The sequence below is a fragment of the Myodes glareolus genome, chromosome 13 (genome assembly GCF_982192425.1).
Source record: "Myodes glareolus chromosome 13, mMyoGla1.1, whole genome shotgun sequence".
Classification (NCBI taxonomy): Eukaryota; Metazoa; Chordata; class Mammalia; order Rodentia; family Cricetidae; genus Myodes; species Myodes glareolus.
Window position 1 is genome coordinate 48,437,051 of NC_142038.1, and position 144,179 is coordinate 48,581,229.

The 144,179-nt window shown below is 47.3% G+C and overlaps 1 protein-coding gene and 1 long non-coding RNA gene across 3 annotated transcripts; one reads left to right on the top strand and one right to left on the bottom strand.

Annotated features, from left to right (window-relative positions):
• Window positions 1-16,725: 16,725 nt before the first annotated feature.
• LOC125390624 (uncharacterized) lies at window positions 16,726-104,699 on the bottom strand. The gene is made up of 5 exons (XR_015734710.1): window positions 104,491-104,699; window positions 84,253-84,315; window positions 23,315-23,398; window positions 20,996-21,069; window positions 16,726-18,997 (listed from the first exon to the last, which is right to left on the bottom strand). It is a non-coding gene; the product is annotated as an uncharacterized LOC125390624 (long non-coding RNA).
• A 143-nt stretch (window positions 104,700-104,842) lies between these two features.
• Spry4 (sprouty RTK signaling antagonist 4) lies at window positions 104,843-119,650 on the top strand. Of its 2 annotated transcripts, none has more exons than XM_048419400.3 (2): window positions 104,843-105,020; window positions 115,280-119,650. In XM_048419400.3, the coding sequence occupies exon 2, from the start codon at window positions 115,327-115,329 to the stop codon at window positions 116,227-116,229; it is 903 nt and encodes a 300-aa protein (XP_048275357.1). In that variant the 5' UTR covers window positions 104,843-105,020; window positions 115,280-115,326; the 3' UTR covers window positions 116,230-119,650. The 2 variants fall into 2 exon arrangements, with proteins under 2 accessions (XP_048275357.1, XP_085556065.1); XM_085699939.2 differs by lacking the exon at window positions 104,843-105,020 and adding an exon at window positions 105,551-105,953.
• Window positions 119,651-144,179: the final 24,529 nt, after the last annotated feature.

Consider the following 144,179-nt stretch of genomic DNA (forward strand, 5'->3'; position numbering starts at 1 on the left):
TCAATGATGTGAAATCAAGCATTGGGAAAAGTCACTTGTAGAAACAGATGATACGGCTCACAGGCTGACCCTACTGCTTTCACCTGAGGGTTCTAGGCTACCCCGAGAGTCTTTACACTTCAGTTTCTTGCTCCTTAAGATGAAAAGATGAAACTGGGCAATGGTGAAGCACACCTTAAATCCCAGCACTTGGGAGGAAGAGGTAGGTAGCTCTCCATGAGCTTGAGGTTAGCCTAATATGGGATGAGCATCAGAAGGCCACGAAGAAATACATTCTGTCAGGGCTGGAGTGAGCAGGCTTTGCATCTTCCCTGGAAAGCAAAGATGGAAGGAAAGATGTGTGTAAACTTGAATCTACCAGAGACCAAACTGAACTGCATTTAAATGACATGTTCTTTTTTGTATTTATTTGTTTATTTGGGGGGGAGGGGTGTATGCACAGACCAGAGGACAACTTGCAAAAATTAGTTCTCTCCTTCTACTTTGTCAGACCCTGGGATCGAACTTGGGTCTTCTGACTTGGCGGCAAGCACCTTTACCCACTCAGCCATCTCACTAGCCCTTTGAACTGCACTTAGAACTGCTTCCCTTAGTTCTTGGGGACTCCAGTCCCCACGTCAGAGTCAACAACAGATCACAATCCTAAACTTTACTTGTACATTCAATAACCTCTCTCTAGTTTGCACTCTTTCCTTTTCTCTCTATGTATGGAGGAAGAGGGAGTCTCAGGACTCCTGCAGCTTTTAGCCAGGGAGGAAGATTAAACCATAAGGTCACAAATAGCAGTGATTCGGGGAAGGAAATAGAGTGGGTAGTGAGATAACGAGTGGCTAGAGACATGTGTGTGTTGTGTGTGTATGTGTGTGTTGTGTATGTGTGTCATGTGTGTATGTGTTCCATGTGTATCTATGTGTGTGTATGTTGTATGTGTATGTGTCGTGTGTGTGTCGTGTGTATATGTGTATGTGTCGTGTGTGTATGTGTGTGTTGTGTATGTATGTCTATGTGTGTGTGTATGTTGTGTGTGTATGTTGTGTGTGTGTCGTGTGTATATGTGTATGTGTCGTGTGTGTATGTGTGTGTCGTGTGTGTGTGCGCGTGTTTGTGCGTATTCCTCTCTCTCTCACACACACATACAGGTTCTTTACTCACAGAGGAAAAATTAGACCTAGTGACAAAAAGATGACTAAGAGTCTTCCCATCTATGCAGTCTCTGCTCTTCCCTGAACCCGTGTAGAAGCTGGCAGGATACGGACTCCGCGTAGACTCCCACAGATGCCCCAACGCATTACCAGAAACATATGGGTTTTGCTGGAACCACCGCAGTCTAAAAACAATCACGGTAGCAGTTACGTTTTCACGAACACACTCCATACCAGGCCCAGGGTGGGGGCCTCCTCTGGGCCCCTCTCACCATCTCTGCACCCATGGGGATGAGGATGCTGTTAGCACATCTGCATTTTACTAACAGGGAAACTCAGAGCCCAGAGAGGGCAAGCCCCACTTTGCCTGGCTCATAGCAGGTGGGACAAAGTTATGTGGGTTAAAAACATCTCCCCACCACCACCACATACACAGCTTCCCTGCTGTTCTATGGGGACATAGTGCTTCCCCTCATTTACACTGGGATGCCAAGTCTGCCATCTGCACTGGCCCAAGTACTGCTAAACTCAGCAACTTTTGTTTGACCTGAGACTACTTTTTTTAATGATTTATTTTTACTTTATGTGCATCGGTGTTTCTATAGACAGCTGTGACCTGCCATGTGGATGCTGGGAACTGAACCTGGGTCCTTTGGAAGAACAGACAGTGCTCTTAACCACTGAGCCATCTGTCTAGCACCAACATAAGGCAATTTTTAAACAAGGATTTGTTGCCGACATTTAAAAATTGGAAGAGTTTATAACTGAGAATATGGCCTAATGATAAAGCACTTGTCTAGCTTATACAAGACTCTAAGTTCAATCCTAGCACAAAAAAATAAATAAAACAAGAGAGAAAGAATAACCATGATTTAACATATAAACCTAAACACCTTATTTCTTTTTAAAAAGTATTTAAAAATACTTTTTTAAAAGTATTACAGAAACCAGTGAGAGGGTTTAGTGGATAGGACCCTGGCTGCCGACCAAGCCTGATGACCTCAGTTCAATCCCCAGGACCCACATGGTAGAAAGAGAAAACTGACTCCAGCAAGCTGTCCTCTGCCATGCCCCTGAAATAAATAAACAAAAGTTAAATATCATTAATTACTGGGGCTGAGAATGTAGCTCGGTTGGTAGAGTGTTTGCTTAGCATGCACAAAGCCCTAGGTTCAATTCCAAGCACTACACAAAATTAAGAATGGTGGCACATTCTTCTAATCCTAGTACTCAAGACAGAAGTCCCATTCAGGTCATCCTCAGCTACACAGCTAGTTCAAGGCCAGCATGGGCTATATGAACCATGTCTCACAAAAAGATGGGAGGGGGCACAAGGGTGATTATTACCAGCTGTGATGACCTATGACTATATTCCCTGATATTCAAGGAAGCTAAGGCAGGAAGAACTCATGAGCCCAAGAGTTCAAAGTCGGCTGTGGGAAATTCTTCTGTATATGTGTTGCTTTTATTGGTTAATAAATAAAGAAGCTGCTTTCGGCCAATGGCTTAACAGACTAGAACTAGGTGGAAAAACTAAACTGAATGCTGGGAGAAAGAAGGAGGAGTAAAAGGGAAGCCATATAGCTGTCGCCTGAGACAGACACACCAGAACCTTGCTGGTAAGCCACAGCCACGTGGAGATATACAGAGTAATAGAAATGGATTAACCAAAGATACAAGAGCTAACTATCAATATACTTAAGTGATTGGCCAAGCAGTAACTTAAAAAAATACAGTTTTATGTGATTATTTCAGGGCTGAGCAGCCAGAAACAAATAAGTATTCTTCCCTACTACACACTGGTGTACCAACGAGGTTGACTATATCCACGTAAAACCTAAAAAAAAAAGCTTAAAAAGGAATTCTAGACACAAAGAATAGAGTTAAGCATGGCTTTTTGGTAGCAGCATTTTCTCGAGTGGGCTCTGGTCGACAATTCTTTTAAGAGAAGGTTTATTGACTCAGAGATAGCAGCAAAAACTGTGTGATTCCTTTAAGAAGGCTTCCTGGTTCCCCAGCACAAATGGCTCTGCCTCTTTTGGGAGGTCTGACTATGGAGCATTTAAATGGGGTCTTCAACTTGCTTAATGTCAACATAGACCTGCTGTGTGCCTTAAAATGGAATAATGTACATGGCTCTCAGAGGCAGCGAACATGCCTCCGCCATGTTGGACTAGGCAGAACAACCAGGCAGGGCTGAGTTGGCCCTAGCCACACCTGCTTAGCATTTTTTAAAAAGGCACTTCTGGTCAGAAAATAATTACAGATACACAATAAAGAGATTTAGATAAACAAGACCTCTAAATGGGTCACAATATTAGATAAAATATATAGGCTTGGTAGAGAGAAGAAAAAGAATGTAGACAAATATGCAAAGAAGTCAATCATTTTAAAAAAAACAAAACAAAGTCTTTAAAGAGACAGAGTACAGACAGTCATAGATTAAAAGGAGTAAAGAAAAATAAGCCTCATAAAGATGGCATATACACAGAGAATGTGGATTATGTATATTATTGTGTTTTCTTTCAATTATTTTGACTGTGAAGGAGTTAAGTGCAGAGAGACATTTCATTGTATAGGCTGCTAAGCTAAACCAGCATATATATTTTAACAGTATCTTGGCTACAAAATTTGGGTCTAAGGATTTGCAGTTTTGGAAAAGATATTCTTCTTTTGTTTCCACAGAGGATGAGAACCAGAGGATTGCTTCCAGACTAATGTAGTTTGATGGACCAAGAAGACCACCCCAAAAGGTCACCATGAACACTCCCAAAACATTATTTCACCCAACAAAAAGCAGGAAGCAGTTTGGAGAAAACTATGTTCAAATTCCCAAATATTGTTTATAAATGTCTGTAAATGTTTACATTTAAAGGTGAATATGCTATAGAGATTTCCATTGGTATGGATCTTGGTTTATTGATACAAGTTTTAAGATCATTTTTGTTTTATATATATATATATATATATATATTTCTGCTCTTGATTGAGGTATTATGTTTGTGCAGCTCATTTAAAAATATAATGTATAATTAAAAAATATAGGTTAATAGATAATCATCTATAATAGTCAAGCTTATAATTATGCTAGTTAGGTTTTCTAGATATATAGAAATATATCTCAGTTAGTTAAGTATTCTTCAAATCTTTCAGAGACCTTCAGAATATGGCATCTAAAATGTTTTAAAAACTTAGGAACTTAGGTAATATTATATCCTTCTGGAGTCTTTGATGGAGTTGAAGACTAGATAGTTAGTTATAATTATAGTTTTCCTTAGTTATAAGAAAAGATAAAGTAGATATAAATATTCTAACTATAATTCTTGCTTGATACCTGTCTTGGTATGTGTAATTTTACTATGTTAAAGTTAAAAACCTTCTTTTTTTATTCAGGCAGAAAAGAAGAGGTGATGTGGAAAGTCCTTCTGTATATGTGTTGTTTTTATTGGTTAATTAATAAAGAAACTGCTTTTGCCTGTGATAGGGCAGAATAAAGGTAGGCAGGAGAACTAAACTGAATGCTGGGAGAAAGAAGGAGAAGTCAGGGAGACACCACGGAGCTGCCAGGGAAGAAAGACACAAGCTGCTAGCTAGAACCTTGCTAGTAAGTCACGAGTCTCATGGCAAAACATAAAATAATAGAAATGGGTTAATCTAAGAGTAAGAGTGAGATAGAAATATGCATAAGCTAACAGGCCAGACAGTGTTGTAATTAATATAGCTTCTGTATGAATATTTTGGGTCAAGGCAGCAGGGAACAAACAAACAGCCCCCCCTACCATCTGGACACCATAGAGGGACCTGGTCTAAAATCATACATATATGTGGGAGGAGTGAGAGGAGAGAAAGAGAGATTTGAGAGATGAGTCAACAGATAAACATACCTGCCACCAAGCCTGACCAGTCCAATCCCCAGATCTACATGGTGGAAGGAGAGAGCTGATGACTGAAACTTGTCTTTAATGTGTGCACATGTATGTGATGGGTCCACATGTAATGTGCACACATTGCCTTAGTTGCAGTTCTATTGAAGTGAAGAGACTTCATGACCAAGGCAACTCTTATAAAAGAAACCACTTCATTGGGAGTTTGCTTACACTTTCGGAGGGTTCGTCTTTGGTCATCACAGCAGGAAGCAGACAGGCATGATGGTAGAGCCATAGCTGAGGGCTTTCTATCCTGATTCACAGGTAGCCAGCAGAGAGAAAGCCTGAGCCTGGCATAGGCTTTTGAAATATCAAAGCCCATATCATCCCCAGTGATACACTTCCTCCAAGAAGGTCACACCTCCTATTCCTTCCCAAACAGTTCCACTAACTGTGGAGCAAGCATTCAAACAAATGAGTCTATGGAGGCCATCCTCATTCAAACCACCACACACATACAATGAACAAATAAATGTAACTAAAAAAAAAAAAATCAAAACACATATAGATCCTCTGTGGCCATTGGTTGCATATCATCACAAAGCCACAGTGCTTTGAGTTGAGACTCTGCCTCGGGAACAAGGTAGAAGAGAAGGGCAAACAACCTGAGACTATCTTCTGACCTCCACATGAATGCCATGGCCCTCTTACATCCTTGCACACAGGCATACGTACACATCACACACACATAAAAATAAATACTTTAAAAATGAAGCCTCATCACACTGATTTTACTGCCTGCTAGGGTGTCCGTTCCTGGGACATAACCTCTGAGAGAGCAGGAACTGGGTGGTCAGGGCTAAGCCTATTCCTAGGTCTCGGAAGATGAAAGTTAATCAACTGCACTGGCTTTGACCTTTGCTGAAATAGCTATTTTAACCATTCTCAAGTTCAACCAGTGCCCCTCATACTCCGGTACTCACTCTGTGGGTATGTGCAAGAGCCCTCGGCCAACCTTGGATGACTCCTGGGAGACAGGCAGTTCCAGTGGGGGGAAAAATGTCTCCAGTGAAACTTCTTCTGCCTTGGGAGAAGTATCCTATGCCACTGTTCTTCCATCTTGTGCTGGTATCGACCCTGGGCCCAGCTACCCACTAAAATATACTTGGCCTCACTGCCAAGAGAGGCACAACACACCCTCTATTAAATAGTAACAGAACACTCGCTGGGCACCCCACCCAGTCTGCAGTTCAGGGCCAGCTTCAGAGTCTCGTCAGGGTGGGACAAGAACAATAGACAGGAGGAGGAGATTTGGGGGGCTGAAAAATCCTCTGGATTCTGGATTTGACTGTGGGGTTTGTTTTGTTTCCCCTTCAGTACTAGGGATTGAGCCTGGGGCTTCATGCATGCTAGGTAAGGAGATTTTTCCAATGCCCCAGCCCTTCCTAAGAAACAAGCATCTCTATTAGTATCCAGGATGGAAAAGGCAATTTCATGCGGTGAGGGGGAAAAAAAATGTGACTTTCTAGTCAGAAAATGAACTAGCTGAGGCATTCTAACTTCTGAGAGCCACCACACTATCCTCCATGGACCGTGGCCTCTCATTATCCACAAAGCAGATTGCCCAATACCCTCAGTGGATACCTGAACCTACAGTGAGTTTCAATTCATATACATACGATGGCGTCCCCCACCTTCCCACCTATAATAGTGTTTTGTCTTTAAGCCAGGCAAAGTAACATATAAAGAAGTGCAGCAGAACTATAACAATGCCCTACAATAAAAGTAACTAAAAGCGTAATTTGCTTATTTCTAGAATGATCCATCTGTTACTTGTGAACTGAAGCTCAGAGCATTTTCGTGAAAACAGGAAAAGCCATGGATAGAGGGAACACACTTTGTAACTCGAACCACTGGGCACACCATAATGGTGCTCGTTACACAAAATCTGGTTCTAACTTTAGGCATGAAGGGCTGTGGAACCGTAACGGGAAGTGGGGAGGCCACTCCTACAGAATGAGGAGCAGGAAGGGCGGCCGATCTTCTAAGGAACAGACTTGCCAAGGGACTGCAGACTTCACTGACCAGTTAGCACGCAGATACACGCTGGGGTGTTAAACACACCTAGTAGACGATATCAAGGTTGGTGGGGCAGGGTATACCCAGAGGAGGAACAGATGCTGGACATCTTTTGTTCGTCTATCACACATGGGTCCCAGATTTTCAAAACTCAGATTATTTATATGGTGACGGTCTTCCCCTTGGGTGCAGGAAACAGAAATGTGATTGCCTGACTTCTGTGTCTGCAGCCCAGAACTCAGCATCAGACTCCATCTTCTTTTCTAGATTGATTTATTTTGTTACTTTGTGTATGAGTGTTTTGGTCACATGTATGTCTTGCACCATGTGTATACCTGATGCCTGTGGAAGTGCGAAGAGGATGCTGGATTCCCTAGAACTGTAACTATAGATGGTTATGAGCCACCAGAGGGGTGCTGGGAAATGAACCTGGGTCCTTTTCAAGAGTACATATGCCCATTTCTTCAGCCCCCAAATTCCATCTGTTTCTGTTTTGTTTTAGACATGGTCTCACACTGCAGCTCAGACTGACCACAAATACCCTACATATAGCCTAGGCTGGCCTCAAACTCATGGCAATCCTCCTGCCTCAGTCTCTCAAGGGCTGGGAATATAGTCATGAGCTATCACCTGGTGTCCTAGTTAGGGTTTCTATTGCTGGGATGAAACACCAAGACCAAAAAGCAAGTTGAGGAGGAAAGGGTTTACTCAGTTTATGCTTCCAAATCACAGCTGATCACCAAAGGAAGTCAGGACAGGAACTCAAACAGGACAGGAACCTGGGGGCAGGAGCTGATGCAGAGGTCATGGGGGTGTGCTGCTTCCTGGCTTTGATCTCCATGGCTTACTCAGTTTGCGCTTTTTATACACCCCAGAACCACCAGCCCAGGGATAGCACCATCCTCAATGGGCTGGGCCCTTATTCATCAATCACTAGGTACAAAGATGCCCTATAACTGGATCTCTTAATTGAAGTCCCCTCTTCCCAGATGACTTTAGCTTGTGTCAAGATGATATCAAACTATTCCACATACCTGACTTCCACATTATTTCTGCAGAAGAATCTGTTGGCCAAGTTCATTCTTCCAAGGAATGGGCATACTTACTGACCCCATGCAGCAGACACTCAGGAGACCAGCTTCCTCCAGGATCTCAATTCCTTATACTCTACAACTGGGTCCAAATGTCACCATGTCAGGTAATCCTCGCCTTTCCTTCCTTCCTTCCATATGACAGCATCAGCATCATTGGGCACAGAGGATGCTCAGAGGGCAGGCACGCAGTTTCCTAACTCCTTCTCCTTCACTGACCATCAGCACCCTAAGGCTAGAGCTTTGTCTGTTGTGTGCACCTGGCAACAAAGTGTACAACAAACGCTTAGGACTGAGCAACGCCGGTGAATGAAAAAGGACAGGCTGAAGCCAAGGAGGAAGTCAGCTGACGGCCTCTTATCCCTCGGAGACACATACTCATTAAGAAAGGAGTTTCTGGCGGGGAAAATCTGAGACTAATCTTCACAATTATAAATCCAAGCTTTTAACCAACTTAGAAAAAGAATTCTAACCAATGTATGTGTTCTGGGGACTTATACAAACTTGAACTTTGCCTTCCGGAGAGGCAGTCCTTGGAGGGGACCTTGGGGCTGATCAGGCCTCTGAGGATGGCCCTATGTGGCCCCAGTTAAGTGTCCTCACGGCTATCTTATCTCTCACCTAACTCTAACAGGGAAAGGGGGGGCCTGCACTTCTAAAGCCGCTCCTTAGGGAACAAGCTCACTGCTCACTGTGCCCCAGATGACAGTGCCAAAGCTCTGAGCACAACACCATCTAAACTCAGGGTTTCATCCACTGTGGCTGCAGGAACCTGGATGTGTGGCCTTTGCAGAAGGGAAACTGGGTCCAAACACAGCTACACTGTGAGAGATTTAACACAGCCTGAAGAAAAGACCTACAGGATGAATCGTGGAAAGGGGAGGGGCATTATGGAATAAGAGCCAGAGCCAGAAGGGTAGAAACCAGTCTGCCCTCACCCCTGCAGGTCATTAGTGTGGCTGAGATGGAACACCGCTTTAGCATCCCGCCTGAAGAAGGCATGAGGGGAGAAACACAAGAGACTGGGGTGGGAAGGGAGTCCATTTTGGAGCAAAGCTGCTCTGTGGGGAGCCACCTCACTGTAGGGTGCTGTCACTTTGTTCTAGAAGACTCTTTTCTTAGGCATGTTTTTCGTTTCCCCCCTTTGACAATGAGGTCTGGGTCTTCCCAGCACCTCTCTCTGTCCCTGCTTTCCTGTGGTCCCTCACGGGCCTCCCACACTTTCTGGCTTCCAAGAGCACCCTGAGGGTATCTGCCAGCAGGAAGCCAAAGCGGGAGGAAATCGACACAATCCCTAGATGACATAAGTCCGCTGACGCGCTGCCAACTCAGCCTATTGAACATGCAACTGAAAAGCCAGCATTTCATTCAAAGTAGGTCACCTCCAAGTCTTGTAGATGTCAGCTGGCAGGTCACCACAGACCTAGAATGCGGAGCCAAGTAGTTAGCGGTTTCCCTTGGGGACAAGCTGAGGTCACACAGAAAGAGGAAAACTAAGAGGAGCTTGTAGGAATGGGTAAAATAGAACGGAGTAGGTAGGGGCCACTCATGGGCGAGCTGGGAAGGTGCGCCTGTCGAGGATGTGCAGTCTGTGGGTGCGTGTCCTGCCCCGCTCACGTGACACCTGGCACTCTAATCCCACACACTTACTCCTCTTTGCTGAATAAGGAGCAGAGCCTCCACGGAGGGACGAATGCCCCTTCAGAGAGCAAGCAATCTATTTGGCTGATGTCCTCATTTTGACCAAGCACTGTGTCAATCTCAAAGCTCACATGGGGAAAAAAATGCCTGGAAACTTCACAGGTATGGAAAAAAATGCAGTAACAGTGAGGGAATCTGTTGAGTACATGGCTCTGGGGTCAGCTGCACTTGGGCAGACACAAGGTTCTAGTTCTTATTTATTGTCCCCTTAAGGGACTTTTCTATGCTTGGCACGCTGAACCTCTTTAAGAAAGGTGCTGTCCAGCCTCGGTTTCTTGTGAGGACTGCAGCACAAGAGGCAACTTATGATGGACCCGGCACCAAGTTCGATCTTGGGGCTGTTACAACATTCCAATTCCTACTGCTACTGGGAATACTCATAACCGTGAGGTTCCCTGGGAGCTTGAGAATATACCTGAGTTTAGTTCATAACATGACCCACCCAGGATACCCACGCCTCATGGGCAGACTTTGAAGTCTGACACTTCTGAACGGGTAACTGGCAAGACACACCGTTTTTCATGGTGTTTTACATCCTCTATCATTTTCCCCTCCTGATCAACAACAGAGGAATATGGACCACAGAATATCACTAAATAGGCTGAAACAAGCTGAACACCCACACAAGCTCATCTCAAATTCTGCTTTCTAGAATACTAGTTACAGACTGTACTTAACATTACTAAGTGGTATAGAGTGGGGCAGGGTGAATACATTTGACTCTTGTGGGATCAAAAAAACTACAGCTGACATCACCTTTTCTCAACTTTTAGTATGCACTGATAGTCTTTGAGTCTTGGAGAAGGGGCTGTGGCATGGAACATTCTCTCTGTGTCTTGGCTCGACTTTTGAGGCGCGCCCTGCAGGATGCTTCCATAGCACAAGCTTTGAGAAAAGCTCATCTGTGTTCAAAAGGCCTGCAGGGTCAGTATCGGGCGAGTTGCTGGGTCTGCCCTTGATCCCGTATGTTCAACATCATTAATTTGTTGCCATGCTGATCAGACATGAAAATGATGCTCAGCTGCATGGGGAACCCAAGAGGAGAGGCAGTGCCAAGAGAACTGTGGTCTAACTCCGGGGACAGTCCATGAGAACAAAGCGGGTCCTGTATGTGTGACATTAAGAGCAAAACAAAGCAATCGGGATGGAAGAAAAGAAGGAAAAAGGCAGTACCTGGAAAAAGAATGTTCAGGCCTCTAATCTCAGATATGCAGGAGGTCGAGACAGGAGGAACAAGAGTTCAAGATCTGCCTGGGCTACAAAGTGAATGTTAGGCGAGCCTGGACAACCTAGTGAGACCCTGTCTCAAAATAAAAAGTGCATTTAAAGAATGAACGGCACCACTTAGTGGTAGAGCACTCGTTGAGAAGACGCAAGGTCCTAGGTTCAATTCCCAACATCACAAAAATAGCTGTTAAAAAAAAGACAGAGAAAATAAAAGACAATGCCATGTGTGGCGGTTTGTGCCTGTGGTTCTAGGATTCACTCTCTGAGTCCAGGACAGTCTGAGCTACAAAGTGATAACACCTATCTCAAAAAAGAAAAAGAAAAAGACAAACAAAAACTAAACAATAATAACAGAAGGCTGAAATACAAACAAACCTGGGCACCTCTAATGACCATGAAAAGAGAAGACAAAACTGTCCACTGTCATGGTAGCTGAATGTCTGGATTATGGCTTGTTCAAAGCTGCGACTAGCCCCTTGCCCCCAGTCAGAAAACATACAGTGAATAGCCCTCTAAGGTCCACTTGCTAAAGGTCTGATCCCCAGGGGTAGAACTACTGAAAGATGCAATGAACCTATGGGAAAAGGGATTCTGGGAGCTCCTTAGGAAGAAGGAACGATGGGACCCCCATCTCTTTGTTGTTGTTTGCTTACTTACGAGCTTCTTGGCCATAAGGCAAGCATTTCGACTCACTGCATGCTCCCATCATTACCAGCGAGCACTGTCAACAGAGGTTCAAAACAAACCATTATGCTGAGGCGATGGCTCAGCAGTTTAGATCACTGGCTGTTCTTGCAGAGGAACTGGGTTCAAGTCCAAGCACCCATGTAGCAGCTAACTAACCACCTATAACTCCAGTTCCAAAGGAACCGATGCCCTATCCTGACCTCCACAGTGGGCACAGGCACATGTGTGACAAACATACATGCAGACAAAACATTTCTATACAAAAACTATTTCTTAAAAAAGAAAATGGTACCCTCAACCATGACCTGGAACCTGAGTCAAGCCAAGCATACTGATACCTACCTGTAATTCCAGCAGTTGGGAGGCTGAGACAGGAGGATCATGAATTGGAAGCCACTCTGTGTGTAATGAATTTAAGCTCAGTCTAAGATACAAGTTAGATTCTGGCTCAAAGGGGGTGGTGGATACAAAGAGCCAAAATACATTTTTTTCTTTGTAAGTCCAACATTTCAAGTAATCTGTTATAGTAACAAATTTTGTGTGTTCCTTAAAAATTTTTTTTCTTTAGTGGCCTTGGTGGCTCACACCTGCAATCCCAGCACTTGGATCACAGTTGAAGGCTAGCCTTGGCTACATAGTGAAACCCTGTCTTAAGAGAAAAACAAAGTGGGGAAGAGGAGGGAGCTCAACGGGCAAAGGTGTCTGCTGTCAAACCTGACAGCCTAAGATCAATCCCTAGGACCCACATATGGGAAAGGAGACCCAACTCCCACAGGCTGCTTCTGAACTCTCTGTGCACGCTGTGCCGCGCCCACCCCTACTCCACCCCCATACGCAGAATAAATAAATACACTAGAAAAAAACTAATCTACACCATTAATATTTCAAACTGGTAGTCTGATCAAGCAGACTCAGGTTTCCAAAGATGTGGCACTTTTAAGAAGAGCAAAAAAAAAATCAAGAAGAGATTTGTTACCTTTCCTACTGCAAGACGACTCCTGGGAGGAAACCTCTATCCATGGCCGGGACTGCCAAGCTTAGCGGGACACAGATAACTAAGAAAAACTGTTAAGATGACAAAGGTGCCCCAAACCAGTGGTCCAGTGTTGTGGAATATTCCTTTACACTCTGTGAGGATGTGTCACTGTGATTGGTTTAAGAATAAGCTAAACAGCCAATAGCTGGACAGGAGGTATAGGTGAGACATCTGGACAGACAGAACTCTAAGAAGAAGAGAGGCAGATCACCAGCCAGATAGAGTGAGCAGGATGGGGAATCCAGAGTAAAGGTAACCAAACCACATAAAAGAACACAGATTAAAAAATATATATGGGTTAATTTAAGTTATAAGAACTAGTTGAGAACAAGCCTAAGCTAAGGCCAAGCTTTCATAACTAATAAGAAGTCTCCATGTCATTTTTTGTTAGCTAGCGCCCAAAGAAACATCCATCTACACCAAAGAGATTATAGAAAAGAAATAAACAGATGAGATGTGCAGAAACCTGGGAGAGTCTGGCCTTCTGATGGCACAACACCTTCCCTGGAGAAGATGTAAACCACTCTACCCCCTTCCTAATGTTCCAGTGACAAAACGGTACCATTCCACCAGTGTGCGTTCTGGGAAACCAATGAATTTATTAGGCTTCCTTACAGAGCAAAGAAGTGAGACTATAGGCAGAATCATGGATGGCTTGAAAGCAGCCACACTGGAAGGGCTGCACCCCGCAAAGACAACATCTCCCCAATGGTCATATCTCCTTGTACTCCCCCGCAGTGTAAACAAGCCCCCTCCCTGAGCCCCAAGACCTTGTGCAATGAGGGCAGAACCGTATACAACTGGTTGGGAAGAAGCTGCAAGTGGCTGGATGCTCCAGGGTGGGTCCCATGACCCTCTCAACTCTTCTTCTATGATGTTAGGTCAAGGGTCAACAAGCTCAGCTATAATCTTTGCGTGTGGGCACAGCTGTTCTAGTGAAGACAGTGGTAGTTTGCCTAGAAGGATATTTATATATGCCCTCCACACAGACAAGTGAGGGAACAACACAGCATGCCATGGAGATCCAAGGAGAAGACATTGCTTCTCCAGCTTCATGTGGGCGTGTCCAACCTGCTGGAAGGCATCAACTCAACAAAAGGACACCACACCCTCATTCCTGCCATCAGGAAACATAGGCCACCTAGCAAGGGAAGCGCCTTACATCCCAAAACTAGCTGAGTCTTTTCAAGGAAGTGAAGACGTCTGTCTCAGTCGCTCCTGGGCTGCCACAGAGACTCAAGGTCATTCCGAATTAAAACCTGGTCTCAGGACAAGGAACAGAAGCAGCACTTGCTAGAGAGATAGTCTCCTGGGTGACTCACAGCATGTCAGCCTGGAAGAAGCATTCCTTTGAGATACTCAAGGCTCTGTTAAGGGAGAAAATCAAATATCATGGTCCCTCCGCAGCCAATAAAGCACTTCAACTTCAGAAAGATGCCCTTTGAGGCTCTGTGAGTCTGAATTTCAAGGTCACGGTTGGGAGAGTCTGGTTCTAAAGACTTGCTCATTCTATATCCTTTCCGAGGTTACCAGTGGAGAACAAAGTAGAAGACACCATGTCCAGAATGCATAGAGGGACAAATTAAAACATAGTTATCATTATATTGTAACAGTGGTAACTGACAGAAATCCAGAACCACCTAGGAGGCAGCTTCTGGGAGCTTCTGGGCATGTCTGTGAAGGAATATCTGCCTGTATTAATTGAGAGTGGAAAGAGCCATGGGCAGCAGCACTTCGCAGTCCCAAGTCTCAGACTGAACAAACAAGAAGACACAAGTTCTAACCCCAGCATCCATCTTTGTTTCCTCACTGTGCTGAGCCACCTCATTCTACCACCGCATCTTCTCTGCCATGGTGAATGTATCTCACACTGTGAGCCCACACAACCCCTTCCTGAAGTCGCTTCTGTGGGCAGGTCCTGTCACAGGATCAAGACAAGCCACCAATATAGTGACCATTTCCCCTTTTCTCCAACTTTGTGTGTGTGTGTGTGTATGTACACATACATGTGCACGTGTGCGTATACATACATGTATGTGTGCAATGTGCTGTGGTACCCATGTAGCCAGAGGATAACTTTTCTGGGTTCAGTTCTTCTACCATGTGGGTCCCAGAGATGGAACACAGGCTGTGAGACCTGGCAGCAAGCACCCTTACCCCCCTCAGTCACCTGGGCAGCTCTTCCCTCCCCCAACTCCCCTTTGGCGCTGGTGAACACACACAGGGCCTGTTACCCCAACCCCATGACCATACTCCTTAGTAACAGATATATTTGTCAAGTACTCCAGTGTAGTGCCATATACACTGTAAAGTGCTTTTTAAATCCCTTGTCTTACCCAATCCTCATAATAACCCCGTAGGATAAGTGCTATAATTTCCTTCCCCTACTTTACAGATAAACCGAAGACTCGAGCATAAATGACTCAGGTCTGCACAGTTAGCAAATGGGGCACTAGGTCTCTAAACCAAGTTCAAGTCCTTGACCACTAAGCCCCATGCCTATCTCCCATAGAGGAAATTACTTGTTTCCTTCTGCGTTCACTGCGCAGACAAGGCAGTCTGAAAGCCTTCAGGTTCCCCCCAGGCTCACCACGTTACCGAGGGATACAGTCAGGCTGCTGGCCGGCTGGCTCAGACACAGGTGCACCCGGGGATCAAGCCTCAGGCCTCCATTATGCCGTGTTCATTACACAGGAAGACTCCGAGGTCATGCTTTCAAATCCCAACCCTTTCCTCATTATCTGCCCCCAGCATCAGCGTTCTTCCAAGTCCTGTATTGACTCGCTTCGCTCCTGGCTGCCGGCCCATCTCCATTAGATCCCAGGCATTTGAGTAAAGTACACAGCTATCCAGTTCTGACTGAACGGAATTGACTCGCCATCCCTCCTCTATAATTTTGGGCAGAGTCTGAGAGGATTTAGAAGGTGTCATTGACTTGGAATTACAGTTCATTGTTACAGAATGAATTTCCGGACTCTGCTGAAGAAAGCTGGGCACCCCCCCACACACACACACACACACACACACATACACAAGCAGCTTTGTTCCCATCAAAGTGTCCCTCTAATTGCACCATGCACATTCGCTTAGGACTGTGCCGATTCTCAAGGCAGAGCTGTATCAAAGGAAACTCGGTTTCCCATGGTGCATCGCGTCTGCGCCTTCACGTGGGCATTGATCTCGGCCGTGCATTCTCGCTTCCGCTACTGTTACTATTTACTTCAAACTCTTTGCAGGCCTTTGTCTGATACAGGGCGGCCAAGTCTTGCAGGCTATTTTGCATAGCATCAAGCTAGGCTCTTCACCCTGCTGAGGTGACATAAATGGTCACAGACTGACCGGGTTGATAGCTGACTGACTGTACTTTCCATATTACACATCTGTCACTTGCCCAGAGTGAATTCACGCTTCTAGATATGGGCACTCATTAGAAGGAGGGACTTGGGGGAAAGTCCTAACTAAGCCTGTGGAGATCTTGGAGCAGATGGTGCTGAGTTAAAAACAAAACAAAAACCATAACATTATGGCTTCAGCCTCAGAAGATGTAACAATAAAACCCACTCCCGAGGTCAGCCTAAGCCGCTAATCCCCCCAGCACAGCTGGAAACACAAAAGCTCCTTCCAGCTCAGGCCCCCAACTCACCTGGTGGGACAACAGACAAGACAAAGTCCCCTTCTTCAGCTGCCCTGCTACCTCTTGCCCCATCTCCCAAACCACTTAAGGAGAATATTAGGGGTGTTCAAACTTGCCAGAAAAATTGAAAAAAACTGTACAATTTTCTTACAATGACTATAACAATGAAAAGAAAGACATAAAAAAGAAACACCACAAACTTCACACACTTTGGTGATCCCAGCTAGAAAAAGCAAGGCATTTTCTCCAAGTATAATTTTTTAATAAAACTGTTAAAATTTTTAGTTTTTAAAATTTACATTTATTCTGTGTGTGTGCAGGCAAAGGACAACCTGAAAGGGCTGGTTCTCTCTCTCCACCTTGTGTGTGGGTCTGGGGATCAGACTCAGACTGGGCCATCTCATAGACTCAAAACTTTTTTAACTTCTAGGTGCTAACAGAGTGCTCAAATTGTTATCAGTCTTTCCTGCCCAGCACTCAGGAGGCAGAGGCAGGTGTATCTCTGAGTTCCAGGCCAGCCTGATCGACTAGTAAAAGGCTAGTCAGATGCACAATGAGACTCTGTCTCAAAATAATAAAAATGTATTTTTCACCAGAGCTGACTGTGATTGTGGCCACCTCCAACCCCAGCCCACAGGAAACAGAAGTGATGAGGTGGAGAGTTTGAGGCTGACCTGGGCTACGCAGTAAGACACAAATCCTGGGTGACAGTCTCTCTGACCAAAGCCTTCACCAAAGGCGCCCTGCAGTTGTAGTTTGGCTATCTGGCACTCTCTCCGGATGTCTTCTGCATGGCTGGCTAATTTGACCACCACAGTCTCTAACTGGCCTTCTAGCAGAATCTCCCCAAACCACACAGTAGGAAATAAAGCAATACCGAAAGGTCAGCCCCAGGACATGGCAAAGTTCAGAAGGGAACACGGCCTGGTCCAGATTTCCTCCCCTTCACATTAAAAATGAGGCTGAAGTCATAGTGAGAGATGAGCAAGACACTGGGGTGTCACTGCTTAGCAAGGGGACAGTAATGCACTCTCCATTTTTCTAAAAATCTAGAGGAGGAGCCAGGCAGTGGTGGTGCACGTGTACAGGGGGAGCCAGGTGGTGGTGGTGCACGTGTACAGGGGGAGCCAGGCGGTGGTGGTGCACGTGTACAGGGGAAGCCAGGCGGTGGTGGTGCATGTGTACAGGGGGAGCCAGGCGGTGGTGGTGCATGTGTACAGGGGGATCCAGGAGGTTGTGGTGCACACGTAGAGGGGGAGCCAGGCGGTGGTGGTGCACGCATAGAGGGGAAGATAGGTGGTGGTGGGGGAGTCAGACGGTGGCGGTGCATGCAGTTAACCCCAGCACCCGGAAATCACAGGCAGGTGGATCCTTGTGAGTTAGAGGGGAGCCTCGTCTACAGAGCGAGTTCCGGGACAGCCAGGACTACAAATAAATAAATAAGGAAGGAAGGAAGGAGGGGAGGGAAGAGAGGTTGGCCACAATCATACAACTGGGACCCAGAAACTGAAGATTAAAGGAGCAGAGCTTAAATGTGGGTTGGTGGGACATTAGGCTCCACATTCAATGCTCAGATTCAAAACAAACACACACGGGGCGGGAGGGGGGGGAGGGGATGGGTTACTAGGTAAAGTGAGCGGGACACTCAGGCGCTGGCCAGACAGGGCACCAAGCAAATGTGTGATAGGGAATGCACCCTGTCCTTGGCTGAGATCTCAAGAGAAGTCAGCCTTCTCTTGATGCCGGCATAGCTTCCACTTTTAAATGCAGGCTCGGAAGTTTGAGGGGCAATAATCGGGCCCTACCATGAACAGTGTGAACCCTCAAGTTCAGCCAGTTCTTTAACCTCAGGTTTTCGTTGTTTTTACAAACGACTTTGGGTATCTTATTTAATCTTTTCATGTTTCATGTTTCCCATCTGGAATAAAAAAAGATATTTTGCTTCCAGGACTATTGTAAAGATAAAAAAGGGGGCGGGGAGACGTGCCCCCAGATTCTGGGGTCTGCAGGGTTCCCATTCAAGCAGGAGCCGCCAATCCGGGCCTCAAGCAGCTAAGCAGGAACATGGGATTCTAACACTGGTTCACAGTGGAACTACAGTCAGGCCCCCACCCCATGCCATTTGGCTGGGGTAGACAGAAAGCAGCCAAACACACCAACCAGGGCACTGTAAGAATCTCCTTGTGATGAGAAAGCATGGCATAGTCTTGTGTCATGGTGATCTGAAGGAGACCGGAAGACCTACACACAGGCTGAGGACTGCCCACCCCAGGCTTCGAAGAGAAAACACACCAGCCAGAAGGCCAGAAGGCCACTGTTACAGTGAACAGAGGAACAGTGTGGGGAGAGAGAGAGAGAGAGAGAGAGAGAGAGAGAGAGAGAGAGAATGGTTCAAACCCTATGGACAGAGGCAGAAGCCAGGAAGAAGAGGAAGGGAGTGGGCCGAGATGGTAAGGGAGCTGACCCTTTGGCCAGCAGCAACACACAGGAAGGCCAGCCTGGTACTTTGTCTGGGCAGCACAGCAGAGATGACCCTGTTGATGAAAGCACAGGTGAGCCAACCCTTAGGACAGGAGTGTGGGAGACCTAGCCCCACCCCTCATCTGACACATGGCTGCGGTCCTGGCAAGGTGCAGGGCCTGCTCTCCAGAATGTTGCAGCTGGTGGGGGGCAGGAGAGAGATCCCCCAGTTAACACATGGGGCAGGAGGGCCACCCACCAGCTGCAAGAGCAGACTGTCTACCTCACCAGGACATCACCATGGAGCCAACATGGTTAGCACAGGTCCGAAACTGTGACCATGGAAAAGCTGTCCCCATTTCCATCTGGCCGACCAACCCTACAGCTGAACAAGCCCAGACCCAGGGTGATGATTTGGCCTGCCCCAACATCCACCCCATCTATGATCTGCTGGAGCACATGAAGGAACCTGACCCTCAGACCCGAAGCTGCAGGATCTCCACAGCACAGGATACCAGTGGGATGTCCAGGAAGAATCCTAGTGGGGGCCATTCATCAATTATGTAGTGGAGACCAGGGGCCTCGGACCAGGATCAGATCAATGGCCCTTTGCAATGAACACTTGCAAGTAGAGATGGATGGACCAAGGGGTATACAGTGTGACTTGTTGGGTCACATTGCAGCTTCCATGAAGAGATTTTTAATTCCTTCCTTTTTTTTATTTTTCTCATTTTATTTTCTTCCTTTTTTTTCTCTTGAATTTTGTTTTATTCAAGTGGGGGGAGTTCAGGGGCAGAGGGCAGATTCAAAGGGATTCATTCCCTAATGAATGGGATCAAAATACATGATGTAAAAAAACACCTAGGATAAATAAACTTTATTTTAAAAAAGAATTTAAAAACACACATAAAGCTAGGCGGCGGTGGTACACGCCTTTAATCCCAGCACTCGGGAGGCAGAGGCAGGCTGATCTCTGTGAGTTGAGGCCAGCCTGGTCTACAAGAGTTAGTTCCAGGACAGCCACCAAAGCTACAGAGAAACCTTGTCTCAAACAACAACAACAACAACAACACATAAATGTGTGTGTGTGTGTGTGTGTGTGTGTGTGTGTTGAACAGTGTCTAGCACATGGAAACACTATACGTTTTGGTTTTTTAACTATTACCATCTGTGGTGGCTTGAACAAGAATAGCTCCCACAGGCGCATATATTTCATATATTTGAATGCTTGGTCATTAGTGATTAGCACCCCTTGGGAGGGATTAGGAGGTATGGCCTTACTGAAGAAGTAGGTGTGGCCTTGTTGGAGGAAGTGTGTGAAATTGAGGTTTCAAAAGCCCAAGTCAGGCCCAGGATATCCATCTCTTCCTGTTGCCTGCGGATTGGGCAACTCTCAACTTCTTCAAAACCATGTCTGCTTGCAGGCAACCAAGCTCCCTGCCATGACGACAGACTAAACCTCTGAAACTGTAGGTGAGCATTCCCTTCTAAGAGCTGCCATGATCACAGCGTCTCTTTGCAACAGGACAGACTAAGACATCACTACTACTTTGCAAGTTCTCAACCTTGTGGTCTCAGCCCTTTTGGGGCCCCGATGACCCTTTCACAGGGGTCACATATCAGATATCCTGGATATCAGATATTTACATTATGATTCATAACAGTAGCAAAATTACTGTTATGAAGTAGCAACAAAATGATATTCTGACTGGGTGTCGCCACAACATGAGGAGCTGTATGAAAGGGTCGCAGCATTAGGAAGGTTGAGAACCACTGGGGTAGAACAAAAGATGCTTCTTTTCAGAGGGTTCCACCTAAATACCACACTGAAACTACATCAGCCTGGGCTACAGTCACAGGACAGTGTATCTCAGTCCCCCTAGCTGTGAAGATCAGGTAAGAAATTCGTGTCCAGCTTCCAGCAACCAGACCCACATGAGATGCTAGGTACTCTTCAAGGCATGCCCATGGCCACTCTCCTCCCCTCTCACTCCCTCCCTCCCTCTCTCTGCTTTCCTCCCTCCCCCTCCCTCCTCTCTCACATGCACATGCATGCACACACGGGCACTCACCCTGGAGATTTTCTTCCAGGCAGATAGAGAAGCTCAGGATGCCTTCTTAGTCAGCACTTTTGGTCAGAGACATTCTGGGCACAAAGAAATCGGGAGAAAAGTCTGACTCTGTTTGGAAATTCCCAGTGTTTTGGGCCTTAGGGCTACCGTGATAGTAGCTGGGCTATGGGTTCCTTACGGTTAGCGATGGCTGGGTATTTTCATAGCGAGTCAGGCAACCCAGAGCTGAAGGGTTATCTGAGAGGCCCTGGCTTTCTGAGCGGATGCAGCTGTACAAAGACCAAACTGGTCCCTTGTTCTGTGATTGTTTCTCACCAGTCCATGCAAGCCCCCTATCCTTCCACATACTGCAAAGCATTGCCTCAGGCCCTTCCTCCAGTTCCTACTGAGCTACCACTTATACATCTGCTAGCACTTAACAACAGGAGGCTTAATTAAAAGGAGAAAAAAAAAAGGGAGAGAGAAGGCGGAGGGAGACAGTGACTAGGAAATGGAATTGTATCTCCAATCTGTATTAAACTCTTCCTTTCCGCGTTTGACTCCTTTAATCTACCCTAATTTCTTCCAGCTGCTGGGCTGTCCCTCCCCCGAGAAGCAACAACAACAAAAACAAACAGGAATCACTGTCTTTGGGGCCCTTGGCATTTATACCTCTCAATCATTCGATAATACAGATGTAACTAAACCACTTCTGAGGGTGATGAGGAACCCACAGTCAAAAAGGGAGGTTATGAATCTTCCCAAGCCAGCCAGTCCATGGTGGCGCATGCCTTTAATCTCAACACTTGGGAGGCAGAGGCAGGTGGATCTCGTGTGTTCAATACTATACTATATATATATATATACTATGTACAGAGTTCTAAGTTTCTTTGGTTTCTCAAAAACCAACCAAACAAAAAATCTTGCCCAAGATCACACAGTTTATAGCTGATAAAGCCAGGAGTCAGGAGGAATCCATGCCTCCAAAGCTCATCAGCCACCTTTACCATCTGCCTGAAACTGGACTTTTCTAGTGCGGACCCTGGGCTGGAAGTCATGGGAAGGAAACCTCAGTCTACAGCCTCTGACTTAGTGGACACTGCGTCTTGCTTCCTTGGACTTAAGTCTCTGTGCCCTCCACCTCTAAAATGATATTCGAAGGTAAAAACAAGACCAGAAAGGTGAAAGTGACATTTTTTATGGAAGATGCTACCAAAATCCACAATGGCATAATCAGCCTAAGAATCGCGTTTTTCAAGACGTCTGAAATGCATTTACACAGTAAACTTTCCCGTCAGATGTGTTTTCCTCATTTCCATGGTGCTTTTTAAATTACAGAAGCAAAGCAAGCTCATATCGAACAGACAAGTCCACCACATAAGAATGAAAGCAAAGCTTCCTCCAGCGTGTTCTAATGCCCCAGTCTTTCTGGGTCTTAGGGATTGTTGTTGTTTTTGATTCTCCCCTTCTGAGGACAAGAACTCCACCACTGAGCTACACCCACAGTTCTAGGTTTTCTTAAGAATACATCAATGCTGGACGGTGGTGGCACATGCCTTTAATCCCAGCACTCAAGAGGCAGAGGCAGGCGGATTTCTGTGAGATCGAGGCCAGCCTGGTTCACAGAGCCAGTTCCAGGACAGGTTCCAAAACTACAGAAAAAGCCTGTCTCGGAAGGAAAAAAAAAAGAATATATCAATACAGTGTGTGTGTGTGTGTGTGTGTGTGCTCCCAAGTGTGCACCAGATGTCTGCCCACTTGTAACTGGGCACGCAGAAGCTGAGGCAAGAGACTGGTAGCAGTTCTAGGCCAGCTGGACTTCATAACAAGGATTTCTCAAATACAAAACAAACACTGCACATATCCATATCTATACATTTTTGTTTCTTGAAATCAGAATCTTATTCTGTAGGAATTTTGGGTTGGTTTTGTCATTTTCTAATATTGGGGACAAAATCCACAGCTTCACTCATTCTAGGTTGAACACCCCACAGTCTTGCCATAGTCCATAGTTTTAAAACTTCTCATTTTGGACTGGAGAGATGGTTCATTGGCTAAGAGCACAGGCTGCTCTTGCAGAGGACCCAGGTTCAATTCCTAACACTCAGATGGTAATTCACACTGCCTGTAACTCCAGTTCCAGGGGATCTGACACCCTCACACAGACATACATGCAGGCAAAACACCAATGCACATAAAATAAATCTTTTTTAAAAAACCAGCTCATTTTGCTCAGTGTTACATTTATTTATGTATCTCCACACTGATCTGCGCATAGCCATCTGTCTTCTAAACTAACACAAGCAACTGCATTATATGCATGGATTGAGATCTACTTACCCAGTTTCCTGTCGAAGAACATTTGGCTCATGACTCTTTGATGTTGTAATTCCACGGACTATGTTAAGAATCGCTAAAGGCGGTCTATGAGGAAAAAGAGAAAATATTTGTCACTTGTGTCTCTGGTCAGAGGTTAATTTCCAAAACATGTAAGGAACTTCCATAATGCAATAACAACAACAACAAGAAGAAATAATAGTCCAATATAAAAGCAGACATTTCTCTAATGGAGACACACCAATAGCCAACAGCTATGTGCAAAGATGCTTGAATAGGTGAGTGTGGCGGCCTACACCTTCAACCCTAGCACTTGGGAGGTAAAGGCAAGAGGACCCCAAATTTGAGACCAGTTTGAGCTGCACATAGAGACTCTATGAGGATGAGGAGGGGGAGAGGAAGGAAAAGGGGTAGAAGGAGAAGGAGGAAGAGAGGAGGAGGAAGCAGCAGCAGAAGCCACTGCCTTACCAGAGCCAATCAGCAGAGCTATTATAAAGCAACAGAAAACAGCAAGTAGATGGGAAGCTGCACTGCTGGTGAGAATGATAGTAGGCCATGGAAAACGGCATGGGAATGCTAAGATCTTAAAGCTAGAACTACCCTTTTTTCCAACAACCCCACTGCTTGGGATAAATCTAAAGGCACTGCAAATGGGATCTTGGCCTGGCAAGATGGCTCAAGAGGAAAAGACACCTGCTTTTGCACGAGCCTGCTCTGAGTTTGATCCTTGGAACCCATGTAAATAAAGACGAAAGGAGAGAACCAATTCCACAAATGTGCACTCTGACCTCCATACCTGCACCTTGGCACACACACACACCCCACATCACATACAGATGCATGATAGATAGATAGATAGATAGATAGATAGATAGATAGATAGATAGATAGATAGATAGATGATAGATAATCTCAAAGAGATAGTAACACCACGTCATATTTCCAGCAATATAGAGAACCACACACCTATACCTACAACCCCAGCACTCAGGAAGAAGGTAGAGGCAGGAGGATCAGGAGTTCAAGGCCAGTCTGAGCTACGTGAGACCTATCTAATAAAACCAAAATAAAAGAGATCTGGGGACAACCTAAATATCTATTTAGGAATGAATAGTTTCTTTTGTATATACTATACAGATAAAATATAATTGTATTCAACCTCACACTTTTAATCTCAGCACCTGGGCAGATGGGTGGGTGGGCAGGCAGGCAAGAAAACAGAAAGAATGAAAGTTAGCATAGCAGTGTACACCTGTGATCCCAGCACTAGGGAAAGGGTATCAAGAGGCTTCTCAGTCTGATGCTAGCCTGGGCTACACCATAAGGTCCTGTCTCAAAAATAAGGAAATTGGGGTGGGGGGATCTCTAGCTAACAGTACACATGATGATTACTGTTGAGTCAGTTTGACAGAACTAGAGTCACCTAGGGGACCAGGCTCTGGGCATGCCTGTTGGGGGCTATCGTCACCTCAGTATCTGAGGTGGGACAATCATTTCCTGGCTGGGATCCTGGAGAGTGTGAGAACTGAGCTGAGCAGAAGTACCCATTCCTCGTTCTCGCCTGCCTGACACTGGATGCAATGGGGCTAGGTGTTGCCTGCTTTGAGTGAAGAGAAACCACTTCTCCCTGAAGCTGCTTTTGCCAGGTATTTGTGAGAGCAGCAGGGAAGAGCACTCGCCCTGTAACATGAGGGTCGGGCTGTTTGTTGGAATTTCTGTCCCGCCCAGTACCCCACAGCTGGCAAGCCCCAAAGAAAATCACACAGAGGACTCCATGAGATTACAAACTGATTGGCCCATTAGCTCAGGCTACCTATTAGCTCTTATAACTTATGTTAGCCCATTATTTTTATCTATGTTAGCCACACGGCTCAGTACCTTTCTCAGCGGAGCAGATTACATTTTGCTTCTCGGTGGTCTGGACAGAAATGGGAGGAATCAACTGATGGAGGAGGGTTATCTGTCTATTGTGTTAGTTTCATTGGTCACTAAAGAGACTGCCTTGGCCCCTTGATAGGACAGAAAATTAGGTAGGCGGAGTAAACAGAACAGAATGCTGGGAAGAGGGCAATGAGGCAGAAGCCATGGAACCAGCCACCAGGTCAGACATGCTGAATCTTTCCCGGTAAGCCACACCTCATGGTGTGATACAGATTAATAGAAATGGGTTAATATCAAGATATGAGAGTTAGTCAGTAACTAACTCTCTAGAGATAATGGGCCAGGCAGTGCTTAAATGAATACTATTTGTGTGTTGTTATTTCTGGGACTAAGCTAGCCATGCAGGAGCTGGGCGGGATGAAAAGCAGGCCTGCCCGCAGCCCCTCACTACAGATGGCGCCAATGTGGATAACTGAATCCACAGAAAGCTTGAGAAAGCTTGGGAACGAATAGAGTAAAGCATGTTTTGTTGGTAGCAGCAATTTCTCAGGTCTGCTCTGCTGGCTAGAGGCAAACAAGCGCTCTCATCTAAGAGAGGCTTCCTGACTCAGCTTTAGCTGTAAAACCCTGCAGCTCATTAAGAGGTCCTGCCATGAAACAATTAAACGGTGTTGATCAAAAGCTGAACGCATGCTTTTCGGTTTTCAGCCGTAGCAGGAAAAAAGCTGCGCTGTTTTAAAATGCCGGCTTTCTGGACTGTCCTGCCAGGGCAATCTCTGACTCTTTCAGGCAGGCAGTCCGACTGAGTGTGGTCTGTGAGCAGAATGTTGCAGTTTGCTTGCTGGCAAGGACCATGAAACGCCATAGAGTTGTGGCAGTGAACACAGCTCTGGCTGGTATCTCAGCCGTGAGGCTGGAAAGTTAAGAAATGGGCTGGATCTAGCTGTCAAAGCCACGGCTTTAATCCTCTCCTTAAAGACTCATGTGGTCAGAAAAAGAGAGATATACAGTAAAGAAAGATTCAAAGATGAAGAAAACCTCTAAATGTTTTACAGTGTGTTAAAAATATATGCAGTATAAAAGTTAAAGTTCTTAAAGTAAAAAAAGGAAGAAAGAAAGTAGTTGGGTGTGGTGGTACACACCTTTAATCCCAACACTTGGGAGGCAGAGGTAAATTGACCTCTGTGACTTTAAGGTGTGGTAGAACACGCCTTTAATCCCAAAGCCTGGGAGGCAGAGACAGACAGATCTCTGTGAGTTCAAGGTGTGGTAGCAAACACCTTTAATCCCAGCACTGGGGAGGTAGAGACAGGCAGATCTCTGAGTTCAAGGACAGCCTGGTCTAGAGTTATTCCAGGACAAAGATATACAGAGAACCTGTGTCAAAAAGTAAAAGTAAAAATAAAAGAAATAGAGGTTAAAAATAAAGTTGCATAAAGATGGAAAATACACAGAGAATCTTGATACTGTATGCTATTATGCTCTCTTTGAATTGTTTGAATGCTGAGGAAGGAGCAACAGCTGCTAAAAGATATTTGTTTATAAATGCTGCTGAACTAATCCAAGATAGATATGTTCAAAATACCTTGACTTCTGAATTTGGATCTAAGGACATGATACTTTGGAAAGGAGGTTCTTCTTTTGTTTTCACAGAGGATGAGACCCTGTGGATTGCGTCTATCCCAATATGGTATGATAGACCACGCCCTCCTGAAAGGTTTCTGTGAACACCCTCAAAAAATGTCTTCACTCAACTGCCGACTGAGATGAACCTGGCAGACAGGTTATACCATGAAAAACCTGATTAACTGCGCCCCTATACAGCAGGAAGAAGTTTGGAGAGAAATAACTACGTCCATATTCCCAAATATTGTTTATAAATGTTCTTTTACATTTAAAGGGGGATATGATATAGATATGAATAATTTGCTTTGTTATGGATTTTAAGGTCAATTTTGTTATATGTATATATATTTCTGATCTTGATTGATGTATTGTGATTGTATAGTTCATTTAAAAATGCAATGTATAATTAAAAATATAGGTTGTTAATGGATAATCATCGATAATAGTCAAGCTTGTAGTAATGTTAGTTTGATTTTGTAGATGTGCATAGATATATTTCAGAGAGACATTCTTCATATCTTTCAAAGACTACAGAACATAGCATTTAATGTTTTAATAACTTAGGACAATGAGACATGTCTGCTCCTGGCAGCACCAATCTACTTCAAGAGGAAGATGGGCATCGAAGAGGCTCCTTATGGAGCTGGTTAGCCATTTGGGCAAGAAACTGCTCTTGCCTGGACTGTTGTATAAGCTGGACACAGAGAACCCACAGAGAGAGGACTGCTGAACTTGCCTAAAGGTGAGATGATCTTTCGAGGTTCTTGATTCATGAAAGAGTCTGCGAGACATTCTGCAGGACATAGCAGATAGTGACTGAACTGCCTTTGAAATTTCCTGCTTCATGGAAATGTCTCTGGATATTATGGGCCTGAAGGCCAAAGATGGGTGCCCCAACGATACAGAGGAACTTTGGGTGACTGTCCAGGCAGCGAGATGTCTCTGTCATTTCTAGAGTTTTGGAAGTTGCTTACTTCTTGTTTACTTAGGTAATATTATATCCTTCTGGAGTCTTTGATGGAGCTGAAGAATGGATAGTTATAGTTATAGTTTTCCATTATTATGATAAAGATATAGTTATAAATATTGTGACTGTAATTCTTGCTTGATAACTGTTTTGTTATGTGTAATTTTACTATGTTAAAATGAAAGCGTTTCTTTTTTGTTTAAACAGAAAAAGGGGAAATGATGGAGGAGGGTTATCTGTCTATTGTGTTAGTTTCATTGGTCAATAAAGAGACTGCCTTGGCCCCTTGATAGGACAGAAAATTAGGTAGGCGGAGTAAACAGAACAGAATGCTGGGAAGAGGGCAATGAGGCAGAAGCCATGGAACCAGCCACCAGGTCAGACATGCTGAATCTTTCCCGGTAAGCCACACCTCGTGGTGTGATACAGATTAATAGAAATGGGTTAATATCAAGATATGAGAGTTAGTCAGTAACTAACTCTCTAGAGATAATGGGCCAGGCAGTGCTTAAATGAATACTATTTGTGTGTTGTTATTTCTGGGACTAAGCTAGCCATGCAGGAGCCGGGCGGGACGAAAAGCAGACCTGCCCGTAGCTCCTTTCTACAATCAGCTTCCTCCTTCCCAGAATTCTCCTGTTCTCATTACCTCATTTCTACTTCCTGTCTTGTTTTCCCACCTATACCTCCTGCCTGGCCAATCAGCATTTATTTAAAACGTGATTGTATTCTACAGACATTTCTCCTGCACCATTGCCCCATTAACCCAGAAATGCATCTGAGTTGTAGTCGTCGGTATTATTATTGAAATGGAACATTTGTTCAGCTTCATGAAAGACTCAATTCATATAATGTCATAAAGAATAAAAGATGTTCCCAGGCGATGGTGGCGCATGCCTTTAATCCCAGTACTCAGGAGGCAGAGGCAGGCGGATCTCTGAGTTGGAGACTGGTCTGGTCTACAGAGGATATTCCAGGACAGCTAGAATTGCACAGAGAAACCCTGCCTTGAAAAACAAAAATAGAAAATGTAAAAGAAGACAACAGAGGAGGAAGAGCTAGGACTGTAGCTCAGAACTAAACAGTGCATTTGTCCCTTTGCTGCTGCTAGAAACTGGCTGGCAAAGGCAACTTAAGAAATGGAGGGTTGGGCTGGAGAGATGGCTCAGAAGATGAGAACACTGATCGCTTCCAGAAGACCAGGGTTCAATTCCCAGCACCCACATGGCAGCTTATAACTATATGTAAATACGAGATCTGACACCCTCACACAGACATACATGCAGGCAAAACACCAATGCACATAAAATAAAAATAAATAAATTTTTACAAAAGAAATAGCATTTATTTTGGATCACAGTGCAAGGGTACAGTCTACCGTGTCAGTATGCTATGGAGGCAGGAGCTTGAAACAGCTGGTCCTGATTGGAGGTCAGGAAGCAGAGGGATGCTGGTATGCAGCTTGCCTTCTCCTCTTTATTCAGTTCTGGACCTTCACTTAGGGTGTTTCTTTGAACCTCAATAAACCCAATGTAGAGACTCCCTCCCAGACATGCCCAGGTTGCTTCCACAGTGAATCTAAACTCCATCAAGTTAACAATCAAGATTAAGGATCATAGCTAGCAGGCTCTAGATTTGATTCTCAGCATCCCACAGGGGAGAAAGATCTACAGAGTAGGCATCTCCTGCCTTTGAGGAATGGCTATTTCTAAGCGCACACATTCATAGATGTGTTATCTGTCATGTTTTCATGTTAAGAATTACAGTAAGACAGACAAGACCACCTGAAGGAGACCACCTTACGCTGAAGGAAAGGTCCTGAGAAGAAATACATGTGCCCGGGCTAAGGAGGAATGGGTCACGATGAGAAGAAGCCACAAAGGAAAAGGCAACCTAGGTGCGGGAACAAAATCTCATGAAGTCTTACCTCATGAACACATCCAGGATGCTCCAGGAATTCGGAGAGCTCGATACTAAGAGTAGGGATGGCGAGATGGCTCAGTGGATTAAGTCACTTGCTACCAAGCCTGATGACCTGAGTTCAGTCTTCAGGACTCATATGGGGAGAGACCCAACTTGTGCAAGCTGTCTTCTGACCTCCACAGGCATGCAGTGGCACACGTGTACACACACACACACACGCACACTGAGAGAGACAGACAGAGACACTGAGAGAATCAGAGACAGAGAAAAACAGGGACAGAGAGAAAGAGAGAGACAGAGCGAAAACATCCAACGGTGATGTACCCGAAAGTGATGGAAGAAGGCTGGAATGTGTCTCCTAAACATCCTGCCGTGAAGATGAAGTGCAGAAACAGGCCGCACGCTCTCGACGGAGCCTCTTGGCTGCCCCTGCCTGTTCATTCAGCCCTCTATAAATGGTCACTCGTGTTACCTCTGGGTCTCAGATCCAGAAACACCGCTGTGTGTGTGTGAGCAGTCACAACCTGCGTCCTCGCTTTCTCCCCTTGCAGGTACATAACTCGGAATGGGACGGCTAGAGGACGTAAGAGACGGACACTAAGTCCTTGGAGAAACTGCTTTCCAAAGTGGTTGTAGCAACAGGAGGTGGCAGGGAAGAAGTGAGAGGGGAAAAGGAGAATGTGAGAAAGGGAGACGTCACGATGGAACTCTCTTTTTCTGTTTATGTAAAAACTGGAAAGCAAAAAGGTGGCTGAGTCATTTTATGCTCTTGCCAGGACTGCATCCAGATGAATACCTTCTGCCTCGTCAACACTAGTAACGTCAGTCTCTTTCATTTCTGTGTATTTTTTTTTAGTTTATTTTTATTTTATGTTCATTGGTGTTTTGCCATGGGTATTCAGTCCTCTGGAACTGGATTTATAGACAGTTGTAAGATGTCAGGTGGGTGCTGGGAATTGAAGAACCTGGGTCCTCAGGAAGAGCAATCGATGCTCTTAACCACTGAGCCCTCTCCAGCCCCTGATTTTTATGTATTCTAGTAGGCATGTCTTGGTAGCTCATTATGTTTTAATTGCATTTCACTAATAACTAGCAAGTTAAGCATCGCTCCTGATATAGTCTTTCTTTTTTTTTTTTTCCTTTTTGATTTTTTCGAGACAGGGATTTTTGTAGCTTTGGAGCCTGTCCTGGAACTAGCTCTTGGAGACCGGGCTGGCCTCGAACTCAGAGATTCACTGCCTCTGCCTCCCAAGTGCTAGGATTAAAGGCGTGCACCACCACTACCCGACTTCCTAGTTAGTCTTAAATGAAGTGTCTTGGCAAATCATTTCACCGGGGCTGTGACAAATGTCTGACAGAAGTGACCAAAGAAAGAATAGATACGCTTTGGCTCACAGTCTAAGAGGACGCTGCGTCAGGAGCAGGGAGGGTGGGGCAGTGCAAAAGTGGCCCTAGCTATGGCAGCAGGACGGTGAGCTGTCGGTCACATGACACACAGTGCCAGAAGCAGAAAGAAATGAGTGTGTTCTACTCCCTTCTTTATAGTCCAGGATCAGGTCATAGGATAGTGCCATTCGCATTCAGGGGAGGGTTCCTTCCTCAATTAACCCTCTCTGGAAACAGACACGCCCAGAAGTGTATCTCCTAGGTGCCTGTAAATCCCACTAATAATAAAGATTAATTATCACACACGTAGCACACGAAGCCCGTCTGCACTCTACGCACTACCATACAGTTCGTGAACCGGACAAGGGGCTGGAGATTGAAACACACAAAGACACACAGACAGAGACACGGGTCATCCTTGAAGCCAAAATACCCCAAGAATGCCCCCTTTATTGTGTCCAGGGGCAGCTTATATAGGGATAGCCACGCTCCAGGCAAACACACCAGAAACCACTCCCCTGCCATCAGGAACTCCTGAGGGTCTCGTCCTCAGAGCAGCTGTGAGCACTCAGATCAGGGGAAACAAGTTGTTTGCAAGAAATTCAGGATCTGGGGGTTCACTGCTCCCAACAATCACATGATTTTTAGTTAAGTCTTCTCATTATTTCATTTTTAAGGCATTTTATATATCCTATGCATAAATCTTTCATGAGAATTACGCTTTAAGAATATTTTATCCTAGTCTGTCATTTGTCTTTTCAAGTATCTTCATGTTTTTAAAAGTAAAAAATTAGCCTTTAAGGCCGGGCGGTGGTGGTGCACGCCTTTAATCCCAGTACTCAGGAAGCAGAGGCAGGTGGATCGCCATGAGTTCGAGGCCAGCCTGGTCTACAAAAGCTAGTTCCAGGACAGGCTCTAAAACTACAGTGAAACCTTGTCTCAAAAAACAAAAAACAAAACAAAACAAAAATTCGCCTTTAATCCCAGCACTCAGGAGCCAGAGGCAGGCCAACCTCTGTGAGTTAGAGGCCAACCTGGTCTACACAGTGTTCTAACACAACCAGGGTTACATAAAGAGAATCTGGATTTATTGTTATTATTACTATAATTATTATTAATTTTCATTTTATGTGTGCGGGTGTTTGCCTGCATTTATCTCTGTATACCATATCATGCAGTGTCTGCGGAAGTCAGAAGAGGGCACTGGATCCCCTGGAACTTGAGTTAAAGTGGCCAGCTGTCATACAGGTGCTGAGGATACAACCAGGGTCCTCTGTAAATACAGCCAGCGCTGACTTCAGAGCTCTCTGCTGTGGAATAATCCTTACACAATGCAAATGTGCTGCTCTCATTGTTAATAAAAGCTGACTGGCCAATAGCTGGACAGTTTCCTCTGGAACCTGCATTGGATCCCCTGGAACTGAAGTAACAATTGATTGTGAGCCACCGTGCACACACTGGGAATTGAACCCAGGTCCTCTGCAAGAATAACAAGTGTTCATAACCACTGAGCCATCTCTCCAGTCCTGAGCACCATTATAAATGCCAGGAGTGCCAGGCAGTGGTGGCACACTCTTTTAATCACAGTACTTGAGAGGCTGAGGCAGGCGGATCTCTGTGGGTTCCAGGCCAGCCTGGTCTACAAAGAGAGTTCCAGGACAGTCAAGGTCTCGAAAAACCAAAATAAAAAATAAATGCCAGGAATTTAGCAGTGAGGAGGGAAAGAATTCCAGGTGTGGGGCTTAGTGGCACATACTCTGTTTCAGCCTTGGGAGACAGAGGCTGGAGGATTACCACGTGCTGGATGGAAGGAAGCCCAGGCTACTTAGGGAAATCCTATCTCAAGAAAGTGTTGGTAAGATGGCTCAATAGGCAAAAACACTTACATTGCAAGCCTGGAAACCTGAGTTCAAATCTGTACTACCTATGTAAAAGTTAGACATAGCCGCCTGTGTTTGCAATACCAGCATCTTAGTGGGGCAGAGACAGGTGGATCCTGGGAGCTCCCCGCAGACTAGCCAAAACAGCAAGCTCCGGGTTCAGGAAAAAAACCCAGTCTTCTGCAATAAGGCAGAAAACAGTGGAAGACACTGTCCGCACACGTCACACATACAAGGAAGAGGAAGAGGAGGAGGAAGATCAAGAATTCCAGCTCACCCAGGGCTTACCTTTAACTGAGAAGATAAGCAAGCCAAACACGTGTGTGTGCCCTGGTGATAAGTACAAGGGAAGAAGAAAAAAATGTAGGGAAGAGAATCAGATGGCCTGAGGAAGTGAGCTGTAGGTGGCGGATCCTTCAACAAGACCTATCAGGAAGTGGAAGTGATGCTTGCTGAGATGGGAACAGGGCAGGGTCTAGGCAGAGGGGGAAGAACAAATTCTTTGAGGTCTGACTGTGGGATGTAGCTCCTGGGAGAGCCCATGAGAGCTGAAACAGCACAGTAAACAAATTCCTTAAAGTGGCAGGCAGGCCAGGAGTGCTCTAGGAACTGGGGAGGCAGTAATGCCAGCGGATGGGGCTCCGTGCTAGAGTGCTTGGTGTGATGACGCACAGATCCTGGTTTCCGATGAGTCTGAGCATTAAAAAATAAAACATAGGAAAAAAGGAGAAGGAGGAAGGGAGAACAAGAGAGCAAGGAAAAGAGAGAGGAGAGGAGGCCATGAGGTAGTCCAAGAAGGGCCTTGGCGTTACTGTATAGACCGGCATTGAGTCTGAGTGACTTGTGCAGCCGAGAGAGAGAAGGCCAGCCATCAACCTCAGCGGTCTTCCTGGACTGCTCTCTGTCATGCCCAGATTACAGAGTCCCCCCCCCACAAAAACAACTAGGAGACCGAGTTCTGTACGTAAAATCAAAGAGCCTTCATTCTTACACAAGTTTGCAAACTCGGACTCTCCATGTGTCCAACGTATAGGAGTGATTAGAGAGCCCCAAACTCAGTTGGGGTTGGGCTTTTATAGTAGTAAAGATAGGAGTGAGGGATTTCTAAGGTTCAGGACCCCTGGTTGGCTAACATTTGTCTAGCGGTGTCCTTATGAATAGTGACAGGTGCGTGCTGGCAGGTGATCCTATCTACAATGGTTAGAATGTCAGGAATTTCCTTTGGATGGTCTGTTCCTGGGTGGTGCCATCTTATGGCTTTTCCTGGAACCCGGTGCCGGCTGCTATGGCAGCTGTGCGGCCTGAGCCCCACATGTGGTCAGGCTGCCGTGGGCCTCACACTCTCCACCTTATTTTTTGAAACAAGGTCTCTCATGAACTCTGAAGCTCATGAATATCTGGCCAGCAAGCCCCTAGATCTTCCTGTCTCCCCAGCTCTGGGATGACAGGCATGGCCTGCCAGGCCAGGCTTTTTATGTGGAGGCTGTGGATCTGAACTCAGACCTTTGTGCACTGTACCCACTGAGCCAGCCACCACTACTGAAAGACTGAGCAGTGGGATATAACCTGATGACATTTCAGAAGTTGAAAAGGGCAGAGTCAGCCACAAGCGCAGTTCAAACTGACAGAGATAAGATAGGCAGGAAATGGTGGTGCTTGAGATCAAGATGGCAGGATGGAGGGTAAGGTGTGGAAAGATTCCACACTGATTTGCTGGTGGCATTGAATGTGGAAGGATTGGGAGACAAGGGTCAAGAAAGAATTCAAGATCTGAGCCTTAAGTACCTGGTAAGATAGTTAGATACCTCCTGAGTCTGAAAAAGAAGGAGTCAGACCTTATTAAGTTTAAGATGTTGTGAAGCTGTGAGGATGGTTAGGCACTGTGTGGAGTCATTGAAGTTGGAGATGTGAGGTTAGGGAGGCAGCATTTAAAGATATAAGACGGAGTATTGTCAAGGCAACAAGAGCAAGAAGAGGAGACACTTCAGCACATGGAAGGACAGAAGGAAGACAAAGAGAAGAGCTGAGAAAGCTGCAGGAGAAGGGACAGGAGAGGACAGTGGGGGGGACAGGAGAGGACAGTGAGGAGGGGGGACAGGAGAGGACAGTGAGGAGGGGGGACAGGAGAGGACAGTGAGGGGGGACAGGAGAGGACAGTGAGGAGGGGGGACAGCAGAGGACAGTGGGGGGGCAGGAGAGGACAGTGGGAGGGGAGACAGGAGAGGACAGTGAGGAGGGGGGACAGGAGAGGACAATGGGTGGGCAGGAGAGGACAGTGGGAGGGGCAGGAGAGGACAGTGGAAGGGGCAGGAGAGGACAGTGGGAGGGGCAGGAGAGGACGGGGGGGGCAGGAGAGGACAGTGGGGGGGACAGGAGAGGACAGTGGGAGGGGGGACAGGAGAGGACAGTGAGGAGGGGGGACAGGAGAGGACAGTGTGGGGGCAGGAGAGGACAGTGGGAGGGGCAGGAGAGGACAGTGGGAGGGGCAGGAGAGGACAGTGAGGAGGGGGGACAGGAGAGGGCAGTGGGGGGGCAGGAGAGGACAGTGGGGAAGGGGGACAGGAGAGGACAGTGAGGGGGGACAGGAGAGGACAGTGAGGGGAGACAGGAGAGGACAGTGGGGGGACAGGAGAGGACAGTGAGGGGAGACAGGAGAGGGTGAGCCCTGGGAGCCACGTGAAGAAGTGAATAGTCGATTGTGCCAACTGCTGCTGACAGGTGACACAGACTGAGCCTGAGAAGCGGCTGTAGGCTTTGGCAGGGACAGGCTGAGGCTGGCAAAGCTGGGCTCTTTATTTAGGGAGGTGTGAGGAGGAACTAGGACAGGGGCTTCGTGCCTCTCCCAGGGGCTTTGCCCTTCTGCTTAAGGCTTGCTTCTTCATGTGTGGATTCTTCTGCCTAGAATACAACTTCCATCCCTCTTTACTGATCGCCACACACTGAATCCTAATCTTAGGAAACCTTCCCATTCAGGCCACCTCCTCACACTTCCAGGCGCCTGCTCCCTTTCCGGACTGGAGTAGGCCCGGTGATACTTCCCTTGGGTGTGTATGGTGGTACAGACAGCATCTTTGTCTATCTGTGGACCTTTGCTTAGAGAAACTGTGTCCTTTTAGCTGTGAGTGCATCACCTAGCATGTGCCACAGCCAAGAAGAAAGATGCTGGGAAAGGGAGCGCTCGGGCACTGGTATGAGGGGAACTGAGTTTGAGGGCCAGGGATGAGATCCCAAGGGGAGACAGGAGACACTGAGGAGAAGTCAGTCCTCACTGTGAGGAGGGAGAGGAGGGAAAGAGGGGAAACTGGCTCAGACATACCTGATGACAGGGATGAGGACCAGGCCGCTGTCCAGAAATCCTGCCTGTTTACACTGCTGTTTCCAGCCACGCATGGGTGGATTCTGTGATTAGAGACTGGGACAGCCACGGGGCCAAGGCTGTGGAATGGCAATCGTGTCTGGCTCTCATGCTTGTTTGGGGGAGACAGGCGGATGCCATCCAAAGCTCATTTTAAAAAGTGATAGGGACATAGATAAAATGGTGACCCTCAAAGGAAGACTAGGAAGCCGATTTGTAGTAACCCGTTGTCTGGAGCTAGCTAGTCCCCACCCTAGACTCCCTTATCTCAGGACACTCCCTCCCGCCACTGTTTATTCCTTTCAAAGCATTGATCATCAAAGCTGGCTGTTTGCAAATTTCTTTTCTGCTTATCACCCGCCCTGCCCTCCCTGTAGTCGTTTGAGTCCCCTGAGGACAGGAACTTGGTACTTAAGTCGCGCCCCTCCCAGGCAGAGGGCCCAAATGCTTATCTAGAAAGTGTCCAGATACCTGCAGCTTGGGGGAATACAGTCTGCCACCGTGTTTAAACCCGACAGCGCTGCAAGTTTTCATGTCGGCTTCTGCAATGCTGGGATTCAAACCCAGGGGGCTCCTGTACACTCGGGAAGCACCTGACCACAGCGACAGTCGCAGCCTGGACCGAAGCCTGGAACACAGTGTTTGAACCGGAAGTGTGAGTCAGGGTGTGTGCGGGGGCCACACTCTCTCAAAAGATCTGGGAAACACTCTGTTCCAAGTCTCTCTCTTCTAGTATTTGCTGGAAAATCCTGATCCTTAACCTACTCTGGCTCACAGATCCGACTTCAGCCTCCTTCACAAACTATTCATGCGTGCTCATCTCCTCTTCCTCTGAGGAGCCCTGCCACGTTGGATTGAGGGCCAGCCCACTCTTGTATGACCCTATACCCAATTAAGGGTATATTCCAAGGCACTGAAGCTAAGACTTGATATCCTTCGTCAGAGAGCTGGTTCAGAGGGTGAGCGAACTTGTTGCTCTTCCAGAGGACCCAACCCAAGTTCAGTTCCCAGCATCCACACCAAGCAGTTACCACCTAGAACTCCAGCTCCAGGAGCTACAATGCCTCTACCCTCGACAGGCAGCTGCTCTCACACACACACACACGCACCAGCTCACAAACACACACCCCTACCCATAATTAAAACATTAAAAATCTGCTTTAAAATTTTATATCCCTTGCAGGGGTTACAATTCCACCTATATATAACCATCATCCCTCCAGGGAACTGGCCGTAGCCTATACATGATCTTCTTGGCTCACTTGCTGCACTATACTGGAGTTCACGCGTTTGTGTGTTTTGAAGCAGGTTCTCACTATATAAGCCTTGCTGGCCCGCGACTCAGAGAGTCACCTGTCCCTGCTTCCCCAGTGCCGAGTTGAAAGATGTCTCCCACAGTGAGGGTAAGTGCTAGGGTTGCTTTTAAATTCTCTATTGCACCAGGAAAAACAAAGGGACTTAATCAGTCGGGCCAATTCAGCTGCACGGTTAGCAGGGAGAATTCTTGGACTAGTGATGTGGGACATGGGCAGCAGAACAAGCAGGGCATGGTGGACTTCCTGGGTGGAGGCCCAGGGCTTCCCAACACCAGTGCACGCAAAGCGCTGGCAGAGCCACGACAACACCAATTCCGGTTCTGTGAGTTGAGGCTAGACCTTGGACTCTTCTGCATTTCAGAGCTTTTTTTTATTTTTTAACAATTTATTTCTTTTTATTTCATGTGCCTGCATGGATGTTTGTGTGAGGGTGTCAGATCCCCTGGAACTGGAGTTACAGACAGCTACGAGCTGCCATGTGGATGCTGGGAACTGAACCCGGATCCTCTGGAAGACCACTGAGCCATTCTGCATTTCTAACACGCTCCTGGGGCTTGCAGCTAGTGCTACGTCTGGAACCACCCTTCATCAGGGTAAAAACCAAGTCTTTGTGTCACTGACAGCTGGCTGAGAGGTGGTGGCGTGCACGCCTTTAGTCCCAGCACCTGGGAGGCAGAGGCAGGCCAGTCTCTGTGAGTTCAAGGCCAGCCTGGTCTACAGAGTGACAGCAAGTACTACACGGAAAAACCCTGTCTTGGAAAACCAAACAAAAAAAAAAAAAACAGAACAGCGGAACGACTGGTATTTTCTTCCTTTGAAAAGCCCCTCTGTCAGGTCTGTCTGACCAACACAGGTAACCTAAAAGTTCCTCTCTATTGCCCACCTGTTTGTTTAGGGAGGGGAGTTGCTCCCTCCCTGCATACCAGAGGTCTTAGCTGAGGCCTCAGCTCTGTGGAGTTAAGAAGGGGCAGGCCTGAGGAGGAAGCCGATTAATCCTCTCTCCTCCCTCTCCTGCTGGTCCAAGGGGCTTCCTGAAAGGAAATGCATCTGTCTGCGTGCCTCAGAGGGCAGCAGGGGATAAGGCCCAGCACGTACTGAGGTTGGAGGTAGGGATGCCATTTAGCAACCTTGGCTTTTGGTACTCCTTCTAATTAATCATCTCCAAGTCGTGACCATCCCAGGCACAGCCCCAGACCCTGAGGTCAGCTCTCCATCAAAGGCGACCAAAAGGCTGAGGAAGTAAATGCTTGGCTCCAGCTGCTCTGGAGGCCCATACAAGAAAGTCAGAAGATCCTGTCGCATACCTAAGCACATGGACAGGGTCATCTGAGAGTGACATGGTATTTCTGAAGTGGGTGGCAGGAGGGGTGAACAACCACAGCCCTACATTTCCACACTCTCTGCATGCACAGCCCATGAAAACCTGGACAGAGCCACTTCAGAGACACTGGTTTCTTAAAGAAACAGGAATCTGGGACTGGGGGATATGGTCATTGGTAGGGTGACTGCAAAGCATGCCACTTGAGGCCCTGAGTTCTACCTCCAATGAGACACACACTCACACAATCCCATACGTCTGCATGCTCCAGCTGTTATGTGGCAAGAGGAACAAGCACACTGTCAGTTTTCTACAAAAGGCTGGGATGGCAGCTACAGCTTTGCAGGGAAGTGGGAGGGAAGGCAGCAAGAGAGACAGGGCTGGTCAGAGAGACAAAAAAAAAAAAAAAAAAAAAAAACGGCTGAGGGGAAGAGACACACCTTCTCCACTGAGAACTTTGGGGAAATTTTATCTTCCAGATCTTCCCTGCACACGGGGCTTTCTCTCTTGACCTTGGCGACCAGCCACAAGGAACAGGAATGGGAGGGTGAGCCAAGCTCCAGAAGCTGATGAGGATGAAGTCCAGGGGGCTCCAGCCAAGCTCACCATTGGTCCTGCTGCACCCGTGCCCATGAGGGACCCGAGTGAATGCGGAGCCGAGTGACTGGAAGATGCACAGAGATACAGCTGGAGGAGAGCTGGGAAGAGATACCTAAGATGAGGCAGAGAATTCATGACAGAGCATGGCCCAGATCCTCTGCCCCTGGGGGGGGGGGGGTTGTAGAGAGAAACAGGCTGGACCAACACAGGACATAGCAGATGGCCTTTGAGCTGACCTAATTCTTCTCTACTGAATGAAGAGTTGGGCTAAATGCCCAGGCCCTGAGGTCTGACTCCAGCAGGCTCCAGGAACGGAATAGGAAAACGTCTACGCACAGTCTGTGCATGCCTTAATTCATACAAATACACACGTTTACGTTCAGAGCCTCGGCCTTAGAGGTGGTCTTAGAACCACAGGGCGGCTGAGCACATCTGGAAAACTTACAATAGCTCTGTGCATTTGATCAAGCGGCTGCTTTTTTCTTGTCCATGCTGGCTGGGGACAAAACTCGGGGTCTTGCCCATCGGAGGCAAAGTAGGCAAGTACAAGACTGCTGAGCTGAGGGACACCCAGCTTTGAGAGAATGACTTAACCTCTGAAGATCACATGTTCCCCTGCTGAACTGTGTTGGGGGAACCTAGTGAAGCACCTCCACTCACAGCCTCCTATACATAAACAACCAACAAAACAAACAAAAACCAAGAAAACCCACTTATTAAGTGAGATGTGTTTTAAGTATTTACTTAGAAACATTTCTAACACGCCCCTTCAAACCCAGCACTCGGAAGGCAAATGCAAGCAGATCTCTGGGAGCTCCAGACCAGTGTGGTCTTTATAGCAAGTTCCCGAACAGCCAGGGCTATATAGTGGGACCCTCTCTCAAAATCAAACAAAACCAAGGGCTAACGATGTAACTCTGGGCAGAGTACCTGCCTATCATGAGAAAAGTCCTGCATTTGTCCTGGGTTTATGTACATGCACACAAAGACACAGCTTCAAAACACTATCTGGAGAAAACAGGTAGAAAGCATCGATGGCGGACAAAGTAAAACAGTAACGCCTACCCTCGCCTAGGAGAGAAGTTCTGAGATCTGCTAATGTCTTAAAGCAACTTGTTGTGCCTCCCTCCAATGTACAATTGCATAATGTACCCACCCAAGTCACTAATGTACCAGATATAGATATATATTTAACCATGCATATAAGTCTGCGACACGCACTTCTTGTCCAGCAAGAAGGAACGATCACAAAATCAAGAATCCTTCTCAATCACAATTTATTGGAGCACTCGATTGAAAAGGGGAATGGGGAAAAGGGATGATGAGAGAGAGCAAAAAACCCAAAGGCAGCTGCTTTTCTAGGGTAAGAGGCTCGAATGCTGATTGGTTGATGCCATTCTGCTAGGGCCCAAGGCCACAGGACAGGTCAGGGAACCAAGTCTCTGAAATGCAAAACAAGGCCCCAAGCACACTGGCCTGCGCAGCAGCATCAAAGGATTTGCCTACCTCCAGGCTGTAGGACCGCTGGCACTATCTCGCCAAGGCGACATCCTGGTGGCTCCTTACATAAGTCTACGTTCAAGCCAGACGGTGGTGGCACATACCTTTAATCCCAGCACTCGGGAGGCAGAGGCAGGAGGATCTCTGTGAGTTCAAGGCAGCCTGGTCTTCAGAGTGAGTTCCAGGATGGCCAGGACTGCTACAGAGAGAATGCCTGTGTCGAATGCTCCTTGCAAAAAAAAAAAAAAAAAAAAAAAAGTACGTCACATGCAGATGGACATATTACCCATATTACCAAACAGAAGAGACTATAAGTGCGGGTAAAAGTCAAGTCATGGAAAGTGTCTTGGCCAGGACTGCACGGGGCACAAAGCTTTCTGTGGATTCCCCACACTAAGGTTCCTATGCACCTTGACACCACAGACTGGTGCCTGGCTTCCCAGAATGGCGACCTTCCCACTGCTGCCGGCCACCTCCTTTGTTGGCATCGACTATTAAAACACCTTAGGTTTAAGCTCATGACAAGGTAACCGAGCTCGGGGAGGAGGCCAGGAACCCTGCTCCTCACCTTCCTCTTGGCTTACCTAGCAGTCACCAGGGTCCTGTTCCTGTACATGGCTCAAAGCAATCTCCTCACTCCCTGGGCGGGGCTGCTGCTGGAGAGCTGCCCCTGCTCCTTCAGGCCATGTTACATGGAAATAAAACACCAGCCTGTTCAGGGGCTGCCCAGCACATTATGAGGAGGAAGCTATAAAAGCTGCCAACATGGGTTACTTTAAGCGTTTTCCTCCTCAGACACACAGGGAGTGAGGTGCTGCCTTCTACTCCCCGCCCTCCTACCCCCCAAAAGGCTCTCTGTGTCCTGCCTGTGTTTACTGACATCCCAGACTCTTGGCTGTCCTAACTGCACCAAAGTGATTCGTCCTTCACACTCTTCAAAGTAGTCCGGGGCCCGACTGGCTGCCCGTAGCGTGCTCCCAGACCGTACAGCCCACCGTCTTCTCAAAGTCTGACTGGGGAACCAAATAAAAAGCTTTTCATTGGCACTCAAGTTTATGTGGAGCAGCTCAAAAGCCTTCTTTTCTTGTCTCTGAAGACATTTGTTTTAAGTGCCACGTTCTCTCCATACTTCATGTAGCATGGGAAGCTGGGAGGAGGTCTGGAGGACCCTGTACACTCTGACTGTACAGGGCAGGCAGAGATGCAAGGTGACCCTAAGAGACAAACGATGCTGAGAGCCTTGGCAACAAACTGCACTGCTAAGCTTCCCCCAAGCAGCTGGAGGCCACAGGGCCATACGTTTTGATTAGCTGAAACGCTGGAAGCAAGACCCTTAGCATCCTGGCTTCCGATCGGGATCCACAAGTTCCGGTTGGCGTGTTATCCTTGAAATACAAGATAGGTTGAAAACCTGTTCCTTCATCCATAAACCCAGGGAAAGATCTTGGAGAGGGGTGGCTACTGGAATGAGCGGATGAGATGTTTCCTGTCATGACTGGCACATTGAAACCCCCATTCCAATGGGTAACTCATTACCACTAAGATAAGCCACACACTAGGCCATTCCAGGTTCTGAGAATAAAGCAAAATAGTCTTTCCTTCAGGCCCAAAGACTTCTCAGTGTGAGAGTAAAACAGACATGGATATTTAATACAGCTGAAGTCACTGCGACAAGGATTGTGCACGCGGATGACGGAGATCAACACAGAAGAATGAAAAGCTACTTGGTGGCACACGCCTTTGATCCCAGCACTCAGGAGGCAGAGCGAGGCAGATCTTTGTGAGTTTGAGGCCAGCCTGGTCTACAGAGTGAGTTCCAGGACAGCTAGCTAGAGCTGTCACACAGAGAAACCCTATCTGAAAAAAAAAAAAGAAAGAAAGGAAGGAAGGAAGGAAGGAAGGAAGGAAGGAAGGAAGGAAGGAAGGAAGGAAGGAAGGAAGGAAAAAAAGGAGGCTGGGGTGGTGGCTCAGTGGCTCAGGGGTTAAGAGCACAACGGCTCTACTAGAGGACACGGTTCAATTCCCAGCACCCACACGGCAGCTAACAACTGTCTATGACACCCTCACACAAACTTATATACCAAATAGACAAAACACCAATGCACATAAAATACAGATAGGAAAGAGAAGAGAGAGAAGCAAGCTGGGTAGGGTGGCATGTGGGAGGTAGATGCAGGATGACCAGGAATTCAGAGTCACCCTACTTACATCCTACTCAGGGAGTTCACGGCTAACCTGTGCTACAAAACATAGTCTCAAAAAACAAAATACCCAGAACGACAAATATCATATGTACTCACTCATAAGTGGCTTTTAGATATAAAGCAAAGAAAAACCAGCCTACAATTTATAATCCCAGAGAACCTAGACAATAATGAGGACCCTAAGAGAGACATACATGGATCTAATCTACATGGGAAATAGAGAAAGACAAGATCTCCTGAGTAAATTGGGAGCGTGGGGATCATGAAACAGGGTAGAGGGGAGGGGGAGAAGAAGGGAGGGGAACAGAGAAAAATATATAGCTCAATAAAAACAGTAAAAAAAAATCATGTGCCCAAAATATGATTTAGGGCACATGCCTTCCCTTGTCACTAAGGGAAGGTGACTTGTTATCAGTTTTCTCAAGAAATGCTCAAATATGCTAAGCATGGTGGCTCATAGCTTTGGAAGCAGAAGCAGCCAGATTTCCGTGACATTGAGGTCGCAGTCACAGAGAGTCAGGCAGGGCGGGGTTGCAGAGTGAGACTGTCTCAAAAAACGACAACAAACAAGAAACATTAGAATGTGACTCCAGCAACCTATGGGGAAAGGAATTGCTTGGTTCAGTTTACTGAGGTCAGATTTATATACAATAAAATTCACACTTCTTAGTAAAATGTCCTATGAATTTTAATAAATACTTACTAAACCACAGTGAGGGTGGAGAATATTTCTATAGTATCAAAAACTTCCTTTGGGGTCTGCAAGATAGCTCAGGGGTGAAGATAGTTGTAAAGCATGTACTCACACACACAAACGTATGTACACACATACCTACACACACATAAACAAGTATACACACACACATATATATATACATACATACACATACTTCCACATATACATACATACCCATACACACACACACACACACACACATGCACAGAAAAAAAATAAACACTAAAAATAAAAGCTTAAAAAGATTTTCCGTGACGGCACACTCCTTTAATTCCAGCACAAGGGAGGCAGAGGCAGGAGGATCTCCGTGAGTTCAGAGTCACTCTGGTCTATAAGAGCTAGTTCCAAGACAGGCAGAAATGCTACATAGAGAAACCCTATCTCAAAAAACAAAACTAAACAAATAAAATTTTCCTTCAAGGAGGCAGAAGCAGGAAAAGTCAAGAGATAGGCTACAGATCAAGGCTAGCCTGGGCTATAGAGGAAGATTGCGTCTCAGAGAGATTGTTTCTCCTTTGTGGCTTTTGTCACCAGCCCTTCTCCTGCAACTCCTTGGAAAGTGCTCTGTGTCCTTCCCATTGTTCCCTCTGTGGAATACGGCAACCATTCAGTGTGGAACCTTGGACTAGGACTTCATAGATGTGTCTATTTGTGCACTGACCCAATTCCAGGGCTTTACAAATTTATCTACAGCAGGGCACAGTGGTACAAGCCTGCAAGCCAACACTTAGGAAGCTAGGGCAGAAGGACCTCAAGTTGGAGACCAACCTGACCCAGTAGCGAGTTCCAGGTCAGTCTGAACAACCTACTAAAACTCTGCCCAAACACACAAGTAGTCAGACATGGTGGTCCATGTCTTTAATCCCAGCACTCGGGAGGTGAAGGCAAGTGGATCTCGGAGCTGTCCAGGCCAGCCAAGGCTACACAGTGAGACCTAGCAAAACAGAAAAAAGAAAAGGGCAGGAGAAGACTAGTGAGACAACTCAGTGAGAAAAGCGCTTGCCTTGCACAGTGAAGTACGAGGCCCTGAGTCTGACATACGGGCACGTGGTGAAGATGAGCATGCTGGGGCATGCTTGCAATTCCATTCCTGGGAAGGCAGGGACAGCAAGTTCCCCAGGGCTCACTGGCCAATCAGTCTAGCCTACTTGGTGAGCTCCAGGACAGTGAGAGACCCTGTCTCAAAATAAGATTATGGTAATCCTGAGAAATGGCATCTGAGATTGACTCCTGGCTTACATACACACACACAGACGAATAAACACCACCCTGCAAATAAACAAATAGACTGTAAAAAATAACAAAAACAAAAAACAAAACTGACTTATGAAAAGTTTTCCTGTCGATAGTCATGAGGTATCCTATATGAGTCACTAATTCACATATCATGCCTCAGTTTCCCCTGTAAGCCAGGCCTGTCAATGTGCGGGAGAAAGTCCTCACTAAAAGCGGGGGAGAGGCTGGGAAGATGGCCTGGTCATTAAAAGCACTTGCTGCTCTTCCAGAGGACCCAGGTTCTATTCTCGGCAACCATGTGGCAGCTCATAAGCATCCGTAACCCCAATCCCAGAGGATCTGATGCCTTCTTCCCACCTCCGTAGACATAGGCATACATGCAGGTAAAACACCAATACACAAAATATAAATAATAAAAAGAAAATTTCAGACAGGCTGTCCTGTAACCCTGGCGGACCTCAAACTCACTATGTAACTGAGGATAATGATGGACTCCTGATTCTCCTGCCTGTGGCTCCCAAGTGCTGGGATTATTGGTATGTACCACCACGCCAGGCCCAAGCACCGTCCTGAGGCAATTTCATTTTAATAGGAAGAAACTAAAATTAAAAGATTGATTTATAATTAATATAAATAATCACTTCATAATTAATTTATATTAACACAAACTATGATTAATAAATAAAAATTTAAATACTTCAGATTATAGTGATATTTCATTTGTGTTTTAGTAAATAAAGCTTGCCTGAAGTTCAGAGAGTAAATCAGCCTTACAGATAGCCCTCATGCACAGTCTTAAACTGAGATTTCTCAAGGCAGGATCACCATTCGGATTGAGAAAGAGGTAAGAGTCAGTGGCTGGCTGTTTTGCTTTTCTGACCATCAGGCTGAACCCCAATCTCTGTCTCTGGGTTTTTATTAATCATGCTACATCGTATGTCGCGAGGAGGGAAGTGGCAGAAGATGGGGGAGGGGAATGCTCGGAGGAAGAATGACCTAGCCAAAGGGAACAGGAAGAGCAAAGTCTCTAATACCTAAGGGTACAAGAAGCATGTGAGGGGCAGGCAGCTGCAGGGGTGCCACAAGCCATCAAGGTGAGATGGAGCCATGTCCTATGTCTTAAATTATACACAGAGTAAAAACATGAGTCAGGCATGATGGCACACTGGAACATAGGTGGGGGAGTAGGATCACAGGTTCAAGGCCAGTCTGTTGCTCTGACACACGAGAGAGAGAGAGAGAGAGAGAGAGAGAGAGAGAGAGAGAGAGAGAGAGAGACATATATCTCATGGCATAAGGATGTGGGTAGATTAGATTTTGTTCCCCTGACACATCTCCGCAGCTCACAGCCTGGCACACAGTCAATGAGTACCTTTATCTCTCTCCTTGGAGAGCATGGCAGGTTGTCTCCGTGCAGCGTCCACTCAGGATGCCCCTCAACTCTCCAAACCATGCAGCATTCCCCAAGAGAACCACAGATATCCGAGATATCCATCTAGACTTCAGAACTGAATATCCTCTTCAAGAAGGGAAGATACTGCAGGTGGCCATGATGCACTTTGATCCCAGCACTCGGAAGGCAGAGGCAGGCGGATCTCTGTGAGTTTGAGGCTAGCCTGGTCTACAGAGTGAGTTCTAGGACAACCAAGTCTATACAAAGAAACCCTGTCTCAAAAAACAAAGGAAGGATACTCCCTTCAAGAAGGAAAAGTCCTACCTGAGTTGGGGAGGGGGAGGAAGACAAGGAAAAGAGAAAACTCTCCTTTCCTCTCTTCTCTCACACTGAGTCAGCCATGTTCTCTTTGGAGGACTCACTAAACAGTAGCCAGAGGAGCTGGAGAGATGACTCAGGGGTTAAGACCACTTACTGCCCCTGCAGGGGACTGAGGTTCAATTCCCAGCACCCATGTAGTGACTCACAATCACCAGTAACTTCTGTTCCATAGGCTAAGTCTAGTTCCAGAAGATCTGATGCCTTCTAACCCCTAAGGGCCCATGCATGTATGTAGTACACATACACATAAAGTAAATACATTAAAAACAAAATAAAGCAGCCAGCTCTCTGCACTATCTGAGCTATCTTGGGTTCAGGGGACAGGGGTTCCACTCTGGATAGTCCCCAGCAAAACTGACTGGCTATGGCTTAAGGGCCAACCTCATGCAGCGACCTGGTAACATGGCTCCACCAGGGACAGCGCAGCAGTCATTTGGGTATTCCATAACCCTTCCATACTATTGTCTTTGCTTGTTTATTTGTCTTCTCTATTTGACAGGTGACCTCAAAACCTCTATCCTCCTGCCTCAGTCTCCTGAGAGCTGGGATTACAAGTGTACTCCACCAGGCCTGACTGCTATATCCTACTTTGATGGTTTTCCATAGTTTACCCAACCTGCAGTCCAAAGCCTACACCCTCAACTGAGATGGTACGCTGTCCCCCTCGCCCCTTGGTGCACGGAAGATTTCAGAAGACCCCACCTCTTGTGCCAGGCAACCTCTTCCCCCCGCTGACTGGGGTTTCTCCCCTCCTTAGAACAGATACCACCAAGAAATCACAAGTTAAAAAGTTCATTTTCTATCTCTGAACCCAGAAGGCTGGAGTTTTCTTCTCTGATTTTGTTGTTGGGTCTCACTATGGTAGCTCAGGCTGGTCTGCAACTCCCTGTGTAGATTAGGCTGGCCTCGAACTCACAGAAATCTGCCTGACTCTGCCTCCAAGTGCTGAGATTAAAGATGTGTGCTATCACATCTGGCTGGATTGTTTGTTTTTTTTTTTAATCTGTGTAATAGGGTTGGGGATTATGCTCCCTGATTCAGCCAAATGCGCAGCCCAGCAAGCCCCAGAGATCCTCCTGCCTCTGCCTCCCTAGCACTGAAACGGGTTCACACTGCCATGCCTGTTTATGGGAGTCCTTGGGGGACTCAAACTTAGGTCTTCATGCTTGAACGGCAAGTACTCTACCGACTGAGCCACATAGCCCACGGGACCTTTTTACTCTTCCCCTTCTTTAACTTCACTGAAGTGAGTAGGGAAGACATTCCTGGCCGGCCGTCGGATAGGGGAAAATTGTGGCGAAACAAGCAAATCCAGTGGAAGCTCCCCTGGTCCCCATCTGTTCCAAATCTTCCCCGCACAGGATGTCATGTCTAAAAAGCAAGAAAAATGTTCCTTCCTCTTCCAGCATTCGGCAGGAGCTTGCATGCAAGGAAGAACGTCTGGTTACTCTGTGGGTTTTCATCTGCCGTTTAACTCGCTTGCTGCCAAGCTATTATACTTGCTCCTCCGCCTACTTCCCACTCGCGGTGGCACGGCTCACCACCAAACAGGGGACCATCCCTGCTCTGGCAGGGAGCTGACCTCCCCTCTGTTTCAACAGCCCCCTCACAAAGGATTAGTTCTCCTAAATCAGGCCAATGACTTTTACAGATTTCTCTGCTAAAGACCGGCCAGCGGCCAGCGAGCTGCCTGGGCCCCCACAGGAAGTGAAGGCAGCCCACCAGGGTTAAGGGAGTGGTCTCACAACAGCCACCTTCTGGTACTGTATCCCCTGCCACCTCCCCGCCCCCCACCCCGGCTTGCCTCTAGGCACTTGCGTGCAGATGTGTGCAGGCAGTCAACTCCCGGACACTGGACCAGGAAGGATGTTCCCCAATAGCTTCCAAAAGCCCTGACCGCTGTGTTTCCAGGCCTGGGAGGCCGATATTTATAGGAAGGGCAACCAGCCAAGCAAGCTCGGCTCCAAGTTTATTTGAGCTAACTCTCTCTTCCCGTCTTCTGTAGTTCTTCAAGTTAAACGGGAAGACATTCTTCCCTCTATGGCTTGACTTTTCATACAAGGATGAAGGCTCTGAGAAACGCTGCCCGAAAAGATGAAAAGGGGACCTGTGGGCCCCACCTCCCCCTCTTTGGTGAGAGCTCCTAGCCTTTGCCCAGCTAGCCACTTGTACCTACATCCTCCTGCCTGACACAAGCTCCCCAGCACACACTTTCTTGCATCCCCAGTAACACAGGGCCTCTGTTGTCCTCCAGGTGGGCAAGGATCTCTCTTACCCTAGTCCAGATTGTCCTTCCTCATTGTCCAGTCACCTCCTTCTCATAGCGTCCTACAAGGCCTTGCAAGACCTATCCCCTCCCCACCACACACACATACACACCGGCCTACAGCTATCGCACCCAGACCTTCCTCGACAAGCTACCTCCTGCTTACAGTCCTTCCAAGACATCCTCGGTGACTTTGCAGAGGCACCTCAAACACCTACCTTCTGGGGTACTTGAAAGTCTAGGTCTCTCACATTGCTGGGGTTCTGCCCTCCAGAGACTTGGCTATTAAAAAGCATCCCTGGGGCCAGGGACATGGCTCAGCAGATGAAGGCACTGCTGCTTGAGTGGAAAAGAGAACCCACTCCTATGGGTTGTCCTCTGTCCTCCACATGCATGTCACAGCACAAGTACACATGTGCTCATACACACACACATACACACAAGCACACATCACACAGAAACAAAATAAATGAATAGCTTTTTAAAAAAAAAACAAATCCTTAAAACAGATATAGTGTATCATGCCTGTAACCCCAGTAATTGGACAGTTAAAGCAGGATGGATACAAGTTCGAGACTAATCAGAGCTACTATACCTACTATTTTGGGCCAGCCTGGGTTATAGAATAAACCCTGTCTTAAAAACAAACAAAACAAGCACCCTGCTTTCCATGGTAGTATATACTCTTAATCTCAACACTTAGAAGGCAGAGGAGATCCCAAGTTCAAGGCCAGCCTGGGATCCATAGTAAGATCCTGTGTTGTGTGATATTTTGATTTCATTCTGAAAATAAAGCTTACTTTGAGTCAGAGGGAGGAGCTAGCCACTGGCTGACTAAAATTAACCATAGAAGTTTGGAGGACTGTGGACAGATAGGAGGGAAGACTCAGCCCTTTTTGCAGGAAGAAATGGAAGAGATAGGAAGTCACTAGTGGTTATTCCCCTGCTTCTCTGAACTTTAAGGTTTTTACCCTGATATCTGACTCCGATTTTTTGTTGATAAAGAATAATTAGGCTTCACCTTACCTAATGGCATTCAATTCAGAGGACAAATTCACAAGATATCTGCCTTGCAGACAAATTCACAAGATATCTGGCTTTGCAGACACCAGAACTCCACCTTCCAGAAGCACTGTGCCACCTGGCTTTTCCTTTCTTTCTCCAAGCCCTCTGAGTCTGGGGTTTTCCTGTTGCAGCTTTTCTACAACAATCTCTAGCTGCCACCCAAACTGCACAGGCCCCAAACTCCAGAGGCACCCGAGCTCCAAACTCTGCGGGACTTACCCACTCACGATCAGCCGGCTCTGATTGAAGCAGCTCTCACCACACAGGCTTCTTCTGCACGACCCCTTGTGCCCACTTTTCAGACAGCTGACTCCTTCCCCCCGTGTGTCGCAAGCTACCCTTGGACCCCTCCTTGGGTTGCTGCCACACTAGGTAGCTGCCCTGACACCCACTAGGGCTTCTCTTGTTGTCTCGACCACCACACACTCTCAGGTCACATCTGCAGACAAGTAGCTGCAGCTGCCCTCGGCCAGGCTGTGCACCATCTGTGTTCTCTGCCCAACTGTGCTGCCCAGCGACAGCCACCCTCACGGTTCGCTGCCATCATCGGCAGATCTGGTGAGACAACTGGGAATTCGCAAAGAGGGAAATTAGTTTAAAAAAAAAAAAAAAGAAAAGAAGTTTTTCCCAACATTAAAAATGGGAAATAATATGATGGAGAGAATTAGGTCTCTGTATGAGACCACAATGGATGGCTTGAAAATTGAACAATTAAATGAGGAGATGAACAACCTAGCTGGGATTGAGAGGTCAGCCATAATAACAGTGCTAAATATTAGAAACTGACTAATAAGATACAAAACTTAAAAAATTTGCTATTCATAAGATAAGGGCTTAGAGAAGGTTACTACTGATAATATGAAACCCCTACAACTAATTACTAAAGAAAAAATGCAATTTTGACTGATAAGTTTCATGCCTTAGGATAACTTATTAAAATAGATAATTAAGATATTAAAATACAGACAGGAATTTAAAGGAGACCAACTTTACCATTAAATTATTAAATTAGAAATTGCCCAAGGTTATCAAAAACCCAACCTTAATTTTATCTTGTCACCATACAAGAATAACCACCAAATGACAGGTATCCCCAAGGCTATAAAAGAGCTTACTGGTTTCCTATGGAAATGTTAGATTTGAGGAGATGGAAGGAAGCAATAGTCTCATATGGTATACATTCACCTTTTGTGAGGCAGATGTTAAATTCATGAACAACTAATAGCAGAATTATCCCACGAGACTGGGAAGACTTGGTTACAGCAGTATTGGAACCTGGTCCTCAATTACAATGGAAGACATGGTAGAAAGATGTGGTTAGGGCCATTGAACAATAAAACAGAGCTTAAGGTATTGAAATTTCCCAAGACCAACATCTTGGAGAGGGCAATTATGCTGATATACAAAGATAGTCAACAGATGATGACTACCTTGGCTCTATGCCATGCAGCAGCTTTGAATGCTTAGGACAGCTAAAAAATTAGAAAGAAAATTAAGTCATTTACTAAATTATACAAAGCCCAAAAGAAACTATTACTGAATTTTACAAGGATTGACTTCAGCTGTAAATTGAATGATACCAAATCCAGAAACTAGACAAATAGTAATTAAACCTTTGGCCTTTGAAAATGCTAATTCAGAATGCAAAGGGTGATTAGGCCTTTAAAGGCAAGATCAACACCCATAGATGAATGGATTAGAAAAGTGACTTATAAAACTAAGAAATGTTTTTGATCAGATATAACCTGCCAAAGTGTAAACTCCCCAAAGTTAGGGTTAGTTGCAGGGCTTTGTGTTTGTCTTTCCAGGAGAATGAAGGCAGCCAACTAAGGAATCTGAAGACCACTTAATAAATCAGGTATCTGAAAAAAAAGAATGAATCAGCCAGAGAAAAAAGTAATTTGAACTAATGGTATATCATATTTCCAACAGGATAAAATTTTATAAATCTTCCCAAATGTTTGTTTTTGCTTTCTCTACAGACTTATAAGGCAAATGGTCTTTTTGTACTTCCAGTTAAATTAAAAATGAAAGTTGGTATTGGAGTTGGAGCATGGCTCTATTCTTCTCTAAACCCAAGCTTTTTAAAGTGAAATCCAAAATCTCTGTCTCATGTCAGAAAATCCATCCAGTGTGGGACAGAAGAAAAAACAAAATGGCTGGGTGGTGGTGGTGCACACCTTTAATCACAGCACTCAGGAGGCAGAGACAGGCAGATCTCTGTGAGTTTGAGGCCAGCCTGGTCTATAGAGTGTGTTCCAAAACAGGCAAGGCTACACAAAGATACCTGTCTTGAAAAAAACAATAAAGAAACAAACAAAAATTAAGGGACTATTCTGTTGACACTAATCTCATAAGCCTTTTGAACCCTTTAAAACTTTTCTTGAAGAATAAATATTATCTCAAAATTTGTAAGATATATACATACATACATACATATACATATTTATACTTTTTGTTGTGGTATTAATGGTAATATAAAGTACTAATTAATTCTAGAAAAAGGTTTAATCTATCTTCCTGTAAATGATTTGGGACTTGATTCTCTATCAGGTAGCTAGGAATTAAGTTTGTGTAACCCAGATGTACTTAACAAATTGTAGCCCTTTAACCTCTCTGAGATCTGCTGCATATGATATTTAAAACATTCAAGTTTTCTTCAGTAAACCATGATCATTTCTAACAGTGGCCTCTGAAGTCTCCAGGAGATGATGGGGCCCCACAACTACAATTCCACCTGGACTTTTGTAACGACACGAAGCTGACAAACACCATCAAAAGATAAGCTTTGGACTGCAGACTGCTCAGGACAATTTCAAGGAGGCTAACTGAGATGGCCCAGCCTCATGCACTACTCCAGTCAGGACTTCAGATAAGCACTACACTTTCCATTACACAGAGAAACTGGCAACAAATGATACAGCTAGCTCTCCCAAGACTTGATCATTATTTCAATTTTATCAGCATCTCCTAGCAATGTCATTGCCCCTGCCCCAGACAACAGGAAGCAATTTAGAGAACATGATGCCCATATTCCTAAGAGGTGGGATGGTTGGTTTTTGGTCATTCAGTGGGTTATGGATATCTGTCATTGTTTAGGGGGTTGGCAACAAGTTGTTATTGGTAACAGTTAAGAAAAAGACTGAACAAAGGAGATTAGATTTAGGAATCTTGCTCTGAAAAGAAAAAGGGGGATATATAAATAATAGGATAAAAGGGTAGATTATTGAGTCTACTTTTAAACCAAAAAAGCAACTACTAGTCTTAAATATTTCACATTGGGAGGGATTTCTGCATAATGATACAAATTTGAGGTTATTTTTGTTATACTGTGTATTTGTTTCTACTCTTGTTTAAGGATATTTTTGTTAGAACCTATATTTAAGGATATTTTTGTTAGAACTTACTGTACATAGATTTCTACTCTTGGTCAAGGTATTGTACCTATGCAGCTCACTTAACAATGCAATGTAAGTTTCTAGTCTTTGAAAGTTACTTTTACAAACTATTTAGGACAAAAAAAATGCAGGTTACTAGTAGTCACCTGTTACAATCAAACTTGTAGTTATGTTAGGTTTGTTTTCAAGATCAAACAGATATATTTTAGATAGACAGGTGGTCTTCAAAGATTTTAGAGAACTACAGGATATGGCATTTAAGATGTTTAATAACATAAGGTTTTTTTTTTTAAGACAATCAGACACTCTACTCATGGCAGCACCAATCCACTTCATAGAAAATAAAAGGCATTAAAGAAAAATCCATATGGAGTTTACTTTTTTTGTGGCAAAAGTTAGTCACTGGGCAAGAAGTTCTTCTTGCTTCAATTGCTGAAAGTATGCTGTCCAAATTGGACAAGCAGGACACAAAAGAAAGTGACTGCTGAACTTTGTCAAGACAAAGCAGGAAAGTTTCAAAATTCCTGCTTCACAGAAAATTCTTTTTGCTATTTTGGACCTGAAGGTCAAAGATGGATGCCCCAACATTACAGAATAACTTTGGGTGACTATCCAGGAAGCCAGCTCTTTCTGTCATTTCTTAGTTTTGGAAGTTGTTTTCTCTGTGTTTCCTATTTACTCAGGTAATATATCCTTCTCAGGTCTCTGATGGAGTTGAAGACTACATAGCTATAGCTTTCCTTGTTACCAAAATCAGCAAAGAAACTCATAAAAGAAGTATGAAGTGTATAAGGTTGAGAGACACAAAAGGATAATTCTGGGTTGGTAATGCAAGTTAGGATATAAAGCAATTTAGGTACAAAACTTTGGATTCACCAAGATAGATAATGGAGTATTTTCTCTGAATTTTTTAAATGCAATTGGGCAATTGGGTTGGACACTGTTAATGTAATTCTCACCCTTATATATTTTATATAGTTATTGTATGTATTGTATATAGTTAAACTATGTTAGTTAAAACCTTCACTTTTATTAAGACAAAAGGGGGGAAATGTTGTGTGATAGTTTGATTGTATTCTGACAAAATAAAGTTTGTTTTGAGACAGAGGGTAGAGCCAGCCACTAGTTGACCAAAATCAACCATAGAAGTTTAGAGAACTATAGACAGACAAAGACAGGAAGTAGTAAGGCGGGGTTGGGAGAGGATCTTGGTCCTTTTTGGAGGAAGGAATGGAAGAGGTAGGAAGTTACTGGTGTTACCCTGTTTCTCTGATCTTTCAGGTTCTTACCATGATATTTGACTCCTGAATTTTTATTGATAAAGAATAATTAGTTAAGGCTTCAATTCTATCCACTGCCCCCTCCCCAGCAAAGGGCTAAAGATATAACTCAGGGTAGAAAGCTTGCATAGCATGTAGTGGTCCTAAGTTTACTCTCACTGCCACAAAAGAAACACCCCTATCATTTCTTCATAGCACCCACAGATTTATTTTTTATGTAAGCTATGCATGTGTGTGCACAGAGGCTAGTACTCCACCACTGAGTTCTATTCTCTAAACACCGTTTTGTTTCTTTCTCTTTCTACCAGACTGGTGTTCTACAAAAGGCAGGGGATCTTATATTCTACTAGATCCCTAACTTCTCTTTAGAGCTATGGTCTCAATAAACCCCAGGCTGGCCTCAAACTCACTATGTCACTGGCAATAACCTTGAACTTCTGATCCTACTGCTTCCACCTGCAGAATGCTGGAATTAGGGCTGTGCACACTGTGCACTTCCAGACCAGTTAGTTTTAAGTGAACTCAGGGTCATACGCATGTTAGGCAAACACTCTACCAGATGAACTGTGACTCTAGCCTAGCAAATACTTACTGAATGGATAAATCTAGCCTCTTACTTGTCTGTTTCAGGCTTACCCACCATCACTTCTGGGAAATCAATCTTGAATCTTCTACCATCACACTGATCTTAGAGTAATTCTACGCGAATCTTAGGGGTGATTTGAGTTATTAAATATAGAATACATACTCGGGTGTGGTAGTGCATGCCTTTAATTCCAGCACTTGGAATCCAGAGGCAGGAAGATCACTCTGAGTTAGAAAGCCAGCCTGATCTACAGAGTCCCAGGATCCAGCATTAAAATAGTGAGACTCTCTCTCTCTCAACAAAAGAAAGCAAGAAAAATAAAAAAGTGAATCTAGAATACACACATAGTAGAATACAGCATAGACCGTTTGCCCTCTTCCCTTTTTGACCCCCCACAACACCCACCCAGACTTTTGCTCTGTCTACACATCCATTTATAAATCAATATGCATGACTACCACCACACATGCACACATTACCTAGATTCTGCCAGGGCTAAACTTGAAAGGAAGAGGAAGAACCACGCTACAGGAGCTGGGAACAGCTCCTTGCTACTCGAAATCAGGTCCATGAGCTAGAAGCGCAGCTCAGTAGCATGCATGAGCCCCTGAGTTCCTCCCAGGATGAGACTGGTACCAAGTCCAGCTTTGTCCTTTCTCTCTCCCCACCCTCGGGTAGGAAGAAAGTACACATGTGACAGCTACACAAGTGCCCAGCAAGCTCAGCATGTATCAATTAATCCCCAGCCTTCTAAGAGTCCTTCTGGGCAGCAGAAGGGTTCACTGAATCTCCACAAGCCACCAAGGATCAATGGCTAGTGAATTCAGACCGCCCAAGCCTTTGGGCAGGCTGCAGGTTGGGGGAAGGGTAACTGGCTATAGGAAGGGCCCAAGGAGATTCCATATAAAAGACAAGTAAACAGATGTAGGCTCTTCCTCAGCTTTTGAGCCTCTCAGAGGAGGGCAAAGCCTCAAGTGTTTTTCAGAACACTAATCTGATTTTCCAAAATGCTTTGAATGAACTAGCAGAGGAACTACCAGCTACCCGCTGGGCTTCAGGTTAAGAACAATTCCTCTCCAGCACTGGCTCCACCCCAATGAAGTCTAGGGATATTAAGCACAGAGATCTAGGGGACAGGAAGGTAGCTGAGGACAGGGGAGGGAACCAATCTTCGTCCCCAAGGACCATTCAGCAAGCTGGTCAGAACAGGAGAGCTGCCTTCACCGAACTTCCCGCCAGGCAACTGGAATAAAGTTGGAATTCCCTAGGAATCTGGGACATATTAAAACATCCTTGCCTAGAAATTACTAACTCCTGCCCACGTCATCTAAGTGCATCAGAATCTGGTAGCGGATCCGTTTCCTGAAAAAGGTTAGACGGGCTTCCACGAGGATGTGCCATACAGTGAAAGGAAGAACAAGCCCTTCCCCAGGTCTTCAGGGGTTCCTTCTCTCCCTGGGCTCTTTCCACCAGATTCCATCAGTCTGCCACCATGCTAGGGGTGACTAAACTGTTCGGGTTTCATGTTGAAAACACCATGTCCTTGGGGCGGTGGTGGCACACGCCTTTAACCCCAGCACTTGGGAAGCGGAGGCAGGGAGATCAGTGCTTATAAACATCACTGTGAGTTGTGACTCTGTGTGTGTGTGTGTGTGTGTGTGTGTGTGTGTGTGTGTGTGTGTGTAGTAGTAGTAGTAGGAAGGAGTTCAAGGCCAGCTTCTGCTAAGTGAGACCTTGTGTAAACAAAACAAACAAGAAAACAACCACAGTCCTGCCACTTAGTTTTTGTTTCCTTTGAGAGAGGGTCTCTTGGTTGTTCTGCTGGAAACTCCAGTTTACTCCTGCAAAAGCCTCATTTTTCTCTCTCCAAGTCCCCGCTCTCTCAGAGAATCTCTGACAGAAGAGAGGCGCCGAAAGCCCAGTTCTGCGCTCTTGAAGGCTGGCGGCTCCTCCCCTGAAGTTGCCAGCAGCCCAAGACCCCGTCTAAAAGCACACCATACTTGGGCACAACCACAGTGTACGGAGGACACATCTTCACTGCTCACCTACAGGGAGCATAAGCACCCTGCCTTAGATCAACAATGTGATCTCCTGCCCCTTCTCCTGCCTCCATCTCTAAGAGCTGGAGCACTCACCCGGAAGTTGCTTTGCCTTAGCAAAACAAACCTGGTCTTTTGCTTTTTAATTTGACTTGGTTTGGCTTATTGCATCGGTGGAGGAGTCTATTATCGGGGTACAGAAAACTTATCATCTATTATGCAGTCCTGGCTTTCCTGGAACTCTGTAGACCAGGCTGGACTTAAACTCACAAGACTCACCTGCCTCCCTGCCCAAGTGCTGGGATTAAAGGCATGTCATATAGCATATGGCCACCACCTAGCATTTTCTATGCCATGTATAAAATATCTTGGGGATAAGATGCAGAGGCCACTCTGAGCACTTAAAAGCACAAGAGAAGCAGAACCTTGAAGCCTCAAGAGGGTAACTGGTGAGAAGAAAGGGTCAGAACTCAGGTTTACCTGAGCCTACGCTCTGTTCTAACCGGCTGTCAGACACTGTGCCCACATGTAGAGAGCAGAGTATCTGACTCAGTATAAACTATTGGTGGCTATTACTGTGGACTTTCCCCATTCCCAAACTTGTCCAAGAGGTTTTACATCGGCCATGTCTTCTGTTAGGGACAGGGTCTCACTCTGTAATTCAGGCTGACTTTAAACTGTATAGCCCATATTGATTTCAAATCTCACAGCAATCCTCCTGCTTCAGTCTTGCACCACCACACCACACCCAGCTTTCTTTCTTCTTAAACAGGGTCTCCCTATGTTGCCAGGCGAGTCTCAACCTCCTGCACTCGGAGTACTGCTCCTGCCCCAGCCTCTTGAGCAGCAGGTATGAGTCAATGGGCCCTGCTTGAGTTTACCCTACCCACAATCTCCATCTCCCCCCCTCCCACCCCTGTGCAGAATAGGCACAGTAAACCAGAAAAATCCAGCTTGGAAGGTACTCCCTTCAATCTGAATTCAAAGCCCTTCTAGCCTCACTTCCCACGGCCGTGAAGACACTAAGCAAACCTATTAGGTGACATGACCACATCCACTCTGGGGGTATAAAAACACCTCTAGCCAGGGAGAGGATTGCTGGTGAGGGTGGGGGAGGCAGGAGGAAGGGATGGAGAGAAGGAGATTATGCCCTAGGGCTGAGCCTCGCTGGCCCCAGCAAAATGAACAACAGACCTGGCAAATGGGTCCCCCACATGCAAAGGGTAGGGGACACCAACACTCAACAAAGGCAGCAGTGGGAAAACCGGAAGCTGGGCATGTTCCTCATCGCAGGAGCTGGCTGCTTCTCCAGGGGAACCAGAAGACAGGCCAGCTCCTATCTCTACAATTCTGGGACATTCAGGCAGGATGGGTAAGACTTTTGGACAGGCAGCCAGTCTGGGCCTGGCCTCTCCTGTGGTGATGAGGCCTTCCCTAGAGAGGGGAGAAAGGCACTTGAGAAACCAACTGTAGAGAGTTACCTTAGCTGCCATCCCACAGTAGCTGTACCACTTGTGAAAAGTTACAACCAAGTTGCAACAAGGCCTCTCCAGTCTCACTGTTCACCAACCCCTGCACCCCACAGCAGAGCGCAGAGGGTAGGATACCACTGGAGGCAGCAGAAATTGGAAGGAAAAAGCTAGCTTACAATGATTCTTGGCCCCTACCTGTGGCCTTGGGACCACGGTTGGGTGGGGCTGGGTTAAAACACAGGCTTTTAAGGCCACCCGCAAACGTTCTGATTCAACAAATACCTGCCAGGACTTAAGCATCTCCATTTTTAATACACTCCCCCAGGATGTTGTTGAATACTAACCTAATAAAGAAACTCTAATTTACAGCCAGGCGAGGTGGTGCGTGCCTTTAATTCCTGCACTCGGAGACAGAGGCTTGAGGATACCTGAGTTCAAGGTCAACTTGAAAGGTTTCCATACCCTGACATTAAGTCTCTCCACTGATGCAGTAATCCAAATCAAACCGAATTAAAAATAAAAGACCAAGTTTATTGGGTAAAACATTCCTGGGTGATTTTTTTTCGACCCCTAGAGATGATACTGGGAGAGGAGGCAGTTTAAATACCCTGTAGGCACCTTCTGAGTAACTCTGTGGGAGGAGCTGCCTCTTTAAGGGCTTTCTGAGGGCGGGGTTCAATGAGAAAGAGAGGTGGGGCTGCAGCAAAATTCCCAGCTAAACACAGCCTGTGGTAGAATACTAGTTAAAGATGTGTTACATTTGTTTATGCTGTGAAACATTGGTTTAATGATGCAAAGATGTGTTGCATTTGTTTAACTCTGTGAAACTGTGTTACTTTGCCTGTCTAAAACACCTGACTGGGCCAATAAAGAGCTGTACATCCAATAGCTAGGCAGAGGAAAGGATAGGCAGGGATGGTAGGTAGAGAGAAAAAATAGGAGAAATCTGGGAAGATGGATTGAGGAGCAGGAAAAGAAGGGACCAACCACCCAGGCACATGGCCTGGCACAGAATAAAAAGGAAAGAAAAGGCAGAGCAAAACAGAGAAAGGTAAAAGCCCAGAGGCAAAAGACAGATGGGATAATTTATGTTAAGAAAAGCTGGCTAGAAATAAGCCAAGCTAAAGCTATGCATTCATAAGATAGAATAAGATTCCGTGTGTGTGTTTATTTGGGAGCTCGGTGGCAGGCCCCCCAGAAAAATCAAAAGAGAAATAAAAGAAAACAAAAAAACACCAACCTTGACAGAAAGTTCAGGCTAAGAAGGCTAAAATGTAAAAGCGAGGGTCTCCCTGCTGCAGGCTGGTTTACCGCCTTTCACTGAGCTACAGCCCAGCTCACTCACTTTCATCTCTAAAATAAATGTGATACAGGCGCTGTGCAGATGGGCTCAGCTGAGCAAAGTATGCACTGCACAAACATGAGAACCTGAGTTTGGATTCCTAGAACTCATGGAAAAGCTGGGTGTGGTGCTGGGGTGGGAGCGAGACAGGTAGATCCTGGTAGCTCACTGGCTGGCCACTCTAGCCAAAATGTCAAACTTAGTGTTTAGTAAGAGGCCTTATCCCACACACACACACACCAAAAAAGAAAAAAAAAGGTGGAGAAGTAATTGAGGACATCCTGACATCAAACTTGGCCTCCCTGTGTGTGTGTGCGCGCGCACACACACACACACACACACACACACGTATGCAGTTACCTTTTGGGGTAATGAAAATGTCTTGGAACTAGACAGAGGTAATGGTTGTACAACCTAATGAAGACAGAAATGCCACTGTAGAGATGGCTCAGTGGTTAAGAGCACTGGTTGTTTTTCCAGAGGACCAGGTTTGATTCCCAGCATCCACATGATGGTTCACAACCATCTGGAACCATCCAGTTCCAGGGGATCTGATGCCCTCTTCTGTGCCCCTTGGGCACCAAGCACATATGTGATACACAGACATACACACAAGCAAAACACCCATACACATAAAATAATTTTTTGTTTTGTTTTTCAAGACATGGTTTCTCTGTGTAACAGTTCTGACTGTCCTGGAACTCACTTTGTAGACCAGGCTGGCCTCAAACTCACAGACATCCACCTGCCTCTGCTTCCTGAGTACTGGGATTAAAGGCATGCACTACTACCACCAAGCCATAAAATAACTTTTTTAAAAAATAAAAAGAAAGAACTATAGATAGGCATTATGTTATTCAAGTGTAATTCCAGCACTCAGGAGCCTGAGGCAGGGTCTTAAGCTTGAGGCCAACCTGGGGCTACATAGAGTGAGACCCTGTCTCAGAGCACACATAATGATGTACATGGTAAGACCCTGTCTGAGAACACACACAGTGGTGCAAACTCTCAAAATGACTGATTACAGCTCAAATTAGTACAGCTCTTTTGAAACTGGGCATGACGTCACACACCCTCCATCCCAACACCTAGGAGGCTGAGAGAGTCAGGAGGATCTGAAGCTCAAGGTCACCCTCCTTTATGCAGCGAGTTCTAATCCAGCATGGGATACACACACACACACACACACACACAGAGAGAGAGAGAGAGAGAGAGAGAGAGAGAGAGAGAGAAAGCTCTTTAGAAAGTAGTGTGTAGTGACAAACACAGAAACATTAGCAAGAGTGATGCTCTTGGACCTATTCAATTTCTTATCTAGGACTCTCCCCAAGGATACCACTCTCCTAAAATAGTGTGGGATCATTTAAAAGGACAGCAAGAAACACCAAGAAAGATGGTTACCATGAAGACAGCGATGACGATGATGACGCAAGAGGAGCACTCAAAATAGGATCTAAACATTTTACTTACTCTCTGATGGTCAATTTGGTTTTCTGGGTTTCATTTACACAAAGCAAGGGAAATAACCCTGAGTTGCTAGCAGTATGTCAGGTGTATTTGCATGACCTCCCTCGCCCCCGTCTTTTTTTTTTTTTAATTTTTCCCTCCATGGAAAGGCTCAGCACTCAGACTTTGTGGACAGAGATGAGCAGATAGGCCTGAAGAGGAAGTCCATCTCTCATTTTCCCTCCACAAAACATGGAGGATCCTTCCCACAGTCTTAGCTTCTTTGCAGAGATAATAAGAGATCTTTTAAAATGACCCTTAAAGAAAGCAAATAAAACAAAAATAATAATAATAATAAAGAACTCCCTAAACTCGCCTTGAGAATAAAAATAAGAAAACACAGAAACACGGATGCTTTTTGATCTGACACAAAAAAGTAGAACTGTTACTCTCATTTATTTTTCTCTTAACGTGTTATGAGTGTTTTCCCACATGCACCACGTGTGAAGAACATTGGAACCCCTAAAACTAGAGGATTGTAAATCACCATGTGAGTGCTGGGAACCAAGCTCAATCTTCTGCAAAAAGTCTTTGTTCGTGTGTGTGTGTGTGTGTGTGTGTGTGTGTGTGTGTATGTGTTTATACTCTCTGTAATGTCATACTAATGTCAGACATCAGTATCTGAAGATGGCAGCAGTAGCTTTCAGCAGTCAAGGACTGAAGGAAAGGGGCTCTGAGGTATAGTTTAGTGGAGGAGCACCTGTCTGGCATACTCTAGGCTCTGGGTTCCATTCCCAGCACGGCAAAAGTAGGGGAACTGACATTCTGATAGCCTTCATAGTCATCATCTAAACCCCTCCTAAGCTCATGTACGTGTTAACTCTGAAAGAGAGGTTGTATAAAGGGCATTAGAGTATCAGGCCCCATCCCCAGCTCATTGAAATAAAGAATGAGAATAAGATTTGTAAACTGTAAAGAACCTAAAATAGAATGCCTAAGCAATCTATTTGTGCAGAGTGATCCTGAAGGGGTTTCAACACAGGCCAAATAATTACCTGGATTATGTCTACAAGGCCCAACACTACATGAAGGGAACAAACTGAACCCTGGGGGAGGGGACTGAGAAGGGGATGTGGAGGTCTGTGTGTCAGGACAATCAGCATCTCCAAGGCTTCCCAGGGGAGGCATGACTCTGGAGGACAAAGACTGCAGTTATCAGCTCAGCTGCCTTCAGCCAATCAGAAGAGCAATCTCTCTGCTCCCTTCAGGTGACTTATATCACCCACAAGGCTTGGTTCCACATTTTACCGGTGAGAGGATGATGAGAGTCACTTGCTGCCTCAGGATTACAGAAGTCTCTTTACTCTAGTAGGCTATTTAAAAGGGAAACTAAGTTATTGTTATTTGCTTTCTTGCACTGAGGGGGGCATACCTGGCTGTATGGGCATGTGAGTGAGTGGGGGGCATACCTGGCTATATGGGCATGTCAGTGGGGGGGGCACACCTGGCTAAAAGGGCATGTGAGGAGGGGGCATACCTGGCTATATGTGCATGTGAGTGGGGGGGCATACCTGGCTAAAAGGGCATGTGAGCGCATGTGGAGATCTGAGGTCTATACTACGTGTCTTTCAACAACTGCTCTCCCCCAGTCTTTTGAGACAGGGTCTCTGAATCAGAAGTTCTGCTAGGCTCACTGACCAATGAGCACTTAGGATCTGCCTATCTCTGTTTTCCCAATACTGGGACACTAGGTGAGCAGACACTCAGGTTTTTATGTTTCTGGGGATTCAGACTGAGGTCCTCAGGCTTTTGAGGAAGGTCCTTTACTGACTGAGCCATCTCCTCAGCCCTACGTTATGATTTTGTTATCATTAGTGTACCAACTAGTTTCTTGTCAACTCCATACATGGCAGAATTATCTGGGAACAGGAATCTCAACTGAGAAAACACCTCCAGGAATCAGACTGCTGACAGTGTCTTGACTAATACCTGATGGAGTAGGGCCCAGCCTACTGTAAGCAGTGCCACTTCTGGGCAGGGGGTCCTAGATGGCCTAAGGAAGCAGGCTCAGCAAGTCATGAAAAGCAAGCCAGTGAACAGCATCTCCCCTCACCTGCCTCTGGCTCAGTTCCCGCCCGAGTCCTTGCCCTGGCTTCCTTCAACAGACTGTAACCCATGAGGTGTAAGGTAAGGGACCGCCTTCCTCTCCAAGCTGCTTCTGGTCATGATCCTTATCACAAAAGAACACAGACAACTGGTATTACTTCAGTTATTTCAGCTTTTTTTCCTAAAAACCACTTGTTCAAGAAAGTATGGAGAGCTGGAGGTATAAGCTTGCATACCACTATTATATTACAGTTTTCCCTGAGATTAAAGCATTCCATTTTAAAGGGAGGTAAACAACTCAAAACAGCTTCAGGAAGTCCCTGAAACTGATCAGATTCAATAGATTCCCTCCCTGCCAGAGTAAACAATAAAATTTAAGAGTCACCCTCAGACCCAGCAAAGCCAAGCTGCAAGGACAACTCTGGACCAGGCCAGCTGAGTGGAAGAGGTTTAGACCAACTGGCGCTGCCTGCAGGCTGTGCTGTATGCTCCAGGTTCCCAGTCTCATGAGCTGTCGCCTATACTTCAGGGGGCTTTGGTGATGCAGCTGCCTCTGAATCCTGTCTGCTCCTGTAAGTAACCCCTAGCCCACATTCGTACAAGTAACCCCAATAAAACTCATCAGTTTACCAAGCTGTCTGTTGTGGGATTTCTATCTGGGGTGAGTACACCTGTGTGATGCATCTCACCAGAAAAAAAAATTATCACACAACAACCATGCATGAGACCCTGGACTTAATCCCCAACACTGCATAAAGGAGCAGAGGACTGCAAAAATAAAAATATCCACCTTAAAAAAATGTAAGTCCTCTGCATATAGCTCACTTTCCTCCTTTCCTACAAAGAATGGCTAAATCAATGTGTGTGCTTCCAGACGGCTCCTTCTTCAAATAAATGGACATGTGGACAGCTTCTTTTTTACATACATAAGATTATGCCCTATTTCTCTGCTACCTGCATCTTTCACTTCATGGCAAATGAAAACCATGTCTGCATAGGCATTAGTGGTCACTGTCCCTGAGGCAGAGTTTGAGCAAAGACCTCTACTCAGTGGTGATGGAGCCTTAGCCAAGTTTACATAATATCCCTTTTCCCAATAGGAAAAAGTTCTAACAACAGAAACCAAAGTATTATTAGGAAGGCTCAATTAATATGATAAGTGAGCTAATCTTCCAAATGATGGCCCTGGAAATAGTAGGCTCACCTAAGTACCATCTGTATGTTGCCTTGTTTTTATTTCCTTTTTGCTTCTTTAATTTTCATAGAGTAGTCCAGTACTTGGATAAGCCATAACCCTACCGAACCTGTCTCCTTCTGATAGACTCAGGTGGGTTTCTCTTTTTAGGGCAGCGAGTACTATTTTTCCAGTACTGGGGACTGAACCCAAGTCCTTGAACGTGCTCTGCAAGCAAGCATATGCTACCACCGAGCAGCATCCTCAGCCCTGCAGTCAGCACTTCTGAACACAGGTCCTTGTATGCGTGCATAGCTATTACAGTAGGACCATTTCTAACGTGTGAATCGCGGCATCCAAGGTCAGGCTCATTTGTTATGAAGCATGTTGCCAGCGTCTCCCCTCAAAGGCCACACTAATTCAAATCCCTGCCAACACCTCCTGTGTGCCAGGTTCTTAACATCGCCAACAACACTGGCAGCCCGAATCTTTGGCATCCTTTCCGCACTTGCCTTCCCTAAGTGAAACCTAAATCATAACCATCAACAATGCTCTGGTTAAAGTCCCAGGGACACCTAATCCCTTTGTCTCTTCTAAACAGAATTAGGCTTTTCGGCGCTTTGACAGGCCTTCAGTTGCCTAGACACGGTTCTGGGATGACTTTGGAAAAACATAAATAAAACACACTTGCTGCCTTCTCCTGACACCCTCCAGAGAAGCCCGAGGAGGCCTGCATGAGGCCCTGCTGTCCTGCTTTCTATCACACGCGAAAAGATTTGCAATAGCAGCTGGTGTTTTCCTGGGTGGAGATCAGAGCCAGCGATTGTATATAAACATTATCCCAGGACTGGGGAGGGGGGCGCGCTGGAGCCGAGGCTGCAGCATCCCACTGTGTCTTTAAAGGACAGGGCAGACATGAACACCCCCAGCCTGTCCAACCAAAGGCCTCATGAAAAGCGAGGAGGCACTACAGACCCAGGCCAGCCCTACTGCGGCAATCAACACAAAAAGAACCAAGCTGGATGCTGGTGCAGAGCTGAGCTGGAACCCAGCACATAGAAGAGCCCAGACAGGTCTGGGGAGACCAAGTTAGAATCTTGCCATCTGCTTTGCAAGGTTACACCTGCTCAGGCCTTAGGATCGTAGCTGATGTAATATATTGACAACGGTCACTCTGGCTTCATCCACACCGATCTGAGACACGGGGTGACCACTTCATCATTTGTATAGTCCTCCTGGAACAGAAGGGAACTGTGGGGGAAGGCCTCTGAGGGGGCGGGGCTCTGGAACTCCTAGGCAGGAATGTCAATAATTCTCAGGGCTACCCCAGCTAAGCTCCACAGACTCAAAGCCATTCATCTTCCAAACTTGTTTTTCAGGCTGTTTTATGGCTCAAAATCATTCACCTTTGATCATTCTGCTGTCTCCTAACCTCACAGCAGCTCAGAGATTCAGGCTGGGAGTGGGGGTGAGGGCGGGGGCATAGGAGCATAGGGGCATAGGGGCAGGGGCGGGGCACAGAGTCTCTGGAAGGGATGGTCAGAATCAGTTCCAGAGACAATACCAAGACTGCTGAGGCAGGGTAGACCCCACACCCTCTCCATTTGGAAGGAGAGGCAGCTCATCCACCCTCACCTCTCAAAGACCTTGGTGCTGGCTAACTGACACATCCAAAGTCCCATGCTGGAGTTAGGATTTCCTATCGTAGACATTAAGGACGGTAGGCGGTCAATCGCCTCCCCTTGAGGGGCTTATACTCCTAGTGAGGGACACATCATTCCTGTGTCTTGTTTAACACAACTGAGTAATCCACAGGCTAAAAGCATCATGCCACCCTAAGTGGGCTCCACCGCTCTCTAAAACGTATACTGGCCAGGTATGACAGTCTATACCTGTCATCCCATGGCTTCAGAGGTTGAGGGAGGAACATGGTATATTAAATATAGCATATGGCATTGTGGTCTATACAGTAAGACCCTGACTCAAACAACAACAACAACAACAAGAAGGCAAAAGTCACTTCTCTGCTTGTTTGAGATATGGTGTCTCTATGTAGCCCTGGCAGTCCTTGCACTCACTAGAATAGGACGGCCTTGAAATCACAGACACTTGCTTGTCCTTGTCTCTATCCCCCCAACCCAACCCCGAATATTGGGATTAAAGGCGACCAGCACAGCAATTAACTGTGGATATTTAAAAGAGCTAATCAGGTCCACACTAGAGCTATAGGACCTGGGTTTTTGTTTTGTTTTTTGATTTTTTTGGTTTTTCAAGACAGGGTTTTTCTGTAGCTTTAGAGCTGTCCTGTAACTAGCTCTTGTAGAACAGGCTGGCGGCCTCAAACTCATAGAGATCCACCTGCCTCTGAGTGCTAGGATTAAAGAACACACCTTTATACCTAGCATAAGTCTTTTTTTTTTTTTTTTTTTTTGGTTTTTCAAGACAGGGTGTATCTTTTGCTGCCCTGAATGCACTCTGTAGACCAGGCTGACCTCGAACTCACAGAGACCCGCCTGCCTTTGCCTCCCAAGTGCTGGGATTAAATGTGTGCACCACCATCACACAGCAAAGTCTACCTTGTAGCTTTAAAAAACTGTTTAAAAGTCGGCCTGACCAACAGATTGGACCAACAGGTTCCAGGACAGCCAGGGCTACATAGAGAAATCCTATCTCAAGGACAAGAAAGACATAGACACTGTCTATCTAGCAACAATGCTGAGGCTGCCCTCAGTCCACAGCACACACGCACATACACACACGCACACACACCAGGCATCGTGGCGCATGCCTCTAGTCCTAGCACTCGGTACAAGGAGGAAGATAAGTAATCAAAGTCAACCTCTGCTACACCAAGCTTATGATCGGACTAGACTAGGTAAGAGCTCATCACAGGGGCTCGAGAGATGGCTTGGAGGTTAGGAGCACTTACTGCTCTTACAGAGGACCCTGGTTCCATTTCCAGCACCTACATGGTAACTCCCAACCCTGGATAATTCCAGTTCTGGAGGATCTGATGTTCTCTTTTGTGCCTCGGAGGGGACCAGGAATAGGTGTGTTACACATACATACATGCAAGCAAAACACGTGTAAAATAAAATGAATAACTCTATTTAAAAAATTTTTAAGACCTTCTTTCAAAAAGAAGTAAAAAATTAGGATGATTTGAAACAAAAAGACCTGGGACTAGAGCAAAGGCTTGGGCCATGGGCACTTGCTGTGTAAGACTGACAACGTGAGCTTGCTCCCCAGAACACACGCAAAGGAGGGACTTGTCCTCTGACCTCCACATATGCACCATGGCCCATGCACCCACACACAACAATAACAGTAATAATAAACAGCGATCAATGTTTAAAATGTCGTTGGGAAAGAACAATATAAGCAGAACACCAGTCAAGTTCTAAGAAACGGGAAAGCTTGGAAACATTGCAAATGTGATAGCAATACCACAGACTTGTGTCTTAGGGTCCCCTTCCTTTCTAGGGGTCCCAGGAAGGGTTTCAGGAACCTCCACTTTTATTTTCTCATTGCAAATGTGGAAATGGTTGCAGGAGCAAAGACATACGAACGTTTAAAGCTTCCTAAAAATGATCCGCTCGCATCGGTGAAGCCTTAGCCTTCGTCTGTACCTAGCACCTGTTTGCTCAGTGATATTTTCCACACGAACCACGTCAGGCACCAGGTGTGGTGGCTTCTGCCTGCAATCCCAGGGAAGTGGGAGCCAGTTCAAGGCCGGCTTAGTCTACTTAGCAAGTTCTAGACCAGTCAAGGCTATACATGGAGAATCTATCTCAAACAATAATTCATTACTTAAGAAACAAGCAGACAAAAGACAATAATATTGACCAAGCCTGGCATGTTTGTTGTTTTAATAGAACACCTTCCGGGGAAGTAGGAGACTTTCACCTGGGGTATCTACCAGCTTGAACATTTCTTTTTCAGGTTTCCACTGCCCATGAAGCCAGGATTGTGGACACCCATCTGCAATGGCCTGGATGCCCAGTAAGAAGTGCAGCGCCCTGACAAGGCTTCCTTTTCTGGATAATGACGAGTGGAGGCAAGCTCAATTATGTTCATTATACGGGCAAAACAAAAGCAAGAGGCATAATGAGTCTCATCAAGAGAGGCCATGATCAAGGTGAGAGGGAGAAGGGAAATGAAGGAAGGCCCCTCCCAGGCTCGCAGCGCCCACAACCATGTCAGAGGTGTGTCTGGCCCCACTCTGTGGGTCCGAGAAGCCAAGACAGCATCTCCTGGGCGGCTGACTCTAGAAACTCATGTGGGCGGTGTTTCATCCATGCCCCATCTAGGTGGTCCAGTATCAGGAGGTCTACAAGAGAGGCCTGAAGCCCTCCTACCTCCTGTTCAGCCCAGCCTAACCCCTCTCCTCTTCAATAGTAACACGGTAGTGGAGGACCTCCCCTGCTCCTGGAACTGTGTAAATACATGGCAGACATCTTATTTTACCCTCCCAACAACCCTATCGCTTGGCACTGTTATCCTCCTGATGGACACTCTGGGAGGTAGAATGTCTTGCCCAAGGTGACAGGTGTTGAGAAACCAGTAAGTCAGGGTCTGTCTGGCCCCAGGGCTCAAACTCTCCTTCCTATATCTTCCAGACCCTCCCTCCCTCCCTCCCTCCTTTCCTCCCTCCCTCCCTCCTTTCCTCCCTCCCTCCTTCCCCTCTCTCCTTTGTCCTTCCAGCTGTTATGCCCTTGCTATGTAGTCAAGGATGACTAAAATTCTAATCCTCCTGCCTATACCTCGCAACCTCTGGGATAGCAGACCTATGTCACCAGTGATGGGGACCAGACCCAGACTTTGTGCATGCCAAGCCAGCCTCCTACTAACTGGTCTACATTTCAGCTCTCTGTCCACGTTCTTTTGTCCTGTTTTCTTCTCTTGATTGCTCTCCCCTGTGTGTTCTTTACCCCAAAGCAGGTCCAGAACCTTTGGTGGGATCTTGGGTCACTTGGGAGGCTGAGCTGGAGAGCTCTGGGCCCTGCAGGTGGAGGAGACCCTGCTTCTGGGATTTCTGGGGAACAGGAACCCCCCCCATGCTGCCTACCTGCCCCAATCAATCAAAGCCTCCTTCCTTTGTGATTTCTCCTTGCTGGCCACTGGCCGGCAGGAGACTGGAGGTGACCTTGGCAGGGCACTCACACATCCGGTGCCTGTTTTTCTGTTTGTCAAGTGGGGGGGGGGCAGCCCCAGCCTCTTGCAGGGCTTGTTGTGGACTATCTGAATACAAACAAAGTGTGTGGAAAATAACCTTGAAGAATGAACTCAAAATACTGGCAGTTCTCCACTCCATCCGATAGCTTACATCCCAGATCAGCATCTAATCCACTCCCACCTGAATTCGAGATGAGAGTCCCTAGCACTCCTGCTGCTGTCTTAGTGTACGGTTATACCAAGAACACTGGGGGAAAAGCCAGGCAACGGGACTCATATCTCATTCTGCAATTGTATTTCATCCCTCCTCTGTCACCCCACTATTAGCACTTACTAGTAGACTAGCTAACACCTACCTAGACCTTGGGTGGTCCTGGGGTCCTGACGACATGTGTGCTTCACATAAAGTTTTTTTCATTTTATTCCTTTATGAGGAATGTAGATTCAGACTAGTAAATTACCAAAACTTAAGAGTCACAAAACTGCCAGGCAGCGGTGATGCATACCTTTGATCCCAGTACTCAGAAGGCAGAGGCAGAGAGATCTCTGTGAGTTCAAGACCAGCCTGGTCTACAGAGCAAGTTCCGAGACAGCCAGGGCTACAGAGAAAAACCCTATCTCAGAGGTGGTGGGTGGTGTCACAAAACAGGAGATGTCAAATTCAAGGTCAAATGTCAGTCTGGACCACACTGGGCTGCTTTATAACAGGCTCATAAAAGCTCCTTCTGCCAAACAACACTGACTGCACACTTGGGTCCACATGTAACCAAAAGCTGGGCAGAAGCTAGGCGTCTGCTGTCCTCTCGCAACTGTCTCCTTTACCTTGGGTCAGTCATCTGCTCATCACAGAAGGTAGGAGTATGACTCACTCAGGGACATCTATTTAACTGCAACAGTTATCTTACCCACTCAACCCCCTCTGACACTGAAGATAGAAACTGAGGCATCGGACTATCAGTGTTTCCAAAGCCCTGCTCTGGAAGGTCAGAAGGTGTCCACGGGTCTCTAGTCATTGTCTGTAGCCACCTTGGATTCCAGGAACGGCGAACTTCACAGACCCTGGGGTGAGATCAGCCCTGGGAAAGGAATGATTATCTTCTGAGGTGCAGATTGCTCCCCTCAAACACTAAGGACTTCAATGTTCTTATTTTAACAAGATCACCTTGCGCTGGGCAGTGGTGACACATGACTTTAATCCCAGTATTTGGGAGGCAGATCTCACTGAGTTTGAGGCCAGCCTGGTCTACAGAGTAAGTTCCAGGACAGCCAGAGCTACACAGAGAAACCCTGACTCAATAAAAGAAAAAAAAAAAAAAAAAACCTTGCAGAACCAAAATGCAGACCACACCTTAGCCAAGGCTGTTTAACCTCTTCTGTACTCTATAACAGAATGCCTGTCACAGCCTCTCTTATTGGAGCAGAGAGAAATCCACACGGTAGATGCAGGATGGGTAAACTACAATTCCATTCCTCCAATACTTAGAACATCTGTCCTATAATGAACACTCAATAACTATCTTGACCCCTGAACAAATTAATCCGGCTGAAAATTTCTCATCAGCCTTTCCGGACTATCCCTTGTTCTAGACTGTAGAACTGGACCTTCTCTTTTCCTGTTTCTGATGCCTTACTCCTCGATGCCACAGCTGAAGACAATCTCGTGAAACACGGTGCAGTATGACAGAACTTGGTCTGGGGAGCTGCTCTGGGATGGTCCGGCACCTGCTCAGCCTGGCCCTGGGTTCCACTCCCGGCCTCTCTGCCACTCAGGTACATCCTGCTGGATTCTGACTCACATTCCCCACATGGGGAATAGAGGTCTATGGTCTCCACAGACCCCACTGAATGGCAGACAGAGCAGACACTTTGAAATAAAGAGAGAGGAAGGGAATCTAGGCAGGGTAGGTGACGCCGTCAGGAAGAAAACGCAAGCAAATGGCAATTTGGATATCTGCCTGCGAATGAGAGAGGCTGTCGTTTTCTCCTCTGGCTCCTGTTTGCCCTATAAATCTCAGTTCGCTAATCCGAGTGTTTTAATTACCGCTGTATAATACAGCACGCTGTGTTGGGCCTATCATAAGGAAATTAAAATAAAGGTGGGGGGCTGAGGGATCTAGGCTGCCCCAGTTCTCCCCTTTCTCTTGTTTACGGCAATCCAAAGGTGTTTTTCCCCCTTCTGCCATAAACACAACATGGGGTTTTCCAGAATCAAACATACTACTTCCCTCCCATTCACAAAAAGGAGCTGAGTCTAAGACTGGTTTCAATCATGCTTCTCCGGGGCCAACAATCTCCTTCGCCAACGAGATGAAACCAGAAGATCCAAATCATGAATCAAACACCAGCTTCTTTGTGAAAGAAGAGCCCCCAGTGTGAAGAAGCCAGGAGACTGGAGACGGCCACTTAAATATCACTTCCCTTTTTTTTCAGGTATTTATTTTTATTATTATTATTATTAAAAATTTTCACCTCCTCCCCTCTTCGCATTCCCTCCCCCTCCCCCTTCCCTCTCTCCCTCCCTCTCCAGTCCAAAGAGCAGTCAGGGTTCCCTGCTACCTACCTTACTAGCTGTCTGGTCATGGGCAAACCACATAGCCTCTTTGAGCTGCTCTTCACAAAGCTCTTGGCACGGTGACTGTGGCCATACAGGTGCATGCAGCACAACACAGCTGTTATCGCTAAAACCTGTGACAATGACACCTGGCATGTACTTGGGTGTCTGTATGTATTTGTGTGGGAGAACTATCTGTATTCTGTCAATCATGTTTTAAATAAATGCTGATTGGCCAGGCAGGAAGTATAGGCGGGTCAACCAGACAGGAAGTAGAGGTGGGGCGATGAGAACAGGAGTACTCTGGGAAGAAGGAAGCTCCCTCTGGCAGTCCTGCCCACATCACGAAGAAGCAGGATGTGACCTCCCTGCTGAAAAAGGTACTAAGCAATGTGGCTAACATAGATAAGAACAATGGGTTAATATAAGTTACAAGAGTTAACAAGAAGCCTGAGCTAATGGGTCAATCAGTTTATAATCTTATGGAGACCTCTGTGTAATTTCTTTGGGACTTGCCTGCTGTGGGAACTGGGCAGGACAGAAACCCATCAAGCAGACCCTCATGTTACACTTGGGTAGTTAATAAATATTAACTCAGGCTTTTGCAGGAGACCCAGGTTTGATTCCCAATACCCATATCAGGTAACTCACTGATACCTCTAACTCCAGTTCCAGGGTATCTGAAGTCATCTGACTCCCACACCCACGATGCACATAAACTCATGTAGGTGTATGTGTACACACATGTTTTACACACACACACACACACACACACGCTAAATGCATATTAAAAATTAAAATTTTAAGCCAGGTATGGTGGTACTCACTTTTAGTCCCAGAATTTGGGAGGCAGAGGCAGGTGAATCTCTGTGAATTCCAAGCCAGCCAGGGCTGATATATATACAGAGAAATCCTGCCTTCAACAAACAAACAACAAAAAATTAAATCTCTAAAAAATTAAAAAAAAAATCAACTCTATGAGTACATGGGATCCATTTTTCTCGTAATGGCTGCAAAGCCATCTAAGCCCAAAGGGTTTTTTTCAGGGGTGGGGGGATTGTTTGTTTGTTTCATACAGGGTTTCTCTGTGTAACAGTCCTAACTGTTCTGTGACTAGCTCTGTATACCAGCTGCCCTAAACTCTCAGAGATCCGCCTGTCTCTGCCTCCTGAGTGCTGAGATTAAAGGCATGCACCACCGCCTGACCCAAAGTTATTCTTTTTCAAAAAAAAAAATATTTATTTATTTATTTTGTATACAGTGTTAGTTTCCATGTCTGCCTACATGCCAGAAGAGGGCATCAGACCTCATTATAGATGGCTGTGAGCCACCATGTGGTTGCTGGGAATTGAACTCAGGACCTCTGGAAGAACAGTCAGTTTTCTTAACCTTTGAGCCATCTCTCCAGCTCCCAAAGTTATTCTTAAACCAAGAAACTGATACCAGGAGGCATCAAGTGACCTACCTACCTTTGGGTTCTCACTTCCCTAGACTTGAGTGGGAGACTCTTAACTCCTGGAAGCTTTTCTCTAGTTTGGGTCTACCTGCTCAGTGCCCCGAGAGTACTGGCGACACTAACCGGTACCCTCTCAGGCTGCATCTGGGGAACACAATAATCCAGTGGCTGTCTGTGAGCACTCGGAACGTCCGTGCTTCTGATGACTAGTGTTCTATAAAAGGACAGGTGGACACCCTGAGACCCAGTCTGGAAATCCAGCAACAAATGTACTCCGAGCTGAAGAATGACAGCTGCAGCAGGCAGGAGCCAAGGCGGGCTGCAGATCCCTCTGCAACTCCACCAGCACCAAGAACCCTCTTGTCTCTCTGCCATGACTGAAGACAAGCAACTGCAGTCCGAGTGCCAGAGTGCCTGGGCGACTTCCTTATGCACAGACCCAGGGGACCCTGGGAGTACAAGTCTCACCCCAGGTTCACCAGTGTTAGGTATATGACATCACCAGTACCAACTGCTCATCTCTTAGAAGCAAATGAGAAAAAAGGCACAGCATCTGGCATAGTGCATGGCACATGGCAAATACCTAATGTTAACTGCTATATGTGATTTCACTGGTACCCAAAATCAGTGTTCCGGTGGAAGCTTCACCCCAAAGAGTCTGAAATGTTCGGGTGGAAGCTCTATCCCAAGCCCCCTCCCCCATCTCTCTCCAAACCCTGCTGCATCTCACAATGCCTGCCAAATGACCCCTCCCCCAGAGATGCTCAAGACTGCTCCCATGGGGTACTTAAACTGCCCCCACAGAAAACAAATGTATGGTTTTCCGGTCTTCTTTTCCTATCCCCCTCTTTCGGGGGCTGGAAAATCGTCGAGGAGCGTTTTTTATCCATTAAACCTGGAATTTTTCTAACTCGGTTTAATTCGGTCTGATCTGGATTGTTGCATTAGCGGAGAGGCTCATCAGGGTGCAGAAACTTTTCAGTCACATCCTCACCCACCTCCTAGAGCTGGGGATCTGAACGGAGTTCATTGTGGTACAGAGGCTATCTAACCTGAAGTCCAGCACCCGGCAACTGTTAAAGAGGCTTCATCATTTAGAGTGGAAGGTGGGGGTGTACAGTTATAGAGCATTGGCTTAGCATACAAAGGACCAGGGTGCAATTCCCAACATCAATACACACACGCGCGCGCGTGTACACACACACACACACACACACACACAATCAAATAGAGGCAATTGCTCAGATTCCACACAAGGAGACTTAATAAGGCTGGAAAACTGTAGCTCCGGTCTGAGAGCCTCAACCACCCAGGTCAGTTCTCAGAGGGAGAGGCACAAGGACTTGCCTAGGGACCCCTGGAGGCTGAGGAAACAAAAGACCCAACAAATATTTCCCTGTAATCTGTGCGCAAGAATACTGAAGAGGGACCCCACCAGTAGTCAGAATGTGATGGGAAAAATGAACCAAGGCTGAGAGGGCTGGTCGGGTTCAAGATTCTGTCTAGGAACCTTTTCTCACCAGTCCATACAAATAGCAGCACCTACCTCTGTGTTTTAACAAAAAGATTAAGAGCAACACCTTGGTTTAGCACAGTGTATGGGTAATCAGCCGTTGCTTTTAATAGTCTAGAAGTCTTCCAGAATAAACAGTAATCGGTCCACAGGAACACTATGTACAGCTAAGGCTTCCTAGAGCACGGACCAAGCAGGTCCACTCCCTTACGGGTCAGGCCACAGGTTGAGAGGGAGTACTAAATTAATCAGACAGTTCCAGAAATCTTAAACTGATGGCAACAAGAGGCTTGGGACCGCGGAGGTGAAGTGGCAAACAGGCACCGGAGACACCTTAACCTACATGGAATCTGAAACAGAGGATGCCAGTTGCCTGGGTAGGTGTGTTCCCCATGAAGTAACTCAAATTGATGTATTCTTACTTTGGCTTGGCAACAGAGACGACCATCACCTCTTGGGACTATTATTTCTACGTTTCCCTAGCAGTGTAGCTCAAAAATGAGGTGCAAAGCTCTGGAGTGACCTAAACCAGTTCTGGGAAGGAAAAAAAAACTGTGCTTTCCAGCTACTCAAGTCATCTCCGCGTGCCTCAGTTTCCCTCGACATTAAAGCCAAGGACAGCGGTCCCTGCTTAGGCTTCAGTGCGGTGGTAGTTCCCAGGTAGGGCACTCTTCAACAGGAGCAACAGTGCAATCAAATAGCAGTGCGCGCCCACGTGGACTAAGGGCCATCCCTGGCTGCAGCTGCTGCAGGAAAAAAAAAAAAATGTTCCTCAGCAAGCAGCTGGATCGGGGCTGGGATGTTCCCACAAACACAGGAGGTGCTCCCTTCTAGGCTTGCAGGAGCCTGCGCCGGGAGCCCCGCTGCAGAGCCGGAGCCTAAGCGGCCACGGGAGCGCAGGAGCCCTGCTGTGCTGGGCCCGGCGGGGGCGGCGGAGGCGGAAGCGGGGGCGGCCGGAGCGCGGTGGGGATGTTTAAAGGAAATTTACAATCATTTCCTCTCTGTGGTTTGGTGACAAATCAACAACATCCTGTTCTTTTGTGAGACTACGGGCGCCTGCGAGGCGGGGGCAGCGCTCGGCTCTTAAAGAGACAAGCACAGGCCCCTCCCCCCCAGCCCTTCCCGGTGCCCACCCCCCACTCCAACTCTGTACTTCCAGCCTTCCCTAAGTGCCGCCTCCGGGTAGGAATACCTAAACTGCTGCTCCCCTCCCGGGGTTCCCGGCCACGACCTAGATTGTGACCCCTCCCCTGGAGTGTGCGCCCCCCCCCCAGGCCGCGGGGAAACAGTGGCCAACCCCACTGATGGTTGTTGCTTCCGGAGTTATCTCCCACAGAGGGGATGAGTCCAGGGTCGCCCTTTCCCAAGCGGAGAGCAGCGCCTCACGGGCCTTGGACCTCAGGGTACTTTTTAATCCCCTTCTGCCAATCCCCTTTTCTCAGATTTTCCAGCCCCCAAACTGTGGATTTATGGTTAAAATGCGATGTGCGCACACGAGATTTATAGAACGCCAAGGCAGAGAGAGACTTTCCGAGCTGTAGAAGTAATGAGAATCAGATGCTTAGGATCAGGGGGAAAATACAAAACACAAAACACTCAACTGCCCTCCTGGGATTTTGTTCATTTAGTCACTTAATAATTATTTTCTACTAAGTGCTGGTCATCACTCTGGTCCACTGTACAACAATGATGTAGCAGACAGGGTCCTTGGCCCCAGGATGCTAAGATCTTTCCAGGTTTTAAAGATGGGTATGGGTAGGTGGAGTATTTCACATATAAACTAAAGTGCTCATCAGAACCGGTATTCTCTGTAAGAGATCTGAGAAGGTAGTCAGCCCACCTGAGACGAAGATCCTAGCCTATGCTGGGTGGTGGTGGTGCATGTCATTAATCCCAGCACTTGGGAGGCAGAGACAGGAGGAGCTCTGTAAATTGGAGGCCAGCGTGGGCTAGAGAGCCAGTTCTAGGACAGCCAGGGCTGTTAGAAAGAGAAGCCCTATCTCTAAAAAAAAGAAAGAAAGAAAGAAAGAAAAAGCCCTAAAAAACTGTGAAAGAGTTCAAACAGTATTGTTAGGAAAGAGCCGGAAGCAGAGACAATACCTCAACTGCCCTCACCCCCCAAAGGACAGCCCCAGGATCTCCTCTTGGTGTTCTCTCTTGATGCAAATTTGAATTTTTGAAGAAAAACGTCCAAAACCCTGGTTCCCTTGAGACTGAGGCTGTACCCAGGAGAACTTGCTTGGCGTAGCTGGAACTCTAGCAGTGTTAACTGAACTTGGTTCTTACCGTATAGACTGTGATCAAGAGGTTCACTGGATCTCTTTGCCTCTTTTCCTAATGCCAGATTCCTGGCAATAAATCTTTTTTTTTTTTTGGTAACTATTAATTTGACGGCTTTAATTAGCTTCTCAAGGACAACTTGCGTAATTTGACTTTTTAAGAGTGCAGACTTGGGATCCCAAATTAGTTCAACAGTACCTCAAAAAACAAAGGCGTTAATTCACCTTAGATCTAGGGAGTCAGAGCTCCCTGTAAGGAAGCCTAGTCACTGAAATTTCAGGAAGGCTCAGGTACATGCTTAGTGAATAGCCAAGTAGTGATGTTAACACTCCTTTAATCCAGCACCCAGGAAGCAGAGGCAGGTGAATCCCTCTGAGTTCAAGGCAAGTCTGTTCTGCATAGCAGACTCTAGCCTAGCTGGGGCTACACAGTAAGACACTGGCTCAAAAATGAATAGCTAAATGGATTCGAAACCAGGGGCCGAGACAATCTGAAGTATGAGTTTCAAGACAGCCAGGCCCTGAGTACTTCACATCATACAATACTCCATTAACATCAAACGCATTTCATCTAACTTAACATACAAGAAGAACTGCCCAATAAAATAGATATAGTGATTATTCCCACTTTGCAGATAAGGAAACAGGTACAGAGAGAATGTGGAACTTGGTCAAGAGCGAGTAGCTAAGAAGGCCTCTAAGAAGAGGCGTGTTTCAGGTGACAGGGTGGCTGGGGACAGTGCAGCTGAAGAAGGACACGGTGACACAGTGACACTAGTCTTGGCCTGGATACCGCGGGTGTTGGTCCCAAGTGACAGAGTGCAGCCCTAAGAAAACAGCCCCCCCTTTTTTGTCTCCTGCTGATTCTCTGGGTCCGACAGAGATGATCTCTCAAACCCTGAGATTCTGCTTCAGTCAGAGAAACCATTTGGCAGAACAAAGAGGAAACAACTGCCCCAGGAACAGAAGACTCCCTGTCTCTTCACATTCCCCCATGTGAGGCCACCACTGTCCTTTTCAGCTGGTCACCACCTTCCCATTTGTGCAGTGGCCTGAGGCAGGGCCCAGGGGAAGGTGTGGACCAAGGGAAGTTCCTGAAAGGAACTGTCTTCTTAAAGAAGGGACTGGAAGAAAAGGAAGGATGTACATTTGAATAGGGTCGTTAGTGAAAACAGAGAGAGCCTAGGTGTGGTGGAGAGGCTGGTGTGTGTGGTAGTGCACACCTCTGATTCCACACTTTGGGTCTAGCCTGGTCACTAAGTGAGTTCCAGGCCAGCCAGATTGAAATGGTGAGATCCTGTCTAAAAACAGAAATATATAGAAAGAGTTCTAACCAGAAGGAACACAGGAAGGCTGAAACAGGAGTTTGCAGCTAGCCTGAGCTACCTAGGGAGGGCAGGAAGAAGGCCCAAGATGTCCGAGTACAGAATAGGATCTTCTCCCAGTTTTTAGGAAGCATTACAAGGCATGAAGACAGAAGTACATAAACCCACAAACATCAAAATCCCCCAGAAGGACAGTCTCTGTGAGGTTGGCCTTAAACTCACAGAGATCCATGCCTGGACCACTGTATACTTTTACTCTCTGCTTTAATCTCCATATTATTTAAAGTGTTAGTTCTTTAAAGACAAGGCTGGGCCAGAATAATGACGTTTGATAAAAAAGCACTTGCTTTGTACCCTGATGACCTGAGTCCCATGCCAGGAACAAGCTGGATGTGGTGGCATTCAACTGGAATCCCACTGCTCCTGCAGACAGATGGGAAGCAGGAAGGCCAGCAAGCCTACAGGAGGCAAAGCAGAGCGAAGACTCGCGAAAGCTGTCCTTTGACCTCCTCACTCCTGCCACGGCAGGCATGCGTGCAGGCACTCACAAACACACCACACACATAAATACACAATAATGTGTCCTGTCCTGCTTTTCTTTGTGTAGTCTTCTTGGTGGTTCTGTAGAGAACGCTGGCCTAGAACTCACAGAGATCCGCCTGCCTTTGATCCTGAGTGCTGGGATCAAAGGTGTGCACCACCACTGCCCAGCTAGGCAGCATTTGAACACCTATGTAGCTGGTCTCCCTCTCTCTACCTACACAGTGCTAGGACTACTAGTGTCCACCACCACACTTGTATGTGGAAGCAGCACTACTGCCCACGTCCACCTGAAAGACATCCTCGAGGCCTCTCAGAGCCTCTCAGTGACCTATCTGGAAAATGGGTACAAAATCTAGTTATTCTCAAATCTGGGTGCAAACTACATTTGCAAGGAATAGTGTCCAAAACTACTGGGGATGAAAATCAAGGCTTTGGCAATCTAAGCAAGAACTCTACTCTGATGAAATCATTTTTTTAGTTTTTAAAAAATTTTATTTTACATGTATGTGCTTTGCCTGCATGTATGTCTGTGCACCACTTGTGTGCCCAGGGCTTTTGGAGACCAGAAGAAGGCATAAGATCCTGTGATCTGAAGTTACAGAGAGTTATAGGTTGCCATGTAGGTGTTGGAAATTGAACCTGGGTCCTCTGCAGGAGCAGCCAGTTCTCTTAACTCCTAAGCCATCCCTCCAGCCCCATCTATGATGAAATATATTTTAAAAGGGGAAGCATGCAAACCAAGGCTGCATTCCAGGACTGTCATGCAGAGTTGACCCTGAGCAGGACATCTCTCAAGGTCTCCCTGTGAGAATAATGGCTTCATTATGCCCCCCCCACAGTTGCTTCTCAGACTGCATTTCCATAGGTAACCTCCTACATGTAGTCAGTCTCACACATCCTCATGTCCCAACAAGGTTCTGGATCCCAGGAGGCAGATTTGAAAGCTGTAGGCTCCAACAGATGAGAGATGACAGCATTTGTGGGAAAGGAAAAAAATGGCCCAGAAAATCAGAACCTAAGTTCAGAAATACAAAAAACTTAAAGTGGGGTGGTCTGCTTACAGCATCGCAGTGAAGCAGAGTCTCCTCCAATAAGGAGCAACTGATTCAGCAAGTACATGACCTGGACCCACAGCAGAAGCTGCCATGTTGGGCTCTAAGAAGACAGTCTGGTAACTTCGTGATTTCTCTTATTTATGTTCTCTTCTATCTTTGATTCAAAATATTCTGCTTCGGAGCAGAAGCTAAGAAGACCGAGAACTCAGGGAAGCGGCCAGTTCTCGCATCTTCACTAAGTCTTCCTTTCCTCGTCTTGAAAAATGGAGCTGAGGGCGAGAGTTATATGCACTGATAAAGCCAAGTCCTTAGCCGTGTACCTGGCACACACAGGCCATGGTCATTGCCAGCTTTAGAATTACCAGTACGAGACCCCAGACAGTCACGAACCTCACTTTACATCCGAGGGAGGAAAGCAACTGAGCTAAGCAGCTCACACACTGACTTGGTCTCTGGGAATAAAAGTCATCCAAGGGTCTGTGCTCACCCAAATCCAATAGGGATGGGGCTATTTATTTATTCAAAAAATACCACTTTTGACCTGGAAGTGTAGTTCATTGGTAGAGCACTAGCCCAGCCTGCCCAAGGTCCTGGGCTAGCTAACTAATACCCACACAGGGTTTGGTGTGGCGCACACCATTAGTCCCAGCAACCAGAGGCAGAGGCAGATGGATCTCTGAGTTCGAGGGGTCTACACAGTGAATTTCACAATAGCCAGGACTACAAAGTGTATCTGTCCCTACTACTGGTAGCTTATGTGCTGAGTGCTAGCTGATACAGACCGACACAGACAGATAAAATCCCTTCTGTGTGTTTTCTTTCTTTCTTCTTTTTTTCTTCCTTTCTTAGAAACAAAAAAAGAAAAGAAAGAAAAGAAAAGAAAAGAAAAAACTGCTAGCTCTTTTCCAATATATTTTGGAGAAAGTTTCTGAAAATGGGAGGTTTAAACTGATGGACCATTAACAGCATAACAAAGCAAAAGCAATTTTCCAGGTCACCGGCTAACTCTAGAGTACCACTGTTTAAAACTCAGCTCTGGAGGAGGGACTCCAGGCTGGTCCCGGAGAGGAGGGTTTGTTCCTGGTTGGTTGGGAATTGGAGAGATTGCCCATTTTTACGCCCACTAAGTCCAGTAAACAATATCACACCACAGCCTGGCTTGTGTACACACACATTTTTAATGGTTTGTGTGAAATGCAGATTTTGGAGAAGAAGGTGCCTGTCTGTCGAGATCACAGCCAAAAGATTCTCTTTGGCTTCAGATTTAGGGAATGGACCCCTGCTCTGGCTTCACTGGGAGATCTGCTAAAAAATATAACACGCTCTTAAATATTGTCTAAAGCCACCTAGCCCACGCGCGTGCGGGGGGGGGGGGGGAGAAGGAGGGAGGGAGGGAGGGAGAGAGGGAGGGAGGGAGGGAGGGAGGGAGGGAGAGAGAGAGAGAGAGAACCTTTATCCAGCCATGGTGTAGAGCTTTATTGATTCCCATCATCCCAGGTGATTAGAGGACAGAGTGCCTAGGCAAAGGCAGCTTGGAAGAGGCCTTTCTAGTATAAAATCTTTTCTGGCATCCCCTTTGCTGTGAGGGAGACTGAGACAATGAATGCTGCTGAATTCTGTAGGGAGATAGGTAGGCTTTCTCACCTCTCAAGCTTGCTATTGTTGTTGTTGTTATAGACAGGGTCTCTACATAGTCCTGGCTATCCCGAGTTATTATCATTATTATTATTGACAGGGTCTCTCTACACAACCCTGGCTGTCCTGGAACTTATTATCACACCAGGCTGGCCTCACTATCAGATCCTCCTGCCTCTGTCTCCCGAGTGCTGGGGCTAAAGGGTAAAGGTGTGCACTACCACTGCCCAGCTGTTTTGCTTTTTAAACAGGGTCTTAACGATGAAGCTCTGATACTCACTCTTGAGGTTACTTGGAGTGGCTGCTAATTTACAGTAATCCTTCTGCCTCTGCTTCTGGAGTGTTGGATTTAGGCACACAGCACCAAGGTCCACTAATATTTCTGGTTTTCTTATTTGATTTATTTATTTCCTATGATGCCCAGGCTGGCCTGGAGATCATAGTAGTCCTCCTGCCTCTGCTTCTCAAATACTGAGATTTCAGGCATGAGCTACAAAGCCCAGTAAAGTTCCTTTAACCTACTGACTGAGCATCTCCCAGGGCCCTGTCAAATTACACCAAGCTGCTTAAAGAACACAGATGGCCCAGCTTAGGATGGTTCAATGGTTTGCTTCAAACTGCAAAACATTCCAAAGCAATATAATATTTCTACCAAGTAAGTAGAAAACATATTTCCTCCTTTCTAATTGGAATCTTTCCTGAGCTGTCAGTTTGCAGACAGATCTTCTCATGACATGGGGAAGTAACCAGCACACCAAGGAGATGGTGCTACTGTGATGTTCAGTAAAGTAGGTATACTAAGTGTGCTTTCAATCTCCGGTGGATTTGTGAGGATGGAACCGCCACTGTCAGCTGGGAGTCTACATATTTTTCAGCTTTCCCAAGTAACAGTATTCTTTTTTTTTAATATTTATTCATTTATTATGCATTCAATATCTGCCTACATGTGTGCCTGCAGGCCAGAGAGGGCACCAGATCTCATTACAGATGGTTGTGAGCCACCATATGGTTGCTGGGAATTGAACTCAAGACCTTTGGAAGAGCAGGCAATGCTCTTAACCACTGAGCCATCTCTCCAGCCCCAACAGTATTCTTCAGATTAAAAAAAGAAAAGAAAAAAGAAAGAATGAAGAATTCAAAATTAAAGTGAAAAAAATTACTATTTTAGACCATCATTCTAGTATTATTATTACTTTGTTGCTGTTCTTGTTGTTCTGGTTTGTTTGTTTTTTCAGACAGTGTTTGTCCTGGAACTCACTCTGCAGACCAGGCTAGCCTTGAACTCAGATCCGCCTGTCTCTGCCTCCCCAGTGCTGGGATTAAAGGCCTGCACCAATTTCCTGCCTACATTCTTATAAAAAGTAATTCTAACTTGCTAGGTGGAAATACTGTAGCTCAATAGAACTTGCCTTGTACTTCAAGGCCCTGTCTGATTCCCCACACCAGCAGAAGAAGCAAAAGAGGAAAAAGACAACCCAGTGGAGCCCAGACCAGACTCCTCACCAGCCAATGCTTCTGAGAGCTCCTGCCTACCTGTTGGCATCCAGTCATTTTCCTGACTTCCTGTTTCCTTGGGGTAAGTCCTCCACTAGGTTCCTAGAAAGAGACATTCAGGTGGTAAATTTCTCAGCTTATGTATCTGGAAAGCTACTTTTCTTCCTTAATCTTTATTTTCCTTTATTCTTTTTTCTTTCTTCCTTTCTTTATTCTTTTTTGAGGCAGACTTAAGCAATCTGCCCACCTTAACCTCCAGTAGTTGGGACACTTGGCTTGCACTACTGCATCTGGAATTCTTCATATTTTGATTGACAGTTTCACAAGGTACAAAATTCTAAACCTTATTTTCCTGGCTTGACCACCACTGCTCCTAAGACGTGTGAGGGTTGCCAGTGTCCAGGTCGCTGAATAACACGTTTCAGGGCTAGGGAGATAGCTCAGTTGGTAGCACGAATGACAAGATCCTTTTGTTAGCTTCCATATGACGGCTGGGAGTGGAACCAGAGTCCTCTGAATGAGCAACAAGTTCAAGTGCAGTTAAGCCCTGAGCTATCTCTTCAGGCCCTCCTTTTGTACAAAACAAATGCCTCCCTTCTTACTATGCCTGGAATACCTGGAAAAACAATTGGGCCATTATCCTCATCACCACCAAGGGCTAGTGGCTTTGTCTCTCCACAGTGCTCCCACAACACCTATTGTGCATCCCCACAGTATCGCCACTGGTTTACACTGCTGGCTCTTCTGATAGATTGTGAGCATGAGAAACTGGGAATTCATAGCCATAGTGAGTGTCACTCCACAAATATGTGTAGTTAAACAAGAATGAATGAATGAATGGTCATTGAGGATTTTTTTTTACTGTTTTTTTTTTTTTTTAATGTATCTGTGTCTCAGTTAGGGGTGACTATCGCTGTGCTGAAATACTGTGACCAGAAGCAGCTTGGGGAGAAAAAGGTTCATTTCACTCACAGTTCCATTTAACAGCTGAAAGCAGTGAAGGCAGGAGCTCTAACAGGGCAGGAACCTGGAGGAGGCAGGAGCTGATGCAGAGGCCATGGAGGAGTGCTGCTTCTTGGCTTGCTCCTCATGACTTGCTCAGCTTCCTTGCTTATAGAACTCAGAACCACCAGCCCAGGAATGGCATCACCCACAGTGGGCTGGACCATGCCCCATCAATCACTGATTAAGAAATTCTCTACAGGTCTGCCTACAGCCCTGTCTCACAGAGACATTTTCTCAATTGAGGCTCCTTCCTCTCAGATGACTATAGCTACTATAGCTTGTCTCAGGTTGACATTCAAGTAGCCAGCACAGTATGTCATGTGCATACATGTGTGTCTGAGTGTTTGCTTGTGTGGGCATGTCTATGTGTAAGCCTGAGATTATCACGTGAAGTCTTCCTCAATAGTGTTCCACATGTTTGATTGAGGAAGGTGTTTCAGTTGATCCCAGGCTTTCAGATACAGCTTGTCTGGCTAGCCAGTTTGCTCTGGACATCCTGTCTTCACCTTTCAGGAGCTGGAATTGTGGGCAGGCCACCATACCCACAAAGACATTGGTCCTCAAACTTGTCACCTTAAGTGTTGTAACCTCTGAGCTCCTTCCCTACTATGCATATATATATACACACACATATGTATGTTATATGTATAAATGTTTTGCCTGCATATATGTCTGTGCACCACACATGTGCCTAGTGCCCTCAGAGCCAGAGGAAGGTGTTGGATCCCCTGGAACTGGAGTTACAGACCATTGTGAGTTGCCATGTGGCTGCTGGAACCAAACCCATGTCCTCAATTAGAACAGCCAGTGCTGTTAAACTCTGAGTCACGGCTCCACCTCACCCCACCCTGGGTATTTTTTACTGGTGTATATTTATTCTATATTGATGGTTTCATAAAGGTGTTTTCATACAAGTATATCATGTACTGTGAAGCTATTTTTTTAAATGAAATGATACAGTCGAGTGCCAGGTTGGTAGCACATGGAGGCAGATTGATGTGAACACACTGGATTTAAAGCCAGCCTGCACTGCACCTCTCAAAGCAGAAAGACATAATCAGTGAGAAGGTGTTTGACAAATGCCCTCACCAGTTGGCACATGGTCCTTCGAAGATTCAGTGGTAGGGAAAAGGACTGTTCTGGGAGACAGAAATGCCACTGCCATAGCCAAGGCACAGAAAAAAGCCCTTACTGTCTCTTGTTCAGAATTTGTCTCCTGTGAGGACAGGGACCAGCTCTGCTCACTGCTGTTCCCTCCAGAAAGTAAAGATAGCTTAATAAAAACCTGATGAATGGGGGGGGCAGGGAAGGGGAGGTACTTGTCTATCATCTCAGCACCTGGGAGGCAGAAGGCGGCCTGCCTGGTCTGCATAGAGAGTTCTAGGCCAGTGCTACATAGTGAGACCTAGGCTCAGAAAAGGAAGGAAGGAAGGAAGGAAGGAAGTTAGTGAAGGAGTATGTATCTCAGTAATAGAACATTTACCTAGCCTGCACTCCAGGCACTAGGTTGGATTCACAGGACCATCCTCCTGCCTCCAATCAAAAAAGTTGGATGAACACCTAATCCAAACAAATCATATATACTATGCCACCAAGAAAACTGACAACAGGGTTGAGGTAATGGCTTCCTATGAGAGCCTGAGGACCTGAGCTACGTTCTCCACTCACTGGTAGTCAGGTGTAGCTACACCTACCACCCCAGGGCTAGTGAGGCATAGACAGGCCCGTCCCTGCAGCCAGCCAGTCTGGCCGAGTCAATAAACTCAGATTCAGAGAGACCCTGCCTCAAAAGGTACAGTGAGGCGTAATTAAGGGAGAAATCTCACGTCAGACTCTACCCTCCACATATGAGCAGAGATGTGGGTACATGCACTGGCATGTGTATAAACACATATACACCAACAGACCACACACATGCACGCACTTGTACTTACAGAAGCACAGAAAATCTAACAGACAAATATGTTCTGATAATGTTTTACCATCTGGGAAGAAGAGGGGTTCAAGATGAAAACCCAGGTCATCATCTGTCTCCTCCCCACCCCTACCTCTAACAGCCAGCCAAAACCTCTCAGCACCACTCTCTCCCAACTCCATCCCCCACCCCGTCCACGCACAGGCAATCTCCTTTGGATTACCTTGCACGTTAATTCCTGGGACTATCTAGCTGATCTCCTTCAGGGTCTCTTTTCTTGGAGGTGTCTGCTAAGGAGGGAACCGGGGTCTCCTGCATGTTGGGCGAGTGTTTGGCCACTACACTGAACTAGAGCATCAGCTGGGCCTCTGCTCCAGTCTGTCTCTCAGTCACCTGGTCCCCTGCCTCCTCTCCCTCTGCCGCAAATGTCATACAGGCACACCTTCTTCTTCCTCTGGTCCTTTACTGGACCTTCATCACCATGCTTCCCTTTGGTCTAAATGACCTTGACCTCTGTTTTCTCTTTGAAGTATCACTCTTGTACTCTCTGTTCAATGCCCAAAGATATCTTCTAAGGCTCCTAATTAAATTATAGCTCCTCTGCCAGTTTTTCATTGCAGAATTATTATTAATCATTTTGCAGTGCTGGGGATTGAACCCATATACCCCGGAATTGTTTTTTTGTTTATTTGTTTTTTTGAGATAGGATATGGATATGTAGCCTAGATTGACCTAAATGTTGCAGTGTAGTCTAGGTTGCTGCTGCCTCTCAAATGCTGGGATTATAGGCACGGTCCACCACACCCAGTAACAATTACTGCTAGTGCTGTCTAGACTCCCTCATGGGTTCATCAGCTCATTTGCACTTCTCATTCTGCTGAGCAAGCTGCCTGGTGTCTCAACAGAACAGAGCTCCCTGGATGTATAGCAAATTCACCTTGTCTGGCATGTTCCCCGCACCACTTGCTGGCCCAGTCCACCTCTCCAGCACCAGCTGATTTACATTTATTTACTTTTGTACTCATCTCTGTTTTGGTTTTTGAGATGCAGTTTTCCTGTCTGATTCCCAAGTGCTAGGATTACAGGAGTGTACCACCATGCCAGTCTCAGATCTAGTTAACCCTTTCTTCCTCTAAGCTACCTTCATTAACAGCATCAGGACCTCCTCCTCTTCCCACCTTTAAAAATCTAAGTAGTGCTGTGGAATAATCCTGTACACTGTGAATATATGTTACTCTCACTGGTTAATAAAGAACTGACAGACCAGTAACTAGGACAGCCAAACAGAGAATGCTGGGAGGAAGAAGGGAGGAGTCAGAGGAGTCACCAAGAGACACAGAGGGAGCAAGACATGCTTGTGGACAGGTAAAGTCATAAGCCACATGGCAATACATAGATTCATAGAAATGGGTTAATTTAAGTTGTAAGAGCTAGTTAGTAATAGGCCTGAGCTACTGGCTTATAATTAATACAAGCTTCTGTGTGGTTATTTGGACCTGGTGGCTTCAGGAAAGAAACGTTTACTTACAAAACAGTACTTATTGCAGCCAATTAAATCATGATGGATGCCTTAAGCAAGTCACCACCAAGTTGACTTAGGTTTCCTTCCAACTAACCTTGGGGTTTCTTGATGGCAAAGAGCTTATAGTGTCCCATTATTTTATTCATTCGTTTGTTTGTGGAATAGGGTCTTAATAGGTGGACCCTGATAGCCTTGAACTCATTATTTGGCCCTAGAGATCCTTGAATTCATGATCCTCCTTCCTCGGCCTTCAAGTTAATTTCTTAGACTACAAGTATGTGTTACCACCAGGCCTAACATTTAATGATTGATTGAGGTTTACTGCATAGGGCTAGGTTGGCCTTGAACTGGTGGGCAATTCTCCTGCCTCAGCTTTCCAAGTACTGGAATTAGAGGCACAAATAGCTAAAATGTCCTGCCCTGGCACATTAGAATTCAAATATGATAGTATTCAGCAAGCAATGAGGAACAGACATATCTAGGGTTAATCCTGCTATAAATTATTGACTATGTATTTTGGGGCAAGTCATTCCAAGCCCCCCGAGCTTCAGTGCTCTTCTGTGTACATTGGGCTGTTGCTGCCACTACCGTTGCCGCCATGTGGGTTGCTGTGATGATGAGAAGGGTGATTTGTGCATCACTTTTATGTGCACAGTTCAGTACTCATGACCCGTTAGGGTTCTCACCGCTTGGTTAGTTGGCAGAGATACTCCAATCCCTGATCTTGGATTTGAACTTTTGGCCCTGACTTTAATTCTTTTAGTTACAGAGAGAATCTTATGAACAGAGACTTTCCACCAGGCCCAGCCTCTGTATCCACCCTGGCTACCCAAAGCATACCTCTGTAGGCAACAGCTGGAGACCAGCTCTGCCATTCAGGTACATCTCAGGCCCCGCTCTGCTGACCTCCGTCCACGGCATTTCTGGATGCAATGCCCTGTGGTCTGACATGTTTGTTTTGTGAGCCTGCCTGAGCCTTTACTTATTGCTGCCACGGCAGTGCAAAGGCTGTGCATGCTCATTGTTTTTAAGGGGTATTAAAGTACAATAGTGGGAGCTGGAGAGATGGCTCAGTGGTTAAGAGCACTGACTGTTCTTCCCGAGGACCCGGGTTCAATTACCAGCACCCACATGGCAGCTCACAACTGTCTGAAAATACAGGGGATCTGACAACTTCACACCAATGCACATAAAAAAAAGTTAAATAAACCATACAAAAATTAAAAAAAAATAAAGTACAATAGTGGAGAATAAAGAACAGAAGCCTTAGTCCCTACCCCAGTCGCCATTTCTATGCTTTAGAAGAAGCCAGCTAGTAGTTTCTCCTGTGTATTTCCAGAAAATATCTATGGTTTTAGAAACACACACATACACACACACTCATGCACGCACGCACACACTCACACATACACACAGTTCAATGCCTTGTTTTAAATTCCCTAAATAATCAATTTTTCTCCTTTCTTCCTTCCCCTCTCTGTTCTTCCCTTTCTCTTTCCCTCTCTCTCCTCTCTCCCTCCCCCCCTTCAGTATATGTGTATGTGTATATGTGTGCACACGCACGTGCCTTTAGCCCAGGATGAAGTCCCGATGCTCCCAGGATTACAATGTGTACCATCACACCCCTGCCCTACAACACAGTTATCCCTGAGCACCTCACAGATTTCATCAGCCCCCTCCAGATGGGCATCTATTAATAGACTGCTGATACGAGAACATTCTAACGAACACCCTCACATGCAGAGAGCTCTGCGGACTAAGTCTTCAATGCTTCTGTTTGCGACATTAGACTAGACAGGAGGAGAACCTTCTATTGCGGTTCTACTTTCAGGTTCTGCCACCTGGACACAGAGCTCAATAATGCATGCACTTTCTCACTTTCTCACTCCCGGGTCAGCAGCCAGCAGCGGGCCTACATCCCTCCTCACCTCAAAACAGAAGAAAACAGTCATGGGGCTGCTGCTTCTGGAACCTACTCTGTAGTGTGTCACAGAGGCAGGCTTCTCCTGTTCTCTGGAAGCAAGGGGGAAATCCTGGACATGTGAGAGGAGCACTTCAGAAAGCAGCTGTGTTCTCTCAGGTGAGCCAGAGGAAGGCCCTGAGAAGGAAGGAAGCAGCTTTGGGTTCATGAGACACAGTCCCAGCTGCTCTGTTCCCAGCGGGGCTAGAAGGATATGAATGTGACAACGAAAAGGGTGTTGTGACGTGCTTCAGACAGCGGCTCATAGGGAATCAGCAGTGACGTGGCACTATTGTCCCAGCCCACATCTGTCCACTACAACGTGTCCTTTCCCAGGCTAAGGACAGGATGGGCCACAGGAAGTAAAACTGTGACACTCAGCTCAGCCACGCCCTCCCCAATCCCCACCTGCCAGCTCTGACCACATCCCAGAGAGGCTACAGGGCTGGGGCGAAGCTAGAGCAGGGGCAAGGGCTGGGGCTTGGGAGCTCACTGACCACCCTGGGACCTTCGGCGAGTCATCAAACTATCTTGTCAATAAAAAGCCACACCAGCAGTCCTTGAGAGCAGGATGTACACTAAGTGCCCAACACAGGACATGGAATTGCATAAGCAGTCAATAAATATTTGATATTTGCTTCAGTGCTATTTCCTTCTGACCTCACACTGTACTAACTCGGAGGAGGTGATCAGCAAGACAGTCATCATTAATTTACTCATGCATCGTCAGTCTTGGAGATGGACTCCAGGGCCTTGTGTATGCAAGTCATGTACTCTACCACAGAGCTATATTCACAGCCCTTTTCGTTGGAGGCAGGGGCTTGCTAAGTTGCCGCAGATGGGCTTAGACTCCCACACCCAAGGGATCCTCTTGCAGCTGCCTCCTTCACTGCTATAACTTCAGGGTCCCGCAACCATATTTGGCTTAGTTTCTGTGTTGTTTGTTTTTGTCTGTTTTGGGACAGGGTCTCACTGTGTATCCCTGGCTGGATTGGAAAATAATTATGTAGACCAGGCTGGTCTTGAACTCACAGGGATTCTACTTCCTTTGCCTCCTAAGTGCTATAACACCCAAAAGTATAAGGTTTTTTTGTTTTTTGGTGTGTGTGTGTGTGTGTGTGTGTGTGTGTGTGTGTGTGTGATAGAGAGAGAAAGAGAGAGAGAGAGAGAGAGAGAGAAACCATCACACATAGTCCAAATAGGCCTTGAACTTGGTATATATTTGAAGATAACCTAGAGGGGTTAGGGATTTAGCTTCGTGGAAGAGCAATTGCCTAGCAGCAAAAGGCCCTGGGTTCGGTCCTCAGCTGGCGGTGGGTTGGGAGGGAGACAAAAAGATGTGGAAAACAAACAAAATACCAATAACAAGAAAACTAAAGACGGCCTTGAACTTCTGCTCTTTCTGCCTCTACTTACCAAATGCTAGGATTACAGGTATGTGCCACCATTACAGACCTAGTCTATACAGTGCTGGGGACCAAATCCAAAGCTTCATATATTAGAGGCAAGTACTCTCTCCCAAATAAGCTATATCCCCAGCTATTCGGCTCATTTCTCCTGCCCCTGTTCCTCCTTCTTCATCTCCCCTTTTCCCAAGAAGTTAAGAATATCTGAGATATTCTTCTTGCCCTGGATTATTCCTAGCACTCAATCACATAAGGGAAGTTTGGACTCAGTGCCCCAGAACACAGGCCTTTGCCCAAGGCTTTGGAATAGCAGAAGAATTAGGAAAAGAGATGGATGTGTGCTCTCGATGACTAGAGAGAGAGAACTCACTGCATTGGAAAGGGAAGACAGAGGCCAGGCTTCTGCTTCCTCGGCTCTTCACCTCACTGGCTTATGCTCAATCTCCCAAAGCTAGCCTTTCAACCCTGCTGAAGTGGCCTCCACACCCAGTATTCCGGGGCACCGCTGAAAAGCCACAGCCCACCTGCTCTCTGTGCTAAACACCCTACACCAAACACTTGCGTTCACTCTCTCTGTGCCTCTCTGGGCTTTTCTGGATTCTGGCACTCTCCTGTTACACTCCTCTCTCCCATCTGTCCTTACGGCCTTCATTTCATCTCCAAAATCTACAGGTTGGGTGGCTAGAGAGATAGCTCAGGGCTTAGGAGCACTGGTTGCTCTTCCAGAGGAACTGAGTTCAATTCCCAGCACCCTCGTAGCAGCTTACAACCACCTGTAGCTCCAGTTCTGAGTATCTGACACCCTCTTCTGGCCTCTGTGGGCCCCAAACATATACATGGAACACAGATATACATACCTGTAGGAAAAAAGATTTGTGCACATAGCATACAATTTTAAAAAAAATCCATACACTGAATTCATATGTAGAAGTCCTAGTCATTTGTAATCTAGAATGTGATCATATTTATAGAGATCGTCAAGATGAAATTGTGAACTGTGTTAAAATGGGAACACCAGGGTGGACCTTCAACCAATCTGATCAGTGCTTTTCCAACAAGAATTAATCAGGATGCAGACAGACAGAAGGCCATGTGAAGATACAAGAGAAGACAACTATCTAAAACTCAATGAAGAGTCTCAGAGGGAAGTAATCTAGTTAGAACCCTCAGACTTTTAGTCTCCACAAATAAAAAATAGTAAATGTGTGGGGTTTGGTTTTGCTTTTTGTTTTTTGAGACGGGGTTTCTTTTTGTAGTCTTGGCTGTCCTGGAACTCACTCCGTAGACCAGGCTGGCCTTGAACTCACAGAGGATCTGCCTGCCTCTGCATGCCACCACCAGGCAATTTCTGGGTTTTGAGTCTCTCAATCTCTAATGTTCTGTTATGGTGATCCCAGCAAGGTCACTCATCCCTAGAACACAGCCACACAGCCAGCGCTCCCAAGGTGGCCCACATCCACCAACCTCCAAAGCTTCAGCCACAAGTCTCTCTCCAGCTCCCGTCACAGGTTAATGTGTCCACACAGAGACCCGGGCACACCATCCATCCACATTCCAGTTCCAGATGAGGTGACTGTTAGACAACGCTCCCCTCCCCCAGTGCTTTGCTAATCCTTAAATTAGGAGAGGTTTAGAGCCGCAGACTTATGGAAGGTCAGGCCAGCTCCCTGCTTTGCACTTGTGTGACCTTTACTAAAAAAGCAAACTCCTCAGAGATTCGGATTCTCCTTAGAAATTCAAACGCAGCCTCTCCCTAATTTCTTGCCCCTTACCAGCGCCATCTGTGTGGCTACTCCGTGGACATTGTCTGTGGTTGCTTGGAGATAGGGTTTCCCTATGTAGCTCAGGCTGGTCTCAAACTTGCAAGCCTTATGCCTCAGTTTCTCAAGATTATACACTTCCACACCCAGTATGAGCCCATCTTTTCTTCAGACCTCTTTCCGCCCTCAAAGTCAACAAAAGAATATCAGCTTGTTCCAGAATTACCATCTGTTACCCAGTGATTTACTCTGTATTCTGTGTTTCCCCCCACAAAGTAAATATTTTGACAGTTTTTTTTTTTTTATCTCTTTCTTTCTTTTTTTGACAGGGTCTCGTCTCACTCTGTATCTTCTGGAACTCACTATATAGATCTGGCTGGCCTCGAACCTGTCTCTGCCTCCTGAGTTCTGGGATAGAAGAAGAAATAAATATCCCTCGAACATGCCTGAGTAGGACTCTACAGCTCCATTAGTGTACTTGCCTACCATACATGGAGTCCTGGCTTGATCCTAGGGACCACAGAAATCCAGCATGGTAGGACACACCTATGATCCCACCCCTGGGCCAAAGAGGGGTTACTAAGTTACCAAAACCCCTTTGGCCTCTTCTAATCTCTTCCTTACATTGTTCCAGGTTAAAAAATAAATAAGTAAATAAATAAAAATTCAAGATAGGGCTTTACTGTGTAGCTTTGGTTGTCTTAGAACTCTCCGTGTAGACCAAGCTGGCCTTGAACTCAGAGATCAAAGGTGTGTGCCAACACAAAGGCTTTACCTGGGGATGGCAGGGTGTTTAGCGGCCTCCCCCTCTATAAGAGTGAAAATCTTCAGGCTCTTCAAGGATATCAGTACTAACAATCATCATGGTATTTAAGACGGTTTCCGGCTTTAAACTCCCCGCAAAAACTGTTCACAGATCTTAAAAGAAAACGCAAAGGATTAACCACAGCCTTCAAGGCCCTCCATGACCAGGCCTCTTTCTGTTCTGGGCCTTCTCTCAGAAACTCAACCTCCAAAGTCAGGGAGTCCCTTTCTATTTCTCAGGTCCAGCTCTCCCACCCTCTGCCCCAAGCGCTTCTCCTTCAGGCCAGTGCTGCAAGCACCTTGTCACTCTGGGTCTCAGCTGAGTCACCAGCTCTCACTCCCCACCCCATCCCCCTGCTCAGTCTCTGCACCTTGTTTTACTGCCTGAGAGTCTGTCACTCTGAACAAATCCTGTTTGCAGCCAACAAACGCATTGCCTAAAGGGAGTGTGCACAGCACCCAAACTAAGTCAGGACTGTCTCATTCTTGACCCTCCTGTCTCCACCTCCCAAATGCCAATGACAGACGTGTGCCACCTCACTGAGTCCTCTCATATCTGTTCTGTGTCTGGGACCTCAAACTCAGAATTCTGTCCCAGCAGGGAATCCATCGGCATCCTATCCTATTGCTCAAATGCTGCATGGGTGCCAGAGCCTGAGGCAAGAGTTACTACACTGAGAATTGGTATTGCTGGCTAACTTGCCAATATGGAGTAGGCTATCAATCAAGCCCAAACCCTGCCCTAGCGGGCTCCCAGCAGTCTGCTTTCTCCCTCTGTGTTTATTTTCTATGCTGGGGATTGAACCCAGCCTCACACTTGGTAAACTAGCCTTGTGTTGTGTAGCTACGCCCCAGGCCTCAGGTTTTTTTTTTGTTGTTGTCGTTGTTTACTTTGTTTTGTTTGTTTTTTTTGAGGCAGGGTCTCTCTGTGTATTAGCCTTGACAGTCCTGGAACTCATTTTACAAACCCAGCTGGCCTCAAACTAAGAACAGATCCGCCTGCTTCTGCCTCCTAAGTGTCGGGATTAAAGGCTTGCTCCTCCACACCTGGTTTAGGCTTAGGGTTTTGAGGCAGGATCTCACTGGCGGTTGCACAGGCTGTCCTGGACCTCTCCATGTTGCCTGTCAGCCAAGATGTATGCTCCTAATCCCCATATGCACTGAGACTCGCTCCCCAACTGTCCCAGCGCCTCCCTTAGACCCCCCTCCACATTCCTTTTTATTTACTATTTGTCGTTATCACTGTTGTTTTTTTACTAGAGCCGCATCCAGCAAGTCTCCCTCCCCTCCCCGCCTCTGGAAAAGAAGCTGTGGAGTCAGATGGGGCAACACTCAGCTTTTTACATTGGCGTCAGGGGTTCAAACTCATGTCTCTGTGATTTCTCAGCAAGTGCTCTTAACCTGAGCTATCTCTCTCTAGATCCTTGGTTCTTCTTCTTGCTGTTTGAGATGCAGTCTCATGTAGTCCAGGCTGGCTCAAAATTGGTGTACAGACAAGGCTGGCTTTGAACTCTCAATCCTCCTGCTTTCACCTCCCAAAGACTAGATGACAGAACAAGTCTTTTCATGCTTGCCCAGGACCTCAGTGTAGCACAGGCAGTTAAACATCACCTGAAGTATGGCGTAATCACTTTGGAAAGCTGAATTTACATTCAACATACAACTACAGATTTATACACATATTCAAGGTGTGTTTTGGGGGGTGCTGGGGATCAAACACTGGGCTTCACAGAAAAGACAAGTGCTTTACCACTGGGCCTTTTCCTAGTCCAAAAGGAGTACTTTTTTAAAAAATAATTATTAATGTGTATGAGCAATTTGCCTCCATGGATGCATAGCTGGTACCTACAGAAGTCAGAAGAATTCATTGAATCCCTGGAATTGGAGTTATAGATGGTTGCGAGCTATCATGTTTTGAACCCAGGTTTTCTGGAAAAACAAATGTTCTGAGTCATCTCCCCAGCCCTTGTTTTGTTTTTTCTTTTCTTTTTTAACCAATGGCTGGGATGCCTTTAGGGCTGAAGGGGTTTTGTTTATTTTCAGTGTGAGACAGGGACTTGTGTTGCCCAGGCTGGCCTCAAGCTGGCTGTGTAGCTACATATTACACTGGTTCTGGTTTTCTGTGATTCTGGATCAGACGCAAGGTTTCCCGCATGCTGGGCAAGCACTTCTCTCACTGAGCCGCATCTCCAGCCCGGGGAAAGCTGTCTCTGAATTGGAACTGGCTATACAGTTATGTTCATTTTGTGAGAATTCCCAGGGCTGTACACTTGTGAGTGTGCCCTACTCTGAATGTACTTATGTTGAATCACACGAAACTGGCATTTTTATACATGAGAAGTGGGTGGATCCTGGCAGTCACATATGGGCCAACTTACACATTATACTTCAATAAAAAGATTACTTATGAAGAAAAATCCCTCTGATGGAAGCAGATTTGAAAAAAAAAAAAATCCCTGCCTAGCTGAACTGCTTTCTATATGGTTCTATAAAAACTGATTTTGAGTAAATCAGGTTTGGGCTCCTTGGCAGGTGGCCAACAGGCTAAGGGTCATTGTAAAATCTTCCCTGGGGCCCAAGGTTTCTGACTTCTATTAAAGCCACCCCCCACCTCACCCCCTGAAACAAGGCCCAGGTCCACTGAAGGAGGGCAGAGCACCCTAAATGTATAACTTGTGCCCTAGGCCTAAGGTGTTCAGGGACCCAAAACATACAAAATGATTGCTTGGGGTCCCTTGACTTAACAAACTCCTTCTTTGGCACTGTGAGCCTCCTGGCTTTTCTGATTTCCCCTGATCTTGAGAAAAATTCATCCCCTTCCACCAAATCTGTGGAACGTCCCCCCCCCCCAACGGCGTTAACCCTTCTGGCAGTCACTACCAGGTACCAGCTCTGCTCTTCTCACTAGACTAAGCCAGAGGAAAGCGAGGCCCTCCTTTACAGCAGTGACCGCAGCATCCTCAGGATCTGGCGTGGTGCCTGGTTAGCTGATGTGGCATGAATAGAAGCGGGGTAGATAGAGGGTCCAAAGTACCGCTGACCAGTCAAAAAGAAGCCAGCCCTCAATTCTCCACGGAAAGTGAAGTCAAGCCTACGCCTGTGGAGAGTTGCTGACTCCTGGATTCAGACAGGCAGTCCAGTCCTTCCGTAAGCTTCAGAGGGTCCCATTCTACTGTGGGAAGAGCCTGTTAGAAAGGAGATGCTTACTGAACTAGCCTGTGCAATAGGGATCCTCAAGCACAACACACACATTACAGTGGGGTTGCTCACCTTTAACCCCAGCCCTAGGGAGGCAGAGGCAGGTGGCTCTCTGAGTTCGAGGTGCCAGCCTGGTCTACAGAGTGAGTTCCAGGGCAGCCAGGCCTACACAGGGAAACCCTGTCTCGAAAAGCAAACGAACAAAAAGACAATGAGGATGCTGTGACTAGTTCACTTAAGACCACTCAACAATGGAGATGCATCCCAGGCTAGTTCATTCAGCCATTCCAGCACCTCAGAGTCTGAGGTGACTCAAAAACTTCCACAGTTTGTAAGCCAACAGCAAAGCACTATTCTTAGCTGGGCTTTGTTTCTCAATTTTATTTATTATTATTGTGCATGTGTCTATAATGTGTGTGGGGGGGTGCATGAGGCACAGCACATATGTAGGGGACAACCTGAGAGAGAGCTATTTCTCTTCTTCTACCACGAGGCTTCCTGAATAAAATCCTAGCACCCAGGATGTTGAGGTAGGAGGAATGAAGCCAGATAATCTAGACACGCCTTGTGCTTACGCTGCAGCCCAGGCAGGTCTTGGGCCAGGACATCCTCCTGCCTCGGCCTCCCCAGTAGCTATGATTCCAGGCCTGTATCACCAGCACCAGCTAAAAAGAATGCTTCTTTATACACATTCACACAGCAAGCCACTGCCCAGTTTGGCAGAGTGAAAAGAAAAGTCCTCAGTGGATTCTGGGGGGAAAAGAATAAGATAAAATGGAAATTGTACTTTAAAGAAGTCCTCCGGATCAAGAGACATAGCGCCACAGTCAAGATTGGACAGAGTAGCTACTGCTCTTTGTGAAGACTCAGATTCGGTTTCCAGCACCCACATCAAGTGGCTCACAACCAACCCCCTACAACTCCAATTCAGGGTACTCAATGCCATCTGGCCCCCGTGAGCACCAGGCATACACACAGTACACACACACACACACAGTAATGTGCCACCATGCCTACCATCACACTACCAGGACTGCCCTGTGTATCCCAGCCTGGCCTGCACTCTGGACTTCTGGGCCACAGGGACACTTTCTCAGAGCCCCAGGCTGCGCCCTCTCACCTGCAGTCTCTACTTTGTATGTACTGCTGATATTAACTATAATTACACCACTCTTTGACCAACAAATGACTTGTTCAATGTCTCTCTCCTATTTAACTGTTCTAATAGTAGGTACGGGCATGGGTGCTATTTGCACGGGGGCTCTGCTTCTGGAGCTTAGAGTTTGAGAAAAGCTGGAGAAACATCCACGGAACACAAAAATGTGGGTAAGAGAAACGACTTCGTATTATTCCCTCCTGTCCTCTCTGCTCACACTGAGTATAGGCTCCATAAGGACAGAATAGTGTCTGTCTCTTCTAGCCTGTAGCCTCAGCACCTGGTAGTGGGTTTGCTCTAAAGGAAATACAGAGTAATTTTAATGGAATTAACACATGCATAAGGCGATACCTCAGATTTCTTAGCTCTTCTCCTTCTTTTTGAGACAGGCTTTCCTTGTGTATGGTCCAGGCTGCCTTCTACTTCACTATGTCACCCAGGCTAGCCTTGAACGCAGTCATTCTCTTGCCTCAGCCTACCCAGGGCTAAGACTGCCAATGTTAATACTCGGATTTGTGTGCCGGCCTGACCTTGGGGTGTACGTCCTCAGCTGTAGCCACTAAGAGCACCACCTGTGCACATCCACTGTGTTTCCTTTCAAAAGGGCCCTGCCCATCTCCCATCTCTCTTTCTCTGTCTCCATTTGTCTGTCCCTCTGTTTCTCTCTCTTTTGTCTTCTGCTACTCCTGTTCCCAGAGGCCAGGTCTCCCCTCGCGCCTTCCCCTTTTTCCCATTCACTTTCCCCTAATAATTAAAAAAAAAAAAAACCTCCGCCTGTGCTCTGTCCCATGGCATCTTTCTCTCTCACGCTGTTGTTTTCTAAATTACAACGGCCAGGACTAAAGGGGTGTGTCACAATGGCAGGCCTTGTTCACCAACCCCTGCCCCCTTCTTTTCAGCACTAGACATTGAACCTAGGCTGTGGCTGCCTGCTCTACCACTACACTGTACTGTACCTCAGGTCTGTTTCAGTTTTCATCTGGAGGCAGCCTTCTCTAAGTTGACCAAGCTGGCTTTGAATTCTCCCCATAGCTCAAGCAAGATTTAAATTTACAATGTTTCCACTTTTGGCTTTCTTCGTAGTTGGGATTCCAAGCCCACGCCACCCACCTTGGCCAGGATACAGTTTTCCAAAGACACATTACAGGGTCTGGGGATGTAGATCAGGGCTAGAGATCTTGCTGATTATGTATGTGTGAGTGCAGGGTTTGATCCTCGGCACCACCACTACCACCACCAAACACACACATTGTAAAGCGCTATAGATGAGCTAGGCGGTTGTGGCACACGCCTTTAACCCCAGCACTTAACAAGGCAGAAGCAGGCAGATCTCAGTGAGCTTGAGGCCAGTCAGGTGATCTACAAATCAAGTTCCAGGACACACATGCCTTTCATTCTGGCAGAGGCAGGTGGATCTCTGAGCTTGAGTCCAGCAGTTCTAGAACAGCCAGAGCTACTGAGAAACCCTGTCTCCCCCCCCAAAAAAAAGGCAGTGATGTCACACCTTTAACCCCAGCACTAGGGAAGGTGGGGGAGGGGAATACCTGTGATTTTGAGGTCAGCCTGGTCTACAAAGCAAGCTCTAGGAACAGAAACATGTCTTGAAAAACAGATAAATAGATCTAAGCAAGGTGGTACACACACAGAGATGAGCTAAGGCAGAAGGAGTTGAGGCAGCTGGAGACTAACCTGGGCTACAGGAGACTAACCTGGGCTACAGGAGACTAACCTGGGCTACAGGAGACTAACCAACCTGGGCTACATAATAAAAGACTCACAAAACAAAAACAAGAGCCAGAGTAACAAAAAAGAGAGCCCAGGGGTGAAAACACACTGAGGTCAGGGGCAGCAAGCGCTCCTTTGTAAATGGCTCACATTGAACTGGAACTGCTGCCTCTCTTCCCTCTTCAAATGTATCTCCTGGATCCTGGATAAAAGAAAAAGCCCAGAACTGAAGTCACCGCCTGGAGGTGATGAACTGCACTGGTTCCTACTACGCCCCCAACTTAACACCAGGGCTGGCTGGAAAGACTTATCAGCATAGGCAAACTGAATGGTTGTTAGAATCTGATGCCAGCAAAACAAACAAACAAACAAAAACCCACAACACAACAAAACAGAACAACGTTATTCCAGAGGAAACCACTGGCATTTTTGGAATGAGCTGTCAGTTGACTTGGGACAAAACTCTGGCCCGTGTGTAGCCTACCAGCTGCCCAGCTGTAAGAGTAAATGTGAGGGCTTCTACCTTCTAAGAAACAAATATTTTGATCCCCCTGTCATCTTTCGTTCTGTCTTCTCCCCAGCCCCCCAACATCAGCTCCGGGACTGCTGTTGAGTTAAAAATCAGGGTGTTAAACCTGCTTAGCACACCTCATCCTTGCTCATCAAGTTGTGGCCGAAGACGTTCTGTTCAAGTTGTCCACGTGCCAGGCTTTTGCCAATGTGTGGTGGAGCCTCCACCCATGACGCCTCTGCTTAGCACATGCTCTAAAACCTTCCGTGGACTCACTGGTCAGCCCTCAGTTGCCATTCAAAACCACAGGCTGCTTTCTGAGACACTTCCTGCTACCCAAATTGAAATCTGCCACCCATGGGGCTAGGAAGATTTACAAAAAAAAAAAAAAAAACCACCAAAACTTGCTTTTTTGTGTGCAGGCTTGCTGTATGTCAACTTGACACAGCTTAGAGTCACTTTATAGGCAAGAACCTCCATTGAGAGAAGGCCTCTGTAAGATCAGAGACCTGATTTTTTTTCTAATTTTTTCTTAACCAATAATAATTAAAAAAAAATGATTGATGGAGGAGAAACCAGCCTATTGTGGATGGGGCCACACGGGGCTGGTGGTCGTGGATTCTGCAAGAAAACAGGTTGAGCAAGCTATGACAAGCAAACCAGCAAAGCAGCCTGCCTCCACGGCCTCTGCAGCAGCTCCTGCCTCCAGGTTCCTGCCCCGGCTTCCCTCAGTGGACTGTGACTCAGGACATCTAAGTCAAATAAACCCTTTCCTCCCCAAGTTGCTTTTGTCATGATGTTCCATCACAGCAATAGGAACCCAGACTAAGACTGCAGAGCCAAGTCTGGATTCCCAGAATCCATAAAAAAAAAAAAAAAAAGCCACACACATCTGTAATCCCAGTGCTGGGGAGGCAGAAACAGGAGGAGCCCTGGGCCTTGCTATCTGTCCCACCTAGCTAAGCAGTGAGCTCCAGGTTCATTCCAGAGAGAGAGCACGAGAGAGTGAGAGAGCCTGTTTCAAAAACCAAAGTGAGAGGCTGGAGGACTGGCTTAGTGAGCAGTTAAAAGCACCTGCTGCTCTTGCTGAGGACCCAGGTTCAATTCATATCATCCACATGGGAACTCACAACCACCTGCAACCACACTCCAGGAACCTGGTACCCTAGTCTGGCCTCCAAAGGTGCCAGGCACGCACATGGTTTCCATACATACACGCAGGCAAAATACTCACACACATAAGGAAAAAAAATCTATTTCTAAGGAGATGGAAGAAGACACACAACAGGACGTCGGTTCTCCACACACGTGTGCACACCTTCGCCCCCCCCCCCATATATCCATACAAGTGCCTCGTTTCCACGACCTCCAAGAGGGCTGACTTCTCTCTCTGAGCACTTGCCAGAGTTCTAACTGCACTCATTTTGTCGGTCTCCTAAGACCGAGTGGGCTTCACACTGGCAGGAAGGGGCATATGTCCCGTCCCCCCCCCCCCCGCCGCCCCCGAGCCCCAATCACCATTGAGCCCCAATCACGGTAGACAGCAGCACAGAACAAGCAAATGGATTCTTTACAACTGCTGTCAGTGCCTCTCGGGCACTCTGATCTCAGACCCTGGGGGACGGAAGAGGGGGGCACTGGAGCTCCTCCCACTCCCCACCTTGGGCTGGGCATTCTCCTTTCTCAAGACAGGGTCAGAGTGGAGCCCTGTCTTCTGGTGAATTCTTTTACTGAAGGAAACAGGACAACATTCCTTTCCCCTACACCCTCCAGTCTCCACAGTTCAAAAAAGGTGTTATTTATTCTCATCTTTGTAATCGAGTAAGGACCATGGGTGAACACCAGCCGGAAAAAGTGCCATTGTTTAACTGTTTAAATGACAAGAAACAGGTTTCTAGGATCCTGATGGTGGAGAGGGGATTAGTCTCAAGTAGAGAATTGGGTTGCAAACCTTGAAATTCAGCACAATTACTAGCCCTTCTGTTCACCAGGTGCAGGACTTTTGGCCTCAATTTGTATATCTGACAAATGGGAATAGTGATAAGGACACAGGAAAGTCCCTAAGTCCTCCCTCCTTGGCTTTGGGTGGAGATTGAGGGTCCGTGGGAAGAGTCTGTTCTAGCCCTACGAACGGAGTAATCTTTGAGACAGGAGTCAGAGTGGCGAGGATTTTTATGCTAGGACACAATGACCTTGAGCAGTCCTACTGGTTTGCGAAGGAGCCCCAGCCCCAGGCCAGACCTCACTCGTGGGCTGAGCCGTTCAATTGGTTTCTCCGACAACAGCCAAGCACAGCCCTCTGATTGCGTAGAAGAAAAAAAAGATAGCCTCACAACCCATGAAGGCTAAACACCAGCAAGAGGTACCTCGCCGGCATCAAAACCACCCCTACTCCAGGCTCCAAGGAGACCACAGGCTTCCCGGTTACAGGGCGGAGCTGGGCCTGATGCTGGAGCGCCCAACTTCAGGAGTCAGGCCTAATGGAGGGGCTTCTCTTTTCACCGGCTTCTCCCCCCCAACCCCCATCAAAGAACGGCTCTCTGGCCATTTCCATTCTCTTTGAGGCTCAAGAGTTCTGTTATTTAATACCGTGACCACCCCGGCAGCATCCTGCCAAGGCCTGCTCCACCCATCCACCTGGCTAGTTCACCACTGCTCCCTTTTCTTTTTAGAAGGAACAATCGGGAAAACTGCCTTCTACAACAAAAGGCACCGCAAGATTACAAAGACTAGCGTCTTCTTAGGACTGGAAAACGACAAGGGCGCGAGTAGTGAAGGGGGCACCTAGCCAGGGCAGCAGAGGGCGGGCGGAAGCCCGGGGCACTGCGGACATTACTCTGGGGCGGGAGAGAGGCGGGGTTGAGAGGTGAGGGCCAGGCCTCTGGCTGAGTGGACAGAATCGCCCCGGGGGGTACTGGAGCCGGAAGAGGCCTCGGCCCAGATACTGTCCACACCCAAGAAATGGGAGGAGGAGTGGTCTGCACTTAGAAAGAGAGCCAGATTCACTCAGCAACCCCCACCCTACCCTTCTTTGAAATAGACAAAGACATTTTCTTAATTTTTGGCAAAAGCGGCTGGAAGGTCCCTGCCCCCGACGTCCCCAGGCGCCACTGCTCTTGAAAAGGAGAAGGTTCCCAGTAGGGGTCCTCTCGCTCCCCCTCCCCATCGCCTGCGGCGACAAGAGATATGCTGATCGAGGTGTGTCCTCCCCCACCCAGCTCTGGGCCCAGAATCCCGAGGCCGCAGCGCCCCCCCCCCTCTAGTCACACTGACGATTCCTGCCCAAGCCCGCAGTGGCGTGAAGGTGGCCTTTACCTCCTCTTGCAGGCTGGGAGGAGGGTACAACCCACGCAGCTGAGCCAGCTGCAGCAGTCGCCGCCGCCCTCCATTCATTAAAAAGAAAAAAAAAAAGGAACAACAACCTCCACCCCTCTTTGTAAAAGAACGACGGCCCCTGGAGGAGCAACAACCGGCCCCAGCAATCACGGGTTAAGCTCTTTTCCGGCCCCCCATTCATAAAAAAAAAAAGAAAAGAAAAAAAACGCAGCGCATGCGCGCACAGGGGCGCCTGTGCCCACCCATTCATAGAATCGCGGGCGGCGCGCGTGCGCAGTGGAGCTCTCTGCCCTCCCATTCATAAAAAAGCCATTTTCCCAGGCAAGGGTTGCAACATCGCCGCCGAGGCAGCGAGCAGAGCTGACAGCGGCGGAGCTTGCGCTGCAGGACTCAAGGAGCCTTGCCGGCTCCTCTGACTGGCGTCTGCGAGTACAACAGCGACTGACCCATTTGGGTTCGGGGATTTACACAGACGTGGAGCGATGCTTGTGACTCTGCAGCTCCTCAAAGTAAGTCCATAGCCGGTTTGGAGATCCGAAAGTACCCCCTCTGTACCGTGACGCGGCTCCCCTCGGGTTGGAGCCAATAGTACGCTATTTCTAGCCGCTTCGGTGTTCCTTCCCTCGGTCTGCGCCTCCTCGAGTCCCTGCGGTACGCCGCAGCTACCAGGCGCACCCGGCCGGCACGGCGCTAGGGGTGTTCGTTGCCTGGCACTGCCTTAGCCGACCCTAGGCATTGCCAAGTCGAGCTTCCGCGCCCTCTGTGACTCTGGAAACCTTGTTAGTGTTCGGGGAGTTTGCCTCTGGCCTGGCCTCTTCTGCCACTACTCTCCTTGAACGCTGGAACCGACAGCCCCGGGCTCGCTTTGGAGCAACCGGTTGGGACTTGGGGGCGCCCTACGTTTGGGCGGCTCGCCCACCTCCGGGCTCCGTGCCCACGGTGCCAGCTCTGCCGTAGGTCTTCCCAGCCTTTCCTCAGGGGCCTATGCTCGACGTATCATTTTTTTTCCCCAGTTCCGAGCTGTGGCGGACTAGGTTTCCTCTCCTTATGCCTTTCCACTGGATGGTCAGCACGGGGCCGGCCAAGGACTGAAGCTTTTCTGCTCCCTTTCCTTGGCGAGGCAGTTCCAGACCGTCTGACCTTTGCTCGGCTGCCTCATTTTATGCTGTGCAACTGCCTTGCCTCTTTCCCTAGCCTCTTCTGGGCCCGAGGCTCCTTGGCCACCCGGTGCCCCCGTATTCGCAGGCATCGATCTTTTCCAGGTCCCAGAGCCCCTGGGCCTCTCGCTAAGGCTGTGGTGGGGGCTGAAGGTGCGTTTACATAACGCCGGGCGTGTGGGAGCTGAAGGAAGAGGTTGCATGCGTAGGAGAGATAAGGTGCCCACTTTCCCTCCTTGTTGGTACCAGAGTTGACAACAACACGGAGAATAGAGGATAGAGACGGTATGTTCTGAAAAATTTGGAGTCGCCAGGGCCACGGGGGGGAAGGGGGAGGACGGACTTGGCTAACCCGGGCAGCTGGAGCTTGGCTCCATCACTGGGGCCACGGCTGTGCCCAGTTTCCCCCTCAAAGCAGACGATCAAAAAGCATTTACAGTAGCTTCTCTTGGGCAAGAAGACGGTTTCTCAATTCTTTTGATTGGGGGCTGGGGGTTGTGGGCAGAGGAGGAGACTAGAAGCAGAAAGATGGTTGCATGACTCGAAGAGCTAAGGGATGGCGTTCTAGGCGACATGGGCTGGAGGGAATTGCGTGAGGAGTAGATGGGAGAGCTGCTGGCTGGGCATCCATATTGTCAGGCCTGGCTCAGGGCAGAAGGCCTCCTACTGCGCAGGGAGGCTTCCTGGAACCCTGCGACGCTCGCTGCAAGGATTGCTTGGGGTCCTCAGACGCAGTGGCAGTCTCTTTAATGTCACCAACCAGGCATGTGATTCTCCCCCATTTTGAAGGGGAGGCAAGGGAATCTGGGGAGGGCAGAAGCTCGGGCATATCCACTATGTAGGTGACCAGGGCTGCTGCCTTCGTGACAGGCCTCTACGCCGCACAAAGCTGGAAGGTGAGACCTAGAGCAGTTGGGAAATAGGCTTTATCAATCTCTTAATAAGTTCCGTCTGGCCTAAGGCCCTACTCAATATTGCACTGCTGGATTTCACAATGTTTGGAGTTCTCCAGAATCTTCACACACATGGAGCACAAACATCTGAGATTTTCTGCTTCTAACTCCTCTTTGGTTGCAGATGTGGTTGTGTCCGGCAAAGGAAAGGACTGTAGTTGCTCAGGCCCTTTCTCTGAAAGAAAAATTGGAGGGTTGATACTCCTGAGGTTACGTTTTTTTTTTTTCCTACTGCAGTTCTTTGGGAGGGTCCCTTGGCTCCAGGAAAATCCTCCCCAGACTCCCCGCAGGTGAACCGTGTTGGTGGGCATTTAAGATTGCTGAAGTCTCGAGTCACAGCTAGGTGGAGGGGGCTTTAATGGCATCTTTTGCTTATATTTCATCTGGAATTTAGAGCTGAGTTCAGGAGTCCCTTCTTCTGGGACGTTCATGCCTTCTTGCTGAATCCCACAACCCTTTCCACATTTCCCTCTGAAATGGTAGCCTCGCCACAGCCCAGGCTGGTGGGAGGAGACAACACAGACTGGATCCATTCAGGGCAGATGGCAGGCTGGGCATCCACCGTCCTTTTTGCCTGCCTCACGTTCCAGAGTTGGCAATTTGGAAATCACCCTTTGCCCAGTTCATGCGTCTTTTTCACTATCTTGCGAACTTAGCACTATATGTGCCCAGAGGTTTGGCTGACTTTCTAAAACAACAGAAAACAAATGAAGGCAAAAAAAAAGTGATCCAAAATTAAGGGAAGAGACAAAACCCAGTTAACACTTACAGTGACTTTGGAAGTGTTTCACTCTGGGTCATGCATAAGGACTTTAAATTCCACTCACTGGTAACTTTCTGCCCTGTTGGGACGCCTATAACATCTTTAAGTTAATTTGTTTTAGAGGCAGGATCTCATTATGTAGCCCTGGAACTCACTCTGTAGGCCAGGCCGGCCTCGAACTCAAAGAGCCACCTGCCTTTGGCTCCCAGGTGTTGGGATTAAAGCCTGTGTGGCTGTGCCCAATAACATTTTCCGTAAATCCGTGTTAGATAAGGCCTGATTGTTGGTTACAGGGTGGCCTAAGAAGAAAGGCCCTCTTTGGGATTTAATTTGGTTCTGAATCTAGGGTGTCTGTCCTGCGGTAGAACCAAGAACAGTGTTCCTTGTGCCTAGCTGAGGGAGGCTTCCTGCCAACTACTAGATCTGTTAGAACATTTGGAGAGTAGACGGAACAGGTTTGTTGTTGACTGGCTGGCTTGTTTTGAATGAAAAAGGGTCTCTTCCTGTTGACGCTAGCCCTAAACTCTTTAAGTTTTTATTTTAATTATTGTGTATGTAAGTCACGTGCGTGCACGCACGCTTTCCCGTGAATGTAATTGCCCATAGAAGTCCGGCATTGGGTGCCCCTGGAGCTGTAGTCACAGACTAACGTCGGGACAGCTGCCTAAAGCTGGCGCTGGAAACTCAACTCCAGTCCTCTGAAAGACCAGTCAGTCTGTGCTCTTAACCCCTCAGCCATCTCTCCAGCCCAATAACCGTGTCTTTTTTTTTTCTTCCCTTTTTTTGAGACAGGGTTTGCCTGTGTAACAATCCTGGGCTGTCCTGCAACTTGATTGTATAGACCAACACAGACTGGTCTTGATCTCACAGAGATCCACCTGCCTCTGCCTTTCCAGTGCTGGGATTAAAGGTGTGCATCACCCACACAGTCAACCTTGAGGTTCTTAATTTTCCCGTCTCTGCTAGGTTTGCAGATTCAAACCTTGCTGAGCAACGACAGGGTTTTTTTTTTTTTTTTTTATTTGTTTTGTTTGTTGAGACAAGGTCTTGACTGACCTGAAACTCCCTGTGTAGACAAGCTGGCCTCCAACTTGGATCAATCCTCCTGCCTCTGCCTCTGGAGTGTTGACATTACAGGCAAGCTCCACTATGCCCAGTTTACAACAGCGTTTTTAAATGAGAATACAGTGAATCGTGGCAATCGATTTTTGTAAGGAGACATCGACTAATCCTGGGTCCTTTCAGACCAGACGAGGGCTGGTAAGAACGGGTCTCCAAGAGCCCGAGGGACCAGGGACAGAGAGCAGTAGGACTGCTAAGCACCAGGCTCGACTTTGGTAAGCTCACTGTTAATCTTGTGCTCTTAGGAGGAGGGTCTAGTTTTAAAGGCACATTGAATAAAAGGCACAGGAAGTACAGAGTGCTGCATGATTTAAAAGGTGGGGGGGTACTATTGGCTCTCACTGGGCTACCCTGCAGATCTGGGCAGCTGACTAGGTTGGGGAATGTGTCCACGACATGTGGCCAAGCGGCCAAGCTTAAGAGGCCCCACTGTTCAGCTGTGATGGGGGCTGATCTTTCCAAGGAAGGGCCTCTAGTCGGTGGAGGAAGTGAGGAAGCAAGACTCTGCACAGAGAGCCACAGATGTTCTAGGTCTAGCGGAGGAGGGAAAGGGGCCCTGGGGCAGGTGGCCAGTTGCAGGGGTGTATTTTTCCTCGGCAGTCTGTTTCTGGCTGGGAAAGGGGGAAGTCATTTCCTGTTAAATCCCCAAGAGGAAGCTAAAAATCTATTGTCAGTTCTGTTTCTTGGTGGAGGGTTAGGGAGACATTAAGACCATGTGGATGACGTCTAAAAAAAAAGAAGCCTTCCTGGGGGTTGGGAGTCTGCAGGCTTCTGGTCGCATTCTACACTTTGACCTAGACAGTTCAAATGTGTGGTGCTGCTGCTGGTTAGCAGGCCCCATCTGTTGCCCTCTTTTATGATTTGGCATCTGATCCCTTGTAATGGGCTACTGGGCAGACAAGTATATGGATTATACACAAAACGTAGAAGCTTGAAGCTGGCTAAAATTGCTCAGATATAATGGGAAGGAAAAGGGGGCTGAAAGCCGGTGACTTGACAAAAGATGGAGGGCCACTGTTTCCTTTGGTGATCCCTGACATGGCCAGCTGTGAGCTCTCTAGTGCCAGTGAAATAGGGAGTAGGTAAGGGTGTGTCCTCAACCAAATTGAGCCACCCGAGAGAAATTGAGCTTCCTTCCTATGGGCTTCACAAATTGGCTTTTCCTACCCCCCTTCCCTTAAGGGTCTTAAAAGCAATAAGTTGTCACCTGGCTATAGCTTAATTAACTAAACTGGGTTAGCGACACAAAGGACCAGGCAGTGGTGTTGCCGAGAGTGGACAGGCTCTCTGGCAGCCTAAAGCGTCTTCTGTGGAAGCACCCGCCAAGACTGAATGGACAGCACAGAAACTGCCCCGTTCATGTGGATAGTGCTTCTTGCCAGGTTGTCATTCACCGACTCGTAGATTTTAAAGGACAACCAGCAGGTTTTCCCAATAGTCCCCAGCTTCCCTTTGTAGGGTAAATCAAGGTAAGGGTGGCCGGAGGGTGTGGCCATTTAACTTTGCCTCTTGATTCTTTTTGTGCGATCTGTGTCCAGTTCCCTCCCCGCAGGTACAAGTGACAGTGAGGGTCAAGACAGGCAGCTCCGAGCTGCCAGACCCAGCAGCAGCAGATCTAGGGACTGGTGGGAAAGGAGCTGGGGTGGGTAGCTTGCTGATTCATCAAGCCTCACCATCTCCTTACTTCTGGCCTGTCCCCCTTCCGTTCCCTTCCCTCCACACCTGCACTCTATCATCAGAGATGCCCCAGGAACCCCAGAGTTGAGCTTGTTAGGGAGGGAATCCCTATCACACCAGAATTTCCTTTTCTTTAAGGTCTGTTACAGTGAAATTCTGTAAGGGAAATCCATGGGGTAAAGATGAGAACCCTTAGGAAAAGAGGGGCAAAGTGACAGGATTGCCAAAACAAACAATAACAACAACAACAAAACCTATCTGGAGTTAATTTATCTGCTACTGAACCTCTCCCCACCCCTACTTTACCACAGAGCTGGTGGCTAATGGGGTGGAGTTGAGCTTCTGAAGGGTCTGCGGCCAGGAAGATGGTTGGTACTTGTGTGCTTTTTTCATAAATCCCCATGGATAGGGAAAAGGCATCCACAAATCACTGTCAGGTAGGGCTCCAGTCTGTTTCAGTCATAGTGGTCCATGGTACAGAGGAGTCCTGCCGTGATCACGTGCCGCTTGCTCTACCCTGTGATCCTTTGTGCTTTAAAGTGCCTCCCTGCCTCTCTCTGTGTGTGTGTGTGTGTGTGTGTGTGTGTGTCTGTGTTGAGAGAGAGAGAGTGAGTGAGTCGATATGCATGTATATACTTACACTACACGCACATTCATGGGGACCAGAAGAGGTCGTCCTCAGATTTCCCCATATGCATGATTTGTGAGCTATCATGTGGGTGTTGGAGGCTAAGCCCAAGACCTCTGCAAGAACAGCAAGTGCTCTTAATGAGGAAGCTGTTGCTCCAGTCCCTTTGCCTTACCAGTGGAGATGGGCATGGGGTCTTTCATTGAACTGATGGTGTGACTGGCCGGTGAGCTGTGGGGATCCTCCTGTCCCCACTTCCCCTACCTTGGGATTACAAATGTGACAGCTGTGCTTTGGGGATCAGAACCTAGGTCCTCCTGCTTGCCTGGCAAGCACTGTGCTGACCAGCCATCTTCCCAGCCGTCCGCTTTCATTTCTATCTCCAGAATGGGAGCTCTTCCCTAAGGTGTTGGTGAGGATTAAATGAGGAAGTAAATCACTGTAGGCACAGCCGAGAGCCTGGCACCAAGAAGTGTTCTTTAAGGTCTTAGTCACTTCTAGTAACTAGCTATTATTATTGCTGCTGTTGTTGTTGTTGGAGGGGGAGGTGAAAGTTCCTTATGCTAATTATCCGACTGTGAGGTACTTCCTAGGCTAAGTGCAGGGTTGGCCTCACTTCCATCCGGAACCTTCCAAATTGACCATCAAGCTTTTCCCAGCCGCTTACTGAGGCAAAGCCTCCTGTCCCATTTCTATTATATAAATCTCTTCCTTGGAGGAGAAGCAGAGGGCACCTATGAAACTGCTCTTAACCCCTGCAAGGATGTGCAGACTGGGGTGGAGACTGGTCTTGGAAGTAGAACTCAGACTTAGGGTATTTGTTTTTTTTCTGGGCAGGGAGTAGACCTGGAATCCTGCTGAGGGGTTATCTATCGTACAGGCAGTTTAGGAACTTGTTTTTCTTTTTCAGCCACGGCAATTCAGCAGAAGCTCGCTGGGTCTGGGGCAGGCCTAAGCAAGTGTGAGCACTGGCGCTCCGAGATGGTGCCTGGAAGGGAGATGCCTTTTTAGACATAGTTTTTGGAACCAAATGTCAGCTGTGCATGTCCTGAGAGAGCTGAGTCATTGGGGGCCAAGATCCTCACTCTCTAGGCTGGCCTCATTTGCTAGCCCAGATGTTGACAGCTGCCTCTGGAGGGTGATGGGGCTGTAGCCTCACTGCCTGCGGTGGCTGTTCCAAACTAGCTTGCTGATGGGGCTTTTGCATGATTTGGAGAGTCTGCTTGCTGGTTCCGGGGCCTGTTAAACATCCTGGAAAGTTGCCTAACGCTTTTTGCTTCATCTGCAAGAAATGCAGCTGTTTTTAGAGTCTTGGTAGTCTGCTTGGCAAACTGGAGTGGGCAGTCAGTTTCACCTCTCTGCTTTAGAGTACTTCTCCTTTCTCTACGCCTTGGTCAGCCCTGAACTTGGTCCTGAGATAAAACCCTAGCTACAGGGGTCAATATGTAGCAACGGGAAACTTCCACAGGCATTTTGTTGGCAGGTATTCCCAAGCAGGGCTTCTGAAATCAGGGGCTCATACTGTCATTGTCCACGGAGGAAGGTTCTGGCTGAGACGCTCCATTGGTTAGCACCTGAAAGTCTTGCCTGTGACACCTTATATTATGCCAACATAATGATTTTTCCTTTAACCAAAGACCCCAGAACTAGAAGTTGGGGCTTCTAACTGAACTGGTCGGGTGACTCCAAACTTGACATTTTTCTCAAGGCAAGGCCTTGGGAACTTCCTTGGAATAAGTTTATTAGCTAAAAGGTAGCATTCCTTAGAGAGAAGATGCTCTCCATGATGCTTCTATGCAGCCCTGGCCATAGCAGTTCACTTGAAGCTGCCTTGACCAGGGACTATTCTTGAGTGGAAGGCCTGCCAACTAACTCAAAGGTGAGCTCTGAACTGCCTGCCGGTGGTGGCTCTTTCCTTGAATTGTAGCAATTGGGAAGCTAAGGAATAAGGGCTTCTGTAGCCCAACCTTGGGCTATTACTAATGTATTAAGTACGTTTCAGGTCAACCTAAGATGAAATGTGAAATCTTGCCTCAAAAAAAAAAAAAAAAACCAAATAAGTTTTGTATTTTTATTTTTTAAAGTTCTGATTTCACTGATTCACTGAAGAACATTGTGGCCCCTGCCACTATGTAGACTTTATCCAAGACAGACAGGGAAATAGTGTATAAAGAAATACCTGTAAGCCGATAGTTTTGAATGGGAACCGTCTGGTGACTGACCCTTCTCTGAAAGATGTGATTTTTTTTTTGCGTTTAGCAGCCTAGATGTTGCGCGGGCTAATGCTGTGGATATCCTTCTTTCTCTCCCTTTCACGAACTTTCTATTTAGAGCTAGCTGTTTATTTCATGCGGACTAGAAGCATCCCAGAAAACGCTTCAGGCTTCAGCTATTTGTAACCAAACCCTTGTCTCCAAGCCAGGGCAAGCATAGCTGTGAGTTCCCATCAGCCTCCTCCCTCCACCATCGCAAACACTTCACCATACAGGGGACCAAGTGTCACTCTCCTGTGATACTGAGATGGACTTAACAGTCTCAGCAAGGGGGGGGGGTAAACGGAACTGAAACCTACTTCGCATCCCCTCGACAGCACCTTTGATGCAAGATAAACTTAGTTGAGAGACAGGAGCTGTCATTAGCATCTTGAAAAGGCATTTACAGAAACACCAGTGTGTGTTGTCTTAATGAGGGCTCCTCTGCCCCTTGCTCCATCCTTCCCTCCCCCAGTCCCTTGAAGTTCTTTGTGGAATCTTCCCAGAGTGTATTCTCTTCCTTTGGATTCCAAATTGTCTCCTTTGAACAGAGGTCTTGGCCTTCTGCTGCTATTTCTTTAAATTGATCTCCGTCCGAATTCCAAATGTAAAGGTCAGCAGGCAAGGAAATGGCACTTCTGATAGAAAACAATGTGCACTTTCTAAATTTGAACCAAGCCGTTTCCGCTCTTTGATTTAAGTGACTTCCTGGGTTTCCGTGTCAGGCGCTGCCGTTGAATCTCTGGCCGGATGCCAACTTAAAATTGCACTCTCTCAGTGAAATTAGAAACTGATCCAGGGTTGCCTTAGCTATTCTAGTAAATAGCATTTAGTCTGAATGTTCGGCTCAGCACTTGGAAATGGGTGATGTGAGTGCCCCTTGAGAGGATTTCCCATGCAAGTTGTCGGGAGCTCACCTACCCAGGGCTTATTGACTGCCGGAGGTTGCTGTTCTTGGAAGCGAGAGTAATCGGTTGATGTCCTGGATGAGCAGGCGTCAGATGAAGCCCTTCTCTTCTCGGTAGCCAAAATGAAGGCTTTTCTTTATCCAGCTGATGAGCTCAAGGGAGCACACAGGAACTGTTGTATTGACCACATACATGGTCCTCAGTGCCCAGGACGGTTCCTCCAGGACTGGGAAATGCTTACGTAGGACTTCAAAGTGGCTGTATTTTGAGGTAGTGATGAATTATTTAGTGCTGGCTGTGTGCAGGTATCAGGTGTGCGTTTTCTCCCTTAATCCTTGCAAGAACCCCTTTTTACAGCCCCAAAAGTAAGGCATAATCCTAGTGCTCACTACTTCAGAGGCAGGCAGATCTCCATGAGTTCAAAGCCAGCCCGGGACTACACAGTGAGACCCTTCACCTGCCACCATTCCCCCCCTTCGACCACCACCACAGACACACACACAGGAGTGAGATGGCTCAGTTGGTACAGGTTCACAAGACTGGGGACCTATTATAATCAATAATTTTCACACATGAAGGTGAAAGAAGAGAAAACTAATTGTTCCCTGAGAGAAGTTTTGTCCCCTGACCTACACGTACATTAAAAATAATTTTAAGGCAGGCGGTGGTGGCGCTTGCCTTTAATCCCAGCACTCGGGAGGCAGGACCAGACAGCTCTCTGTAAGTTCAAGGCCAGCCTGGTTTACTAGAGCTAATTCCAGGACAGGCACCAAAGCTACAGAGAAACTGTCTCAAAAAAAAAAAAAAACCCAATAAGTTAATTAATAATTTAATCAATAGTAATTTTAAAAGAAGTTGTAACTTGTTTAGAATCAACACTGTTAGGCCTAAAGTGTCCTATTTTTTTCTTTAAGACAGGCTCTTGCTCTGCTGATCAGGCTAGTCTCAAATTCACAACTGGCTCACTGTTGTTTCTACCTTCCAGGTTCTGGGGTCATAGGCATGTGCCATCATGCCTGGCTGGCCCACCTTTACCCCAGCTGGTAACCGAAGCCGGAACCTGTGATGCGTGCTAGGAAATCTGTCTTCCACCAAGTTGTTCCTCAGCCTAATAGATGTTACTTCTATCAGTATTTCTCTCGTTATTGGCAACTTAAGCCTTGAAAATTACTAGGAAGTTCATTGAAGAAATTTGGTTCCCATTTCATTTTAGACTCCCAAGGCCTGATAGAAGGTTGAGGGGAGAGTATATATTGGCCATATATTGATGCTGGGAATCCATTTTCTTTTTTCCTTCCTCTCTCTCAGGGCCCCTAGAAGCCTGTCCATTGGTGCAGTCCAGGAGCGTCAGCCTCATGGAGCCCCCGGTCCCACAGAGTACTGTCCCTTTGACTCCCAGCTCCGTCATGGTGCAGCCTCTTCTCGATGGCCGAGCACCCCACAGCCGGCTCCAGCACCCACTTACCATCTTACCCATTGACCAGGTGAAGACCAGTCATGTGGAGAATGACTACATAGACAACCCTAGCCTGGCCCCCGCCTTGGGTCCCAAGCGGACCCGGGGTGGGGTCCCAGAGCTGGCCCCTCCGCCTGCCCGCTGTGACCAGGATGTCACTCACCACTGGATCTCCTTCAGCGGTCGACCCAGCTCTGTAAGCAGCAGCAGCAGCACCTCCTCAGACCAGAGGCTCCTCGACCATATGGCCCCACCACCAGTGGCTGAGCAGGCTTCACCCAGGGCCGTCCGCCTCCAGCCCAAGGCGGTCCACTGTAAGCCGCTGGACCTCAAGGGCCCAGCAGCTCCGCCAGAGCTAGACAGACACTTCTTGCTGTGTGAGGCCTGTGGGAAGTGTAAATGCAAGGAATGCGCGGCCCCTCGGACGTTGCCCTCCTGCTGGGTCTGCAACCAGGAGTGCTTGTGCTCGGCCCAGACCCTGGTCAACTATGGTACATGTATGTGCTTGGTGCAAGGCATCTTCTACCACTGCACCAATGAGGATGATGAGGGCTCCTGCGCTGACCATCCGTGCTCCTGCTCCCGCTCCAACTGCTGCGCCCGCTGGTCCTTCATGGGTGCCCTCTCTCTGGTGCTGCCGTGCCTGCTGTGCTACCTGCCAGCCACAGGCTGCGTCAAGCTGGCCCAGCATGGCTATGACCGTCTGAGACGCCCTGGTTGCCGCTGCAAGCACACGAACAGCGTCCTCTGCAAGGCGGCCAGTGGCGACACCAAAGTCAGCAGGTCTGACAAGCCTTTCTGACACGTTGGATGAAAACTCGGCACTGCCCTTGGAAACATGGTCCTTCCTGCCAGTCTCCTGAGGCTGACCTTACTCATCCGTCCTCTCCTAAACCCTAGATTGAGAACAAACAGGCAGAGACCACTACCACCCAGCCTAGAGTCCCCAGAAGGATGAAGATGTACTCTGGGGTTTTCGTGTTCTTGAAACTTTTTATGTCAAGCAACAGTGACAGCATCGGGGTGTTGGTGGTTTTGGGTGTGATTTCTTCCCATTTCAGAAGATGTGGACACAATCTGGAAGTTTGTCCCCTCGATGGCCTTCCCAGCCCCTCAATCTCTCCCTTCCACTTTACCATTGTCTCTGGCTCCTGCTGGAGCTTCCTACCTGGGAGGAACAGCTCACGGAAGGTGGGATACCTCGAGGAAGACCCTCAGAGCCTTGACTTCTACCTTTCCTTCCTCTGTCCGTGCCTGTTGGCCTTGGCCTCTCGGGAAGGTGCTCCTGTAGCAGTTCCTGCTGTATGTACTTGATAGTTGAGAACAGAATCACCCTGGAGCTGCGGGATGGACAAGGAGCCGCTGGGCAGTGTGTTCCTCCTAGCTTCAATCACTAACTCATCACACCATCCTCCGCTTCTTAACTGAGTCACAGACTGGCCTGCCTGCTCTGTGTCCCGAGCTCTCTCTACTCAGATTCTTTGCAGAAACTCACTGAGTTAAGAGGGCCCCGGGTGACGCAAGTGAGACCAAATATCATTTTGCCAATGAGTCTGAGGCTGTGGTCTCTGGATCCAGTCACGATGTTTTTCTATGTTTAATTAAACTAGATGCTAATGGTGTTTAAACAATAATAATACAACAACTTGCTTCTTTTTGGGCCACCCCCAGGAAGGGCTGATTTAAAATCTGGGGGCAAGCAACCTCAAGGAGCATAATTCCCCTGCCCATCAGGAATGGCAAAGAAGAGGCCGCACCTCTCATTGGCAGAATGGCAGTTGAGCCGAGCTGGGTTTGGGTTTTCTTCTGATTCTGCTGCTTGCTGTCATAGCCTTTGTGTATAGTGATGTGTCTGTCTTTAATGTAAATAGAGAGAGGATGAACAGAGTCTATTTTAGTGTTAGGAGGCCCCGGTGGGGAAGTCAGAGGAGCCCAGAGTGGGTGGGGAGCAGTTCTCTGAGGGAGGGGGCTACTGGATTTGAGCCCCACTTTTGTGCGCAGCACAACCCCCACCCCTCCCGACAGCCCCCAAAGACGTAGCAACTCTTTCTCTCACGGTGCTAAAGGACCCAGAAAGTGCAGCACGTCCAGTGGGTAGGTACTTGTTGCATGCAAAAAGCTATAGTGTCTCTCTGGTCCTTGCCCCCGGTTGTTGTGTGGGGTTTTTGCTTTGTGTGGTATTTTGTCCCCGTCCCTGCCTCTTGATGATGTGAGAAATGGCCTGGGTCAGAAGAGATGCCCCAGGTGAAATTGGGAAAGCATTAGGCAAAAATGATGTGTGGCGTCTCTGGCTCTTCCATGTGGGACCAGAGCTGCCCCCAGGAAGGAGGCGAGCAGGCAGGTAGCTATGAGTGGCTTGTACCTAATGCTCTTTCTCAAGGATTCACCCCCACCCCTACCTTGGAAACTAGTAGTAACACCTTATGATTTAGAATAAGTTAACTGTAACCATAGGTATTTATTGGTTGGAAGAAGGGAGGGTTTTATTTTCAGCTTTATTTATGTAACATTTACTGGCTTGTAAAAGGCAAGTATAAAATACTGCATCTTCATTCTCTATGGCTAACCCATATAGCTGCCCTTGCCACAGTTGCTTGCAGTGTTCTTGCACAGACCGGAAGGAAAGATAGAAGACGAGAAACACATTCAGCCGACCACTTAACACTGATTGAATGTATTAGATGCTTACTGAAGGGGCTGTCGATGTTTTCCTCAGATGAGGTATGTGGAGGGAAGCCCCCAAAATGATAGCGCACATGAGCACCCGTCCTGAAAAGCCTGGGAGCTTTGTCCAGGGTCCCTCCCCAAATCTGTCTCCACAGGATAACTAACCCAGTGGCAAGTTGCACTTTGGTGATCCTGGTCTGTACACCTCTGTGGACAGTTGAGTTACACACGCCGTGTATGCACACATGCACATGTGACACTTACATATGTACTGACCCTCTACCACACAGACCCTGTTTCCTAGCAGCCCCTCCCCAGCCCTTACTTTGTGTACATAGCTGTAAACACGGATTTTTATGGGTTTTGGTTTGCCTTTTATTTCCACCCTCCCCTACTTCTTGTTTTGGCTTGTGAAGGATGTCTACAAAACTCCCCCCGCCCCCAGGAGTTTGTCTTGGGGCCCACTTGCTTGGTGGTAAAGGGAAGGGGTGAAGGGAACAGCCTTGATTTCCTCAGCTCTATTGTATTTGAGTTTTGTTTCAGGCGGGAAAGAACACAACAGAAAGGTGGTAGTGTGCCTGTAGGGTCCCCACCCCCTTCCCAGTACTACAGGCTCTTGCAAACACTAAACATTGGTGTAGCTGCTTCAGCCTGGTGGCTTGCTGTCGTTTAGGTTGTTTGGCTGGGTTCTAGCTCTTCAAACGTTCCAGCTGGTTCCCATTTCTAGACCTGGGATTAGGTGGCGGTTGAGGATGGCATCCAAGACATTTCCTAAAAAGTACCTTGGCTACTTGGTTTCTGCATTGTGGGGAAAGACCAGCCTTCCTGTGAGCACCCTTGGGTCTCGGGCTAGGCTAGCAAAGCCTTCCATGGTACAGTCAAGGCTCCTGAAGCCAATAGGAAGGCAACAAAGACCAGTCCTCAAATGTTTACCTTGGGTACTTCACAGACATAGGAGGTGGGTTCGATGAGGTTGGGCAGGCTGCATTGGTAGGGCCCAGCTGGATCACAACCCCAAAGGAGCAACACATGCAAACTTTGTCTGGGCCAAAACCACTTTGAAGCAAGCAGCCTGATCTCCAGAAATGTCTGAGGTGTATGGGCAGCACAAATTTGCACTGTACAACTTACTAGACCCTCCAAGGCGTCCCGAGCCTCCTGGTTCATGCGTTTGAGTAGTTCATGCCCTCCCTGCTCTGTAATGGTGAGCGTCCGTCCTGCCTTTCCATTTTTGCTGTGGGTGACTCTGCCGCTTGCGTTCTCTTGCTATCCCTGGTTGCTTTCATGTTCGCAGCAGTAGAGCTGCTCCCCAGTGCCCACTCCACCACTTTCCTGTTTTCATTTCCTCCCTCACTGTAGCCCCTTTTCACCCCACCACAAAAGTTACCACAGAAGGTTTCCTTTGTAAAAAATATTTATTTTGAAGCTCTATTTTAATAGTATTTATTTTAGAAAGTCTACTATTGTAAGAGTTCTTCTGTTTGTGAAGAAAAAACAAGTTACAAACTGAATGTACTGATCTAGAAGATATCTATAAATATATATTGTTAAATATACACGTGATTGCCGTTCTCTTGTGTCGTCTTCCATTGCCCGACGTCCTCCTTCAGCAGAAGTTGATGCTTGTCAAGGCATCACATAAACACCACATGCACACAGTGGCCTGGGTGTCTCTAGACCAGGGAGACCCTCGCCTACCTCTAAGGTCACCTGAAAGCCACTGAAAAATGCCGCACTGCTAGTGAAGTTGTCAGATGCCGCGTGATGCAGAATCCTTCCTGGGTCACCTGTCACACAGGGTGTCGGGCTTGGGTTTTCTTCCTATTTCTTGAGATAGTCAAGATAATGTTAGCCCAGGCTAGCACTGAAAGTGTATGATTAGGCCAGGTGGTGGTGGCACGCTCCTTTAATCCCAGCGCTTGGGGAGGCAGAGGCAAGTGGATCTGAGTTCCAGGACAGCCAGGGCTACATAGAAACCTTACCTTATTAACCCCCCCCACAAAAAAAAAAGTGTTATCGTGCCTGGCCGTTGTGTGTCTTAGTAATATAAATAGACAAAAAGCTTCAGAAATAGGAAAAGCTAGAGGTGGGGAAAAGAAGGACCAAATTTTGGTCTCGGTGCTCGACTAATGAGACCTCAAACAAGGTCTTTCGATTTCTAAGGTCTCCTGTCCACAGAACGGCTTGTCTTTGTCCTTTGGTGCCTTGTCACACCCAGATCTGCCTGTCTCTGCCTCCTGAGTGGTGGGACCTAAGGTGTGTATCACCATGCCTGGCCTTGGTGCTTTTTCTTGGTCAAAGTGATGACCTTTAGGAGTCTTGGTAAAATCCAATCCTGTTCCTCTTTGAGACTTTGGAACATATGTCAAGGATCCCCTGGTCATTGCCCAAAGGACACACACACACACACACACACACACACACACACACTCTTCAGTGTGACCCTATCTACAGTAGAACTTGAATAAAGATAATCTCATTCTGTTAACTGACCCTGCTGCTGTCCCACCTCGACAGAAGTAACCCTTTGGTCCCCAGTTGTATCTCACGTTTTGACTCCCCAGACTCTCTCATAATTGGTTGGCTGGTTTTATGTTAGGTCAGGTTTTAGAGATTAATAAGAAAGACACCAAATGAAGTTGCATTCTTAAAGGCCTACCCACCCAAATGGCCTTTGGGGAAAGGAGAAGCTGAGAGTCTCCAGAGGAGAGTTCTGCAACTGCAATCCCGTCTTTCTCCATCTGGCCTTGTACCTCCTTAGTTGCCAGTGGCTTAGGGGTGACCCCAGACGTTATTTGCTGCATTACTTTTTGCCTGATGCCGTTGGCCTCGGGATGCAGAAATGAGTGTTAGGTGGAATTGCTGCTCATACAGAGTGTAAAAATGTGAGTTGAAGTTTCTGCAGCTGTACTTGGGGAAGTACTTCATGGAGGAGCTGGAAAGTGTCCCAGTGACCAAGTGTAAAAGTTGAATCAACCCTCTTCCCATCCGTCCGTAACGACATAATACTCCTCGAAGAAGGAATGGGATGGGCCTCGGGCCTCGGTGCTAGCATAGTTGCCTGGCATGTGGAAGGTCCTGAGATCAGGTTCCAGCACTGCCCCCTCCCAAAGGGCTTGGCTTGGTGAGGGCATCTCTGACCCATTGGTAGAATATATCCCTGTACCCCTGCAGCCTGGTACTCTGGTCCAGAGCCCCCAGTACACTCAGCTTTTCAGCCAGCCTACCTAGCCTAGGTAACTTAACAGCTTGAAGTGAATTTAGCTTCCCAAAGCCTGAACCCCCAGAAAGACCCAGGCAGCCTGCCCCACACTGGAGGTGCTGCCAGATAAAAGCCGGGAGGACATTTTTAAGAGACTTGAAGTTTATTCATCGGAACTTTAATAAAACAATATGTCCAAGGCCCGAGGCAGGTATAATTTTCATAATTTATGGGTCTCTGAGACAGGAAGAGAGCTCAGGGTTTTATTGTGTTTCGCACGATAAATGGCATTCCAATTGTCTGCCCGGTGTTCTTTAAGGCCTCTTGTCTGGCGGCAGTGCGGCCTTCTGGAGCCCACCTGGGCCCGGAGGCCAGAGGCAAGGGCTAATTATGGATGCATCTGGATGCATTAAGCAGGAGATGACTGAAGAACTCCCTGGGCTCTCCTTCCTGTGCCCACACGTGTGCTAACAGTAACTGCTACAAACTTTGGAGCCTCACTCCTCTCCCCTCCCAGCCTGCTCTCCCCACCCCCCCAATCCCCTCTGCCGGCTGGACCTGGAGACTGGCTTAGGACTCTGTCAGCCACACAACAGGAGGTGACTTAGGACTCTGTCAGCCACACAGCAAAGGGCTCTAGGTGAGATTCCGATGGGAGCTGCTAGTGGGAAAGCCTGTAGACTGGATGCTGCTGACGAGCATCAGGTAACGACAGGCCAAGTGACCTGATGAAATACTGTAGACAACATCACTGGGGAGCATAGATGGGATGTTGTTGTTTACAGTCTTGAAACTAAAATTATAATTGGCCTCACTTGACAGAAAGTCAAGGTTCAGATGCACCCTCAACCCATCACTGAGAAGGGGTAGACGGGACATTTTTAACCCAGACGGTCTTCCAAAGTCACTAGCTGTTAAAGTCTTTTCAAACTTTTAGACCCTGTCCAGTGAGCATTGCCTTTGGGGGTTCTTTCCTTTGTCCTTAGAGGCTCCTCGTCACTGGTCCTGCTGTGACAGTTTGTAGTGCAGGCTGTTCTAACCAAGATCACTGCCCACGAGACAGGATTGGAGCCCAAGTCGCAACCACTGAGCCCAGCAGCCGCTAAGCAGGTAAGAGTGCTTGTTGTTTTTGCAGAGGACCTGAATTTGGTTCCCAGCCCCACATGGCTGCTCATAGCTTCCGGGAGAACCGACGCCCTCTGTTGGCACCAGGTATGAACCTAGATAGATGCATGCAGAACACCCATACACAAAAAATTAGAAATAAACAACACTATTAAGGACCCATCAATAAGCCCGTTCTGAGGAAGAACCTGTGACCACACAACACTGCTCTTTACCCTTTCAGCATCGGCAGCCCCCTCCCAGCACTCCCTAGGCTGCTGCAGTGGCCATTTTCCAAGCACCACACCTCAGGGTGACTAAAGCCCTCTGCTTCCATCTAATGGAAGGGCCAGTACCCAGAGAGGATATGGTCAGGGTCTTGGGACTCTTAAGAAATGGCTGCGTTGCATGGTAAGGGCTAGGAACTTATTGGTCTACCTGGCAGGAACTAAGTAGTTAAACCATGACCGTGTACACTCTGGGAAGGCAAAGAAGCGAGTAATTGCTCAGCCTACAAAACTGAATGCTTTAGTAGTCCCCTCCCGATGTTGAAGACCTGGAAGTTCTAGAGTCTCGGAAGCTGGATTCTGATGGTAGCGGAGGATGGGAGAGCCTGGGGGCAGCAGCACCACTATACACTATACACTATATGAAGAAGTGAAAGCAGGCAGGCTCTGTAATCTTTTCCATGGCCCATTGTTGTTGTTGTTTTAAATCTGGGCCACCTGTTTGGAAGGTGGGTCTTGTTTTGACAGTCACGCTGGAGATGTGGCTCAGCTGTGAAGAGCACGGGCTGTTCCTCAGAGGACTCAAGATCAATTCCCAGTACCCTCATGATGGGCAACTCAAGTCTGTAACTCCAGTCCAGGGGAATCAAAACCCTCCTCAGGCCTCCCTAAGGACCAGCTATGCATGTGCACCTGCTGCACCGACATGCACCCAGACAATGCACCCATGTACATAAAACAGATAAAAGGAAAAATAGTCACACATTTGCAAGTAGATAGAGTATCTGATAGTTGGGTATTCAGCTCACTTCCTACTTAATTCTGCGGCAGCCAGGTAATACTTAACTTCAGCAAGAGTGAGTCCTCCAAAGACAGCTTCCTTAGTGGGGATGGTGGTGGGGATGGCAGCATACTTTTTATCCTAGCACTCAGGAGGCAGAGGCAGGCAGATTTCTGTGATTTCGAGGCCAGCCTCAAGGGCAGGGGTGGAGGAAGACCACTTCATCACAGATCCCAATTTCTCTGGTACCTTCTGTCATCTGCCCTTCAAAAGTTCCCCTCAGGGTTAAAAAGGCTGTCTGAATGACAACATCAAGTTCCAGATGGCACATCTTTGCTCAAGAAAAACTTTCCTATCCCTGTAGTTGTTCCCCACTGCCTCAGCCTTCCAGGCTCAGTAAGCTAAGGATAAAGGCAGCCGTCCTTCATTCCAGTCACAGATAAACAAACGTCCAGTGGACACCTGCTGCCTTGACTGGTTTCTTCTCGCATCCCAGCAGCCGAGCTACGGGGAAGGCTCTTGGCGAAGCTGATGGCATTACTGAATAAGCTGTCGAGCTTGCACAAGCGCTTGTCATAGGGGCGCTGCACCAAATCTGCGTGCATGCTCCTTGGTTCTGCGTCCCTCATACAGAATGCATGTCTGTTTCATCTGAGTTGCGAACACCACACCATCTGCAGCCTCAGTCCCTCTAGTTATACTGTAACTGTTACAGCAACCACAACACATTTGCTCTGGACAGGTTTACCAGATGGACCGAATGTAGTCAATGAAAGCCTCCAACGATGCTTGGTGCATAGTTTTTTGTTTGTTTGGTTTTACAAGACAGGGTTTTTCTGTGTAGCTCTGGCTGTCCTGGAACTCACTCTGTAGACCAGGATGGGCTCCAACTCAGAGATCTTCCTGCCTCTGCCTCCTGAGTGCTGGGATTAAAGGCATGCACCACCACTGCCCAACTGTGTTTTTGTATTTTAACATTATTAAGCATCAGATGATCACAGGGTAATGGTGGAGCATGCCTTTAATCCCAGCACTCAGAAGGTAGAAAAACACAGTTGGGCAGTGGTGGTGCATGCCTTTAATCCCAGCACTCAGGAGGCAGAGGCAGGAAGATCTCTGTGAGTTCAAGTCCAACCTGGGCTACAGTACGAATTCCAGGACGGCCAGAGCTACACAGAGAAAAGTTGCAAAACCAAACAAACAAACAAACAAACAAACAAAAAAGCAGATGATCTTGGTTAGTTTTGGTTTGAGTTTTGGAGAAAGGGCCTCGTGTAGCCAGGCTGGACTCAAAGTCCTGATCATCCCGACTCTACCTCCCAAGTGCTAAAGTGATGGGTGTGTATCACCATGATAGCTTCAGATTATCTCTTTCAAAAAGAACGCAGTTGTTGCAAAAGAGGAAAATATGAGCAACATGAAGCTTCCAGGGCATGAGAAGGCTCGGCAGGTAAAGGCGCTGGCTGTGTACAAGCCTGACAACCCGAGTTCAGTTTCCAGAACTGACCCTGCAAAACAGTCCTCTGACTTCTACATATGGGCTGTGGCTTGTGCGTTCCCCCACGGCACACATTAATGATAAATAAAAAGTTCAGCTAGGCATGATGGTGCATACCTTCAATCCTGCACTCAGGAGCCAGAGACAGGCAGATCTCGGTGAGTTTGAGGCCAGCCTGGTCTACAAAGTGAGTCCCCAGGACAGCCAGGGCTACATAGAAGGACTCTTTTTCAAAATAGATAAAAGATAGATAGATAGATAGATAGATAGATAGATGAAAAATTTTAAAACCCACTAAATAGATGGCTTAGTGGCTAGGAGCACTGGCTGCTCTTCAGGAGGACCTGGGTTCAATTCCCAGCACCTGCATAGTGACTCACAACCACCTGTAATTCCAATTCCAATGAAAGTAATGTCCTCTTCTGGCTTCCACAGGTACCAAGCATTCATGTGGTGATAGATATACATGCAAGCAAAACACCTACATGTATAAAATAAAATATTTTGCTTGAAAGAAGATTAAGTGCCAGGTTTGGCGGGGGGCGGGGGGACTTAGTTGACTAATCTGTGAGGCCCTGGATTCAAACCCTAGAATTGCAAAGGAAAAAGTGTCTACTGTGTGCTAGGCATTCATTGCCCTTTGATTTTTAAAACCATGCATGAGGACTAGTAGTAGCACAGCAGGTAAGTATGGGAACCTAAGTTTGATCCCCAGAACGCAACAGAAAGCCAAACGTGGTGGTGCATGCTTGTAACCCCAGCTCTGGGGAGGCAGAGATGAGTGGGTTCCTGGGGCTCACTGGTCAGCCACGGATTTGACTGGACTGTATAATTTAAGGCACTCATTCAATGGTGACCATTACCTTTTGATCCAGTCCTTTCCTGTCTCCCTCTTTAAATCTTACATTTCCCCCTCCTCTTGAGTGTGGACTACACTAAGTGACTACCTCCTGTTGTGGAATAATCTTTTTGTACACTGTGAATATTTGTCACTCAGATTGGTTTAATAAAAAGCTAGGCAATAGCTAAGCAGAATTTTCAGGGCAGAGATGCGGAGAGTCACCAGCCAGAGACAGAGGAAGCAGAGAAGCAGGATGGACAGTATATAAATGAGATAAATGAGCCTCAGCAGCACATAGATGAACTGAAATTTAAGTTATAAGAGCTAACTAAAAATAAGCCTAAGCTATCAGCCAAGATTTCATAAGAAGTTTCCTTGTCTTTTTTGGGAGCTGGCGGTCTAAAGAAAACTCAGCTCACACCCTCCCACAGAATAATGAAGGAGTTCGGGGTGGGAAAGGACCAGCCAGTTCACTGTGGAGACATTTCACAAATGCAGCCTTAGCCAAGTGACAAAGGTCCACGCACAAAACCTAGCACAAGAAGGACACTTCACCGCTGGTGTTCTTCCCGCAAGCTCATAACCTTGGTCTAATAATTAAAAAACAGCAAATAAACCTAACACTGGGGCCTATTCTAATAAACAGCTTCCCACCGCTGCTCAGGTGTCATGGTTCTGAAAAGCAAGGAAGACAGAAGTCACAGAGTGGGGAGCCATGGCAGTGCTGTGTAAAATAAGTGTCCTGACTAGACCTGGGAACTGGGGAGAGCCTCTGAAGGTTGAACTGAGTGAATCCCCTGTGCAGTTAGTTTCCTGTTTCGATACTGTGCTGTGGTTACTATGGAAGGGGGTAAGTAAATAGGGGGTTTCCCTACTTTCTCCTGCAAATTTTTAAAATCTAAAATTATTTCAAAATAGGTGCTGGGTCGATAGCTCATCTGTGAAGAGCACTGACTGCTCCCCCAAAGAACCTGGGTTGAAGTCTCAGCACCTACATATCAGCACACAACAGGGTGTTAACTCCAGCTCCAGGGGACCTGCCACCCTCTTCTGGCCTCTGCAGACTCCACACACACTTGGTGCATAGACAGACATGCAGACACAACAGCCATCGCATAAGATAAAAATAAAACATAAATTCTAAGCCTTAGAAAATTTGTAAAATAAAAAAGGAGTTTTAGAATAAAACAGCAAAACTTTTGGACTTCGTTGAACTTAATGTGAATGACAGGTTCTTTACCAATGTCCCTAAGACACTGTACTGTGTGTGCTATCCACCCTTTGCAGCCTGGCTGTGCCCTTCCAGCCTACCGGGGTGCTCCCTGCCTCGGCTTGACACCCACTCTGGCTCCCCTCCTCCCTCTACCTCCCTTTCACACATCTCTGAGCCGGCTTAGTCCTCTTGTTCCACAGGTCTCACCTAGGTGTCCTCCCCAAGCCTGGGCCTTTCCGTCTCGATGCTCACATAATTACATATGTGTTCAGTATTTACTGTCTTCCTCTCTCCAAGGGAGGTTTTATCCACTGCCTTGTCTGCAGGCTATATGTTTTCTGACTCCTTAGTTACCTCCAACTTCTCTCTCTCTCTCTCTTTCTCTCTCTCTCTCTCTATCTCTCTCTCACATCTGACAGCTTCATACACCTATGTAATGAATTTTAGTCAGTTTGACACCTCTTCCCATTCTTTTTTCAACAAGTCTATCTCCTATATTCATGTCTGTCTTCTGTGTGTGACCCAGAGTTCAATTAGAGTTTCTTGTCCGGCCATGGGTGGTTGATTATCAGTGGCTAATCCACTGAGGAAAATGAAACCACCCCCAACAACCACTGACTGTCAACAGTCCCTTGAGGAGTGGGGCTTCCACATTTTCCCTCTCCTAACTACCTTGGCAAACACCTTAGCTGGCATCCATTCCCAGTTTTCGTTTGTTACACAAGATCGTTCCAGTCACTGGCCACCAGACTGGGGTAAAACTAATCCATGAGTCTCAGGTCCAGAGCCGCGAGATTGGAAGAGTCTAACGAATTCCCCATTGGCCCTGTGGTCCTTGATAGTGTAGTGATTGGCTCAAAATAGACACGTGACCTAGCACTGGCCAATGGGGTGGGAGAGGAAATCTACCCACGAATTTGGGGCTAATGTTCTACCACAGAGCCTTATAAACCCAGTGCAAAGTTTCGTCCTCTCGAGACACAGGAGAAGAAACGAACACCAAACGTGCTGTGTTCTTGTAACAATAAGACTGTAACCTTCTTGGTACCATGAACAAGCTAGAAGCCGAATGGATGACAAAAAAAAAAAAAAAAAGCCGTCTTACTTACCCACAATCTCTATTTCTTTACAAAGTTTAGAATAGCCCAAGTTTAGAAATAGCCTAGGATGGGAAGAGTCTTTTAAAAATTACTTATAGGGGTTGGAGAGAGATGGCTCAGTGGTTAAGAGCACTGGCTGCTCTTCCAGGGGACCCGGGTTCAAGTCCCAGCACCCACAGGGCAGCTTACAACTGTCTGTAGCTCCAGTTCCATGGGATTGAACCCCCTTACACAGACATACATGCAGGCAAAACACCAACGTACATAAAATAAAAATAAATAATTAAAAAATAAATAAACAAATTAAAAAAAATAAAAATTACTTATACTCACAAAATTTTGAAGGTAAAGAAAGGAGAACCAGAAGTTCAAGACCAATCTCTACCATGTATTGAATTCAAGGTCAGTCAGGGTTCCATAACACCCTGTCTAAAACAAACCAAAGGAACCATCAAGTGCTATCTGTTACACGTGTACAACCTGCTATAAACGTCGATCATACAAAAATACAGTTATCTAAGAAGTCGCCCAGTTCTCATCTCGGCTGAGTAAGGAACCCGTTGTCATTTTCACCTCTCTCTGAGCGTCTCCCTGCAGGTGTGGCTGTGCCTAGAGCCCTGTCTGCCTCCAGATGAGTGTCACAACATCCTCCACGGGCAGCCGGGAGGCTTGGGGGCTTGGCGCACTGCGTTTGTCAAACCATTCTCTTCCTTGAACATAACCCCATTTTCCTCACAGGTGGAGTGGAAAGGGCAAAGAGCTACACTCCCCAAACCTTCAAAAGTAGATCACAGGGAATGTTGTTTTGTAAAATCAAAATTTTATTTTCTTTGTAACTCCAGGAAGAACCGGGGTGGGGTGGGGGGAGAGGTTCAGAGCTTAAATAGATCTCAAATTAGAAACAGTCGGTCCCCTCCCCAGCTACACAGCCCAACAAATCTCTCTCTTGTGGACTTTCAGACTGGAGCCCTGCCAAAAATGGGAGCAAGAATTCAACCCATTGTTACTTTAAATATCCTGTGTCACCGGCCGTCTAGGAATGGCTAAGTATGGGAATTTTCCCTCTGAGGTCTGGGATATAGATATAAATAACTCATTTGTTAGATTTAGTCTTCATCCTGCCTCCCATAGCTTCGGTGGCTTGAATAAGATAGCGTGGTAAATAATGGTCCCCTGAAGCTTGGTGGGGAGGCCAGGGGCCTGTATCAGGAGTGTTTCTTGCTCTCTAAGACACCTTCTTGCCAGACCAGCTGAGAGTCCTAAGCTCACCCCAAACTTCTCTTGCAAGTTTAGTCTGGCTCAGGCAACACGTTACCGACCTTCAAACTTTAGAGCAAGTTGAGGTGTTTTTTTTCTTTTCTTTCCTTCCTTCCTCCTTTCTTTTAAAAATCTTTCTTGTTTATTTATTTTAAAACACGGTCTCATGTAACAATGGCCAGCCTTGAACCTCTGATCCTCTTGCCTCTACCTGGTGAGGGCTGGGAGTCCAGGCATTTGTTAGCCTCCTGAGCTGGTCCATCTGTCACTTGGTTAAGAAGGGAGGAGCCCTACGCCTGTGGTCTTTAACACTTCTTCCCTAAGAAGGGCCAGCTGGAGCAGGCCCTGAACTGCTGACCTACTGAGACAGGATAGCCGAAGATCTGTCATCTGAATCTGGTGCTGGAGTTGGGTTGATCAACCCAGAGTCCTCCCTGCCTGATGATAAAGGGTGACAGAGTTCCCAAATCTACACAAGGACAGTCATCACACAGCATGAGCAAGCGCAGATCAAAGACGGGGGAAGGACTTGGGTAGGGGCGGAGCATTCCAGGGCTCCTTATCTCACAGCTGTTCACTTGGTGCTAAGGGCCTAGACATTACAAGGCACAAGCCAGGCTTTGGGGCTGTATCGTGGGAGAGACCACTGTAGAAAGGTGTGGAGCAGCGGTTCTCAGCCTTCCTAGTGCTGCGACCCTTTAATACCATTCCTCTTACCGTGGTGACCCCCAACCGGAAAATTATTTTCATTGCTGCTTCACGACTAATTTTGCTCCGGTTATGAACTGTAATGTAAATATCCGTGTTTTTCAGATGTTTTTAGGCAACCCCTGTGAAAGGGTCATTTGACGCTCTCCCTCCACCGAAAGGGGTCATGACCCACAGGTGTAGAGAGAAGGAAGCAGATGAGAACTAAGTAAGAAATGTGTAGGGGCTGGAGAGATGGCTCAGCAGTTAAGAGTCCGTACTGCTTTTGGAGACCCGAGTTCTGTTCTAGCATCCATCTCAGGCTGGTCACAATCCCCTGTAACTACGACTTCAGGGTTTTATGATTTTTTAAAAAATGCTGGCGGGTTCCCGGCAGCAGCAGGCAGGCAGCGGGCTCTGGGAGCAGCCAGTCCCAGACAGAGATCCCCAGAGCAGTTGCTGGTCCCAGCGAGGCGAGCGGCTGGGCAGGCTGGTCCCTCCATGCTGGCGGGTGTGAGCAGGTGGCGGGTAGAAGGAAGGCACGTGGGCAGACACATCGTACAGAATAGAATTGGATATTTATTACTTAGAGGAGAGAAAGAGTGGGGAGAGGAGAAGAGGACAGAGAGAGAGAGAGAGAGAGGAAAGAGGAGAAAGGAGAGAAACAGAGACGGGAACAGGAGAAGGGACGCGTGCGCCAAGAGGGGACAGTAAGTATCTAAGATGGGGGGGCAGGGGTCCCCGGGAGTGGGCGTGGCTTGCCTCTACAAGACACGAAAACCATAACACAGGGGACCAGACATCCCCTTCTGGCCTTCAAGGGTACCTGCATGAATGTACACAAACCCACACATTTATACACATAATTAAACATTTTTAAATACAAGCTTTTTTTTTTTAAAAAAAGGTAATCCAGGCAATAGTAGTACACATCTTTAATCACAGCACTTGCTTGGGAGGCAGAGGCAGACAGATCTCTGTGAGTTTGAGGCAGCCTGGTCTACAGAGTGAGTTTCAGGACAGCCAGGACTACATAGAAAAAAAATCCTGTCTGAAAAACTTTAACAACAACAACAACAATAACAAAATAAGGTAAGAAATAGATGCTGAGGATAATTTTAGAATGAAAAGTGGTATGGACAAATTAGGTTTCACAACAGGACAGAGGGAATGGCTTTGAGTGGTGATCAGGGATGGCTTCTCTGAGAAAGTGGTGTTTGGATTGAAATCCTGAAAGAAATATAAAGTCTGGGGCACTTAGCGTAGCCTGTGGGAATCCCCTGATTTGCTCCCCAGAGCTGTAAGAGAAAGGAGGGAGATGGCAAAGAAGGGAAAGAGGGAGGGAGGGGGAAAAGGGGGGGAGGAGGAAAAGTTTGAGATCTGAACCTTCTAATAAAGAAATGGTCTTCTACTGCACATAAACACACACACACACACACCATAAAAGGTGTTCAGTAACAAATCTGTAGGAATGGGCCACCTAACACACACGGCTAGGGTGGACTAGAGCCACAAGCCCAGGGTTTCTCAGAACTGAAAGAAAAAAACAAAACAAAAAACTAAACAGAAAAACCCTTCCCTCTAGGACAGAGGCCAGGGCAGGAAGGGACTGCTGGGCTCCTGGGAAGCCCCTCAGAAGGGAGGGCACCAGACAAATGGCCGAGATAGAGATCTCTCTGTGAGTGTTGTTTTCTTTCCTAATGACAGTGCCTCTGCTCCCTGCTTCCTTTGACAGCAGGGGAGACTTAACACTCCCAGCTCCCCTATCCTCAGGGACCACCAGGATGGTAATCTACAGACAAAGAAATGCCTGAGGTGGGGAGGGGTCAAGGGGAGCTGGACGGAAAGGTCAAGGCAGGAAGCTTCCCCTTGACCCAGGAGCACCCAGGGCAATTGAAACTGCTTGTCTTTGGGTCAAAGCTGCCAAAACAAAGTTTAAAGCGTAAAAACAAAGTGAGAAAGTCACACCACTAAGGCTTCTCTCTGGAAATCAGGGCTGAGTTAGGTAGAGGAAAGACTTGGCTAGAAAGTTCTCAGTTACAGGAGTATGAGAAGAGCCGGGGGGATTCCCAATTCAAAGATAGCCAGGGCTACAGAGGGAGATCCTGCCCCAAGAATGTGGGATACACAGGTACATAGCATTCTCCAGGTGCTTTCATTCCTTCTTGAAACCTTTTTTGCTTGTTTTTAAACAATTTGGTCTTGGGGCCGGAGAGATTGACTCTGGCTAAGAGAGCTAGCTGCTTTCCCTGAGGGCCTGGGTTTGATTCCCATCACCTACATAACGCCAGTCCCTGGGAATCTGACGCCCTCCTCTGGCCTCTGCAGGTACTGCATGTGTGTGGTACACTGATCTACATGCTGTATATACATGATATACTGTTTTGATATACATGCAGTTAAAATAATGTTTTTGTTTGAGATAGGGTCTCACTGTACAGTCCTGGCTGACCTGGAACTCACAGAGATCCACCTGCCTCTGCCTCTCTGGTACCGAGATTGAAGGTGTGAACTATCATACTGGACTCAAGTTTTTGTTTTTGTTTTGTTTTGTTTTGTTTTAAAAGCTGGTCCTAGTGGCAAATACCTTTAATCTCAGCATTTGGGAAGCAGAGGCAGGTGGATCTTTGTGAGTACTAGGCCAGACACAGCTCCCATCTCAAAAAATAAAAGGAAATCTTGTGCTTATTCATTCTTGCCTTCCCTGTTTCCCAACTTACATGTGACTTAGCAGCAAAATGCTACTGGATAATTCTATGGGATGCTTTCTCCTGTGTCCAGAATGCTGTCTACTCTCAGCGCCTCTGTTAAAAAGGATCAGAATTCTATGTGTTAGCAAGCCGTGACTCATCCTCTCTCACCCACATCTTTCCTAATGGTCTTCCTGTCTGTGGCCTCCTTCACCCCCCACAGGCATCATCTAGTCAAGCGAAAGGGAACAAAGATCATCTTCTGCAGCTGGGTACCACGGTGAGGTTGCCTTGTCTCTCTGTATGGGTCTATGCATCTGAGAAAACACAAGCTCCTTCCTTGGGGGAAGCAGTGAACCTGAAGGGAGCAAGCCTGGCTTCCCAGGGACCCTGTGCATAGTCTCAGCACTAGGCTCTGTCTGTGTCACTCACAAGGTGGTGTTGCAGCTGATTATTGAATGTTCCATCTCCTTTGCCTTGGTTTAAATGTTAAGTGGCCGGTCCAGAATTCATGCTGAAACTTAAATCTCCGGCACGGTACGAGTAAGAGACGGGGCCTTTAGGAGCTGGCTGAGTCCTGAGGGCTCCTTCATCAAGAGTGGGATTAGGGCTTTTATAAAAGAGGCTTCATGCAGCAGTTGACACTTTCTGCCCTTTGCCTCCTTCTACCTGGGAGATCACAGATTCTGCCCCCTCGGAGCTCAAGGTGCCATTTTAGAAGCTGAGCCTGCCTGAGTTTGGATTTTGGACCTCCCTTCCAGAGCCATAAGAAATACACTTCTGTGGCTTAGAAATCACCTTCTCCAGTGTTTGGTCATAGTAGCTCACGCCCTGTCCGCCACTATGGCAGGACGGTCTCTGACACCTAGCCCATTGGCGGTCTGCGGAGCATGCCGTAGTGACAGCGAATACTAGCTTGTCTACTGTGTTCCTTGTGCGTGTCAGGCCAGGTACCAAACTCTTGACACGGTAAAGCCTCTCGACAGACCCATGAAGTGTTGGGGGTTTTGCCAGTTTATAGATAAACTGAGGCTTTTGAAGTGTGGACCAATTGCCACCCAAATAGTGCTGAAGCTAGAGTCGGGGCTAACTACCGGAAGGAAGGAATGAAACAATCGGTTTGACCTTACTATTGGCTTAGCCACTCCGGGCTCAGGGGGATTAGTGTACATTTGTGTGGAGAAGGGCAGGAGGGGGCTAATAAACTTGCAAATCGCCCACCCAATCCTCACCTCCCCTTGGCTCCAGCCTAAATAATACAATGGCAGTTAATTGTTTCCTGCTGGGACACTATCTCTTTGGCAATCAGGCACCCGGCCTGGGGTGGGGGAGCAAACCTCATTTTCCTCCTGAGATTGTCATTGTTCACTTCTGGGTGAAGTTGGGGGTGGGAGATAAGAGCCCATGGGGTTCCTCGAGTCTCCACTTCCGACTCCAGCAAATTCCTGCAGTGCATGTTCAACAGCAAAAAGCCACCTGTTGAATAAATCATGAAGCCCCGAGGAGCTCTCCCTGGGCCGTCAGTCACCCCACCGTTATTTCAAAATTAGAAGGGAAAGAGAAAAAAAAAATTCCATTCTGGACACCACACTGGGGGAAGTTTCCACTTGCCCTGCGTTTCAACCTCCTTTGGGGACCGAACCTGATGCTGACAGCACCCAGCAAAAAGTAGTTTGGAAACAAACCCTGAGCAGCCAGCTGGCCTTTCCATTGGGGCCCTGCTGGCCAAGGACAGGTACTGAAAATAAGTTTAACAGATCCTTGGAAAGACGGGGGGGGGGGGGACTATTTAGCCATTGCAGAAAGTGCGGGTGGTCCAAAGAACATAGATTCTCGGGGCAATCGTGGGTTCGAATCCCGCTTGTACTTAGACCCACTGCTGGACTTTGTTTCACTTCCCCCATCTACAAAAGAAGCCTTTAGTGTCATCTTTCCTGATTGGGGCTGGCATGGATAGGACAGTGGCCGCACGAGGCCAAAGCTGAGGTCCTGGAGGGGGAGCTACCCTAATAAGGCACCCCCTTCTCTGACAGGAGCCTTTTCTGGAGTCACTGCTCTCAGGCCATGGACTGTGGATTCTCTACCCATCCGAATTTGCTACCACACTCTGGGGAGCAGAAGTTACTTCCAAGCCCTTTTGGGGTCACAGAGTGGTTTCCCACAGGTCCCCACACTGAGCGCAGCACAGGCCTCTCTTCAATGTTACATCCATTCACGATGTACTCACTGAGCTTGGCCTGGGGCCCAGGACGCGGGAGACTGTCCTAGGAAAGCCCAGCCTTTGAGCTAGGGAGACAAAGCAGAAGTGTGGCTGAAGGTAAGGTGGCTGTTCACTATCTAAACCCTGCTGATGGTTTCGCCGAGTCCCCTGCGTAGAGGCGGCGTGAATAAACGGACATTATCTGTGGAAGTGAGAAAAGCACACCTGCCATGCCTGTCCCCAGAAGAGGAAGCTTGTCCTGGTGTCGGCCTCTCAGAAGAGCAACAGAGTGGGGGACTCCACCTTCCCTTCCTGACTCCGAGCTGCTGTTCTCCCCCCGTCGGGTAGGGAGTAAACACCAGTTATTCCTTTCCTCTGAGGAGCTGTGCACGGTAACTGAGATAGAACTAAGGAGTTGTGGGATCAGACCTTAGTCCAGTGGTTCTCAGCCTTCCTAATGCTGTGACCCTTTAATAAGTACCTCATGCTGTGGTGAACCCCCCCCCCAACCATAAAATTATTTCATTGCTACTTCATAACTGTAATTTTGCTACGGTTATGAATTGCAGCGTAAATATCTGATATGCAACCCCAAAGGGGTTATGACCCATAGATTGAGAACCACTGCCTTAGAGGATCTTAAAAGTCAAAATACCAAAATGATAGTCCTTTTTAAAACAACAACAACAACAACAAACAATTCCCTCACACATTTATTTCGTGTGTATGTACGTGTGTGTGCATGTACGGTGGAGTGTGGAATTGATGTCCGAGGACAGCCTGCAGGAGTCGGTTCTCGCCTTCCACGGTGTGCATTGCAGGGACTGAACCCAGGTTGTCAGGCTGAGTGGCAAGTGCCTTTACCAGCGCAACATTTAATTTTGAGCCGGACAAGTGACAGACTAGAATTTCTGTGATTAAGAAAGAGAAGCAGGCCAGGCGGTGGTGGCACACACCTTTAAACTTAGCACTTGGGAGTCAGAGGCAAGTGGATCTCTGTGAGTTCAAGGCCAGCCTGGTCTACAAAACTAGTTCCAGGACAGCCTGGGTTACACAGAGAAACCCTGTCTGGGAGGAAAAAAAAACCCAAAAAACCCAAAACCAAACCAAAACCCACAACAGCAGCACAACTCTGTGGGAAGAAGAAATAGGCCAATTCCTGCTGCAGCTCAGTCAGTCGGCCTGGCCCCCACCACAAGTTCCAAGCTGGTTCCAGATCTTGTCAACACTCCCTCTACCCCCTATACACGCACTGTCCTCTGGCTTGCCCATACACGGGGTACCTGCATGGGCTCTGGAAATGAGAAGTCATTTCTGTATGAAGAGCAGCGAATTTGCTGGACCTCTCACACAGAGCCGCCACCACTCAAGACATCTAGCTAGGGGAAAAGCCGTAAAGCAAAGAGAGCCTGCATGGTCAAAGTGCCAGGCTGCCTGCCCTGCCCGGCTGCCCACCAGCCCCTTCCTGAGTCTCGGGCAGTTGAAGCTACAGTCTTAAAATTCACTCCTTCCCAGAATGGAACCTATTTCAGGATTAAGCAGGAGGTCATAAAATGCAGAGAGGAAAAGGAGTGTCCAGCCATTGTAGGACCCCCCGCCATCAAGGGAAGTAACAGTGTCTGTAGGTCTGTCTGCCTTTGGGGAAATGGACCATAAATTGCTGCCTTAAGGGCTGGTGAAAGGCTACAAGTTATTCCCAAAAAGAAAGTCTTGGGCTTTTGAACTCTTTAAGAGGCAATAGCCTTCCTTCACTTGGATGACCGGGCTTGCTATCAGGAGTGCAAACAGAGCCCACTGCTGCACCCCGCTGGGAGAGCGAGCCCTGCAGCCAGGTTCAGCCACTGGGGCAGAGGTTCCTGTAAAGTATTCCCAGCCTCCTTTAAAGGGGTGTGTGGGAAGGGGTACCTCCCCAGTCAACTCCACCCTGAGGATTGCTTTAGAGGAGAAGGCAGAGGGAAGAGCCCTGTTCAGTATTCCTTCAGGCTAATGTAAATGCTTTGCCTTTCCTGTCCCTTCTTCCTGCCTTGGGCAATGTCTTCCCTGGTTCTGTCTGAGCTGTCACTTCATCCTAGGAGGGTCCCCTGACCACCTGGCTCCTCAGCACACCTGTTTCTCAGTTTTATTTACTTTTGATGCTGGGATTCCAGGGCCTTACTTGCCCCAAGCACTGAGGAGTCACACCCCCTGGTTCTCAGTTTTATTTTATTTAAAGGACTTCCAGCTGTCTGAGAGCTCAGCTTCCTATTGCCCATTGGACCTTTAACTCCAGAACCCATGGAAGGCTCTTCTTCAATCTTCAAATGTCAGAGGGTGGCTGGGGGAGACTTCAAAAGCTGGGGGGGGGGGGGGAACACTTCAAAAGGTGGCATTTAGTCGAGGACTAGAGTCATAAGTGTGAGGATGGACAGGTCTTGCTAGAGCTTCCGGGGTGGGAGAGACCCACTCAGGTGGTCAGCCCTGAGGTGTGGATAGAGCACAGGTGAGGCCAGCAGGGAAGCCTGCAGTCAGGTTAGGAAAGACTCCCAGAGCTGAGTACAAACAGTTCTGGTTGGGAAAACTGTGTGGCATTAGGAACGGAAGTGGGGGAGAAAAGGAAGGAAAGGGTAAGGGTACATTTATTTATCTGTTTGTTTTTTATGTGTGCCTACATGTATGATGTATGTATGTGGGCCATATGGGTGTCTGTTGCTCGAAGAAGATGGAAGAAGGAGTCAGATTCTCCGACAAGGGAGCTACCTGTGTTTGTGAACTGCCTTGGGTGTGCTGGGAACTGAACCTGGGTCCTTTACAAACGCACAAAGTGCTGTGAACTGTTACGCCATCTCTCTAGCCATCCGAGGATTTTTAGGACAATGAAACTTTTCTTTATTATTGTTATTTATTCTCTCTGTGTGTGTCTGAGTGTGCACGCGCGCACGAACACCCATGCCTTTCTCAGCTCTGGCGCCCTTTAACCTGCAGAGCAGCAGGTACTAGGGCAGAGGCAATAGAGCAGGGGAGTCATAATCACCAAAGCTTCCCTGTGCTAATGGCTTCTGGGTTCACTGGCTCATACCCAAGAATAAGAAAACGGACAAGGAATGAATAAAAGGGAAAGAAGTTGGTTTATTCAGAGAAAGTGGGAAAGTTCACCGGTTCCAAACAGATGAAGTTAGGGCTGGGGCTGCTTGGTTGGTGGAGTGTTTGCTTGGCTCACACAAGGCCTTGGGTCGATTCCCACACAGAATCAACTGGAGGTGTGAGATGCAGGATGACCAGGAGTTTAAGGTCATCATGAGCAGGTAAGATGGCTCCATAGGTAAGGACGCTTGCCAACAAGCCTGATGACCCGAGTTCCATCCCCAGGACCCACATGGTGGAGGGAGAGAAGTACCTCCTGCAAGGTTCTGGTTCATGGTTCTGGGAGTTAACTCAGGTCCTTACCTAAACACATCAAGGACTTTCCAAATTGAGTCATCTCCCCAGCCCCTGAAGTTTTGTTATTTAAAGAAATGGTCAACAGCCCAGCAGTAGTGGTGCACACCTTTAATCCCAGCACTAGGTGAGGGGGGGCAGAATCAGGCGGCTCTCTGTGAGTTCGAGGCCAGCCTGGTCTACAAAGAGCGTTCCAGGACAGCCAGGGCTACACAGGGAAGCCCTGTCTCAAAAATCTAAAAAGAAGAAAAGAAAGGACCAACAGCATAATAACTCATCAGAAATAAGCAGAGAGCTTTTCTTCACAGGTCTGCTGGGCTCCCCTGTAAGCATTGGCAATGGCAGCAAGCAGGATTTTTCCTCTTCCTGCCCTACCCGGCTGTACGTGAAGCACTTTGCATCCTTTGTCCAACTCACACAGTCCTGGATACATGGGATCCCGTCACCTCACTCGGCCCTGGATACGTGGGATCCCGACACCTCACCCGGCCCTGGATATATGGGATCCCATCACCTCACCCGGTCCTGGATACGTGGGATCCCATCACCTCACCCAGCCCTGGATACGTGGGATCCCGACACCTCACTTGGCCCTGGATACGTGGGATCCCATCACCTCACCCGGCCCTGGATACGTGGGATCCCGACACCTCACTTGGCCCTGGATACGTGGGATCCATCACCTCACCCCGCCCTGGATACGTGGGATTCCGTCACCTCACCCGGTCCTGGATACGTGGGATCCCATTGCCTCACCCGGCCCTGGATACGTGGAATCCCATCACCTCACCCGGCCCTGGATACGTGGGATCCCGTCGCCTCTCCCGGCCCTGGATATGTGGGATCCCGTCGCCTCTCCTGGCCCTGGATATGTGGGATCCCGTCACCTCACCCGGCACTGCATACGTGGGATCCCATCACCTCACCCAGCCCTGGATACGTGGGATCCCATCACTTCACCTGGCCCTGGATAAGTGGAATCCCGTCACCTCTCCTGGCCCTGGATACGTGGGATCCCGTCACCGACTGGGGGAAATAAAGACACTCATGCTGGGTCTCAGGGACTCAAAGCCTTAGAGCAGCAGGTGTTCATACATAACTCTTGTCTCAAACCACAGGTCTCAGAGCTCAAAGAAACCGCCTACCCTTGTCCCTCTATCCCCACCCACACCCCTGCCAGACAGTGGTGCTAAACTTTCAACCCGCATTCTCATCTGCTCCTCTGGGAGACCTGGGGAACTGGGGAGCCCTGTCTTATCTGAGACAGGGTCAATGTTGCTGAGGTTTTCTGACTCAGGCTCCATTACAGCCACAAGGCTTCTTTGCATTTAAAGTTTTTGGGTTTTTGTTCATCATGAGTTCTTTGGTGTTTGGGGGTTGTTTTGTTTTTTACATTGGCTTTACGTTTACATTTTTGAAAATATTTTTTGATTTCGTTTGTTGGCTTTTTTCAGTTTGAGGCTTTTTTTTGTATAGCCTTGGCTGTCCTGGAACTCACTCTGTAGACCAGGCTTGCTTCGAATTTACAGAGATCTGCCTGCCTCTGCCTCCCAAGTGATGGAATTAAAAGCTCCCAGTTTATTAATTATTTTGAAATTGTGCTTCTTCTTCTTCCTCTTCTTCTTCCTCTTCCTCTTCCTCTTCCTCTTCCTCTTCCTCTTCTTCTTCTTCTTCTTCTTTGGAGTACTCTGTAGGTACACAGGTCTTTCTTTGTAAGCTTTGTAAGCTTTGTGGCAATTCGCAGGGCCGTGTGACCTCCGGCTCCCTGGAGATTCTGCACTAGCACTGGCTTGAGGGTATAGTTTACAAAGAACCTGGCTCTCTTTGTTATGGTGATTCCACCTGTAAACAAGGTTCTAGCAGTGGGCCCCATACGCCTGCCCCTCCCAGCTGATTCTGCCTGAGGCGCCGGGCCTGTACTCTCCTTCTCCTGCTCCTGATGGGAGGAGGCCTTGCCCTTTTGATCCCCCTTGCCCACTGGTATAAATACCCGACTTGAGTTTAATAAAGTGGCCATTTACTCTTTGATAAGTGAGCAAGATCTCTCTTTTGTGTGTCTGTTCAAACCCTCAGGACAGTCGTCCATTCTCGTGGGCCCGAGTTCGGGTAAGCGCGCGCCTGGATCGGGTGTGGGTATCCACAGAAAAGGCGGGGTCCTACAGATGGCGTGCCTGGGTGGGCCCGAACCACCAACCTTTCGGTTAACAGCCGAATCTGTAGCAGACCTATTGTCTTTGTTTTCTTTCTGCCTCCCCCTACCGTGTCCCCAGGACCCTGCCATCAGTCCCATCTTTTCCCCTAATGCACCCTTTTGTCTTCTTGGGATATCTCTTGATTGATTCTCCCAAGCCAACTATGGAGTCTCACGACCTCTTCCTGTGTTATCCATGGCAGGCAGTCTGCCCTCTCCTTGCATGTGTCGTTTCTGAACTTACCTTACTCTCTCCTCCTAGATGACCCTTGCTGAGGCCAGTACTGCCAGAGAGAGTTCATCTTCTCTGGTTCAAATGCCCTCCTGGCAAGCCTTGTGTTTTCTTTCTAATCAGTGATCAGAACAAATAGGTTTCGGGTCCAGTTAATGATAAGTGTGCACACTTAGTACCCAGGCTGGCTGTGCTAAAATCCTGCCATTTATTAATGCATGACTTTGGGCAAATTCCTCAATCCGTTCCCTCAAGTACAACGTGGTGATAATCTTAGAGACCTTAACGCAATCTTCTAGGGCATTTGAGCCATAGGCTCTGCTCACTAAATGCCAACTGTGATTATTAAGTCCTTAGTGAAAGTGGTAGTTGTTGTTAGGGAAATTAATGTACTAGGCATTTATGGGATATGCTAGAGAGGTAGATACAGGCCACAGCCAACTAGAAACAGAGCCGAGCGTGGCAAAGAGGATGGAAGAAGATGCAGGGGGTGACATGGCAGGAGGCAAGTGGACATAAAGAAGGCAAGGAGTCAGGGTGAAATGAAGGCCCCGCTGTGTGTGTGTATCTGCGTATGTGTATCTGTGTCTGTCTGTGTCGTGTGTGTGTCTGTGTGTGTTGTGTCGTGTGTGTCTTAGTGTGTGTGTCTGTGTGTTGTGTGTGTCTGTGTGTGTCTGTGTCATGTATGTGTCTGTGTGTGTCGTGTGTGTCTTAGTGTGTGTGTCTGTGTGTATCGTGTGTGTGTCTGTGTGTTGTGTGTGTCTGTGTGTGTGTCTATGTGTGTCGTGTGTGTGTCTGTGTGTGTCGTGTGTGTCTGTGTGTTGTGTGTGTCTGTGTGTGTTGTGTGTGTCTGTGTGTGTTGTGTGTGTGTCTATGTGTGTTGTGTCTGTGTCGTGTGTGTCTGTGTGTATTGTGTGTCGTGTGTGTGTCTGTGTGTTATGTGTGTGTATATGTGTGTCTAAGTGTGTTGTGTGTGTATCTGTGTGTGTGTGTCTATGTGCGTTGTGTGTCGTGTGTGTGTTGTGTGTGTGTCTGTGTGTGTCTGTGTGTGTCGTGTGTGTGTCTGCGTGTCTTGGGACCTGTTGACACCATTTCTTCTTCCTGGAAACCAGAGGTAAACTAGCTAAACTCAAGGGGGAAGGCTAAGTGGCCATGCACTCGAAGCTTCTCCCCAGGACTGGCCAGGCAGAGGCTTCCTGACTTAAGATACTCTGCTAGTGGGATGTATGACAGGCCCTCCAGGTCTTGGGTCAGTGCTGAGTGCTACGTCTCTTCTCAGACGAGGCCCAGAGGAGGCTCGAGCAAACCCTGGGTGGCTGTGCATACCCTCCCTGTAAGAAGTGCATCTGGTCAAGGCCCAAGAGAAGGTCATCCTGACAAAGAACTCCTGGTGATGGACAGAAAACCCAGGATCCTGTAAACAGAGGTCTTTCCCTGGTGAGAAGGCAGTGAGAGGGTGAATTAATTGTCTTTGTCCCACCTTGTCACCATCCACTGAACCCCCCCCCCCCAGCCTCAGTCTCTTTCTCCACAAACTTGGAAAAAAGAAACCTTCCCACTACAGAGACTGCAGATATAAAAAGAGTCACCTCCCAGGGTGATGGGGTGACTGAGGAACCAAAAGGTGGCTCCATTTGGCCCCTGCTGTTCTCACCCTGAGGGACCACCTGGCTCCAGCCCTGGGAAGTACCATTATCACCTGTTAGCATCTGGAGTAAGTGAGTAGGTTTTAATGTTTGAGGAGGAGGCCTTTTGGAGGCTGGGCTGCCAAGGCTGAGGCCCTAGGGAGGCCTGGGAAGAGGCTTCAGAAGGGTCATGTAGGGTGTGGGAAGACAGGAAGGCCCAAGACTAAAGGGAACTTTCACAGATTCCCAAACACTTCCTGTCTCCAGAGGAGCTAGGATGTGGTACTTCCTGACCCTCTGTGTGTTGGTGTTGGGGCCAAAAGGGGCCCATCCGAAAGATGCCCGTCACTGTGTGCACTGTGAGCCAGTCGTCTACTCAGTGCTAAGGCTCCAGTTTTGTTCTTTGACAGGACAAAGGAAAACCAACCCAGAGGGTTTCTCCCTGGCTCTCCAGGGAAGAGATGCCACCGTGAGCTCCAGGCTGTCTGCAACTTCTATTTTCTTTTGTAAACAGGGTCTCCTGTAGCTGAGGCTGGTCTTGAACTCCTGATCCTCTTCCCTCTTCCTCCCGAGTGCTGGCACTATAGGTGTGTGCCCAACAGTTCTAAGTCAGTGGTGCCAACAGCCTGATAGTGATATCTGAATGACAGATGTCTGTACCACGTTATACTGGTTCAATACTAGGAGAGCCTCAGACTGCCACCCCCCATGCTGATGGCTCCAGGTTTTTTTGTTTTGTTTTGTTTTGTTTTGGTATTTCGAGACAGGGTTTTTTTGTATAGCCCTAGTCCTTGAACTCTCTCTGTAGATCAGTCTGGCATCAGACTCAGAGATCCCCCTGCCTCAGCCTCCTAAGTGCTGGGATTGAAGGTGTGTCACAGCGCAGCCCGGCTGCTATGACAACTAGACTTTCAAAGGATGACTGGGGACATGGGGGTAGGGCTGCTACCCACCATGCAGTAGGTCCTGGACACTGGCTGCTGCTTTGAGACTCTGGGGAGTTGAGTGACCCTAGTTAAGTTTCTTGATTATTGTGAGCCTCAGTTTCCTCTGCTGTCCAGTGAGACGAATAGAGCCTGAGAGACCAAAATGTCCAACTCCGCTGGGAAGCCCAGGGTCTGCTTCCTGTCTCCTGCCTGGGTCTCCAGCCATCTCATTTTGTTTTGAGTGCCCCCCCACATTTAAATCGTTGTATATGTGTGTGTTGCATGAGCATGTGTGTTCACGCAGTGTTTGTGTGTGTCAGCGAATGTGTGCTCCAGCAGACACTACTTGTGGAAGGCAGAAGGCAACTTTGGGTGTTGGTCCTTCACTTCCACCTTGTGTGAGGCTGTCTTTTGTTGTTCACACCTGCATACACCAGGCTTGCTGCCTTCCAGCTACTGGGGGTTCTCCCATCCCATCCCTGCCTTCCGTCTTTCTGTAGGCATGCAGGTGTTAATCCACTGCTTTTACATGGGTTCCAGGAATCCAAACTCAAGCCCTCTGTGCCATCTTCCCAGCCCTGGTCCCACTAGTCTGATACTTTCTGCTGAGTGCCCAGGGAACCAGTCTTCTGGAAAATATTCTGCCCCATCCAAATCAAACTCCATGCTCCCTTCCTGCTACACTCTCCTTTCCCTTCATAGCACAAGATGACATCCACAATGAGACCTTCTTTGCCTTGACCAGAGGCCAACCTGTTTCCCCAGAAGTTTCTCGAAGACAGAGGCTCCTATGTGGCCACAGTGTCTAGCCCATAGCAGGGGTTCTAGAAATCATGACTGAATGGGGGAAAAAAAGTAAGATAAGATGAGAAGACATGAACGAGTAAGATGCCAGGC

Coding starts and splice junctions, on each gene's coding strand:
- Spry4 (XM_048419400.3), top strand. CDS start 115,327: ATGGAGCCCCCGGTCCCACAGAGTACTGTCCCTTTGACTCCCAGCTCC.